At 47.0% G+C, this 141239-nt stretch overlaps 6 protein-coding genes, 1 long non-coding RNA gene and 1 pseudogene across 8 annotated transcripts; 4 read left to right on the forward strand and 4 right to left on the reverse strand.

Annotated features, from left to right (window-relative positions):
• Window positions 1–564: 564 nt before the first annotated feature.
• Window positions 565–5034, forward strand: LOC117042813 (thaicobrin-like). The gene is made up of 3 exons (XM_033142467.1): window positions 565–1230; window positions 2873–2905; window positions 4295–5034. The coding sequence occupies exons 1-3, from the start codon at window positions 1215–1217 to the stop codon at window positions 4810–4812; spliced, it is 567 nt and encodes a 188-aa protein (XP_032998358.1). The 5' UTR covers window positions 565–1214; the 3' UTR covers window positions 4813–5034.
• A 1495-nt stretch (window positions 5035–6529) lies between these two features.
• Window positions 6530–18626, reverse strand: LOC117042868. Its single transcript, XR_004426098.1, has 3 exons — window positions 18557–18626; window positions 13636–13642; window positions 6530–6539 (listed from the first exon to the last, which is right to left on the reverse strand). It is a non-coding gene; the product is annotated as an uncharacterized LOC117042868 (long non-coding RNA).
• LOC117042688 (zinc finger protein 397-like) lies at window positions 6536–15560 on the reverse strand. 2 transcript variants are annotated; one of them, XM_033142290.1, is made up of 4 exons: window positions 15509–15560; window positions 12000–12950; window positions 10210–10333; window positions 6536–7571 (listed from the first exon to the last, which is right to left on the reverse strand). In XM_033142290.1, the coding sequence occupies exons 2-4, from the start codon at window positions 12705–12707 to the stop codon at window positions 6565–6567; spliced, it is 1839 nt and encodes a 612-aa protein (XP_032998181.1). In that variant the 5' UTR covers window positions 12708–12950; window positions 15509–15560; the 3' UTR covers window positions 6536–6564. The 2 variants fall into 2 exon arrangements, with proteins under 2 accessions (XP_032998181.1, XP_032998182.1); XM_033142291.1 differs by lacking the exon at window positions 15509–15560 and having other exon boundaries at window positions 12000–12987.
• Window positions 16190–22658, forward strand: LOC117042649 (zinc finger protein 345-like). Its single transcript, XM_033142222.1, has 3 exons — window positions 16190–16897; window positions 19003–19123; window positions 20730–22658. Exons 1-3 carry the CDS (start codon window positions 16220–16222, stop codon window positions 22277–22279), a joined length of 2349 nt encoding a protein of 782 aa, XP_032998113.1. The 5' UTR covers window positions 16190–16219; the 3' UTR covers window positions 22280–22658.
• Window positions 22659–27457: 4799 nt separating this feature from the next.
• LOC117042467 (zinc finger protein 197-like) lies at window positions 27458–57021 on the forward strand. Its single transcript, XM_033142013.1, has 8 exons — window positions 27458–28496; window positions 30106–30220; window positions 32292–34765; window positions 47805–48149; window positions 49840–49963; window positions 51079–51657; window positions 55697–55777; window positions 56209–57021. The coding sequence occupies exons 1-8, from the start codon at window positions 27696–27698 to the stop codon at window positions 56676–56678; spliced, it is 4989 nt and encodes a 1662-aa protein (XP_032997904.1). The 5' UTR covers window positions 27458–27695; the 3' UTR covers window positions 56679–57021.
• A 2949-nt stretch (window positions 57022–59970) lies between these two features.
• Window positions 59971–68724, reverse strand: LOC117042468 (zinc finger protein 436-like). The gene is made up of 5 exons (XM_033142014.1): window positions 68649–68724; window positions 67335–67615; window positions 66450–66835; window positions 63490–63631; window positions 59971–61319 (listed from the first exon to the last, which is right to left on the reverse strand). The coding sequence occupies exons 2-5, from the start codon at window positions 67591–67593 to the stop codon at window positions 59971–59973; spliced, it is 2136 nt and encodes a 711-aa protein (XP_032997905.1). The 5' UTR covers window positions 67594–67615; window positions 68649–68724.
• A 7583-nt stretch (window positions 68725–76307) lies between these two features.
• On the reverse strand, window positions 76308–103083 carry LOC117042469. The gene is made up of 11 exons (XM_033142015.1): window positions 102070–103083; window positions 101673–101781; window positions 97922–98936; window positions 91048–91134; window positions 90314–90439; window positions 90077–90190; window positions 89645–89770; window positions 84032–84105; window positions 81596–82557; window positions 79019–79130; window positions 76308–77581 (listed from the first exon to the last, which is right to left on the reverse strand). Exons 1-11 carry the CDS (start codon window positions 102871–102873, stop codon window positions 76323–76325), a joined length of 4788 nt encoding a protein of 1595 aa, XP_032997906.1. The 5' UTR covers window positions 102874–103083; the 3' UTR covers window positions 76308–76322.
• LOC117042830 lies at window positions 88693–130147 on the forward strand (annotated as a pseudogene).
• The last annotated feature ends 11092 nt before the right edge of the window (window positions 130148–141239 follow it).

Genomic DNA, 141239 nt, shown 5'->3' on the forward strand with positions numbered 1-141239 from the left:
ACTCTCTGCAGTATCTCACAGGTAAAACAGGACCCCCCTCTTTGGAACTTGTAGCACCCCAATTCTCCCAAATGAATTAGCGCCATTTCCTTTGTGAGGTTTGGTTTTACCTTTGCAATGTGTATACAGTGGTACCTTGGGTTATGTACCTGATCCGTTCCGGGGTGCCATTTGCACCCCGAAAAGTACGCAAGCTGAAGCGAATGTAACCCAAGGTATGATTGTAATTTGTTTTGTATTGGCCTGAATGTCCTTTTGATGAATCATTTGATTTTGTTGTGTACCTGTGGAAGATCTGTCTCCTCTTCTGCAAACATCTCATTCTAGGGCTGAGGTTATCTTATATATCAAAGCAAGAGATCCCTAAGCTCCAGATACAAATATTTTTAGTTTACTCAAGTGTCGCTATGAGAAGGCTGTTTTACTGACACACACAACGAGGCAAAGTTATTTTCTTAGGAGCAATTATTATAGAATTATAGAATCATAGAATCACAGAGTTGGAAGAGACCACAAGGGCCATCCAGTCCAACCCCCTGAGTCGTTTCCTTCTCGACTGTCCAGTTCAGTCACTCTACAGCAAACACTCTTCTGGCCGCCCCACCCTGTCCCAAGCAAACACCTGCCCCATAGAGCCCCTTGGGAGAGAGTGGCTTCTCATGAGGGAACAGGAATTGGCTGTGTTTCTGACCATATTCCGGCTGCAGTATTTAAATTCAAGGTGTCACTCAGGTTCAGAGTAGTGGTTTTAAGGAACATTTCACGTTTCCCAACAGAACTGAATCTCTTCCTTTCTCACACCTTCTCTGGGGACATCTAGAGAAAGGAAAAGTGTGCTGTCATCACCCTCAGACAATTCCTGTCCCTTGATACCATATGAATCTGCTTCTTCTTTGAATAGACATCAATGGGGAGACCTAGAGGCCTGGGGTTGCTGTTTTGGCCCTTGGGGGTTTGGCTGAGGAGTCCGTAGTGAGGAAGAAACTCCCCACTCAGTGCCTGCCTGTCCCTCTAGGCTTCCCACAGCCGGCTTCCTCCTCTCAATTCCTTTCTTTTCCTTTACCATAAATTGTGGATTTGAATGGGCTGGCATTGTTTTTCTTTTCACCAGGTATGAGAACAGATTGAGACCAGAGAAGCCACTGCCTTTCCCTCCAGAGCTGAGGAACAGGATCTTGCAATCCTGTGATCTAAATCACCTTGTGGAGGATACAATGAAGAAATGGAAAGGTAATCATAGAATCATAGAGTTGGAAGAGACCACAAGGGCCATCCAGTCCAACCCCCTGCCAAGCAGGAAACACCGTCAGAGCATTCCTGACAGATGGCTGTCAAGCCTCCGCTTAAAGACCTCCAAAGAAGGAGACTCCACCACACTCCTTGGCAGCAAATTCCACTGCCGAACAGCTCTTACTGTCAGGAAGTTCTTCCTAATGTTTAGGTGCAATCTTCTTTCTTGTAGTTTGAATCCATTGCCCCGTGTCCGCTTCTCTGGAGCAGCAGAAAACAACCTTTCTCCCTCCTCTATATGACATCCTTTGATATATTTGAACATGGCTATCATATCACCCCTTAACCTTCTCTTCTCCAGGCTAAACATACCCAGCTCCCTAAGCCCTAATCCTGGCAGCCAGTTTTACAAATGATTGATTTGAAAATGTTTTTACTGTTTATGTACACCCAATGTATCGCCCACCTGGGGGGGGGGGGTTTCACTGTTTGTGTTTTGGTCTAAATAAAATTTTAAAAAAAGAAAAGAAAAAGAAGCCCCCAGTTCCCCCTTCTGCCTCCAGCTCAGGCTTCTTTCTCAGCAATGGAGCCAAGGCCTGAGCCATCTCCTCCTCAGACGTCCCCCTGCAGCTGCCATATCTAGGGCTTCAACCTTCAAGTTCGCCTGAGAGTTCCCCCATTGAGGATGGAAGCAAGAGCACATGAGCCCCAAAGGGAACAATTACGCTTGTTAACAATCTGAAAGTATTGTAGAAGGTTTGTGAGGAAGGGCTTCCTTTTGCCTGAGAGCTCTGCCAAGCATTCCTCATCAACCTTTGTTTCTATTTATGTTTCACAATTTTTATTTTAATAATTTACCCCAATACTTTGCTTGGGGAAGATGTTAAGGCTGCCACCATCTCCCCTCTTTACCCTTTTACAGGATTCCTGTTGCTCTGCCTCCCCTCCAGTCCAAGAATGTAGAACCCAATTTCTGTGACAATGTTCAGAGACCATCAGAATTCATGCTGAATTTTTTAATTCTGCTATTTGTAAGCTTGCTTTATGATTGCTGAGTTTTAAAAGCTTTAGTTATTTTCATAGATTCTGCCTATGATTTTCTTGTTTTTAAATATTTTTTCTACAGTCGTACCTCGGTTCTTGTATTTAATCCATTCTAGGAGTTGGTTCAACTCCCAAAATGGTTAAAGAACCAAGGCGTGGCTTCCGATTGGATGAAAAAGCTACCTGCAACCAATCAGAAGATGCTGAAGCCGTGCCAGATATTTGGCTTCCGAAAAACAATCACTTCCGTTTTTCTGTCGTTCGGAAGCCGAAACGTTTAAAGCTGGTCGGTTTCTGAGGTTCCACTGTACTATTTAATAATTGTAGAGTCAAACCTCGGAAGTCGAACGTAATTCGCTCCGGAAGGACGTTTGACTTCCAAAATGGTCAATTTCTGAGGCGCAGCTCTTCCAACACTCACTTCCAGGTTTTTGATGTTTGGGAGCCGAAATGTACAGTAATGGAGATGATCAAAAACTGAGGTATAACTGTACTTGAATTTAAGGATGCTATGTTATGAAGTGTTACTTTTGTATGGATATTTATTTCAGGTGTAATAGTGTTGCCCTTACACCTTATATATTTTGTGCTTCCTCAGATGCTCCGTTATTCAGAAAACAGATTCAGAAAGGTAAATTTCCAGGGGAGAAACAATTTCACAGGAGGGATGGAGACTGATATTTCATGGGTGTTGAACCGTCTGTTCTGCAGACTTTGGGACCCTAATCAATCCCCCTGCCATTAAGGAGAGTCCACATGTTTAACAGTTTAATGAATTGTTCTGTGCACACTTGCATTCACCAAGATGTTAACATGTGCCCAAATACTTTCATGTGGCAAGCGAGGGAGCAATATGTATTATTATTATTTTGTTGTTTAAAGTTAAGAACATTGCTACTAGCAGTATATCACAGCTTCAAAAGCCTACATAGAGTAGGGTTATTTATAATTAGTGTCGTCATGGCGATCCATGGTTAAGAGTAGAAGTTGGCAAATGTGTCCTGTTTTTTGCTCTTCAAAATATGGCAACTCTACACTCGCCTGTCATGACTGTCTCAGCCCCTAACTGGTAACTTTTTGAGTTATTCCCTCTTTCCCCCAGGGAACTAGTCTTATGGTATATATTAAATCCAAAAGAGAAGCATGGAATAAGCAGTCCTTTATAAAATTGCCCTGCCTCCTTCCTCCTCTTAGGGCCTAAACATCCAAGATGGTAGGGAGGAAGGCAAGGAGAGACCAAGTGGGTGAGAGAGATGGAGAGCAGGAATAAACAGGCCCCCTACTTAACACAATTTTCCCTTCTGGGAACGAGGGCCCAGAATGTGACCCCCGTGAAAGTGAGGGGGTGCCTATATGTGGTTTTATGTTGTATTTTTATGCTGTGAAACACCCTCAGACCTATATTCGAAGGGCAGTAGGCAAATGTGATATTATTATTATTATTATTATTATTAATTATAACAGGGGGGTCCTCATCCCCCACCCCAACCAGAAGTCCCCAAAGACCAATTCCCACAGATATTGTCAAATTATTTTTATGCTGTGAAATACCCTGAGAACTATGGATGAAGGGCAGTAAGCAAGTGTGATTAAATTATTACTACGACTTCTACTGTATCCTGCACCCCAACCCAGAGGTCCCCAAAGACCACAGATATTGTCAGAGGAAAGCAGCTTCTCTCCTCTCCTGCCTCCTCCAATTCTCCTCTCTTTCCCCTTCACTAACACAGAAGAGATGAGTAAAAGGTTTCCTGGGTGGTTTTTCCTCATAGAAAATGCCTGGGTTGAGAGGAGGGCAGGCACAACCCACATTGAATATAAGAAAGTGAAGGAAACTGCTTTAAAAACCAACAAGTAAGATATTTATTCTGATGAAAGTCTGCAATGAGTCTCACTCTTGCATGAGATGCAAAGAAATCCCATTCATCTGAAAGGGAGTCTGTTTTTTTTTTTAATTTATTTATCAGGATGTCTGTCTCCTCTGCCTAATCTTCTCTTTCCCTCATCTTCTCCCCAACAGCAAATGTGACTCTTGACCCAGACACAGCCCATCCCCAACTCATCCTGTCCAAGGATCGGAAAAGCCTGAGAAGGGGAGACAAAGAGCAAGTCCTGCCCAACAATCCTGAGAGATTCAACAGCTGGCCTTGTGTGTTGGGACTTGAGGGGTTCACAGCAGGCAGACATTTCTGGGAAGTCAATGTGAGAAGTGCAGAAAGATGGGCTTTGGGGGTCGCCAGGAAGTCTGTGAGGAGAAAGGACTTCTTCTACTTCAGTCCTGAGGAAGGAATCTGGGCTGTGCGGAAGTCTGGAGGCTTGTACTGGCCCTGCACCTCCCCGGATTCCTCTCCTCTGTCCCTGAGTGAGAAGCCCAAGAGGATCCGGGTGACTCTGGACTATGAAGAGGGGCATGTGTCTTTTTCTGACGCGGACTCAGGAGCCGAACTCTACATGTTCTCAGGAGCCTCATTCTCTGGAGAGACCCTCCTCCATTTCTTTTGTCTGTGGGGGAATAAAACCCACCTCAGTATCTCCTGAGGACGCTAAATCTGCCTCTCAGGCCCAGCAGGAGTTTCTCTCCAGACCAGAGTGACTGATATAAAAAACATTTACCCACCAAGACCACGTTGGGCAGTTTTTCAAGGGCCCTTTGAGAGGATTCATTCCACTCAAAATCGGCAGAATTAACAAAACAAAAATGAGTTGCTCTTCCTTTGCATTTTCCTTCCTTTTCCCAGAATTCCCTCTGCAGCTTAAATATTAAAGAGACACACGTTTAACAGTTCCAATAAATAATATTTTCCTCAAACGGGCTCCCTTACCTTCAATCCTGTTTTCCTTTTGTGATGTTTGATTTGGCAGAGGACAAGACTCTTAACCCCAGGGTTGTGGGTCTGAGCCCCATGTTGGGCAAAGGTTTCCTGCACTGCAGGGGGTGGGACTAGATGACCCTCAACTCTGCAATTCTAGGAAACCTTTCTCTCCCCACAAGACCTTATGCAGCTGAAAAATTCATGCATCATTGGATTAATAGAGGACTAAAAAATGAACCTCTTCACCCATGTCAGGCAGGATAGCTCCTTCCTCTGGAGACCTCAGACGGGAAGAAAATGAAAAAGAAATTGAACAGGGCGTCAGCTTCAAATGCCCTCTGCAAATGCAGCCTCACCATCTCCACACTTTGACAGAAATAAACCTCATTGCATTGAGTGGGGCTTCTGCCCAGTTATATGTGTTTCGAGTGGATGCATTAACGTTCCTTACGTACAGGGTGGATTCTGTCTATCAGGGGCATCAAATGGGGTGTCCTCTGGATAATGCTGGACTCCCAACTCCCCTCCGACCCATCCAGCAAGGCCAGGGGGCAGAGAGGATGGGATTTGCAGTCCAGCAGCTTCCGGAAGGGGCCCCATGGGCTGTGCTGCCCTATACATTTCGCATGGCCCCTTCCCTGTGTTCCTCAGCCCCACCCCAAATACACAATGCTCCCCCAAGGAGCGTCATTTCGGCACAAGGTGCATCTGATTTCTCTCCTTGGATACTAACTGCTGGAACAACAAATGCCTATAGATTTGACCCCTCTCAAAGACCTGGCAGGACTCTCTCTGGCTCCACTATTGGGGCCACTGACTACTGACCAGTGCAACCTGTTCTCCTTTTCCTGCATTTCCCATGGGGTGGTGGCAGATGTCGGAATAAGAGCCAGTGTGGTGTAGTGGTTAAGAGCGGTAGACTCGTTATCTGGGGAACCGGGTTCGCGTCTCCGCTCCTCCACATGCAGCTGCTGGGTGACCTTGGGCTAGTCACACTTTTCTGAAGTCTCTCAGCCCCACTCGCCTCACAGAGTGTTTGTTGTGGAGGAGGAAGGGAAAGGAGAATGTTAGCCGCTTTGAGACTGCTTCGGGTAGTGAAAAGCGGGATATCAAATCCAAACTCTTCTAAATACACCCCCACCTGCCTGAGGGCCGCCTCCCCTTGCTCCATCCCCTATGTAGATAAATAGGTACCGCTGTGACAGGAAGGTAAACGGCGTTTCCATGCGCTTTGGTTTGTCATGGTGTTTTGTTGCGCCAGAAGTGGTTTAGTCCTGCTGGCCACGTGACCCGGAAAGCTGCCTGTGGACAAACGCCGTCTCCCTTGCCCTGGAAGCGAGACGAGCGCCGCAACCCCATAGTCGCCTTTGACTGGACCTAACTGTCCGGGGGTCCTTTACCTTTTTACCTAGCATTGATTTCCTCTTGTGTAAAGACACAAACTCACACTCTCTTTCTTGACCTTCCCCTTCCGGTCCTAAGTTTTCCTCGCCTCGTGGATTTTCAGGTGCGTGATGAGCGTCGAGCGGAGGCGGAAGCACTTCTCGCACTCGGAGCACTCGTACGGCTTCTCCCCCGTGTGGATCCTCAGGTGCCCGGCCAGGAGGGTGCTGACGCCGAAAGTCTTCCCGCACTCCAGGCACTGGTAGGGCTTCTCCCCGGTGTGGACCGCCTGGTGCCGGATGAGCTGCTGGCTGACGGCGAAGCCCTTCCCGCACTCCAGGCACTTGTAGGGCTTCTCCCCGGTGTGGACGCGGCGGTGCGTGATGACCTGCGAGCTGTTGCAGAAGCGCTTCCCACAGTCCGGGCACTGGTAGGGCTTCTCTCCCGTGTGGGCCCTCTCGTGCCGGATGAGGTCCGAGCTGATGCTGAAGCCCTTGCCGCAGTACGAGCACTTGAAGGGCTTGAGGCCCGTGTGGATCTTCTGGTGGTTCTTGAGGTGCGAGCGCTGGCGGAAGCTCTGCCCGCACTCGGCGCACTGGTAGGGCTTCTCCCCCGAGTGGGTCCTCTCGTGCTCGATGAGCTGCGTGGTCACCGGGAAACTCTTCCCGCAGGCCTGGCACTGGTAGGGCTTCTCGCCCGTGTGGGTCCTCTGGTGAACCACCAGCGTGGACTTGGAGCGGAAGCTGCGCCCGCAGTGCGGGCACTTGTAGGGCTTCTCCCCTGTGTGCACCCTCTCGTGGGCCAGAAGGCCCGTTCGGCGGCTGAAGCTCTTTCCGCAAACACTGCAGGTCGCCTCCTGCTTGCCTCGGGGAGATTTCGGCTGGTTCACGGGTTCGCCAAGATGGGCAGAGACTTCTCCGCAAGTGATGCTCTCCTCTGAACCCTTTCCCAACTTCCTCTTGGGTCCAGGCTGCATCGAAGGAGCATCTTCTTCCTCCTCTGTTGTTGGTAGGGGACACCTTCCGTCCCCTTTGTCTGGCAGCTCCACTGGCTCTGCAATTTTCACCTGTGAATCCTCCATTTCTCTCGTCTTTCCATCACCTGGGAGCAAAATAATAATAATAATAATAATAATAATAATAATAATAATAATAATAATAATAATTTATTATAATAATTTATTATTTATACCCACTCATCTGGCTGGGTTTCCCCAGCCGCTCTGGGCGGCTCCCAACAGAATATTAAAAACCCTATAAAACGTCAAACATTAAAAACTTCCCTAAACAGGGTAGCCTTCAGAGAACTAAGAGAGGTCCGTTTGGCAAACTGTTTCCTGCTAGTAGCCTCGTACGCAGGGCTGCTCAGGGATTCTTATAAACAAACACATAAAAGCTGTTTCATTTTTGAACCACGGGTTAAAATCAGTGCAGTTATGAAAAGTTTGTGGCGCCATCTTTAATCAAAATGGCACCCGGTGGTCTGCAAACATAGATGGAAACCTCCTCCTTGATCTCAGGATCTCATGAGCAATCGCGGGAAATTGGATTGAAAATGTCACGCAATGCTAGATGATATAAATTATAAAAATATTAACCTATATAAATCATAGAATCATAGAGTTGGAAGAGACCACAAGGGCCATCCAGTCCAACCCCCTGCCAAGCAGGAGACACCATCAAAGCATTCCTGACAGATGGCTGTCAAGCCTCTGCTTGAAGACCTCCAAAGAAGGAGACTCCACCACACTCCTTGGCAGCAAATTCCACTGTCCAACAGCTCTTACTGTCAGGAAGTTCTTCCTAATGTTTAGGTGGAATCTTCTTTCTTGTAGTTTGAATCCATTGCCCCGCGTCCGCTTCTCTGGAGCAGCAGAAAAGAACCTTTCTCCCTCCTCTATATGACATCCTTTAATATATTTGAACATGGCTATCATATCACCTCTTAACCTCTCAGGCTAAACATACCCAGCTCCCTAAGCCGTTCCTCATAATAAAATAAAAATGTAATGCCGTTTGTTCAAAAGTCTAAGATCTCAGAAAGCCCTTCACCGACTGGTTTCAAATTTTGACACAACGTTGCATTCGAATACGGGAGTGTTTTTATATACCTATCTTATATAGATGTCACACCTGTGACAGGTAAAAACATGATTTTCTGGAAAAACAGTGCCATCTGCTGGACGTAAAAGCAACACACGCTATACAAGATCAAACCTGAGGAAAGGGAGGGAGGGGGAGCGGGAGGCGAGGGCGGCTCTACCAATAGGGTATTGGCGGGTGAAGACGAGAAAGGGAAAGGGGAGGTGACGGGGGGGGACTCTCGGGGTGAGCAGGGAGAGGGTGGGGGCGGAGCCAACATTTTTGGCGGGAAAATGATAGGAGCCATTTCTGAGGGAGAAAGAAAGGGGGGATTGGGAGAGGGATGGTCTGAGGGGGGACCTTGGAGGGGAAGGTGGGGAAGGAGCCTCTCCGCTGGGAGAGGAGGCAGGCGGGAGTTCAACAGGAGAAAACGGGGTCTCCTTCCAGTATGGGGGGGGAGATGGAGAGGAGGCAGGCGGGAGTTCAACAGGAGAAAACGGGGTCTCCTTCCAGTATGGGGGGGAGATGGAGAGGAGGCAGCCGGGAGTTCAACAGGAGAAAACGGGGTCTCCTTCCAGTATGGGGGGGAGATGGAGAGGAGGCAGCCGGGAGTTCAACAGGAGAAAACGGGGTCTCCTTCCAGTATGGGGGGGGAGATGGAGAGGAGGCAGGCGGGAGTTCAACAGGAGAAAACGGGGTCTCCTTCCAGTATGGGGGGGAGATGGAGAGGAGGCAGCCGGGAGTTCAACAGGAGAAAACGGGGTCTCCTTCCAGTATGGGGGGACGACATATTTGAGGGCAATGTCTGAGAGAGGGGGGAGGGGAGGTTAAGGGCTCCTCCCTCAGGAACCCCCCAACTCCGAATCCAGCAGGGAAGCGGCGCTGGTCTGAGGGGGGACCTTTGAGGGGAAGGAGCCTCTCCGCTGGGAGAGGAGGCAGGCGGGAGTTGACGGGAGAAGCTGTGGGGAGGCAGACAAAAACGGGGGGAAGACGGAGAGGAGGCAGGCGGAAGTTCAATGGGGAAAGCTGTGGGGAGGGAGGCGATATCTCCACAGAATTACAAACATGCGCTTTCTCTTTTCTATCTTCCTTTTCCATTGAAACAAATGAGCCACAGCAACGCGTGGCCGGCTACAGCTAGTATATAATAAAACCACAAGTACTTGGCAATCGTGAAAACAAAATAAAAAATAAAAACAAGTCCTTCCAGTAGCACCTTAGAGACCAACTAAGTTTGTTCTTGGTATGAGCTTTCGTGTGCATGCACACAGTATCTGGTATCTTGGTATGAGCTTTGTGTGCATGCACACTTCTTCAGATACCAGATACTGTGTGCATGCACACGAAAGCTCATACCAAGAACAAACTTAGTTGGTCTCTAAGGTGCTACTGGAAGGAATTTTTTATTTTATTTTATTTTATTTTGATTATGGCAGACCAGCACGGCTACCTACCGGTACCTGTAATTGGCAATCGTGATTAGTAATTTTTATGCAATTTTACACACATTTCGCATAGCAAGCAAAACTGAGTCACATTAATCCCAACAAAAAATCTTTTGCAGCCCCAAGTCATGTTACAACTTTTTAGCACCCCTCATTTTGGGGGGGGGGGATCTGAAAGCTGGAAAAATCAGCGTGCCCTGCCAGCACACCTACCCATGCAGCTGCCACCCCTGTCGCCCTCCTGCTTGACCTCTCCACCAGGCTGCTTCTCTCCGGTCTCTGAAGGAGCCTGGTCAGCTTCAAGGGGATTCACAGGCATCTTCTGCTGGTAAACCCCCTGGAAAAAAAAGAGAAGCGAGGATTTCCATCACAGGGCCAACGAGGATCTGGTGTTCAGAAGCATTGCCGCCTCCTCTATAAATACATCTTTTAAAAACTGATTTTATGGCCCCTCCAGACTGGTGTATTTGCATTTAAAGTACAGGACTCCCTCCCCCCCCCCCGGCAATAATTTCCCCCCTCACAGGGCTACAGTTCCCAGCACTCTTGACAAACTACAGTTCCCAGGATTCTTCAGGAGAAGTCCTGTGCCTGAAACAGGAGTCAGATTGGAAGAGCTTGAAAGGGATGGTGTAGACGCGCCCACATCTGTGGTTTATTTATACTGGACTGCCAACACATTATTCCCATTTTACTAGCTGTTTTGCTGCCCCGATGTCACTGTGCTATTGCTGACTGGAAGGGACGCTCCTGCGCTACTACACAACAACAACAAAAATCTGCAGTTTTAAAAAGCATTACCAGATTTATTAAGGAAGTTACAGGACGTGCGTGGATTGGAAAGGACGCAGCATGGTCACCCGTAAAACATTTCCAGGTACAAACGGTAATCTCACTTTCAGGCCGAGGGAGCCGGCGTTTTGTCCACAGACAGCTTTCCGGGTCATGTGGTCAGCAGGACTAAACCACTTCTGGCACAATGGAACACCAGAACGCAGGTAAATGCCATTTACCTTCCCTCTGCAGCAGTTCCTATTTATCTACTTGCGCCGGCATGCTTTCGAAATGCTAGGTTGGCAGGAGCTGGGACAGAGTCAGTGCTTTTTTTCTGGGGGGGACGCAGGGGTACGCATACCCCTAAACATTTTGTGAATCTAAGTTTAGCCTCATTGAGGGGCAGTATTTCAACATGAGTAGGAAAATGAGAGTATCCCTAAAAAAAAATTTTTAGGAAAAAAACATTGGACAGAGCAATGGGAGCTCACCCCGTCACTGGGATTCAAACCACTGACCTTCTGATCGGCAAACCCAAGAGGCTCAGTACAGGTGAAACTCGAAAAATTAGAATATCGTGGTTCATTTCTTTCAGTAATTCAACTTAAAAGGTGAGACTAATATATGAGATAGACTCATGACATGCAAAGCGAGATATGTCAAGCCTTTATTTGTTATAATTGTGATGATTATGGCGTACAGCTGATGAGAACCCCAAATGAACAATCTCAACTTTGGGGTTTTCCATCAGCTGAACACCAAAATCATCACAATTATAACAAATAAAGGCTTGACATATCTCGCTTTGCATGTCATGAATGTATCTCATATATTAAACTCCAGTAACTAATAAAAACAATTGCTTACATGAATGGACTTTTCCACGATATTCTAATTTTTCGAGTTTCACCTGTAGTTTAGACCACAGCACCATCCGTGTCACTGCCCCAATACCTTCCAGAGCACAAATCATCATGAGTGCATAAGAAAAAAAACTTCCTGCAGGCACAGCCGGTGGGCTACCAATGAGTTACTTCTCCAAGATGCATCTATGGGAAGTGATGAATCAGTGGAATAAAATACATCTGGGAGCAGCCATTAATTTTATAATAATAATAATAATAATAATGTATTATTTGTACCCCGCCCATCTGGCTGGCTTTCCCCAACTCTCCTTCGCTCTTTTCCCCCATTTTCTAAAGTCTCATCCAGGACAGATCTGACCTCACCTGCTCCCCGCAACTCCCGACTTCCCGTTGTCCCTGCAGGAAAGCCTCTGCCAGGGCCACCGCCCGTGCACAGCTCTCGGGCCCTCCTCTCTTCACCCAGGTCTGGATCTCCGGTGGCAGGATGGCCAGGAACTGTTCCAGGATCAGCAGCTCCAGGATCTGCTCCTTGCTCTGCCTCTCTGGCTTCAGCCACCGGTGGCAGAGGTACCAGAGCTGGCTGCACACTTCCCGTGGCCCCGCGACCTCCTGGTATCGGAACTGGCGAAAGTTCAGCCGTTGCATCTCCAGGGCGACGGCACCCTTTTCCGAGGGATTCCCCCACGGGTCTGTGTAGCCCACCTCAGAGTCCAAGCAGCTGGAGGCTGGTTTCGCTTCCCTACTGTGGCCTGGTAGGAGTTGTGTGGCCTGTTCTCCGCTCTGATCGCCCAGCCCATCCAAGGAAAGCAAGCCAGTCTTTGTGACATCCCAAGGGGCTGGAGGGTTGCCCCATTTGGGTCTTCTGACCGCCAACTCCCCTCTGCAGCTCAGGAGGTCCTCGCTTTTCCCACAAAGGTCGCTGAGGTGAAATTTGTGAGGCCCTTCCAACCTGGCTGCCGAATCCAGACCCTCTGGGTCCACAGGGGGCAGAGCCACATCCTCCGGCACAGACTGGAAACGGAGGCCCAGGGTTGCTGACGCTTCCTGTTCCGTAGCCATTTTTGTGTTCATCCCCCTCCCCCCCCCCAAACCCAGCGAGGATGGATTCAGGCGTCTCTCAGTCTGCTATCGAAGTCCAAGCCTCCAATCCTGCTTCAATTTCTCAGCAGAGTATGTCAACGAAACTGCTTCATCCTGGGGAACGCCTGGGAAGAGGAAATGCTTCCAGATGGGCTGGCTCCCCATTCAGACGAAGTAGACGGCATCTTTGGGAGTTGGTGGTTTTCCAGATGACTGACAGCAGGGCACTTTTCTCTAGGAGGAGGAAGACAGGAATGTGGAAGGAGAGAAACAGGTAAGCGAGCATCAGCAGATGTAGAGTGTCCAGATCAAGGGAAGTAATAGTACCACTCTGTTCTGCCTTAGTCAGACCACACTTGGAATACTGTGTCCAATTCTGGCCACCACAGTTTAAGAACGATACAGTGGACGCTCGCGTTGCGAATGTGATCTGTGCGGGAGGCATGTTCGAAACCCGCAGCGTTTGCAACCTGCAGCATTTGCAAACCGCAGTGCCGCTTCTACGCACACGCGGGTTGCGATTCGGAGCTTCTGCGCATGCGCGAAGAATGACCTAGCGCTTTTGCACATGTGCAAAGCGCCGAACCCAGAAGTAACCTGTTCTAGTACTTCTGTGTTCGGTGCGGTGCGCAACCCGAAGCAGCCATAACCCGAGGTATGACTGTATTGAGAAGCTGGAATGTGTGCAGAGGAAGGCAACCAAGATGATCAAGGATCTGGAAACTAAGCCTTACGAGGAGCACTTGAAGGAGCTGGGTATGCTTAGCCTGGAAAAGAGGAATCATAGAATCATAGAGTTGGAAGAGACCACAAGGGCCGTCCAGTCCAACCCCCTGCCAAGCAGGAAACACCATCAAAGCATTCCTGACAGATGGTTGTCAAGCCTCCGCTGAAAGACCTCCAAAGAAGGAGACTCCACCACACTCCTTGGCAGCAAATTCCACTACCGAACAGCTCTTACTGTCAGGAAGTTCTTCCTAATGTTTAGGTGGAATCTTCTTTCTTGTAGTTTGAATCCACTGCTCCGTGTCCGCTTCTCTGGAGCAGCAGAAAACAACCCTTCTCCCTCCTCTATATGACATCCCTTTATATATTTGAACATGGCTATCAGATCACCCCTTAACTTTCTCTTCTCCAGGCTAAACACACCCAGCTCCCTAAGCCGTTCCTCATAAGGCATCGTTTCCAGGCCTTTGACCATTTTGGTTGCCCTCCTCTGGACACGTTCCAGCTTGTCAGTATCCTTCTTGAACTGTGGTGCCCAGAACTGGACACAGTATTCCAGGTGAGGTCTGACCAGAGCGGAATACAGTGGTACTATTACTTCCCACAGGAGACTGAAACGAAATGTGATAGCCATCTTCAAATATCTTAAGAGCTGTCACATGGAAGAGAGAGCATGCTTGTTTTCTCCTGCTCTGGATTGTAGGACTCAAATGAATGGCTTCAGGTTACAAGGAAGGAGATTCCGACCAAACTTTTGGAAAAACATTCTGACAGTAAGAGCTGTTCAGCAGTCGAACAGACTCCCACAAGAGGTGGTGGACTCTCCTTCCTTGGAGGTTTTAAAGCAGAGGTTGGATGGCCACCTGTCATGGATGCTTTAGCTGAAATTCCTGCATTGCAGGGGGTTGGACTAGATGACCCTTGGAGTCCCTTCCAATTCTAAGATTCTGTGATTCTAAGGCTGGAAATGAAATATTTTGGTGCATCCCTGAAACTGAGTGCCAAAGTGATGACAAAACTTACAGGAAGAATTAGAAATCGGGAAGAGGAGGTCTTTAATTTAAAATTTTTTTTTTTTTTAAAAAAGCTATTGTAAACAACTACATACATTTCAGAAGTGGCTGAATTGCAACTAATCACCAAACTTAAAACCATGGAGGAACCTGGTTTGAACAAAGACATTGGATTCTTATCTCATTATACATAACAAAGCCATCTTTAGCCATCTCACCCCTTGCATTTCCCTGCAAGACTAACTGCAGCCGTTTAGAGTCATCAACAGGTTTTCCACACTTATCAGCCTATCACCCATTCCCACCACCCTTCTGAGTAATACCCCTCCCCACTACCCCACTATATTTAAGGATCTGGTGACTTCTGTTTCAGTGTATCTGAAGAAGTGTGCATGCACACGAAAGCTCATACCAGGAACAAACTCAGTTGGTCTCTAAGGTGCTACTAGAAAGAATTTTCGATTTTGTTTTAACTACATACATTGACAGGATTGACAGAAAACTTGCAGTAAAAATTTGAACTACGGATTGGCAAAGGATTTATAAAAGTAAGAGTTATGCTAGAGATGCAGAGGGGGAAATCATTACATTAAGATCCACAATGGGGGCAGGGAGGGAAGTCAGAAGGTATTATATGGTTATGCATTTAATTCATTTGTTTATGTAAAATAGAAAATGCAAAAACAAAAGTTATACATAAAAAGGAAACTGAGTACCCAAGTGTGAAGGGGGGGGGGGGCGGAGCGTGATCTGCAGCATGCAATATTTATCTCCATGCAATGAAAGGATTCATCTCCTGACTCCTGCATGTCGAAGGCCTGTTAAAAGGAGAAAGCAAAAACCCCTTCCCCACCCTACCGCTTAGTTGGTAACCCTTTTATTAAATATAAATAAAGGCACAGGAGCCCTGCCCAGAAAGAAAGGTGGCAACTTCCCCCATGATGCATCTTCAGCCTGGCTCAAAGGGACTAGCGCCTTTAACTGATGAGTTTGGTTTGTTCCTCCCCTGCTTCTCCCCTTTGATACCCCTCTCCCTGCGCAAAAGGCTCTCACCTCTGCTGCTCCTTGCAGCCATGCAGAATGTGCCGCTTCCTCTCCATCAGGCAGGAAAGGAAGGGGCCCTCCCCACCTCTAAAAAAACTGTTTGGTCCTCTCTAGCACCCGGATCTCTATTGATCCCGGCTCTTAAAGGGGCCGTTCACACCAGCTGTCGCTCTGGTCTAGCACAACGGGTGATGGAGGGAGAGGTGCGAGGAGGAGGGTGTCAGGACTGGGTGACCCTGTCCCTGATCTCGACTCTGTTGGGTGACAGGCGGGTGCACAAGCCACCAGGCACAGGGAGGGTTAATTTTTGCCAGGGATCAAGAAATTCCTGACCACAGAAAAAAATATGTGTAGAGTAACCATTCATTTAAGTGCAAAAAAAACAAAAAACAACCAGCAACGGCGATGATGAAACACAGTATCTGAGCACGTGCAGAAAGCCGTGTAAATCCTCCACTCCGTTCAACCTCAAGCCCATTCAACGCAAGGGGCTTCACCCTGCCAAGAGGACTAGCCAAGCTCTGCGTAACCGTTACAAAACATTGCGCATGGATTGGAAACCAAAGACGATAGTTTCGCCTGCTTATGCACACCAGGAAGAAAATGGGGACCGGCGGAGGGTGAAAGGGCAGAGGTGGCTTTAGAGGAAGCGGGGACGAAATGGCTGCCAAGCAGGAAACACCCTTGGGATCCTCTTCCCAGACTCCTGCAGAGCGGAAGATGCCGCCAAGAAGGAAAATGGAGACTGAAGGCTCAAAGGACTCCAACTCCGGCGAGAGTCTGGAGGAAACGAGCCTTTCTCAGGTCGACAGGGGTGAATTTCGAAACCGATGGCAGCAGGTCAAAGAGGAGCCCGACGAGGGGTTGGCGCAGCACTGGGAAGCCCAGTGGCAAGAGTTCCTGAAGACGGTGGAGTCGCCTCACTTGCAATGGGGGAACCCGCAATTGGAGGAGCTGCTGCCCATCCCGGCCACGGGCACCCGAGCACATGCGGCTTCCTCCAGACGGGAAACTCTGATCCCGCCAAGCCTTGACATGCACAAAACCTGTGGCTTCTTGGAAGCTGCCGTCGTGGGAGACGCAGCACAGGTGAAGGAAGAGAACTTGGACAGTATCCTGGACAGCGGGGATGTGCCCCGGCAGCGCTTTAGGCAACTGCGCTGCCAGGAGGGGGATGATGGGCCGCGCATGGTTTGCGCCCGGCTGCGCTTCCTTTGCCGTCAGTGGCTGAAGCCAGAAAGCCACTCGAAGGAGCAGATCCTGGACTTGGTGGTCCTGGAGCAGTTCCTGAGCATCCTGCCCCTGGAGGTGCAGAGCTGGGTCAGGGATCGTGGCGCAGAGACCTGCGCCCAGGCAGTGGCCCTGGCCGAGGACTTCGGTGGAAGGCTAGAGGAACGAGTGAGTATGCTAGTTTCATTTAACGTGGTTAACCTCAAAGATCTTCTCACCCCTTATATACTCAAAACAAAATAGAAAATTCTTTCCAGTAGCACCTTAGAGACCAACTGAGTTTGTTCTTGGTATGAGCTTTCGTGTGCATGCACACTTCTTCAGATACACTGAAACAGAATGTACCTGTGGCAGATACTATGGCAGACCAACACGGCTACCCACCTGTAACTTATATACTCAGTCACAGACCCTCCTAGTGTCCCTATTTCCCAGGGACAGTCCCGGATTTACAGAAGCCGTCTCGGTTTCTGATTTGATCCCGGAATGCCTATATTCATTGGAGAGATGCTGGATTTATGATATCCCTGAGCCAAGGAGATAAGTAATTCTACAACCTTTAGAAGACATCTGAAGGCAGCCCTGTATAGCGAAGTTTTTTAATGTTGAATGTTTCATTACATAATTATTTTTTATTTTATATAATTTTTATTGGCTTTTATGTTTTACAATTTTAAATACTCATTTAAACATCCTTACAATATCGGCTTCCCTTCTTTTTCCATGGTTCATTTTGCATACCATAAATCCCTGCATATTTTACATAAACTAAGCCATTCAGTATTCCATTATCACATCCATGAAAACTTATTTACACTGTTGAATTTATCTTAATGCTCGCAGCGTTTTCAAGTGTACACAATTCCCCCCCCCATATATTCAATAAACGTTTTCCAGTCTTCTTTAAACTTATGTTCTTCTTGTTCTCTTATTCTATATGTTAAGTCTGCAAGCTGCGCATATTCCATCGGCTTAAGTTGCCATTCTTCTTTAGTTGGGACCTCGCCCGTTTTCCATTTTTGGGTTAACAAAACACGGGTCGCAGTAGTGGAATGAATAAACAAACAAACAAACAAAACATTACATTTCTATATATGTTGGAAGCCGCCCAGAGTGGCTGCGGCAACCCAGTCAGATGGGTGGTTGTGGCTTTCGTACAGAGCCCCCGGTAGTTTCACGGACTATTGACCTGTACGTTCTTCCGCTGCCATCAACCAGGTTTCTCCTGGTGAAATACTGAGTCCCAGTCAGGTTGTAAAGTCAACGACGAAGCTTAAAGATTATTGAAGAACAAACAAGTTTTAAGTATGTTCAGAACGGTTTCTCAAATGCATGCCCTTAACTAGATGTGGCACTATCTCACACTGTCACACTCTTCTTGTTATGTATTGAAGTTCTCACCCTAGGCCACTAGGGGTGTGTGTATATAGTTCATTCTGCTGCAGTTCTCACTCAGGTCCGCACATGCAAATGAGGGATTGAAAGTAAGAGTTGTTCGACAGTTAAGAGCTGTTCGACAGTGGAATTTGCTGCCAAGGAGTGTGGTGGAGTCTCCTTCTTTGGAGGTCTTTAAGCGGAGGCTTGACAGCCACCTGTCAGGAATGCTTTGATGGTGTTTCCTGCTTGGCAGGGGGTTGGACTGGATGGCCCTTGGGGTCTCTTCTATGATTCTATAAGTGACGTTCAGGGATTGGGTAACTACAGAAAGGTGTTAGTGTTGCTTGTAGCTGAGTTCTATATAAGCAGGCTGCTGTTCCAGCCTGAGAATAAACAGAGCTGCTTGGAGAATCACTGTGTCGTCTGCTATGTCCACCCACTATTTAATACTTCTCTCTCAGTTCTATCCCTGTCTCTCACTCTAACTGTCACAACCACTATGTTCGACTTTTACTCGCTCTGTCTGACTCTATCTCCCAATGGTAAAATCCCTGGGGTGAGCCTCAAATCCAGGTAGGCTCCGCCTCTGAGCTTCCTCATTGGTCAATCTACATTAACCATTTCCATCCCCCTGTAGAAACATAATCACAAAGAATGGGCAAACGCCACATCGGGGTATTATTATTATTATTAGCCCCTTGTCCTGATCCCTGTATCTAGCAATGATCCAGAAACAGGGTCATAGGCTTCAGGTGAACCAGAGCTTTATGGCTGAGTGGAGATTTGAACCCTGGTCTCCCACATCTTGGTCCAACACCCTAACCACTGCACTGCACTGCCTCTCATTGCATGTAAATTTGATTGATATATAAGGCAACATCTTCTCTCTCTTACAGTACCGAGGGCTAGTCAGGAAGTGCGAATCCGCGAATTCCCCCCAAGAAGAGCTGACTCCATCGGACATGGGCCTCTCTGGGGAGAGCAAGCAGGATTGCGTCAAAGCCAACGAGATAGTCAGTAAGTATTGTTGTAACGTGAGAGTCTGGAGGAAGTTGGTATCTGGTCGCTTTTAGATTGTTTGCTGGCATAACTCTCAAACCACTACGAATAAGGCTTGGTGCTGTAGAATTATTAATAGTCAGAATAATAGTTAATAATTACAGCTGGCTTCACAAGGGCTGGGTTGGATCACTTTGGTTCTTGCTGCTTCAGAACAAAGTTGGATCAGTTCACAACCTGTTCAGTCTAGCATCTTATTAGCTACAGCAACCTACCAGTCAGCAACCGCTACTTAAAGAAAGATTGTCCCTTGTCCCATGTTCAAATATATAAAAGGATGTCATATAGAGGAGGGAGAAAGGTTGTTTTCTGCTGCTCCAGAGAAGCGGACACGGAGCAATGGATTCAAACTACAAGAAAGAAGATTCCACCTAAACATTAGGAAGCACTTCCTGACAGTAAGAGCTGTTCGACAGTGGAATTTGCTGCCAAGGAGTGTGGTGGAGTCTCCTTCTTTGGAGGTCTTTAAGCAGAGTCTTGACAGCCATCTGTCAGGAATGCTTTGATTGTGTTTCCTGCTTGGCAGGGGGTTGGACTGGATGGCCCTTGTGGTCTCTTCCAACTCTATGATTCTATGAAAGAGCTCTCATTCAGCTGTCACGTGTATTGTGCAAAAAGGATCTACAGTCATACCCTGGAAGTTGAACGGAATCCATTCCGGAAGTCTGTTCAACTTCCAAAACGATCAAAAACTAAAGCGCAGCTTCTGATTGGGCTGCAGGAAACTCCTGCAGAAAATCGGAAGCTGCTGAAGCCCCATTGGACGTTCGGCTTCCAAAAATAGTTTGCAAACAGGAACAATCACTTCCAAGTTTGCGACATTTGGGAGCCAAAACGTTCGAGAACTACCTGTAAGCTGTCCGAAAACCAAGGTATGACTGTACTTATTTTTAAAAATATGTTTTTCCCTATATAAAAACACACTCTCAAGTGACCAGGGATGATGAGAGTACAGCAACATATGGCTACTAGCCATGAGGGCTATCTTTGTTTGTTCAAAAGATTTCAAGACTCCTTCATCAAAAAAGCTCTCTGAGCCCAGGGCATAGGTAAAATTAGATATAAAAAACAGCTAAAATCCACAGTCTAATTAAAAACAACTAGACACAAAGCCATTGTGATTATTCCTCCACTTTCATAGGCCTCAGAATATCAGTTGTGGGAATCTCAAGTGAGGAGAGGAGATCTCTTGTGCTCAGATCCTGCTTGTAGGCTTCCCATTGGGGCATCTGTGAGAAAGGGATCACAGAGTTGGAAGGGGCCCTGAGGATCATCTAGCCCAACCCCCTGCAATGCAGGAATCACAGATTGAACCTGCAACCTTGGCATTATCAGCATCGCTCTCTATCCAACTGAGCTATCTAAGATGCTGGACTCAATGGGCCTTTTACCTGATCCCACAAAGCTTTTCTTAAATATATTTTAAGACTACATAATCTGTTTTGTTTTGTTTTGGTTAAGTATTACCCTTCCTGAGTCTGGAGGATGTGGGTGAGCTATCTCTCAATTAAATTACACTTTTTAAGAACCTTTCCTGTTCTGTGGTTCTTTTGCTTCCTTGCAGGAAACGATTGTTCCTCTGTCACAGCAATGCTACATAAAAATGAAGAGGAAAACGGTGACCTTGGATTTTTCAATCAAGTGGAACCATCTAGGCCGGCCGCGGGGAAAGGAGAATCCAGCGTTACACAGTGCAGGGATCATCATAGGACATTTGAGAGTCAGTCCAGGCCTGAGAGCTGGAGAGGAGACCGCCAAGGGAGTGAAGCAGACCTCCGCAAGAGCTTCAATGAAACCATGGCCTGGCAAGAGACTCCAGCAGGTGAGAGACAAAAGACTTGCAAAATTTGCGGGAAAAAGTTCAGCTGGAGGACTAATCTCATCAAGCACAAGAGGACTCACACAGGAGAAAAACCTTACCAATGTTTGGATTGTGGGAAGTGTTTCAGCCAGGTATCAGACCTTAACACCCACAAGAGAATCCACACGGGAGAAAAACCCTTTAAGTGCTGTCACTGTGGGAAAAGTTTCAGCAGGAGCACAAACCTTATTGTGCATGAGAGGATGCACACAGGAGAGAAGCCCTATAAATGCTCATACTGCGAGAAAACCTTCTGTGCCGGCTCACAGCTTAATAGTCATCAGAGAATCCACACAGGAGACAAGCCCTATAAGTGTTTTGAGTGTGGGAAAACCTTTAGTTGGAGCGCCACCTTTCGAAGACACCAGAGAATCCACACGGGTGAGAAACCATACAAGTGCTTGGAATGCGGCAAAAGTTTCGGTTTCAAGTCTGTCCTTACTGCTCACGAGAGAACCCACACGGGAGATAAGCCCCATAAGTGCTCCGAATGTGGGAAAAGCTTTAGTCAGAGGGCTCACCTTAGTAGTCACCAGAGAATCCACACTGGAGAGAAGCCATTTCAGTGTTCGCAGTGTGGGAAAAAATTCGGTCTAAGGTCAGTTCTGATTGCCCACGAAAATACTCACGTTTTAGAGAAGCCACACAAGTGTTCAGACTGCGGGAAAAGTTTCAGCAACAAATCCCAGCTCACGAATCATCAGAGGCTGCACACGGGAGATAAACCTTATAAATGTTTTGTCTGCGGGAAAACATTCAACTTGAGCTCCCTCCTTACTGGACATTTGAGAACCCACACTGGAGAAAAACCGTATAAATGTTCACACTGCGAGAAGTGCTTTGGTGGCAGATCAACTCTTGTGGCGCATGAGAGGACCCACACAGGAGAGAAGCCGCACGGATGCCCAGATTGTGGGAAAACCTTCAGCCAGAAGACTAATCTCAACAGTCATCAGAGAATCCACACTGGAGAGAAGCCTCATAAATGCCTGGACTGCGGGAAGGGCTTCAGTCAGAAATCGCACCTCCTTAATCACCAGAGGGACCACACGGGAGAGAAACCATTCAAATGTGCGTGCTGCGATAAATGCTTTGGTGCCAGGTCCATGCTCTTGGCGCATGAGAGGACCCACACGGGAGAGAAGCCACATGAATGCAAAGACTGTGGTAGGAGCTTCAGTCGGAAAGCGCACCTTGCCAGACATGAGCGAACCCACGGTGCTTGCAAAGCATTCTTGGTGCTTAGTCGGTAGGAAGGTTTCTGGGTGGCCAGAGATCATCAGTGTAAGGAAACCCGCCCTGTAAATAAACTATATAATTTTTGCTGCAGGAACAAAGACAAACTTTGTTAACGGCCCTATCCCATCCACATGTAATTTTGGAATAATTCCCAGAGAGATTGAGGGGAGGAGGGGGGAGGTATTTCCAAGTGAGCCTGCCTAGATTTGGCTGCATGCATGATGTCATCATTTATGGGATCTTGTTTAGGGATTGCTTTGTGTGTTTTTTTCAGGAGGAAGGAGCCGTAACTCAGCAGTAGAGCACACAATCTGCCCAGAGCGTAGTGGTCAGTCCCTGACGTCCCCATTTCATAGAATCCTAGAGTTGGAAGAGACCACAAGGGCCATCCAGTCCAACCCCCTGCCAAGCAGGAAACACCACCAAAGCATTCCTGACAGATGGCTGTCAAGCCTCCGCTTAAAGACCTCCAAAGAAGGAGACTCCACCACAATCCTTGGCAGCAAATTCCACTGTCAAACAGCTCTTACTGTCAGGAAGTTCTTCCTAATGTTTAGATGGAATATTCTTTCTTGTAGTTTGAATCCATTGCCCCGTGTCCGCTTCTCTTTTAATGAAAGGATCTGGTAATCAGGAACTAACTCTGTACAAGAGGGGCTCACAACAAGCGTTGCAGTGCTGAAAATGCTCTGTCCAAAAGCCAAGCCTCTCCATTCCATTCCGCTTCTCCAGTTTCCAGGATTTCACCACTACCAGTCAGCATTCTGTGGCAACTGAGCATGCTCAGTCCTTACTGGGATTTCATTCCACCGCCTCAGTTTCCAGCTTTTCCTCTACCCCGCTTCCCACAACAGCCTTGACAGCATTCCATGGCCACTGAGCATGCTCAGTCTTTATTGGGATGTTTTGGAGGGCTTCCCAACACCCCTTAATATTTTGGTTGTTGGGTATGGTATTTTTTTTTAAACACTACTGTATTTTTCTGTGTGTAAGACGATTTTTTTGCTTTAAAAAATTTAGGCAGTGGGTGGGTGTGCCTTTGGTGTTGGCAACCCCCCCAAAAATAAAAGCTCAAGAAAGATTGATTTATTAATTTTGAGTTCAAAAAAATATGGGCCGTCTTATACATGGGGGTGTCTTATACAGTGCTCCCCCCCTTAAAATAAAAAAAAATATTTAGGGATACTCTCATTTTGACTCAAGAAAATCACCATTTTATAGTTCAAATCGGGAAAAATAAATACAGTAAATGGACAAAAGTACAAAGATTCACAAAATGTTTAGGGGTATGGGTACCCCTGCATACCCCCAGGAAAAAAGGCACTGGTCTTATACATAGAAAAATATGGTATTTTGTACCCTTGGTGATTACCCAAGTTTGCTGATGGAATAGAGAATGACAAAAGACAATGATAAAGAGAGTAGGCCCCTCTTTGTTAGTCCTGTGCTGCTTCCCCAGCATTACAACATTAATGTCATCTGAAGGGGACACTTTTTGCCTGCATCATAATATTGAAAATATAAAATTTCATAATATTGAAAAAATAAAAATGAATAAACCAGAGTGTTTGTGGTATAAAAAGCTATGCCAGGTCATGCTGCAATTGGAAATGGAACACGTTTGTATTAGGTGGCGTAAACCACCTTTTGAGTTTATGCAACAATTTATAGTCAAAATGGAGGAAAACGGGCAGTTATCTGCTATTGCAGTAGAAAGAATCTGCTAAAACAGTGGTACCTTGGTTCGCGAACATAATCCGTTCCGGGAGTCCGTTTAACTCCTGAAACCGTTCAAAAAACACGGCACAGCTTCCGATTGGCTACAGGAGCTTCCTGCACTCAAGCGGAAGCCACGTCGGATGTTCAGCTTCGGAAAAACATTCACAAACCAGAACACTTTCAGGTTTGCTGTGTTCGGGAGCCGATTTGTTCGGCAACTAAGCCGTTCGAGAACCAAGGAACGACTGTATTACTAACAGCTTCCCAGTGTTTCATCAGGGGGGGGGGCTACGTTTACAATGGAACATGACGCAGAACCCACAAGTTGAATAAAAAGTTGTCCTGTCAACCAATTTTTATTATTCTGTGTGCATCTGTCCTTATTTAAGTGCATGTAAGCCCATTAAAATGAAATGGATTTAATGTTTTGACATCGCAGCATTGGTGCCTGTTTATAATGGAACATAACTTGGTTGCATTTGAGTCGAATGAGCAAAGGACAAATGGGTCCCTGCCCCATTTAAGACGCTGGATGTGTGTTTGGGGGGGTGCATTAAAGAGATGAGGCTCCATAAGTAATAATAATAATAATATTTTTTTTATTTCTACCCCGCCCTTCCCAATCCAAAAACTGGGCTCAGGACAGCTAACAACAAATATAAGACAATGATTAAAACAACTTGAAAAACAGCATGAAAAACAAACATCAGTGGGATCACCAGGGCTAACTGGCCAAGTTAGTCATGCTAGGCCAGTAGGGAGACCAGGGAGGAAACTCAGAAGGGTTTCTTCAAAAAAAAGCTAAGGGGAAAAGGAATAGGGGATCAGGCTGGATTAAAGGCCAGGCTGAATAACTCTGTTTTACAGGCCCTGCAGAAGGAGGTCAGGTCCCGCAGGGCCCTAGTCTCATAGGACAGAGTATTCCACCAGGTTGGAGCCAACACTGAAAAAGCCCTGCCCTGGCCCTTGTGGAGGATAATCTGGCTTCTTTTGGGCCCGGGACACTTAAACTATTGTTATTTGTGGACCTTAAGGTCCTCTGTGGGGCATACCAGGAGAGGCGGTCCCGTAAGTACGAGGGTCCTAAGTAGGGGAACCAGTGGGATTTTTATTTCCCGGCAGGGCTCTTCACGGCTATATGGAAGTCACATATTCATTGGACTAAAGCGCTTTCCCCTCCAGCACGGAAATTAAATTGGAGGAAAAGCTTTACTTCAGGGTCAAGGAACCTGAGGAATGCAGCTCTCTGGGGTTCTCCCCCAGGCCACATTCCCTCGCTGGCTCTGCATATCTGAGGTTGTTGATATTTCTTCAGGCAATCTTAATTCTGGTTTGGGATTCATCCAGTCCAGCCTTTCGCATGATGAATTCTGCATACTGTATAAGTTAAATAAGCAGGGAGACAATATACAGCCCTGTCGTACTCCTTTCCCAATTTTGAACCAATCAGTTATTCGATATCCAGTTCTGCTAGAGTTACACACTTTTAATTTCCATTTATTTTTCTGGGTGTTTGTGTGTCTCTGCTAGATGAGACCACAGGAAAATCTAGTTTAACCAATCCCACCACTCCCAGGTAGGAAACCAGATGTCTCTGCGAAGCCTGCAAACAAAGAGACCTGTGAATATTTGCAAATTTTGTTTTTTATATTTTCTTGGGTGAATTTATTCAAATAGCATTTGCCCCACCCACAACCCTCTGGGTTTGTTTATTTCATCCCTTTCCTCCGCCTACTTGCTTATATATCTTCCTACAACCCTCCTGAAAGACTCTGGGGGAACTTCCATGCATTTTTACGAGGTTTTGGATGAGATAATGATAATGAGATAATGAGCCGCAGTTCCCACCAGACGCAGCTCTTCAGCGTGGCAATCTAAGGGTTAAGGGAAACGAGCTGCAGCTCCTAGAGAGGCCCAGGAAGATGAAAGGGGATAGCGTGGTCTGTTTGGGGTAAAGGAGGCGAGAGAGGAAAAAAAACGCCAAAGTTCCTTCCTGTTTGAATTGCCTTCAACGGCGGATGAATGGAGGAAAGAGCCGAGCGAGGAAAAGCGGCTTGCGATGCACGGGGGAAGGTGGTGAGTACGCAGGCAGGATTCTCCTCTCTGGAGGTTCTGCGCTTTCTAACAGCTGGATGGCAGGCAGAAATCCAACAGGGGAAGCTTTTCTCTTCCTCTTTTTCTTCTTCCCCCTGCTCCCTGGGCGTTCCAAGTTTCTGCCTGCAAAATCGGTCGCTGAAGCCAGGGAATAAAAGGGGAAAGCGCCAAGAACAAAGAAGCCACCAAGCCATTTAAACACTTAAACAAAATAATAATAATAATAATAATAATAATAATAATAATAATAATAATAATAATAAATTTATTACTTATGCCCCGCCCTAGTGGCCAGGCCTTCCCGGCCACTCTGGGCGGCTTCCAACAGAATATAAAAAACACAATCAAACATTAAAAACTTCCCTAAAAGAGAACGTTGCTTTGCTGTTAAGCAAACGGAGGTGCAAGCGGGGTTGGCCCTGTGCAAACGGAGGAAAGGACTCCCACCAGATGTTAAAGAGAACAACAACTACCAGACTTTTAGAAGACATCTGAAGGCAGCCCTGTTTAGGGAACCTTTTAATGTTTGATGAATTATTGCATTTTTATATTTTGTTGGAAGCCACCCAGAGTGGCTGGGGTATAAATAAATTATTATTATTATTATTATTATTATTATTATTATTATTATTATTATTATTATTATTAAAATGATGCAGAAGAGGGGGTTTCAGCAGGGTAGAGCTGTGCACTAAATTTTGTTGCTGTGCACTTATCCTCCAAAATGAAAGGTTGAGCTCCAGTTTGGAGGTCTGGTTTGGGGCCCCCAGCTATTTTTTCTGTGTCCCCAATTTTGATAGCAGTGGCATGTGTACATGTACATAATGCATGTGTTTTATATATTGCTCTCTAATAGCCACCAAGCTTTAAAAGGAGAGCAGCCACATTCAGGCAAGATAAGGTTACCAGTGGTTGCTAGCCACAATGGCTATGTTCGACCTCCGCTGTTGGGAGGCAGCCTGAATAACAGCTGCTGGAATTCACAAGCGGGGGGAGTGTGGCTGTTGCCCTCAGGTCCTACTTGTGGGGTTTTTAAATCCTGCCTTGCCACTTTTAAAAATCAGTATCACGTGTGAAAGAACTTGTGACCCTCTAGCTGATGTTGAATTCGAACTCCCATCATCCCTAGCTACTGGCCATGATAGGATTTAAAGTTCAGCAACATCTAGAGGGCCAAAGGTTTCCACTCCTGATCTTTATCCTGTCCAATATCTTCTTTGCCTGGCCTACTTCACAGGGTTGTTGTAGGATCAAATGGAGAGGGGAAGACCCCAACCATGTCACTCCCTTGAGCTTTTTGGAAGAAAGGAGGGATATAAATGCAAGATCATATTGGTTATTCTCATTTCTGGTTTACCTCTCTCCCATCCCAAAGATAGCCCTTCCTGCTCATCTGGAATGTCTACCTAGCTACATGTTAGCCAAGAAGAAGCCCTGATTCGTCTCTGCTGCCTGCTGAATGACACCCATCCACCTTTACATGGCAAACTGGATCTAAGGACCAAGGCAGAGACAGAGGCTGGATATTTGTTCCAACTTTCAGCAAGGAAGCGAGAAGTTCTCTGGGATAAAGAGGGAGACTGAATTTGGATGAGGCCGTTCTGGGCCTGAGACAAGATGGCCACCAGGGAAGGGACACAGTCCAGCTTTGGCCTGCAGTTCCACGCAGCGCTTGAGCAAGGAGTCCCCCAGCAGATCAAAATGGAGGACGAGGATACCTCAGATTCCACCTCGGGGGAAGGGTTGGAAGAAACCCCTCACATCATCCAGGCCGGAAGCATCCGCGAATTCCTGCAGAGGCCTACCGGAGACCAGGAAACTGGCAACGGGCTGCTTCAGTGTTGGGAAACCCAGTGGCAGGACTTTCTGAAGATCCTGGAATACCCTCGCTTGGAGAGGGAGACGCCACAGGTCCTCGAGGGACCCACCCCGTGGGACAACACCAAGTCTTTCCTGGCCTCCTTTGAGCTAGTGGCAGAAGCGTGCCGGTGGCCCCGAGAGGACTGGATGGCCCATCTTCTGCCAGCCCTCAGCGGGGAAGCCGAGCATATCTTCAGCAACCTGGACACCAGAGACAGGATTGACTATGACAAGGTTAAGGCAGCCATCTTGCGTGGGGATGCCATCATCAGGGAGAGGCAGCGCCAGAACTTCCGCTGCTTCTGCTACCAGGAAGCCGAGGGGCCAAGAGGCGTTTACGGGCAGCTCCAGCAGCTGTGCGGTCAGTGGCTGAAGGTGGAGAGGCACTCGAAGGAGCAGATCCTGGAGCTGCTGATCCTGGAGCAGTTCCTGAGCATCCTGCCGCCGGAGATGCAGAGCTGGGTCGGGGAACATGGGCCGGAGACCTGCTCCCAGGCGGTGGCCCTGGCCGAGGACTTCCTGCAGAGGGCGTATGCTGGAGAGAGTTGGGAAGAGCAGGTGAGATTTTCCAGCTTTGCCATAAGTTTCTCTCTTCAAGGTTACACCCCTGCTTTCGACAGCGATGCCTGATGAGCTTGTCCAGGTATGATGAAAACAGACAAATATCCTAGGCAGAGGAGATGGGGGGTTGCACGCTCGGCAACAAAAAGTTGCAGCATGGTTTGTTCCTTGTTCAGGTTTCTAGACACTCTTTTCCACATAAATCCTCCTCCCGCAGAATTATGCTTAGTCCTTGCTGGGCTGCTTTGATTCACTGTATTTATTTATTACATTCAAAGACCACCTTTTCCTCCAAGGAGCTCAAGGGTGGTGTACATGGTTCCCCCCTCCCTATTTTATCCTCACAACCACCCTGTGAGTAGGTTATACTGAGAGACCGTGATGGGCACCAGGTCGGCTGCATTTGAACCCTGGTCTCTCTCACTAACATCTACACCACACTGGCTCTCCCAGTGTATTTAGAAACCTTTATATGGATGAACCCTAGAATTATGCTCTAAATGTAAAGAGTCTTGATAAAGTTGTCCATTTAACTCAGTTTGGTTGGCCAGAAAGGTTTAGCCTGTCAGTACCAAGAAATGTCGTAAAAATAAAGAGCAAATAAAACCATGAAACATGCACCGGGAAATGACATGAACACGCTCTTAAGAGTTCAAGGAATTTAAGAGAAGTAAAAGATAAGGCATGGGGCATGTGAGGAAGGAAGTGAGTTCAGCTGGAACTCAGTTCTGACACCTCGCAGGCGGGAGCCATTGCCATTCTAAGAGAATGAGGGAGGTGTTCATGGTGAGTTCCCACATATCTTTTTCTAGAAAAATAGCACTGGTTAGATCAATGTTGGCATAAAAATCCTAAAAGAGGTTCCATGTTAGTGTGTGAAGGCCATGGCCACTTGAACAAGGGTCCCTATGGCCCCACAGCACCAGCTGAGGAGGAGGCCTCACTCTGCCCAACGGTAGAGCCGATCCCGTCAGGCTAGACTTGGGCACAATCTGCATCACTTTCCCATGGCTGCCACCCCTCACGACCTACACTCCCAAATCCTTCCTTGAAGAGGGATCTTATCTTTCTTTTCTATGGCGACCCAGTCAGATGGTTGGGGTAAAAGAATATTATATTATATTGTTGTTGTTGTTGTTCAGTTGTTCAGTCATGTCCGACTCTTCGTGACCCCATGGACCAGAGCACGCCAGGCACTCCTGTCTTCCACTGCCTCCCACAGTTTGGTCAGACTCATGTTGGTAGCTTCGAGAACACTGTCCAACCATCTCGTCCTCTGTCGTCCCCTTCTCCTTGTGCCCTCCATCTTTCCCAACATCAGGGTCTTTTCCAGGGAGTCTTCTCTTCTCATGAGTTGGCCAAAGTACTGGAGCCTCAGCTTCAGGATCAGTCCACTCAGGGCTGATTTCCTTGAGAATGGATAAGTTTGATCTTCTTGCAGTCCATGGGACTCTCAAGAGTCTCCTCCAGCACCATAATTCAAAAGCATCAATTCTTCAGCGATCAGCCTTCTTTATGTTCCTACTGGGAAAACCATGGCTTTAGCTATATGGACCTTTGTCGGCAAGGTGGTGTCTCTATTATATTATATTATATTATATTTCAGGAGTTGGGACCAATTGAGGAGGTCGCTCTGGATTTCTCTGAGGAAGACGAGACCCCACTGAATGGTTACACAGAGGCCAATAGGGAGGATGATGACAGCGACGCCACCTCACTAGGTGAGGACTACTATTGATTTCCACTTAAAAACAACACCAATGGCTTCTCTTCAGTGAACTGAGACTGGCCAACAGTAAAACCGTGGGCTCGGCCCCATCCTAGTCCTCCTCAGAATAGGCCCATTACACTTAATGTACATGACTGACTTACGTTCACTAATTGCAGTGGGTCTACTCTGTGTCTACTCCTTAAAATGTATAAAAACCAATTGCTATAAAAATGACGGCAGCAGTTGACCATTGCAGTGGTCAGGGAAACAAACAAAATGCAAACAGGTGGCAGTAAGCAAGTGTCAGGATAGGAAGGAGCTATTTCTGCTGCCACCACCACCCACTCCCCACCATTGCAGGGGGTTGGACTAGATGACCTTTGGGTCCCTTCCAACTCTTAAGGTTCTATGATTCTGCATCCAGACCTGCTGGATAGCTCAATTGGTTAGAGCGTGGTGCTGATAATGTCAAGGTCTCAGGTTCAATCCCAGTAAGGGACAACTGCATATTTCTGCATTGCAGGGGGTTGGACTAGATGATCCTTGGGGTGGCTTCCAACTTTATGATTCCATGATAACAACAGTTGCAAGTTACCAAGGACAAGAAAAAATGTAAAATAAATTAAACAAAGGAGAATTTAAAAAAAAAAATCTATGTGACTTTCTCAAGGATTTCTCTCCATCTCTGAACGGGCCTTCTCTGCAGTAGCTCCTCATCTGTGGAATGCTATCCCCAGGGAAGTTCGCTTATTTAACCAGGCTTTTTTTTATTTGATTGACATCCTATGCCCTTTTAAAATGTGGGTTTTTTGGGGGGGTTAATTTCATTATTGATTTTGTGGTTTTATATTTTCTTCTGTAAACCACCCTGAGACCTGTGGGTATAGAGCGGTATATAAATTCAATTAATAGTAATAGTCGTAGTAGCAGAATGGTAGAATAGTTCTACCATTGGCCCATCTAGCCCAACATCCTGTTCTCACAATGGCCAACCAGATGACCCAATGAGAAGCACCCTGGAACAGCACCCTGCCCATTTCCTATTCTTAGCAACTGGAACAGCACCCTGCCCATTTCCTATTCTTAGCAACTGGTACTCAGAGGGAGAGCACGACCATCTCTGCTAGTATCCTGTGGTTTTACAGTCAATCCCTCCAACCAGGGAACTCTGGGAATTGTAGCTCTCCGGGGGGGGGGGGGCAGGGGTGCCTCCTAACAGCTCTCAGCACCCTGAACAAATTACAGCTCCCAGGATTCTCTGTGGGCAGCCATGACTGTTTTAAGTGGTGTGATACTGCTTTAAATGTGAGGTGCACGTGGGTACTGAGAGAGAGAACGAGAGAGAATGAGAGAGAAGGACAAGTATTTGGGCATGCTTTCTTCCTTCTTTCTTTCCCCTGCCACTCTGGGCAGCTCACAACAGAATATTAAAAACACAATCAAACATCAAACATTAAAAACTTCCCTGTAAGGGTTGCCTTCAGATGTCTTCTAAAAGTCAGGTAGTTGTTTGTTTCCTTGACATCTGATGGGAGGGCGTTCCACAGGGCAGGTACCACCACCGAGAAGGCCCTCTGCCTGGTTCCCTGTAAACTCACTTCTTGCAGTGAGGGAACCGCCAGAAGGCCCTCAGAGCTGGACCTCAGCGTCCAGGCTGAACGATGTTTCATGAGATGTTTCATGAATGTAGTGGCTACTGACTTTTGACACTTGAGGGTTATATTTTTAGCACTCACCTTATTTTTAGCAATTGTCAGTTGCTATAAATTGCTTTTGGTGTTTTGTTTTAACGCTGTAACCCACCCTGGGACCTTGGGGTGATGGGCAGATGATGATGATGATGATGATAATAATAATAATAATAATAATAATAATAATAATAATAATAATAATAATATAGTGGAATGGCTGTATGGAACTTCCAGGAGCAGAGGCAGTGTACCTCTAAATGCCAGCTGCTTGGGGTGCTTCCCAGAAGCATCCGATTGCCCAAATACAGGAAATAGGACCATTGGTCCAGTGCAGCAGGGCACTCCTTTGTTTTTTCTGCCAGGTTTAAAATGTCCCCTTTGTTGTGGCAGGTGAAGATTGGGCGAGTGCCAATGAGATGGAGACACCCCGGTCGGAAGGATTTTATCAAGCATACCCAAATGGGACTCCAAAGGGAAGGATAGCAGAAAGCAAGGCTTCCTGTTTTCGTGAACAGGAAGAGCACTGCCCTGAGAGGAAAGAGGAAAATGGCCCACCAGAGCGAGCAGAAACGTGTGTGATTTGGGAGGGCGATGAACCCCTTGAGGGAAGCAGGGAAGCACAGGGGATCCACATGCCAAAGAAGAAGGGCATGTTCAAGGCTGAAGGATGGAGCTTCAGGCAGAGGACAGACCCTATTAAATGTGAGAGAACCGACACAGTGGAGCAGCCCTACAAATGTTCTGATGGTGGGAAAAACTTCAAGGTGATCTCTCACTGCATTTCTCGTAAAAGAAGACATGGGGAAAGGAAGCAACACAGGTGCCCTGACTGTGGGAAATCCTTCATTGCCAAAGCACACCTTATCAATCATCAGAGAACCCACACTGGAGAGAAGCCGTTCAAATGCCTGGCCTGTGGGAAGACTTTTGCCCAGAGTTCCAACCTCAGTGTCCATCAGAGAATCCACACAGGAGTGAAGCCGTTCCAGTGCTCTGACTGTGGGAAAAACTTCTCTTCCAGCACCAACCTCACCAAACACCAGAGCACCCACGTGAAGGGGGCCCCATATAAATGTTTAGTGTGTCGGAAGAGCTTCAAGGTGCACTCTCACTTTATCACCCACAAAAGAATCCATGCGAGAAGGAAATTGCACACCTGCTCATACTGTGAGAAGAGCTTCCTTGCTGCATCACAGCTCATAATTCATCAGCGAATTCATACTGGAGAGAGACCCTATAAATGTGTGGAATGTGGGAAATCCTTTAGTCAGAAGGCTCACCTTAAGGTCCACCAACGAACGCACAAAAGAGGAAAATCATTCCAGTGTTCTGAGTGTGGAGAAAGCTTCAATTCCAGGATCAGCCTTATCCAACATCAAATAATCCACCCTGGAGTGAGCCCCTATAAATGCTCTGAATGTGGGAAAACCTTCAGGGTGAATTCCCACCTTATTGCTCACAAGAGGAACCACGTAGCCAAGAAACCCCATAAGTGTGCATACTGTGGGAAATCCTTCTTTGCCAAATCACACCTTATCAATCATCAGAGAATCCACACAGGAGAGAGGCCGTTCAAATGCTTGGCCTGCGGGAAAGGTTTTAGCCAGAGTTCGCACCTTAATGCTCATAAACGAACCCACATTGGCGTGAAGGGATTCCAGTGCTCTGACTGTGGGAAAAGTTTCAGTTCGAGCACAAACCTTATTAGGCATCAGAGCATCCACACAAGTGGAAACCTCTATATATGCTCTGACTGTGGGAAAAGCTTCAAAGTCCATTCCCACCTTATTGCTCACCAGAGAATTCACACAGCCAAGAAACCCCACAAGTGTTCGTACTGTGGGAAGTCCTTCTTTGCCAAATCATCCCTCTTGATTCACCAGAGAATCCACACAGGAGAGAGGCCATACAAATGTTTGGCCTGTGGGAAAAGCTTCACGCAGAGCTCCCACCTTACCGTTCATCAAAGGACTCACAAAGGAAAAAAGTCATTCCGTTGCTCAGACTCTGGGAAAAGCTTCAGGGTCAGCTCTCACCTTATTGCACACAAGAGGGTTCATGAGGCAAAGAAAGCCCATAAATGTTCCTACTGCGGCAAATCCTTCATTTTCAAGTCCTACCTTATCATACATGAGAGAATGCACACGGGAGAGAGACCCTACAAATGTTTGGTTTGTGGCAAAGGCTTCAGTCAGAAGTCACACCTTACTGTTCATCAGAGAACTCATGTGGGGAAGAAACCATTCCAACGCTCTGAATCTGGGAAAGGCTTTAGGGTGAGCTCTCGGCTTATCACCCATAGGAGAATCCACACAACAAAAAAGCTGCACAACAACAACCACAACAACAACAACAACAACAACAGTAATAGTACTAAATGTTTGGATTGTGGGAAATCTTTCATATCCAAATCGTATCTGATCATCCATCAGAGAATACACACAGGAGAGAGGCCCTACAAGTGCACCGTCTGTGGGAAATGTTTCAGCCAGAGCTCTCATCTGACAGTCCACCAGAGAACCCACAAGGGAGAAAAGTTGTTCCCGTGTTCAGACTGTGAGGAAAAATTCAGTTCAAGGATGAAGCTTCTTAAGCATCAGAGAATCCACATGAAGGGGAATCCGTTTAAATGCTTGGACTGTGGGAAATCTTTTGTCACCAAATCACAGCTTGTGGTACACCAGAGAAGCCACACTGGGGAGAGGCCATATAAATGTTTGGACTGTGGGAAAGGGTTCAGCCAGAGCTCAAACCTCATTAGGCACCAGAGGATTCATTCGGGGGAGAACCCCCATAAATGCTCAGACTGTGGGAAAAGCTTCTGTTCAAGTGAGAACCTTATTAAGCATAAGAGAATCCACACTTAAGGAAGCAAGATCCTGAATTATGTGCTCATACACTTCCAGAAGACCATAAAAGTGTATGGACTTAAACAACAGATTGGATTTTATTAGTCAGTAGGTGGTGGCGAGGAAAATATATTTGGCAAAACACCATGCTGCAGAAAGCTTTTTTGGTCATTACTCAAAAATTTGCTGTTCACCAGTGAAGCCAGAGGAATTAGCTGAGGTAAATACATTAGATAAAGGGAAGCATCCCTTGTGAGCTCAGATCTTTCTGTGCGGTGAAAAGGTGGAACTTGAATCTGCACCAGGTTTTGAACTCGGGACATATGGGATGTGAGGGTGATTCGACAGCTGCATCATCACCCTCTTCTGGCCAAAATAGGGAATTTCAAGGAAAACTGCCCGAACTTATAAGAATGAGCCACAGTGGGCCAAGTGGTGGTGTTTCTAGACAATTCTAAAAGCTTTCAGGTCACCCTCAGTAAGTTGCTCTCCTTGTGACAGATTGCCTTGGCTCATCTTTCGCACCCTCCTTCATCAGCCTAACAGGAGCAGAGTCAGAATCCTAGGCTGGGTGGAGTAGTGTCGGGTCTCATTGAAGCTGCCTTTCAGATTATTTGTCCATCCAGCCCTTTATTTTCTATTCTGATTGGCTGCAGCATTCCAAGATCTCGGGAGGATAAAGACTTTCCCATCGCTTACGAACAAAAGAACCCAAGAATAGTGTGCTGGATGAAGCCAGTAGTCCATCTAGTCCAGTATATTGTTCTCGCAGTGGCCAGCCTGTGAGAAACTGGAGTGCAAAACATGAACGCCATAGCAATCTCCCCTCCTGTGGTTTCTAGCAACTCGTATTCGGAAGCATTGCTGCTTCCAACTGTGGAGGCATAGCATATCCACCTTGACTAGTAGCCACTTGCTACTTGAGGCCATTTTTCAAAACAAAACAAAACAATGAATTGATCCTGGAGCCATACAAAGCCAGGTTCTGCCCCTGAGCTCCGGGAAATCTTCCACAGCTACTGAAATTACTACATATGGAACAAGTGGTGCAGGAGAAAGATACTGCTTAGGTTTTAAAATATATCTATGTCAGAAAATCCAACATGGGAGAGAAGCCATAGAAACACTCAGATTGCCACTGAAACTCTTAGCTTGAGTAAACCTTGGAGTAAACTCTGGTGCAGTACAGAATGCTTTATGTTGTATGAGGAAGCAGACACCTTGTCTTAAAAAGGAGAGAGTGAAATCCAAGCTGCTGACCAATCTAGGGCTTTTAACCTTTTTTTAAAAAACGATTTTTCGTTTGTGGGTCTGTTGACAGAGTGGACTTTCCGTTATCCCAAGGAACAACCAAGTGGTCCCTCTCTGGCTGTGCAACTTGCTGCCAGGAGCAAGTCCCGAGTTACTTCCTTCCAAATGACTGGATTGTGAGAACGGTGTGGGGAGACCTGTTTGTGTTATGTGGGGTGTATGTGTGTGCTTGGCTCTCTGCTCCCAGAGCTGATGATGGAAAATCCTGTCTTTCTCAGTCTTTCGCACCATGGCTGGCACCCACCGTCCAATCTCCTGCACATACTTACCCCAAGGCTAGCAGAGGTTGCCCTGCAGAGAAAAGAGGACTAACCTGACTTGCTGTGAATGTGTGCGTCCAGAATTGCTCAGCTCCCAGCCTCTGTGGTGTGCACGTTCCTTCACAGAGCACAGTGCATAGACAACAGGATGCACCAAATGCCTGTACTTGAGTCTTTGGGGGGGGGGGGAACCCAAACTGTTTCTGCTTCTGCAGCAAAGCCTGTTCATGGTCTGCTGTGATTATATTTAAGGTCCAAGTTTTGCACTTTTCAACTATGGCTATGCTATTCAGAGGGTGTGGTGTGGGAGACAATGGCCATGCTGGGGTGTGATGTCACTTAGAATAGGAAAGGACTCCATGGGTCCCCAAACAAAGAATTAGAACATAAGGCAAGAAGCAGAGGGCACCAAATTTTGGTATCGCCCAGGGCACTGCTCAAATTTGAAAGCCCAAGGTTTGCCACTGACACAAGCTGGGACTGGAACACCAGGGTCAGAAAACAATGGCATTCAGAAGCTCAAACATACCGGTCCAACTGCAGAACCAACATTTTCTTACAGGTCTGTCTCCCATCCAAGCAGTCACTTTTCCAGATTTCAGCTGAAGAAGACGTCTCCCTCTTAATGTGCATTCACAGTTGACTGATTGATTGGAAATGATTCATTTGCTATTTGCATTTTTGCCTATCTGTGGAGTTATTTTCTCCCTCTCCAGCCTCCTCCCTGCCACAGCTGTTACCCGTTTCCTACCACAGGGCAGGTAGTTTGAACTCGATTTTTGAAGACGTCCACCTGTATGGCTTACTTTACATTTCCAGAAGTAAAATAAAAAAATGAGTTGGTTATCTTCATTTTTAAGACCCCACCACAGAGTGCCGTGATGTGGACATGAGTCTATTCCTCATTTCTATTTGGTTTTGAAAAAATACCAGTTGCAGTGGTTCCCAAACTTTCTGCACCATAAAGACCACTTGAAAATTGCTGAGAGTCTTGGTGGGCCACTTAACGATTTTGCTGCCTGTTGTAGCAATTGTAACGCACTGTGCTAGATGCTGTGTGGTTTTAAAAGGCCATTTCCATTGCTGCTTTGATTTGTTAAATCGTGCGTCTGTTTGCATCCAATAACATTCAAATGGTAATGCAATAAATTACAATGTGACAAATAAAAGAAGCAATAGAAATTGATTTAAAAGTCACTATGAAATTAAATGTGGGCATGCCTGAATGAAGCCTGTGGACAACATTTTGGGAACTGCTGATTTATTGAGGTCCTATGCAGAATAGACCCATTGGCCCAAAGTTAAGCCATGTTTCTTAATTTCAGTGTCTCCACTCTGAGGCGTCGTCGAAACAATAAAGCAGTATCTTGCCACTCCCAAAATCCTGGGTGCCACTCCCAAAATTAAGGGTGGTGAGAGTTGCTTAGGGTTGCCATACGTCCAGAATCTCCCAGACATATAATAATAATAATAATAATACTAATAATAATAATTTTTTAGTTATACCCCGCCCTTCCCCGCCAAACCGGGCTCAGGGCGGCTAACACCAATAAAATCACAACAAAAACATAAAACAGTTCATTAAAATACAGATTAAAATACAATTTAAAACTAAATCTAAACTTCAGCCTCGTTTTTAAGTAGCCCACCAATCACCCCAAAAGAACGAAACCGGAATATCCGGAATACCACAGCTGGAAGCAGTGTCCGGGTGGAAATCGGCCCCCCAAAAAATGTCTGGGGAAATCCGGACGTATGGCAACCCATGTCAGCAGTGTCGTTTTTGTCGATTATCCTTAAAATAGCTCAAAAACTTCAATTTTCAAGTTCTGGTGAACAACCTCAACAACTTTTCTGTCCAGATTTTCACTGTTTGAAATATGGCAACCTTAGAGCTGTTTAGAGACCCTTATTCCCCTCACGGAGCTCTATTTCTCAGAGTGGTCAAACAGGCGGTCTTGTCTTCCGAGGGGGCTCTCCTCCTGTCAGAGAAATATCTCCTCACTCGTCCCGTTTAAGTTATTCCACCTTCTTTAGGCAAATTTGTCTTTTCATCCAGTGAGGTAAGCGGCTCACTGGATAGGTATGAAACAAAGCTTTAATAGTAGAGAAATGTAGCAAAGTAACATGCTGACTGAGGGAAACGAAGCACCCTGAGGTAAGTGACAGTTGAACCCTTTTTTAAACTGACAGCCTGAAGGGAGGGGCCCATTCTAGAGTACAGCATGAAAGCCCCGCCCACTAGAGGCCAGGTATTCTGCGAATCACATCCGGCTTCAGTGTTTTTCCTACAGAGAGCTCTTGTGAGGGGAAGAGGAGGCCTCCACACAACTCTTTTTTTAAAAATTTAAATTTTAACAAAATAAAAAAATTCTTTCCAGTAGCACCTTAGAGACCAACTGAGTTTGTTCTTGGTATGAACTTTCGTGTGCATGCACACGAAAGCTCATACCAAGAACAAACTCAGTTGGTCTCTAAGGTGCTACTGGAAAGAATTTTTTTATTTTGTTTTGACTATGGCAGACCAACACGGCTACCTACCTGTAACTTTAAATTTTAAGTTTTACATCTCAAAATAAGCATTTTACATAGGCTGTTAGATATCCCACAACATCTGTCCATCTCTTTCCTAAGTTCATTTTATTTCTCTTTCATTCCTGCATATTTTGCTGTCACCATTTTAGTCTGTTCTCCACTTTTACGTCGCTCAAACAATAATTACACTTTTGATTTTATCTTAAGGCTGCAGCGTTTTCATCTGTGTACAGTTATTTTTCATATCCTCAATAAATATTTTCCATATATGTTCTTGCTCTCTTATTCTATACGTTAAACCTGCAAGCAATGCATATTCTACCATCTTACGTTGCTAGTGTTTGCCTAGGACTCCCCTCACTTTCCATTTTCGGGCTAACCAAACTCAGGCTGCTGTTGTTGCATACATGAATAAATTTTGTTGACACTCAGGGACTTCAGTCTAAATTTTCCCCAACAAAAAGGATTCCAGTCTTTTGGGAAAATTTATTTAAAACATATTTTTTTTCAACTCATCATAGATCATTTCCCAATATTCTTTTACCTTTTTACATGTCCACCACATATGAAAAAACGTTCCCTTCATTTCTTTACATTTCCGACACGTATCCTATTTTGCTTACTAAGAGCTCTCGCCACCCTTACAAACTACAGCTCCCAGGATTCTTTGGGGGAAGAAGCCAAAGCCTGTAAATATGTAGGGTGACCCCGGCCAGCATGGCCAATGGTCAGGAATGATGGGAGATGGAGTCCAGCATCACAGAATTGTAGAGATGGAAGGGACACTTAGGGTCATCCAGTCTAACCCCCTGCAATGCAGGAATATGCAGCGGTCTCATACGGGGATCGAACCTGCAACCTTGGCATCATCAGCACCACACTCTAACCAACGGAGGTATCTGGAGGACATCTGGTTCCCCTCCCCTGTAGATATGCTAACCTTGGGGAAAGTTGGCGCTGTTCCATTTATATTTTAGTCCAGCATATCACAGATTGCTTTTATTGTAAGACCTCAATATCTCTGAAATGATACCCATACATTCGGTCAGCAGATTAGTGGCACCATTCTGAACAGCCTCGGCTGGTATCTACAAATACAGTGCAAATGCCTGCCACAGCTACAGCTTACCTTGCAGGGGGCAGCAGGGACAGGTTACTAGTCCCTGCAGCCACAGCAGGCACTGCGATTCTGTCACGAATTCTACTCAGTCTTGATGCAGAGCAGAACTCCGATGTGTAGTTAGCAGAGTTAAAAACTTAAAACACATTGCAAGATTCCCAAAAATAGGCCAGAGGCAATTGTGCTTCATCCAGCAGAGCTTTTCTTTCTTTTACAAGAAAGAAGATTCCACCTAAACATTAGGAAGAACTTCCTGACAGTGAGAGCTGTTCGACAGTGGAGTTTGCTGCCAAGGAGTGTGGTGGAGTCTCCTTCTTTGGAGGTCTTTAAGCAGAGACTTGACAGCCATCTGTCAGGAATGCTTTGATGGTGTTTCCTGCTTGGCAGGGGGTTGGACTGGATGGCCCTTGTGGTCTCTTCCAACTCTATGATTCTGCTACAGAAGGCAAATGAGCATAATGGTCACAAATCCAATACATTCAGAATTGGCCCTGTCCATAAGAAATCCAGTTGCAGCAGACTTAACTGAAATTTACAATAACTTATAATAAGACTAAAACCTTAACACTATCTCTGTACAGAACACCACACCAGAAGGAAAAGAGATAGAAAGAGAAAGTGTAGAAACCCAGGCTCCTTCTGGCCTTATTATTATAGTCAGCATGACCTTGACAGAAAGAGATAACGGGACCAATTTAAGCCAGCTGTACTCAGCTTCTCTGAAGGAATAACCTCCTGCTTGTTTCTTTCACGCAGAGAAGTTTCCTGAACCCTTTTGAACTAATTACAACAGGGAAGTTCTCTACCCATCAGATCAATACTTTCTGTACTAAGAAATGCAAAGTGACAGATTCTCCAGCAGTTCGACTTCACCTCCAGAGGCACACTCCATTGTCTCCCCTGGACGTACATACCACTTGCAGCAGCTTCCCCCCCCCCCAATGATTCTGGGAGCTGTAGTTTTTTAAAGGGTGCTGAGAGTTGCTGAGGCGACCCCTGTTTTCCCCACAGAGGTACAATTTGCAGAGAGAACCCTGGGAAAGGGATGGATTGTTAAACCACTCTGGGAACTGTCAGCTCCATGACAGGAATGAGAGCCTCTGAACAACTTTTAACACCCTTATAGTTCTTGGGGTGCTTTTGGTGAAGGTGGTGGACTCTCTTTCCTTGGAGGTTTTTAAGCACAGTTTGGAATGGACATCTGCCAGGGATTTTTTAGCTGCGGTTCCTGCATTGCAGGGGGTCGGACTAGATGACCCTCAGGGTCCCCTTCTGACTCCAACATTGTATGATTCTAAGCCACACACTCTGCAGAACTTCAGGCGCATGACAAATACCTTCTTTCTTCAGCAGGCATTTCTCGTTAGATTTTATGGCGAACTTTTATCATTCCGCTTTGTCAGATTCATCTTTTTGCAGTTTTATTAGAGACGATGATTAAGTGGAATAGAGAATAAAGGAATAAATAAATACAATTGTTCACTGCTCATTTCATTTAAGAGCAATAATAAATATGTGCCGATAGGACCTGCAACCCAATGTTGCAGTGTATGCCATGGGCGCAGACAGGGTTTATTTGGGGGGGGCAGGCTTTATGTTAAGGGGGGGCAGAACCAAGTTATCTGCAACACAATTGGTCAGTTAATTTTTTTTTTTATTTTCTTGATTTGTGGCGGAGCAGCTGCCCCTCCTGCCTCCTGACTACACCTATGGTGTATGTTTGTCTTGTGCCTGGTTTTTGCCAGCCATGCCCTTCCTCCAGGATTTTGTTGTTCAGTCGTTCAGTCGTGTCCGACTCTTCGTGACCCCATGGACCAGAGAACGCCAGGCACCCCTATCCTTTACTGCCTCTCGCAGTTTGGCCAAACTCATGCCAGTCGCTTCGAGAACACTGTCCAACCATCTCATCCTCTGTCATCCCCTTCTCCTTGTGCCCTCCATCTTTTCCAACATCAGGGTCTTTTCCAGGGAGTCTTCCCTTCTCATGAGGTGGCCAAAGTACTGGAGCCTCAACTTCAGGATCTGTCCTTCCAGTGAGCACTCAGGGCTGATTTCCTTAAGAATGGATAGGCTTGATCTTCTTGCAGTCCATGGGACTCTCAAGAGTCTCCTCCAGCACCATAATTCAAAAGCATCAATTCTTCAGTGATCAGCCTTCTTTATGGTCCAGCTCTCACTTCCATACATAACTACTGGGAAAACTCTTTTTGCAGTCTATGGGACTCTCAAGAGTCTCCTCCAGCACCATAATTCAAAAGCATCTCCATTGCACTTCCCTACCAACAGTCTGAATTCTGTACCCACTGAGCATGCTCAGCCATTTTCACACATACACACCCCTTAGGATTCTCCCTCATCCACCCAGTTATTCCTCCACACCTTTCCCCCCTGCAAACTTTGGTCTCTGCCCAAGCCTGCTGAGATCTCCCTCTTTTTCCAGGAAGCTGGCCTGTTGACTACATTAAACATCCACATCCAGAGAATGGATCATGTGCATTATTATTATTACTATTATGTGTAATATTAGCATTATAGCAGGAGGGGAGGGGAAGCTGCGGCCTTCCAGATGTCATTGCGCTATAAATGCGTAGCGCGGATGAGGCCCCTCCAAAAGCTCTTATTCCCTGCACCGTTTTTTTTTGCCAGAGGGGCTCTGCAGGGTTAAACCGAGCGAGCTCCACCGGACTGCCTAGAAAGCCTGAGAAATAGCAACCCCCCGTTTTGTGCAGCTGGCGAAGCATGAAAGCGGCTTCCTGGTGGGGGCAGGGGAGGAAATGGCCTTTTTTTGAATCCTTGCAAGCTGCACCAGCAGCGATAATTATCGATAATCTCGCAGCAGCTGCATGTGGAGCAGAAGGAAGCCGAGCCCTTGCTCCCCCATAGCAGTGGGGCAGATCCTCGAAGAAGAGGTGAGCTCTCAAGTGGGTTGCATGCAGCTTCCATTTATTACGATGTGGAGGGGTAGGGGGGCAGAGTTGTATTCACTGCAATTGCAAAAAAAAGAGAGGAAGGAATTTAATGAATGCTTGTAGGCGCAAGCGAGGTTAAGAACAGCTGGTGTCAGCCAGCAGTGACATCCCCTCCCTCAGTATGAGCTTTCGTGTATGAGCATGCACACGAAAGCTCATACCAAGAACAAACTCAGTTGGTCTCTAAGGTGCTACTGGAAAGAAATTTTTATTTTGTTTTGACTATGGCAGACCAACACGGCTACCCACCTATCCCCTCCCTCTTTCCACAAGCCAGAGCAAAATGCTCACACAAAACCCTTCCCACGTCAGTGAATCCGTAACTTTAGTATATATACAGGTGAAACTCGTAAAAATTAGAATACTGTATCGTGGCCAAACTGCGGGAGGCGAAGGATAGGCGTGCCTGGCATGCTCTGGTCCATGGGGTCACGAAGAGTCGGACACGACTGAACGGCTGAACAACAACAATAATCGTGGGAAAGTCCATTTATGTAAGCAATTGTTTTCATAGAATCATAGTGTTGGAAGAGACCACAAGGGCCATCCAGTCCAACCCCCTGCCAAGCAGGAAACACCATCAAAGCATTCCTGACAGATGGCTGTCAAGCCTCCGCTTAAAGACCTCCAAAGAAGGAGACTCTTTGGTAATTTCATTGATAAGGTAATTTCATTGCCAGGACTAGAGTTAACTTGGATGCTAAACATGGGTGTAGGCAGGGGAAAAGCCCCCCTCCAAAAAAAAAAATCAAGCAAATGAATAAATAAATAAAAATAAATTGTGGAAAGATTTTGACAGGTTTTTCTGAGCACTTGTGGTCAAAAGAAAGTAATAATAATAATAATAAACCAAAACATACGTCATCAACACACTTCATTCCAAATCTGCTAGTCAGAGCCAGACAGGTAGAGAATGGTGACAGGTGGGTGTCCTGCCCCCCCACCCACCCCAACATAAATTCTGGCTATGCCCGTGATGCCAAACAAAAGTTGTGTGTTTATTTGTATCTGAAGAAGTGTGCATGCACACGAAAGCTCATACCAAGAACAAACTCAGTTGGTCTCTAAGGTGCTACTGGAAAGAATTTTCTATTTTGTTTCGACTATGGCAGACCAACACGGCTACCCACCTGTAACTGTTTATTTTGAGAGGGGGTGTGTTTGGGATCTAGAAATGTTCTAAGCGACAGTGGTGTTCGTTTTATTGATTACAATCATGGTAGGTATGCCAGTCTCCTGTAGCAAAAGACAGACAGACAGACAGACAGACAGACAGACAGACAGATGAAACCTTAATGACTGAACACATTTATTGTGGTTTAAGTTTTTGTCTGCTACTACAGTCCCCTTCATCAGATGCATTAAGTGTTATGAATGACGGGTGCCGTGGAGTCTCTCTCTCTCTCTCTCTCTCTCTCTCTCTCTTTCTGTGTGTTTGTGTGTGTATCTATATATCCATGAGCTTTCGTGTGCATGCACACTTCTTCAGATACATCTGAAGTGTATCTGAAGAAGTGTGCATGCACACGAAAGCTCATACCAGCAACTAACTCAGTTGGTCTCTAAGGTGCTACTAGAAAGAATTTTCGATTTTGTTTTGACTATGGCAGACCAACACGGCTACCCACCTGTAACTGGAACTATATATCCATGGATAGCCTTATCCTCCTCAAAATTATCTAATTCTCTTTTAAAGCCATGCTGAGTTGCCTCCCATGGGCCCTTCTTCCTACTGACTCCCTCTAGGACATGGATGTCCAACTCCCAAGAGGCTGTGATCTACTCCCAGTGTAAAAAAACTGCCAGTGATCTACCCATTCTTATGTATTTTTAATCTTTGTTGGAAGCCGCCCAGAGTGGCTGCAGAAACCCAGCCAGATGGGTGGGGTACAAATAAATTATTATTATTATTATTATTATTATTATTATTATTATTACTATTACTATTGTCGTTGGGTGGATCAAAGTTGTTGGGCTTTTCCTGGGAAGCCAAAGTTGTTCGGCTTTATTTTTTAGGAAGCAAAATGAACAAAGGAAATGGAACATATGAATGAATGAAACTGAAAGAGCGTTGTGATATACGCATAACATAATCCAAAGTCTGTGATATAAAACACAGTTTCGGGTCCTGAATCCGCAGTCAAATAGTGGACCTTAATCTGATGGTCCACTTTTTGTCTAGGAACCAAAAGTTGCTGAGCTTTTTTGGGAAAGGCAAAGTTGTTCAGCTTTTCGTAGGAAGCCAGATTGGTTGAACTTTTTTTTAATGAAACAGTAGTTGTTGAGCTTATGCCAACATCGGAACTCAAGTGTTTTGCAGTGGGAAATTTGGGTTGCTTGGATGCAGAGTGTTAATATTTTTCATAGAATCGTAGAGTTGGAAGGGACCCTGAGGGTCATCTAGTCCAACCCCCCGCAATGGAGCTGTCTCATATGGGTATTGAACCTGCAACCTTGGTGTTATCAGTACCATGTTCTACCCAACTGAGCTATCCAGGCTATTAATGGCACACACGTAAGAGTAGAGATGAATAGAAATTAAATTCAATTTCTTTCAGTATCTCACTTTCTAACATTTAGTTCTGTTCTCCAGATTTCCACATCAGCTTGAAATTTATATTTTCAAGTCCTTGTGAAAATCAGTTCACATTTTACTGCTTGTTGTTGTTGTTCAGTCATTCAGTCGTGTCCGACTCTTCGTGATCCCATGGACCAGAGCACCCAGGCACCCCTATCTTTCACCGCCTCCCGCAGTTTGGCCAAACTCATGCCAGTCGCTTCGAGAACACTGTCCAACCATCTCATCCTCTGTCGTCCCCTTGTGCCCTCCATCTTCCCCAACATCAGGGTCTTTTCCAGGGAGTCTTCTCTTCTCATGAGGTGGCCAAAGTACTGGAGCCTCAACTTCAGGATCTGCCTTTCCAGTGAGCACTCAGGGCTGATTTCTTTAAGGATGGATAAGTTTGATCTATTTTGCAGTCCATGGGACTCTCAAGAGTCTCCTCCAGCACCATAATTCAATTTTACTGCTAGTTACTCCTAATAGAAGAGTTTGGATTTGATATCCCGCTTTATCACTACTCAAAGGAGTCCCTTCCAACTCTACAATTCTATGAAAAATATGCTCCTAATATGCACTGTTTTGTATGCCGTTTCTCCTAATACAATTCTGTTTTGTTTTCACTAATATATACATTTCGATGCATACTTTACTCTATCCATTTTTGTTCACATTACGTGGCTGGAAGACTGCATTGCAAAAATTGGGGAACCGCAAATTTCAAAGGATGGCTGTTTCGTTTTGCGTGTTTTTTTTCCAGAAAATGCCAATCGCGTAAGATCGTTTTAAAATGTAGACTGAATCAAATTTCCCCACCAACTCCACTGAACAGCCTTGGCTGCATTGCTTACAGGAAGACAGTGCAAAAGAATAAACTTCCTGCATTTAGTGGACTGGTTAAGATATTACAAAATCCAGGAAACAGGACAGGACACTGAACCGGGTGTCGTTAATTTGTCCTAGCCACAAGAAAGTGTGTTGTGTTTTTGTGTGTTTAGTTTTGAAAGCATCAAGCAGTGCTCCACACAAGTTGTCTTTGGCTCCCTTTTAGGATTTGGTTAATCACGAAAATAACGCACACGTTACTGTGATTTACTTTCCCCCCCACATTTCTCCTTCGCCAGCTGCCCTGCTAAAAATAATATTATTCTGTTTCCATCATTCCATCATGTGGTTATAGAGATTTGAGCAGAAACTGGCCTACTGAACAAAAGTAAAATTTGCATATAAGGCAGGGACGTACCCAGGATCAAAACGGGGGGGGGGGGAGCCATGGTCGTTCAGGTTGTGACATTTCAGCACGGAAAAGGCGAATGACACCAAAATTTTAAGAAAATTATATATAATTATAGCAGTGCTTTATTACGGTAGTTATTACAATTATTTGCTTGATTTTTTTTGATTTTTTTTATTCTAGTTACATGTCTTATACTAATATCATTTTTCTTGGGTTTGAAGAAAACTTGTTCAAAACTTTGGTTTCAATCCAGTCCTCATTTTCCTTGAAGAATTTCCGATGGACGCTCATCAAACACAACCCAGTCAGTCTGTCCTCTCCCATTGTACTTCTGAGCCAGGTCTTTACCCTTCGAAGGGTACTGAAAGATCGTTCAACAGAAGCCGTGGTGGACGGGAAAGCACTTAAAATACTGATCAACTAGCGGCGGGGGGCTCAGTTTATATAGTGACGCGGAACTCACTAGACCCCTCTAGAAGATTCCCTCTTCTCTCTGCTAGAGCCCGCTAGAGACCTCTCCCTCCCTTGAATCCCACTGGCTGGCTGACATAGATTCCTCTACCAGCCGCAAGGTGGCTCTAGATACTTCTCGGTTTTTACACCATTTCAGTGTGGTAAACAACTGATTATTCACCATCGCCCTACCTAATTTTGTTTCATTTCATCACTTTATAACCATTTAATTTTTTTGCTTCTGGGGGGGCAGTTGCCCCCCCTGCCCCTCATTGGGTACGCCCATGATATAAGGCCCTCAAAATGAAAGAATTTCCCCACCCCTGACATGGAATATCATTTAGCAGGTTAATTTATTGGGTTCTCTCTCTCTCTCTCTCTCTCTCTCTCTCTCTCTCTCTCCCCAGCAGGAGCAAAACCTTGTGTGTGATGCTGACATCTGTATGTCTAAACACCCTAAATAATCCTAAATAATTTGTAGCACGATCGGAAAAAGAAAGAAAAAAGGACCCTGGGAGATCAGTTTGAAGAACTGGAGCTGTTTGCCCAATGCTCACGGCAAAAGAGGGAGGTCTGTGAGCAACCGGTGCAGGCCGGCGTTGACACAAGGCTGGAAAGGACAAAATGGCTGCCGAGCGGGCAGCGGTGACCAACCTCCAGATCGTGGAAGACCAAGTGCTGCATATAAAAATGGAAGAGGAGGATGAGGAAGAGGAAGACGGACCTGTGAAAGGGCCTTGCGTCATCCGGGCCGGGAGCCTGAGGGACATTTTGGGATGGCCAGGGCCAGAGCAGGTCAAGCAGGAGCTGGACGAAGAGGTGCCTCAGTGCTGGGAAGCCCACAGCCAGGAGCACCTGAGACTCATCCAGTCGCCTCATTCAGGATGGCGGCCCCCTCAGCAGCCGGAGTTGCTCAACCTGAGGCAACGAGGAGCAAGGAGGCGGGAGCAGCAGGTAAAAAGCAGGGAGCCGGTAATCAGACCAAAGCGCTTGCCCACCTATGAGCAGGTTGGCTGCTTCTGCTTATTTACAGAGCCCTGACCGACTTGGACCAGAAATGCCTTAAGGACCACCGAGCTCCTTAAGGCCCAACTGGGAGACTTATTGTGATTCCTCATTGCCCCTGATGTTTGGTTGCCCTTTACTATGTAGTAGGACAGGCTGTGGCCTGTGGAACTCCCTGCTAGTAGATGCACAGCAGGAATCGTCCCTGCTTTTAGACGTTGCCTGTGTCATTGAGACAAGCCTTTGCAATGTCATTTTTAAAAATAATATTTTTTATTAGTTTCCAATTATAATCCAATACCAAATTATAATACAATTATAATTTGTATACCTCATACAAAATTATAATGCAATTACAGTCATACCTTGGTTTTCAAACAGCTTAGTTCTCGAGCGTTTTGGTTCCCGAATGCCACAAACCTGTTCCAGTTTGCCAACTATTTTTGGAAGCCGAACGTCCGACGGGGCTTCCACGACTTCCGGTTATCTGCAGGAGCTTCCTGCAGCCAATCAAAAGCCGTGCTTTGGTTTCTGAATGTTTTGGAAGTTGAACGGACTTCCGAAACAGATTCCGTTCGACTTCCAAGGTCCGACTGTACTAATACCAATCGTTCAAATACCAAATTATATAATTTACGTGGCCCCACCCCCACATGATAGAATTGATGGTTTGATGATTTTCTTCATTTCTGCGTTCCAAAATCTTATTAATTTCAATTACATTCCCGTCAAAATAATAATGCCTTATACAACAACTGCAATATTAATAACTTCTATTCATGTTGACACATTCAATTATTTATAGAACTACAAGTGAGGCACTCCTTGTTCTTCCTGCTTGTGGCAACTATTCTGTCCGTGGCGTTTCTTCCTGTGCTTGCAAGATGTTATGTCTATCTTTTCCCAGTTGTATATTTAATATACAGCGGTACCTTGGAAGCCGAACGGAATCCGTTCCAAAAGTCCGTTTTGACTTCCAAAACATTTGGAAACCAAATTGTGGCTTCCGATTGGCTGCAGGAAGCTCCTGCAGCCAATCGGAAGCCACAGAAGCCCCATCGGACATTCGGGTTCCAAAGAACATTTGCAAACCAGAACACTCACTTCTGGGTTTGCAGTATTCGGGAGCCCAAACGTCCGAGTACCAAGGTGTTTGGGATGCAAAGTACGACTGTAGTGAAAAAATGTGTAATATAAGTATTTTTTTAAAGAAAGAATTAAAGAATAAGAAGAGTAGAAGAAGAAGAGTTTGGATTTGATATCCCGCTTTGTCACTACCTGAAGGAGTCTCAAAGTGGCTAACATTCTCCTTTCCCTTCCTCCCCCACAACAAACACTCTGTGAGGTGAGTGGGGCTGAGAGACTTCAGAGAAGTGTGACTAGCCCAAGGTCACCCAGCAGCTGCATGTGGAGGAGCGGAGACGCGAACCCGGTTCACCAGATTACGAGTCCACCACTCTTAACCACTACACCACACTGATGTATACAGTGGAGTAAATCTGTCCTGGGGACCAACGTTCCACTGATGGAGAGGGGTCCCTCCACATGTGGCCTTCAGGCCTGGGGTTCCTCACCCACTGCAGTAAATAAATGAACACGTAGCATGTGTGAACCAACAACCCTCTGCCTTTGTTCCCAGGTGCCGGTCCTTTTTGACGAGATGGACGTCCATTCCCCAGAGGCCGACCACACCTTGCTGGACAGACGGCGGTATCTCCGCAGGGAGGTCAAGCAGAGGCTGGAGAGGGAAGCCAGCTCACTTGGTAAAGGCTCATTCAATGTGTATTCTGTTGCTGAATTTTGCATCCTGAAAACCTCTGTCGGTCACTACCATTACTGCTTTGCCTGATTGCAGCTTTGGGGTGGTGGTGGTGCCACAACTATCTGCAGGGCAGAGAAACAGGACCACCGGCAGGCGAGGGAGCAATTTTTGCATGTTTGCAGGGGGCAGGTGGAGAACTGTGTACAGCTTTGTGCATGTGCATATTTCTGAGCTGAAGAAAACACAGAGCGCAGCCTTGTACCAGATCAAACCAGGCGTCTGCCTAGCGCAGAAATGTATCTACACACCAGCCGCGGGAAGCCATTGTTGGTCTGAGGGCCGCATTCCCTCATGAGCTGCCCTCCGAGGGCCGCATGACGGTGGGCGGGGGGGCAGAGGCAAAAGTGGGCAAAGAAACAGGTGTAACTCTTAACCTTTGTAATGTAGACTTTCATTCCAGCAGGGAACACCCCCTAAAAAAAAGATGTCCCTTTCTGTACACACACCTTTATCTCCATCCGGTCAAGCAAAAAGGAGTGATCTCACTCTGAATCCACATTTGATCCATGCAGAATGACTCCTAAGAGGGCACAGAGCAAGACCACTGAGGGGGCATGGTCTGGGAAGAGGGGGTGTAGCTTGGGGAGGCTCCTGAGGGCCAAGTCGATATGTCTGCAGGGCCAATTTTGGACTCTGGGCTTGAGCCTCCGCAACTTTGCCTTAGATCAAGGCGGTCCAACATGTGGCCTGTGAGGCCTTATTTGGCGGCCCTCGGCAACATTTGAAGCCTTGCTAAAGTCAGGTAATCGAAGCACTTGGCTTGGGAAGGAGGTGTGAGGGCTCTGACAGGGTCCTAGAGTCCTCTTTTCTCCTTCCCAAATCCTAGCTAGCGCTTTCTCAGTTTATCCAGCTTTGTGAAGGTAGCACGAGGGCTGTGGTGGCGGGCTCACATTTTGGCCTCGGTTTCCTGCCACCATGAGCGACAAGGTAGTTCTGTGTCAAAGTACTCTTGCAGCCCACTTGGTATGGAAAGTTGGACCTCCCTCTGCCTTAGTTGAACTAAAAAATAAATAAACAGCAGAGGTTCACCCTCTCCCATTTCCCTGTTGGCAACAGTTGGCTCTGCCGTGCCAATGCGCCGTTTCCCGAAGATGAGCCGTCGCGGCACCAACTGGTCGTACGCCGAGGTGATTGATCTCCTGGATATCTGGGGGGAGCAGAGGATCCAGCAGGTCCTTCAGAGCAGCCACCGGAACATGGACACCTTCCAGGTCATTGCCAACGAGATGGCCAAGAGGGGCCACGAGCGGACAGCCCAGGAGTGCCGCACCAAGACCAAGACGATGCGCCGGGACTACAAGAAGGTCAAAGAGAACAACTGCTCCGGGACAGGGCGACTCACCTGCCCCTTTTACGACCAGCTGGAGCAGATTCTGGAATCTGGAGCGCCCCAACCCTTGGGGCAGACCCAGAGTTATGGACACCAGGAGGAGTCGGGGGGAGATGATGGTCCCCCGTGCGGCCTGGAGGAGGGCGTCCCCCACGAGTCCGAGGACTACCTTGAGCCCCAGGACTTCTTCGACCCCTCTGCCCAGTTCTCCATCGAACTCGTCGATTCGGTGGACTCCACCACCGTGGTGTGCAAAACAGAGGACAACTTTGAGGAGCCGATAAGCACCCCTCGGCCAGCCACAGGTAAGTGCCCCCGTTTTTTGTGGTTATTTATGAAGACGAGAGGTCAGGTTTCACTTCCCTTCTGTCCCCTGCTCCCTCCCTCTCTCTGCGCAAAGAGGAATCATTGGGCGCACAATGTGGAGACACAATAGAAGTGCGGGGAGAAAGTATGGACAGAAGTTTTTCTCCCTCTCTCGTCACACTGGAACCCAGTGGGAGACATCCAGTGAAGCAGAATGTTTGGGGTGCTCAGGAGAGAAAGAAGAAAGTTCTTTAAATAATAATGATAATAATATATTATTTATACTCTGCCCATCTGACTGGCTATCTCCAGCCACTCTGGGTAGCTCACAACAGAATATTAAAAACACAATGAAACATCAAACATTAAAAACTTGCCTAAACAGGGCTGCCTTCAGACGTCTTCTAAAAGTCAGAGAGTTGTTTCTTTCCTTGACATCTGATGGGAGGGCGTTCCACAGGATGGGTGCCATTACTGAGAAGGCCCTCTGCCTGGTTCCCTATAACCTCACTTCTCGCAGGGGGGGAACTGCCAGAAGGCCCTTGGAGCTGGACCTCAGTGTCTGGGCAGAACGATGGGGGTGGTGATGCTCATTCAGGTATACAGGGCCGAGGCTGTTTAGGGCTTTAAAGGTCAGCACCAACACTTTGAATTGTGCTCAGAAATGTAGTGGGAGCCAATGTATGGTCTCAGCGGCCACTGCCAGTCACCAGTCTAGCTGCTGCATTCTGGATTAGTTGTAGTTTCCGGGTCACCTTCAAAGGTCGCCCCACAAAGAGTGCATTGCAGTAGTCCAAGCGGGAGATAACCAGAGCATGCACCACTCTGGCGAGACAGTCTGCGGGCAGGTAGGGCCTCAGCCTGCATACCAGATGGAGCTGGTAGACAGCTTCCCTGGACACATAATTGACCTGCGCCTCCATGGACAGCTGTGGGTCCAAAATGACTCCCAGGCTGTGCTCCTGGTCCTTCAGGGGCACAGTTAAACCATTCAGGACTAGGGAGTCTCCCACACCTGCCCATTCCCTGTCCCCCCACAAAACAGTACTGCTGTATTGTCAGGATTCAACCTCAATTTGTTAGCCGCCATCCATCCTCCAGCTGCCTCCAGACACTCACACAGGACATTCACCCCCTTCACTGGTTCCAGTTTAAAAGAAGAAGAGAAGAAGAAGAGTTTGGATTTGATATCCCGCTTTGTCACTACCCAAAGGAGTCTCAAAGCGGCTAACATTCTCCTTTCCCTTCCTCCCCCACAACAAACACTCGGTGAGGTGAGTGGGGCTGAGAGACTTCAGAGAAGTGTGACTAGCCCAAGGTCACCCAGCAGCTGCATGTGGAGGGGAGGAGACGCGAACCCGGTTCCCCAGATCTACGAGTCTACCGCTCTTAACCACTACACCACACTGGCTCTCAGGGGTAGAGGGGTAGAGCTGGGTATCATCCCACTTTACAGTTAAACCATGGGATTCGCTCCCGCGAGAGGCAGCAATGGCTGCCAACTTGGATGGCTTTAAGAGACAAACTCACCTAGGAGAATTAGGCTGCCTGCTACCCCTGATGGTTGTGTTCTGCCACCACTGTCGGAGGCAGTGCGCCTACAAATACCAGTTGCCAGAAACCGCAGGAGGGGAGAGCACTGCTTCAAACAGGTACCGTATTTTTCGCTCCATAGGGCACACCAGACCATAGGGCGCACCTCATTTTTAGAGGAGGAAACAAGAAAAAAAAATTCTGGTTTTCCTCTTCTAAAAGCCCTGTTTTTTTTGAGGATCAGCTAAAAGTTTTGCAGCTTTTTTTGCAAAGGGAAAAACCCTGTTTTTTTGAGGATCAGCTAAAAGTTTTGCAGCTTTTTTGCAAAGGGAAAAACCCTGTGTTTTTTTTAGGATCAGCTAAAAATTTTGCAGCTTTTTTTGGAAAGGGGGAAAAGCAAAGAGGAAGAGCCCCATTTTTGTGGGGTTTAACTCACATTTCTGCAGCTTCTAAAGGAAAGGGAGCCATTTCTACAGTTTCCAGACAGATAATCTAATCAGCCAGTCACATGTCACTGGGGAAACAAACAACCTCCCTCTGCAACACATTCAACAATGGAGGGCAGGGCTGAAAGGGAGCCCGGGACTCTTATCTCTCTCCCGATCTCTTGCTGATCAGCTGCTGAGCGGGGTCCTTTCAACACCCCCTTTTCTCTTTGTAAAATAAAAGGCATGATCCTCTTTTGGCCCCTGGGCAATTCAGCTCCAGGGACCACCATTCGCTCCATAAGACGCACAGATATTTTCCCTTACTTTTTAGAAGGAAAAAAGCGTGTCTTATGGAGCAAAAAATACGGTACTTCTGGGCTCCCCATCTTGTCAGCCATGTTAAAGATAAATATGCTGGAAATGGGTAGGTCATTGACTCTTCTTATATCCTTTTCTCTGGTTCTGTTGTGGCCTTCTGTTTTATTTATCTTATGAGCCGGTTTCCCAGTTTGTACTTTCCTCCTCCTGTGGGAAACCCAGCCTTGAGCTAATATGAGAGAACGCACAATTTTCATGTTGGTAAGCTCAGCAAATCCTGCAGCTCTTCCTCCTGCTGTTTGGCCCAGCGCTCCATGCATGACCTGGTTAGCCCAGCATCGCCATCATCTAAATCCTGTGTTTGGCATATTAAAATTAAATCCAGCCATTCTGCAGCTGCTTGTTTCGGGGAATTATCTCTCCCTCCCAGCTTGTCGCTGTTTTTAGCCACCTAAGTTTAGCGGCTGTCATGGACTGGCCGGACGCAGGGGAATGGTAAGAGGAACCAGCTGGGGAACCCACAGGGGAAGAAGTCTCAGAGCCCAGGGAGTGGCGGTGGGATGACAATGAGGGGTCAGAGGGAGAAGACTGGGAGGAGGAAGTGTTGGAAGCCAAAGAGGTAACAGGGCTTAGTGAGCGGGGAGAGTCTGTGGCAGAGAAGAAGAAGAAGATTTTGGATTTGATATCCCGCTTTATCACTACCCGAAGGAGTCTCAAAGTGGCTCACACTCTCCTTTCCCTTCCTCCCCCACAACAAACACTCTGTGAGATGAGTGGGGCTGAGAGACTTCAAAGAAGTGTGACTAGTCCAAGGTCCCCCAGCAGCTGCATGTGGAGGAGGAGCGGAGACACGAACCCGGTTCCCCAGATTACGAGTCTACCGCTCTTAACCACTACACCACACTGGCTCTCAAGAGAGAAGTCCAGAATCAGGCAGAAGCTGAAGCAGGAGAGGAGGGAGACCAAGAGGCAGAGATGCGTCAGGCTGGTGAAGAGGCACAGGTGTCTCCCCCTCCTGCTGCAAGAAGCTCCCCTCCGATTCCCAGAACCAGGAGAGGCATGAAAAGGGCGGAGGGAGAAGTAAGCTGCACGCAGGCGTAGTCTCAGATTGCTTGGGGGAAACCCTGGAGAGGAGGGGAGGCAGGGGCCTTCAATCTCAGCAACTGCTTCATGGGGCGACACCTGCCGGAGATGAGTTGCTGTGCTCATTAGGCCTGACACTCCTGTTTTTGCTAATAAAGAGTTAACTCCAACTTGTTTGGTGTGATTTACTGCTGTCAGTGGCCTTTGCTACGGCTATCAGCAGCCTCAGCATTGCCTCAAAGCAACTCACGCCGTTAAAAAAAGTAAATAACAAAAACATTATAATCTGACATAAAAACGGCAATAAACAAGAGCCAAGATTGTCATCTGACAAAATGCTTAAAAGGAATAAGTCCTACCCACGCCGCTTAAAGGGATGAGCGGAACAAAGACCGCTGACATATCTGACGGGGGAAATAAGAATGCCTTTGCCTGGTGACTGAAAACAGACAGCAGTGGTGCCAGGTGAGCTTCCATGGGGAGAGAATTCCACAAACGAGGAGCCACCACTGAAAAGGCCGTTCCCATGTCAACACGTTCCGCACATCCCTCAGTGGCGGCAGGGGAACACTCAGAGCCTCTGATGGTGATGGCAAGGTCTGAGTTGGTTCAGGTGGAAAGAGGCGGTATATTACGATGCAAAATTATATTTAATGCCCTTCCCTTTGTTTTTTAGAAGCCGATCATTTGCTCAACCCCTTGCAAACTGCCCCGCCCAGTCTACCTGGCAGCCCAGCCACCACTGGCTCCACAGCAGGTAAGAGGGAATGCATAATGAATTTCGTATGCTGAATGGTGATGTTTAATGAATGAATTCAGAGTGCTGAATGAATCCTGCAGAACTTCGGGGAGTTGGATGGGACCTTCGAGGTCGCCCAGTCTTTTCCAGGAAGTTGGCATGTTGACTATATTAAAGATCCACGTCCAGAGAATGGGTTTAATATTAGCAGGGTTGGGGAAGCTGTGGCCTTCCAGATGTTGCTGGACTACAACTCCCATCATCCCTGGCCTCCGAGGGTGATGCGAGTTGGAGCAACATCTGGGAGGGCCACAGGTTCCCCATCAACAGCTCCTTCTAGCGATGCTCATAAGCTTGACCGTCTCCTTCCCAGAATCCCTTGCAGCCTTTCAATGCCCTCACTCTGCTTTTGTGTTTCTCCCCCTCCCCGCTTCCCAAATTGCTCCCAGACGTGCACCTGACCCCTTGCCACAGCCCGTTGCCTGGGCCACCGGGCCTCTCAGCCGCCGAACGCCTTGCCAACATCCGGAACCGGCACAAGACCAGGAACGATTTGGCCACGGAGCTGGCGATGGCAGCGGACCTGCGGATGCAGGCGGCTACCGACAGGATCCTTTCCGCCCTCGACGGCTACGCCAAAGCGGACTTGGAGGACCGCGAGAAGGACAGGGTGGGCACTGAGCAGATCATTGCCATCATGCAACGGCAGACAGAACTTCTGGAGCTGCTCATACGGCGGCAGCAGTCCTCCACTCCGGCGGCCGTGTCCACGGCCCCCTCACGGCAAGCATGGCCGCCACGGACGGGCCAATCCAGCCACCGGCCTGCAGGCCCTTCTTCCTCCCGCCTGGGCGTTCCCAGGCGGCCGTTGACACCCAGGGCCCGTACCAGGAGAAGGCCTCAGAACTACAGCCCTTGACTCTCGCCTTTTGCAATCCCCTACAAGAGCTTGCGGTTGTCTGCTTGCCGTGTTTCATTCTTTAATTCGGTTAATAACCTTTTGGGAGTTGTTTTCTCTTCCACCCCCTCCATGCTTTCCCATTAGGGTTAAAAAGAGAGCGTTGTCAACAAACCGAAGGCTTCGTCGCAACAGCCGTTTGTTCTGTCATTGCCGAAAGCTAACAAAAACCCTATTTTAAAAAAATAAAGTATTTTCTTTCTTTTTTAATAAACGGCGAGCCCTGGCATCAAGTTAAAAAAGAAAGAAAGCAAAAAGTGAACCAGCTGGCTGCTGTTTCTGGGGGGGAAATCCTTGGGGGTTTTTTTTTTCCAGAACTTGAACTTCATCAACATTCGCCGAGCCAAATTACTTAGCCTGAAGCCATATAGTAGAAAAACTGGCTTCAAGAATGGGAAGAGCTGAAGTCTGTCCACATGCACATTTGGGGTTAGGGGGCAATGGTTTATTTAGAGCAGGGATTGGGAACTTCTGGCCCTATTGGCTAAATTTGGGCCCGGAAGTTCATTCCTCATAAACAATGGCCGCCTGCCCCACACCTGACATTGTATGTGGGGCAGCTGCCACCGTTACTACAAAGAACCAATTGGGCGTGTAAAATGAACTCTGAGGGGCTTTCATTGAAGGATTAAATTCATGTCCCACTGTTCCTCTATATATTTTCCTCCTAACAACCCTGTGAGGTAGGCTAGACTGAGAGAGAGGGGGGACTCCCAGTGAGCCTCATGGCTGAATAGGGGTTTGAATCCCAGCCTCCCAGGTCATGGCTCAACCCTCTGACCTCTGGACCAGTGTTTCTCAAACAGTAGGCCTCAGGCCCACAGCCTTCCACGTGCCTCCTCAGTGACACACCAGGCCCCTTAGCCAGCCCACGGCCGTTTGGTTGGGCAGTGCCAGCACCTGCAACTCCTTGCATACTGAGCTGAGGAGAGCAGGGAAAGAAGCGGAGGAATTTTCTGTGGAAAAATAACAGGCCGGGGAACTTTATGCCTCAGTGTACAGTCTCCGCTTGGAGAGATGGCATGAACAGAGACAGTGGAATGGGCAGAGGGCCACAAGGGACATTGGTGGCCCCCAACTTGGCTGGTTTTTAAAAGGGGGCTAAATGAAACCAGGGCTACTGGCCACAAAGGCTATGTCCTGCCTCCACAGTTAAGAGGCAGCATACACTTCTGAATATCAGTTGCTGATGCACTCAGGTCCCGCTTAATAATAAACAGACAACTTTCTGACTTTTAGAAGACATCTGACACCTGTTTTTAATGTTTGATGTTTTATCGCTTTTTTATTATTATTAATATTCTGCTGGGAGCCACCCAGAGTGGGCGGGGTATAAATTATTATTATTATTATTATTATTATTATTATTATTATTATTATTATTATTATTATGTTTATTGACTTCCCACTGGGGAATCTGGACTAGATGGGTCCCTGGCCTGATCCACTTCTTATGTTCTTAAAATGTAGATGCAATAATATGGGATGGCTGGGGAAGCACTGCAGGACAAACTGATAAAGGATGATGTGTGGACAGTCCAGTGTAAATCCATGCCAATTGCACTATTATTTAAAAAAACAACAAAAAGACAACAAACAGTCACGGGATATAATGACCAAAAAAGTATAAAGAACTCAGCTGTGACAATCCCTGAAACGAGATGGAGGTACCATAAGGATATAAACCCAAACTAAACTAAACTCAAATCCAAAAAATTCGGGGTGAGTGCCCCTAAATAGCTAGGTGGTGAGTTAAACAAGAATATATATAACTTGTAAATCAAACTAAAAACCCTAACGAGATGCCGGCTCTTTTCTCGTTTCACTGGATGTAGTCTGTTTCCTCAGAGGGAAATTAATTCTAGAGACTATAGGAAAATGAAAAAGGCTTTCAAGGCTGCAAAAACATAAAGGACTCAAGAGCAGTAGGAGGAATTCCTCCCAAACTGTTTAATATAAATTGAACTCAGGTTAGCTAACCTAAACGGTGTGGAAAAAACTAACAAAACTCATTAATTTGAAAGAATGAAGGAAGGAAATTTCAAATTAATGAGTTTTCTTAGTTTTTTCTCCACACCGTTTAGGTTAGCTAACCTGAGTTCAATTTATATTAGTTATTCAGGGGCACTCACCCCGATTTTTTTGGATTTTAGTTTAGTTTAGTTTGGGTTTATATCTTTATCGTATCTCCACCTCGTTTCAGGGATTGTCACGGCTGAGTTCTTTATACTTTTTTGGTCAATTGCACTATTATTGGCAAGCTGCAGAATGCACGTTGAATGTGTCAGGTTGCAGAATGCCCCTGTGATAAAAGAGCAGTCTGTGTGGAATCTAGGTCTCTCATAAAGCTCAACTGAAATTTCCTCGCTGGTAAGATCTAACCCTGTGTCGGGGGGCACCAGAGATCAACCTTCGCCCTCTTCCATCTTAGTTTTTATTGCCTTACAAGTCACCAACAGCTGAGTACCAACATGCCATACACAGTCCTTTATATCTTTAGTTCCCCCCCCTCCAACCCACCCCTAAGATCCCCAAATCCTACAATATCGCCCATTGGGAATATCGGGGTGGTGGTACAAGGAAAAGGGAATTCTATTTGGGAGAATGTGGATTCGAGTTCTTGTGAGTAAATATAAACCAGAGGCAGAAAGTCACAGGTTCAATATCCCTAGCATCTTCCGGGAAGGCAGGAGGAGTAGGCCCCACCTGAAACACTCAAGAGAGCTGCTGCCAGTCCGTGTAGACAGTCTTGAGCTAAGTAGACCAAGTAGACCTCTATCCTAATGAAGGTGAACGTTGGGAAATTCAGGAGAGACAAAAAGAGGTACTTGGTCACACAGCGCAGAGTTCAGCTATGACACCTGTACCCACAGGTCAAATTTGGACGGCGAGACAAATTTATGGCGGACGTGTCTAGAGGCTGTCTCTGAACGGCAGCCGGTGGAATGAGTGCTGCTGAAAGTGGGGCGTTTACTTGACTGAGACCCCTTGCCCGTCGGATTTACTGTGGTACCTCAGTTTCCCAAACGTAATCCGTTTTGGAAGACGGCTTGAGTTTTGAAACATTTAAAAGTTCGAAAACTCAATAGCCAACAGCTAGGCCTCACTTAAGCGGAAGCCGCATGGCATGTTCGACTTCTGAGTCGTGTTCAAAAACCCAAGCATTTACTCCCGGGTTTACGGCGTTCGAAAGCCGGAATGTTCGTCAACGGAGACGTTCAAAAACCGAGGTGCCAATGTATTTCCCTCAGCCCTATGCTTTCTCCCCGCTGTGGGTTCTCGCGTGGGCCATCAGGTTCGAGCTGGAGCTGAAGCTCTTCCCGCAGTCCCCGCACAGGTAGGGCTTCTCCCCTGTGTGGATCCTCTGGTGGCCGATGAGGTGCGACTTCTGGCTGAAGCTCTTCCCGCAGTCAGAGCACTTGAAGGGCCGCACGCCGGTGTGCGTCCTCTCGTGCGTGTTGAGGTTGGAGCTGACGCTGAATCCCTTGCCGCAGTGCAGGCAGACGTAGGGCTTCTCGCCCGTGTGGGTCCTCTGGTGGCTGGTGAGGTGCTGCTTCTGGCTGAAGCTCTTGCCGCAGTCGGCGCACTTGTACGGCTTGTGCCCCGTGTGGATCCTCTCGTGAGCCACCAGGTCCGAGTTCATGCAGAAGCTCTTCCCGCACACCAAGCACTTGAAGAGCTTCTCCCCCGTGTGGATCCTCTGGTGCCGGTTGAGGTGCGACCTCCCGCTGAAGGTTTTCCCACAGTCCAGGCACTTGTGCGCCTTCTCGCTGCAGTGCATCCTCTGGTGCCCGTGGAGGTGCGAGCTCCGGCTGAAGATCTTCCCGCACTCGCGGCACGTGAAAGGTTTCTCTCCCGCGTGGGCCCGCCGGTGGGCGGCGAGCTGCGAGCTCTGGCCGAAGCTCCTCTCGCAATCCAAGCACTGGTAGGGCTTCTCGCCCGCATGCGACCTGTCGTGCCGGATCAGATCCGAGCGGGCGCCGAAGCTCTTCCCGCAGCGCAAGCACTTGAAGGGCTCGCCCCCGACGTGGCTCCGCAGGTGGCTGGCGAAGGAATGGTTGTTGCGGAAGCTCTTCCCGCATTTGAAACACTCGTACGGCTTCTCCCCGGCGTGGCTCCGCGAGTGCCAGGCGAAATGGGAGCTCGTGTCACAGCTTTCCCCGCAGTGCAGGCAGGGATATGACTTCTCTCCTGTGTGCGTTGTCCTCTCGTGGGCAACCAGCCCAGATCTCAGCACAAAGGTTTTGGAGCACGCCGTGCAACTGTGCAGTTTCCCTCCTGCGTGGATCCTCTGGTGGCAAATATGACCAAGGGTCTTCTCACCCAGAAGACATGAACTCTCTTCTTCAGGCTGCAGGATCTCCTCCCCTTCACTTCCACCGAGATCCTCATCACCACCCCAAGGAGGGAGGGAGCTGCCTGGTCGCTTTCCGGGGTGGGTCTTCTGTTCTGAGTCGGGCTGATGTGCAGAAATGCCTCCATTCTCCTCGCACCAGGGGAGTCTTTCTCTGGACAAACCCTGCACTTCCATTTGCTCAGGGGGCCCCAGACATGGTTTCTCCTCCTCCTCTTCCTCATCGTCATGAGCCCAACTGAAACCTGCTGAAACACGTAAAACAGGCAAACCTATTATTATTATTATTATTATTATTATTATTTGAAAATGAGACTGCAGTTTTAATTTTGAATTTTGTATTTTAATCTGTATTTTAAATTGATTGTTTTTATGTTTTTGCTATGATTTTAATTAGTGTTAGCCGCCCTGAGCCCGGTTTTTGGCTGGGAAGGGCGGGGTATAAATAAAAATTTATTACTATTATGATTATTATTGTCACGGCACCTCTTGCCTTTGATGTTGCTGTGAGTAACGGCCGGCTCAAGCGTTGAGCTTAAAAAGCTGTTTATTAGACATTGATAATTACAGAGTGATAAAACATGACTACTCTCCTAGCTAACAGATTTCCGGACTAGAATCTTCGCACCTTTTCCAGCAAAGGAAGCCTCTAGTCGCCCTGAAATGACGTCTGAACTTACGTCTCCCCCTTTGTTCCTTCCCCTGTCTGCTACTGACAGCGTGAGGGCTTTCTCTTTCTTCCTGAGACGTCTGCTGATGGGGGCTGGGGGATGAGGAAGTATCTGTACTTATTATCGGTAATTGCTCTCGATATTTACACTCCTCCCCCTGATTGGCTGAATCCCAATTGTCTCTCTGTGCCCTTTCATCTATGCTCTCCCCCTTTTCTTCCCGAGAAATGCTTTGATCCCTGACAATTATTTTATTGGGTTTATATACCGCCCTATACCTGGAGGTCTCAGGGCAGTTCACAGAAAATATCACAACATATAAGATCAGAATAAAAACAACAACCCAATAACGCCCCCCCCCGAAAAGAGTCATATTTTAAAAGGATGTTGGGTGTCAAACAGACCAACCAAAGGCCTGGTTAAAAAGGATAATGAAGGGGACAGGTGAACTTCCCTGGGGAGAGCATTCCACAGACGCGGAGCCACTGCAGAGAAGGCCCTGTTCTCGCGTTGCCACCCTCTGAACCTCTCAAGGTAGAGGCATGTGAAGAAGGACCTCAGAGAATGATCTCAGGGTCTGGGTAGGTTTATATGGAAAGAGGCGGTCCTTGAGGTATTGCAGGCCAGAGCCATTTAAGGCCTTATAAGTCAAAACCAGCACTTTGAATTGGGCCCGGAAACTAATTGGTAGCCAGTGCAGGTGGACCAGGATTGGTTTAATATGCTCAAACCTAATGTTAGGGCATGATGACCCAAAATTCTTTGCAAGTACAAAGCAAACAACAAAATTCTGCATTGAGTGCAAATGAAACCCATACTTCCTTATGGACTAGCCACTTGCCGTTGTTATTAATTTTAAACAAAAAGGAAAAAACAACCCACATTTTTCAGGTTCACAAATTCTGCATCTCTTTTTGCCCTACACGGCTCAGCACTGCAGTTCTTCAAGACTGCCTCTTCCCATATGAACCAGCCCAGACCTGGCCGTCTTCACAGGGCTTTTTGAGGAGACATGCCATTAGAAACAACAAATGAGATTGTGGCAAATATAAACACATAAAAATAAAAGCCAAGTATAAAATGTGAAGCCACTGTTATGGTAATGATTCTTCTTCTTAACCGTCTGCATTAGTTTAGCGACATTAAAAAACAACAACCAAAAAACTGTCAAGAAACATTTAGCAGATGCCTGCAGAATTTCTGTTGGATTCAGAAAAGCTGAGCAAATACCACCGAAGGTTTGGCTTCTTGTTGATGTTCCTCCCCAAAAAAAAATCACAACCGAGCTTGGTCTTAAAGATTCAGGTGGTCACTAAGCTATCCTGGGCACAAGTTTTTCAGGGATTTGCAAATTAATACCAGGATCTTCTACCTGGCTCAACAGCAGGTAGGCAACGGGTGCCGATGTTTTAACAGTGGTGTCACATATTTCTTGGCCATCTGCTTCTCCCTCCCCCCTCAGCAGCAGTCTAGCCACCACATCCTGCGTTAGCTGGAGTTTCCAGACCCAGGCCCACTTGGCAAAACCAGGCCCAGATTGCAAAACTGCCCTAGGAACGGGGAAGGGAAATGGGTTTGAGACGTCACAGGTGCCAGCCAATCGGTGCTATGCACAGTCCACTTCTACTAGCAGAATCATTTCTTCCCACGCTCAACAGTGTTTGAAAAGAGCGGCACGAGGGCATATCCAGAGCCACCCCACCGCTCAGGCTATGCCAGAAGAGGAACAACACAAAGGAATCCTCACCCCCCGTTTCGGTGCCTTCGTCGTTGTCCTCCTCCTCCTCCTCCTCCTCCTGCTTAGGTTCCCTGAAAAGCTGTTTTGCTTCAATACCCAACGGAGCTCCATCTGATTCCGGGAGACTGGCAGACACCTGATGAAGCAGCAGCTGAAAGAAGCCAGATTTAAGTCAGAGCCCAAAGCAGGGCATTGGTCCATCTAGTTCAGTACTGCCTGCACTGACTGGCAGCAGCTCTCCAGGGTTTCACATGGGACTCTCTCCTAGCCTTACCAGAAAAAGTTGGGGACTGAATAGAAACGGTGTCCATGCAAAACAGGTAGAATCATAGAATCATAGAGTTGGAAGAGACCACAAGGGCCATCCAGTCCAACCCCCTGCCAAGCAGGAAACACCATCAAAGCATTCCTGACAGATGGCTGTCAAGCCTCCGCTTAAAGACCTCCAAAGAAGGAGACTCCACCACACTCCTTGGCAGTAAATTCCACTGTCAAACAGCTCTTACTGTCAGGAAGTTCTTCCTAATGTTTAGGTGGAATCTTCTTTCTTGTAGTTTGAATCCATTGCTCCGTGTCCGCTTCTCTGTAGCAGCAGAAAACAACCTTTCACCCTCCTCTATATGACATCCTTTGATATATTTGAACATGGCTATCAGATCACCCCTTAACCTTCTCTTCTCCAGGCTAAACATACCCAGCTCCCTAAGCCGTTCCTCATCAGGCATCGTTTCCAGGCCTTTGACCATTTTGGTTGCCCTCCTCTGGACACCTTCCAGCTTGTCAGTATCCTTCTTGAACTGTGGTGCCCAGAACTGGACACAGTATTCCAGGTGAGGTCTGACCAGAGCAGAATATAGTGGTACTATTACTTCCCTTGATCTAGATGCTATACTCCTATTGCTGCAGCCCAGAATTGCATTGGCTTTTTGAGCTGCTGCATCACACTGTTGACTCATGTCAAGTTTATGGTCTACCAAGACTCCTAGATTCTTTTCACATGTACTGCTCTCAAGCCACGTGTCACCCATCCTGTATTTGTGCCTTTCATTTTTTTATTTATTTTTTTGCCCAAGTGTAGTACTTTACATTTCTCCCTGTTAAAATTCATCTTGTTTGCTTTGGCCCAGTTCTCTAGTCTGTTAAGGTCATTTTGAAGTGTGATCCTGTCCTCTGGGGTATTAGCCACCCCTCCTAATTTGGTGTCATCTGCAAACTCGATCAGGATGCCCTCAAGCCCATCATCCAAGTCATTGATGAAGATGTTGAATAAGACTGGGCCCAAGACAGAACCCTGTGGCACCCCACTAGTCACTTCTCTCCAGGATGAAGAGGAGCCATTGATGAGCATCCTTTGGGTTCGGTCAGTCAGCCAGTTACAAATCCACTGAATGGTAGCCTTGTCCAGCCCACATTTTACCAGCTTCTTTACAAGAATATCATGGGGCACCTTGTCAAAGGCCTTGCTGAAATCAAGATAGGCTACATCCACAGCGTTCCCTTCATCTACCAGGCTTGTAATTCTGTCAAAAAATGAGATCAGATTGGTCTGACATGACTTATTTTTCAGAAACCCATGCTGACCTTTAGTGATCACAGCGTTCCTTTCTAGGTGCTCACAGACCGTTTGCTTAATGATCTGCTCTACTTAATGAGGTGCTCTACTGCAGAGCTGTGGGCTCCCCTGCAAAGGACTAGGAACATGCAAAGCTGCGTCACACCAAGGAAGAACATCTAACACAGTATTGGATACACTGACTGGCAGCAACTCTCCACCGTTTCAGGCAGCCGACATTACTTGAAGGCTTGGGATTGAACCTGGGACCTTCTGCACGCAAATTAGAAGCTCTACCACCACACTGTGTCGACCACAGCAAACTATGGAAAGTTCTTAAAGAAATGGGAGTGCCGGATCACCTCATTTGTCTCCTGAGAAATCTCTATGTGGGACAAGAAGCTACAGTTAGAACTGGATATGGAACAACGGATTGGTTCAAAATTGGGAAAGGAGTACGACAAGGCTGTATATTGTCTCCCTGCTTATTTAACTTATATGCAGAATTCATCATGCGAAAGGCTGGACTGGATGAATCCCAAACTGGAATTAAGATTGCCGGAAGAAATATCAACAACCTCAGATATGCTGATGACACAACCTTGATGGCAGAAAGTGAGGAGGAATTAAAGAACCTTTTAATGAGGGTGAAAGAGGAGAGCGCAAAATATGGTCTGAAGCTCAACATCAAAAAAACTAAGATTATGGTCACTGGTCCCATCACCTCCTGGCAAATAGAAGGGGAAGAAATGGAGGCAGTGAGAGATTTTACTTTCTTGGGCTCCATGATCACTGCAGATGGTGACAGTAGTCACGAAATTAGAAGACGCCTGCTTCTTGGGAGGAAAGCAATGACAAACCTAGACAGCATCTTAAAAAGCAAAGACATCACCTTGCCAACAAAGGTCCGTATAGTTAAAGCTATGGTTTTCCCAGTAGTAATGTACGGAAGTGAGAGCTGGACCATACAAAAGGCTGATCGCCAAAGAATTGATGCTTTTGAATTATGGTGCTGGAGGAGACTCTTGAGAGTCCCATGGACTGCAAAAATATCAAACTTACCATCCTTAAAGAAATCAGCCCTGAGTGCTCACTGGAAGGGCAGATCCTGAAGTTGAGGCTCCAGTACTTTGGCCACCTCATGAGAAGAGAAGACTCCCTAGAAAAGACCCTGATGTTGGGAAAGATGGAGGGCACAAGGAGAAGGGGATGACAGAGGATGAGATGGTTGGACAGTGTTCTCGAAGCTACTAACATGAGTTTGGCCAAACTGCGAGAGGCAGTGAAAGATAGGGGTGCCTGGCGTGCTCTGGTCCATGGGGTCACGAAGAGTCGGACACGACTGAATGACTGAACAACAACAACCACCACACTAAGGTATCACTGATGTCTCCCTACCCCCCGATCTCGTCCTCACCTCTTTTCCTTGTCTCTCCTCCGCCTCTTCCCGCCGCAGGAGGAAATCCTCGGCCAGGGCCACCGCCTGGGAGCAGGTCTCTGGTGTGCCTTCCCTGACCCAGCTCTGAATCTCCAGAGGCAGGATGGCCAGGAACTGCTCCAGGATCAGCAGCTCCAGGATCTGACCCTTGGTGTTCCTCTCCGGCTTCAGCCAGTGCCGGCAAAGTTCCCAGAGCTGCCGACACGCCTCCCTCGGCCCCTCGGCCTCCTGGTAGAGGAAGGCCCGGAAACACTGGCGGTAGGCCTCTGCTTCCGGGGCATCCGACTCGCAAAAGGCTTCTTCCTTCACGGGCGCCCGTTCTCCATCGCGGCTCTCGTAGGCTTGCAGGGATGCTCTGTCAACATCTAGTCCAGCAAAGAGAGAAGTATTTACAAGTCGTACCTTGGTTTTCGAACAGCTTAGTTCTCGAACGAACTATTTTTGGAAGCCGGACGTCCGATGGGGCTTCCGACTGGCTGCAGGACCTTCTGTTCTACTGCCAAGGTGCGACTGCATTTGTTAGCTGTTTGTGTAGCCCCAATAAGTAGACACATACGGCAGACACTCGTTTATCCGAAAACCTGTCAAAACGGAAGTTTCCGGAAAGGGCAGAGAGAGGGCACCCATCATATCTTGACAATAATGCTGGTCCGCAGAACAGTGGCATCCACACGCTGAAAGCCCCGCGTCACGGTGGAAAAGGTTTCTGAGATCTTTGGGTGTTGAAGGGGAAGCTGCCCCACAGATCACAGTGATCTGCTTTGTAGATAAACTGCAGTGCGGGGGGCTGGACTAGATGACCCCTGGGGTCCCTTCCAACTCTACAACCCTATGATTCTGTAAGACCTTGAACTGGGCACCTACCGGTAGTATACATCTGCTCCAAATCACCTTTGAGGCCTGGAACGCACACCACCCGTTGCTTTTTCCCAGCCCGCTCAATGGGAGCCTCTGCCTCGTCCCACGGCGCGTCCGGATTTCCGAGCCTCCCGTCAGAGACCTGCACGACCGTCAAGAACTCAGGCGACCCCCAACCTTGGGGCGGCCCTTCTTCGGGCTCCTGCTTCACCCGGCACTGTATCCCCGCGGACTGGAGCAGGAAGCTCTGAGAGGGCGCCTCCATCGTGCTCAATGGCCCTTTTGTCCTGCCAACAAACCGAGAACAGGACCGTGATGACGGAGGAAACATTCCGAAATTTGAGAAAGTAGGGAGCTTTGAATCCAAGCTTTGTTTTCTAAAACGTTCGGATTTCTGAAAATGCGTTAGTGACAATCCTACAGCACAATCCTATGCATGTTAGGCCTTAAATGTATAAAATTATGATGCGCTGTGTGGAGGTCTCTCCCCTCTCTTAGAGAACACCAGAACCCAACGGGAACAACCGATGAAGCTGAAGCCCACCCCCATCCCCCAAAACAGTCCGACTGAGCTTTCCTCACTGAGCTATCTTCGTACCTCCAGCCTTCCTCCACCTCCTGCATCATTTTAGGCTTGCTCACACATTACACTAAAGGCAGGTACATGTTGCCTCTACACGTGTAAGTGTTTGCATGTAGGAGATCACACATGTCGATTTGTACACTTTAACTACACTGGTTGCACATACATGTGGATATGTGGACAATATCTGCCATTGGTGCACACAAGCGCACAGATTGCGCACTGCTTTAATGTAACGTGTGAACGTTATAAACCTGGATCTATGTCCTCCTGCATCGCCAAAAAAAAAAAAAGCCCCAGGTTACATTTATAACTGGTTTTTTTCAAACTTTCATTCATTTCTTTAAATAAAGGGTTCTAAAACACCAATCAGAACCTTTTAAAATACACGTGCAAAAAAAAATCGACGGGAAATCAAATTGATCCTCAACCCAGCACAGCGTTTCAGGACAAGAAGAGAGCGGATTTTCAAAAGATGGAATGCAAACGTCAGATCTGATGGGAGGGCAACCAAGGGGGATTCAATCCAGGCTGTTCGTTCAAAAAAAAAAATCAAAAGGTCTGCAAGGGGCTCTGGAAACTAGGGAGTCTGCAGATCTTCCTTATAAATAACAATGCTAATAATAATAAATTCTCCGGGGCCCCCGACCCAGCCCCCAACACTTCCAGCCTTGCAAATCGCTCATCAGCTCCTGCGAAATGCAAAATATTAGATCTATAGAGATGTGTATAGCTACCTGCCTCTCTCACCGCCTCTGCTGTCCTTGAGTCGCTATTTGGGGGGGGAAAGGGAAATCCAAAATACATGTACACACGCATATACGCCCCCCTCCCCAATGCACACACACAAAAAAGAAGGCTGGGCAGGAAGTGAGAGCCCCCCCACTCCTTCCCCAATTTCTGGTCCTCTCTAGGAATCTCAGCTCGGATGTTTAACCCTTCCCATTCCTGCTGGACCCGCAGATCAGTGCTGAGCTGCTCAGAGATTGCCACCTTTCCCGTTTCCCCCTTCTGACAGGGCTCCTGTGCATTCGGCAGCAGAGTTGCCAGCTTGCTCGCCGCTTCCTGCTCCTGTGCATTTAGCAGATGAGCTGGAGCCGGGTGACAACAGGGTGGCCCGATTTCCTTCCCTTCTCCCCCCCTGCTCCTTGGCAGACGGGAAGGTTGCCAACTGTTTTCCCCTGCTCCTGTGCATTTAGAGATGAGCTGGAGCCGGGTGACAACAGGGTGGCCCGATTTCCTTTCCTAGTTCTCCCCCTGCTCCTTGGCAGACGGGAAGGTTGCCAACTGTTTTCCCCTGCTCCTGTGCATTTAGCAGATGAGCTGGAGCCGGGTGACAACAGGGTGGCCCGATTTCCTTTCCTAGTTCTCCCCCTGCTCCTTGGCAGACGGGAAGGTTGCCAACTGTTTTCCCCTGCTCCTGTGCATTTAGCAGATGAGCTGGAGCCAGGTGACAACAGGGTGGCCCGATTTCCTTTCCTTCTCTCCCCCCCCCCCCCGCTCCTTGGCAGACGGGAAGGTTGCCAACTGTTTTCCCCTGCTCCTGTGCATTTAGCAGATGAGCTGGAGCCGGGTGACAACAGGGTGGCCCGATTTCCTTTCCTTCTCCCCCCCCTGCTCCTTGGCAGACGGGAAGGTTGCCAACTGTTTTCCCCTGCTCCTGTGCATTTAGCAGATGAGCTGGAGCCAGGTGACAACAGGGTGGCCCGATTTCCTTTCCTTCTCTCCCCCCCCCCCCCCTGCTCCTTGGCAGACGGGAAGGTTGCCAACTGTTTTCCCCTGCTCCTGTGCATTTAGCAGATGAGCTGGAGCCAGGTGACAACAGGGTGGCCCGATTTCCTTTCCTAGTTCTCCCCCTGCTCCTTGGCAGACGGGAAGGTTGCCAACTGTTTTTCCCCTGCTCCTGTGCATTTAGCAGCTGCCTCGCGTTCTGTTATTGCGATCGTTGTTGTTTGGTTATATCGCCCTTCATGGGACCCAGGGCAGATGGGGACAGTTTAAAATTCAGAAATTAAAAACAGCTTGAACCAAATTGCCAGGTGTCCACTATTTGAGTGGACAGTCCACTTTTTCACATTATGTTAACTATTTCCCCCCCCCACACACACACACACACAAAATAGTGGAAATTTTTTTATTCAAAAGCTTTATGATGAAATGGTATTTGAATACGTGTTAAAATGTTTGTAAGAAAATATATAATTTAATTTAATTTAAACCCCCCCCCCCGGCTTGTCCACTGTTTTTTGGAAACAGACCTGGCAACCCTAATTACAGTCACAGGAATAGAATAGGCCCTGGAAAAAGACACATCTGGGTTACCAAACGCAAGGGTACCGAAGTACTCCAAAGGCCTGGACGATATATCAGTATTCTTCTTCTTCTTCTTCTTCTTCTTCTTCTTCTTCTTCTTCTTCTTCTTCTTCTTCTTCTCCTACCACTTGTGGCCGAGTAAGATTGTCTTCCATAAGCATGGTTTTAACAATGAGTCCGTAAGTGACTGTGGAGGCCAATTCTGGATCCACACGTCCTTCCACAGTGGGGACATTGGTTCCCGGGCGGGAGTTGATCACGATGTGGATTTGCCAAGCGTGCCTTCCTCTTAGCACATTTCTCCGCCATAGCTGTCAACTTTTCCCTTTTCTTGCGAGGAATCCTATTCGGAATAAGGGAATTTCCCTTAAAAAAGGGGAAAAGTTGACAGCTATATTTCTCCCTTGTGTCCTGAGTTCAAGTGTCTTCAAAGCCCATGACACCTTTGGTGAAGACTGTTCTCCAACTGGAGCGCTCGTAGGCCAGTGTTTCCCAATTGTCAGTATTTATACTACATTTTTTTTTAGATTTGCCTTGACACAGTCTTTAAACCTCTTTTGTTGACCACTAGCATTACGCTTTCCATTTTTAAGTTCGGAATAGAGTAGTTGCTTTGGAAGACCATCATCAGGCACGACATGACCAGTCCAACAAAGTTGATGTTGAAGAATCATTGCTTCGACACTGGTGATCTTTGCTTCTTCTAGTACACTGATATATCAGTATACAGCCCAGCACCTGTATGAGGACCATCAAGGTGAGAGCTGGGGCAGTTTCACCTGGTGCCTCGCAGGCAGAAGCAAATGCCTCTTGTTTTTTTTCAACATTGTGGTATATCGCCCAACCACCGTGATGTTTGGCTGGCGATACACTGCGATGTTGAAAAGCTGGTATCGCCCAACCCTAGTGCCCCAAGCTGCCTAGAGAAGGTTGAGGGAGTTCCGTAAGGTGGCCAGTTTTGCTTGCTGCTGCTTCCTCCTGTGCATTTAATAGATGCATGTCTCTGTGAGGAGTAAACCACAGTACCAAGGTCAAAGGCCTGGAAACAGTACCAAAATGGCCAAAGGACACAGTACCAAAATGGCCAAAGGACACAGTACCAAAATGGTCAAAGGCCTGGAAACGATGCCTTATGAGGAAAGGCTTAGGGAGCTGGGTATGTTTAGCCTGGAGAAGAGAAGGTTAAGGGGTGATATGATAGCCATGTTCAAATATATAAAAGGATGTCATATAGAGGAGGGGGAAAGGTTGTTTTCTGCTGCTCCAGAGAAGTGGACACGGGGCAATGGATTCAAACTACAAGAAAGAAGATTCTACCTAAACATTAGGAAGAACTTCCTGACAGTGAGAGCTGTTGGACAGTGGCATTTGCTGCCAAGGAGTGTGGTGGAGTCTCCTTCTTTGGAGGTCTTTAAGCGGAGGCTTGACAGCCATCTGTCAGGAATGCTTTGATGGTGTTTCCTGCTTGGCAGGGGGTTGGACTTGATGGCCTTGTGGTCTCTTCCAACTCTATGATTCTATTCTATGATTCTTTTTCTGTTGTGTGGAGGGGGTGTGCTTTAAATGTGTGGTGTGCATACGTATCAAGAACTGTTTCCTGGACATTCACAGAACACAAACATACCTCCGACTTCTGGGACTTATTGATATACATGTCATCTCTTAGGAATACTGTATACATTTGATTACAGTAGTACCTTGGTTTACAACCATAATCCGTTCTGGAGGTCCGTTTGTAAACCAAAACAGGTTGTAACGCAAGGCATGCTTTCACCAATGGGGCTCCAAAAAAAATTTGTTCGTAATCCACCCCCCAAAAAATGAGTTGAAAAACAAAAAAAGTTTGCAAACCGGGACACGCACTTTCAGGTTTGACCTGTTTGTAATGCAAAATGTAAGCAAACCAGACTGTTTGTAAACCAAGGTACCACCGTATATCCCTTCTTCCTGCTCTTCCTGCTCCATCCTTCTTCCCCACAGAACATCTCAGTCTCAAGTACATGCGGCTGTCATGCTCTACTCCTGCGCCACTGCCTTCTTGTTCCTAGCACATGTGTGCTGTATCTCTGTGCCCCCATATGCCATATTCCTTCCACCATGCCCATTATGAGCCATTAAGAGTGTGCATGAACATTCCATGATGTCAGAGCAGGGGAGCCAATGGGTGCACCGGTCTCACAAGCTGACAAGTGCCGATGCATGCCTACCCAGTTGTTGTTGGCACCTGTCTGTCTCAGGGTGAAGTCAAACCGCTGCAATAGCAGCACCAAAGTGAGGTCCTGGGGTGCCCAGGCGACAGGACCCCACCCCCTCAGCCTTACTGATGTGCTCCAAAGGAAACCAGAGCAGTAAGTTTGGCACCAGCTTGGCTGCAGGGGTTGCCGGAAGGAGGCGTACAAGGTGCCATCCAACTGCCTTAGGGACTCCACTCTGGATCTGTGTTGGGTTTACTACCTAAACCGTTCCTCATAAGGCATAGTTTCCAGGCCTTTGACCATTTTGGTTGCCCTCCTCTGGACACCTTCCAGCTTGTCAGTATCCTTCTTGAACTATGGTGCCCAGAACTGGACACAATATTCCAGGTGAGGTCTGACCAGAGCGGAATACAGTGGTACTATTACTTCCCTTGATCTAGATGCTATACTCCTATTGATGCAGCCCAGAATTGCATTGGCTTTTTTAGCTGCTGCATCACACTGTTGACTCATGTCAAGTTTATGGTCTACCAAGACTCCTAGATCCTTTTCACATGTACTGCTCTCAAGCCAGGTGCCACCCATCCTGTATTTGTGCCTTTCATTTTTTTTGCCCAAGTGTAGTACTTTACATATCTCCCAGTTAAAATTCATCTTGTTTGCTTTGGCCCAGTTCTCTAATCTGTTAAGGTCATTTTGAAGTGTGATCCTGTCCTCGAGAGCCAGTGTGGTGTAGTGGTTAAGAGCGGTAGACTCGTAATCTGGGGAACCGGGTTTGATTCCCCGCTCCTCCACATGCAGCTGCTGGGTGACCTTGGGCTAGTCACACTTCTCTGAAGTCTCTCAGCCCCACTCACCTCACAGAGTGTTTGTTGTGGGGGAGGAAGGGAAAGGAGAATGTTAGCCGCTTTGAGACTCCTTCGGGTAGTGAAAAGCGGGATATCAAATCCAAACTCTTCCTCTGGGGTATTAGCCACCCCTCCCAGTTTGGTGTCATCTGCAAACTTGATCAGGATGCCCTCGAGCCCATCATCCAAGTCATTGATGAAGATGTTGAATAAGACTGGGCCCAAGACAGAACCCTGTGGCACCCCACTAGTCACTTCTCTCCAGGATGAAGAGGAGCCATTGATGAGCACCCTTTCGGTTCGGTCAGTCAGCCAGTTACAAATCCACTGAATGGTAGCATTGTCTAGCCCGCATTTTACCAGGTTCTTTACAAGAATATCATGGAGCACCATGATATCTCCTGAGGATATCCCCCAAAGCAGCAGAGGTTTAGGACCAGTGTTTTCCTCATCCTACCTTCCCCAGGTTGATGAACCCCATCTTCCCCTCACTTCCCTCTGCAGCACTTGAAGAAACCACCTTCTCAACTGTTGGACCCACTCTTGGTCTCCACCTCCAACTCAAATCTGCCATGCAAGCCAAGTTCCTAACTCCCCGAGGGTCTTAGATTCATAGAATCATAGAGTTGGAAGAGACCACAAGGGCCATCCAGTCCAACCCCCTGCCAAGCAGGAAACACCATCAAAGCATTCCTGACAGATGGCTGTCAAGCCTCCGCTTAAAGACCTCCAAAGAAGGAGACTCCACCACACTCCTTGGCAGCAAATTCCACCGTCAAACAGCTCTTACTGTCAGGAAGTTCTTCCTAATGTTTAGGTGGAATCTTCTTTCTTGTAGTTTGAATCCATTGCCCCGTGTCCACTTCTCTGGAGCAGCAGAAAACAACCTTTCCCCCTCCTCTATATGACATCTTTTTATATATTTGAACATGGCTATCATATCACCCCTTAACCTTCTCTTCTCCAGGCTAAACATACCCAGCTCCCTAAGCCGTTCCTCATAAGGCATCGTTTCCAGGCCTTGGACCATTTTGGTTGCCCTCCTCTGGACACATTCCAGCTTGTCAGTATCCTTCTTGAACTGTGGTGCCCAGAACTGGACACAGTATTCGAGGTGAGGTCTGACCAGAGCGGAATACAGTGGTACTATTACTTCCCTTGATCTAGATGCTATACTCCTATTGATGCAGCCCAGAATTGCATTGGCTTTTTTAGCTGCTGCACCACACTGTTGACTCATGTCAAGTTTGTGGTCTACCAAGACTCCTAGATCCTTTTCACATGTACTGCTCTCAAGCCAGGTGTCACCCATCCTGTATTTGTGCCTTTGGACCCACTCTTGGTCTCGTCAGCTCAATCTGCCATGCAAGGGAAGTTCCTAACTTCCCGAGGGTCTGAGACTCATTGGCTAGTTTCCCGGGGTGTGGCTGCTGTCGGATGCTGACAACTTCTAGGAACCACAGGTGAGGGCTGAGCGCTTGACAAACTATCTGAGACAAACTGCCTTAGAAGGAGCAGTGTGTGTCCCCCCCACAAGAGCTACTACCCCTCTCCTAACATCTCATACACGCGGGTGGTGCTGTGGTCTAAACCACTGAGCCTCGTGGGCTTTTGCTGATCGGAAGGTCAATGGTTCAACTCCCTACGATGGAGTGAGCTCCCGTTGTTCTGTCCCAGCTCCTGCCAACCTAGTAGTTCGAAAGCACACCAGTGCAAGTAGATAAATAGGTACTGCTGTGGAAGGAAGGTAAATGGCGTTTCTGTGCGCTCTGGTTTCCGTCACGGTGTCCCGTTGCGCCGGAAGCGGCTTAGTCATTCTGGCCACATGACCCGGAAAGCCGTCTGTGGACAAACGCCGGCTCCCTCGGCCTGAAAGCGAGATGAGCGCCGCAACCCCATAAGTCGCCCCGGTGATAATGACTATGTCCGGAACAGATCTTTAAACAAATTTTACTGAATAAACATGTTCAGAACATGTTAGCTATGGAGGAGGGGGGGGGGGAAGAAGAATAAATTGCCACCTAAGGAATATCATGCAAGACACAACAGGAGCAAAGGAACATATTTTTTAAACAGACACACAGGAAAGGGGGGGGCTCTCTTAAGAGGAACTTAGACAAAGTTTGTTAGGAAGAAAAGCTTAATCTTAAACAATATTATTAAATTTCTGCCTTTCAGGCCTTCAAAACACTTGCTGATAACTTAGGAGTAAGTACTTCAGAAAGAACAAAATAAAACCCTACATTATTTAAATACTTAAGAGTACTAGCCAGGTTTCACCGCTATATGCTGCTGACAGATAGATCTGAGTAGCGAACCGTGCGTGATTTACTGTCTTAAAGGCCCCTGTAGGATTGAGAGTGCAAGGTCTCCTGTCAGTCTCTGGGCGGAGAGATAGATTATCAGCAGAGGCCCTAAGCGGGGCTGAGCTCAGTTACCAAGGCCTAGAAGCAACCAGACCACAGCAAATCCTGGAATGTGGTGCCGGCCAAGTGCCCTAAAGGAAAATGCCAAAATGCCAAAAAAAAATTAGTATTTTTTTAAAAAACAAAAAAAAAAAAGGGGAATACTATTATTTCAAATCATGCAATTAGCAATTTATGTTATAATCAGCACATAATAACATGATTTTCAAAAAAAATAAAAAAGGAGAAGTTGTCATTTTTAAAGTTCCCTGTGGATCCCAGCTTGAGCAGGCAGAAGAGCAGAACAGGTAGTTTAAAAAAAAAAAAACATTTCTCACGAACCCCCCCCTACCCAGGGCAGGGGGAAGAAACAGGGGAACGTTTTTTTGGGGGGGGGCGGGGAGTTTCTCATGAAACCTAAGAGGAGGAGAAAAAATTAAGAAGTTGGCATGAGATGTAATGATGGCTGTCCAAACCGAGAAGGGACCGGTTGGGACAGAAACCTAAATTCTTGGGACTGCAAAGGAAGAGCAGAAGAAGGCAAAGTGTCAAAGCACATCAACGGGAAGGATGATACATTGCACGGATTAGTACATTCTTAGAAGAAAGAGACCACCTCCTCCTCTTCCCTGGCGCTCCTCTATTCGATTCTAACATCCCGTTCGCTGTGGGTTTCTCGCGAGGAAGAACCTCGGGATCCCCGCCGGACGTGCTCCTCTCCCCCTTCTCTCCGCATGGACCGTGTAGTGCCTGTGCAGTTCCGACTTGGACCTGAAGTTTTTCCCGCAGTCCGCGCACAGAAACGGCTTGACCCCCGTGTGGGTTCTCTGGTGAGAGATAAGGTTGGAGTTCCGGTTGAAGCTCTTCCCGCAATCGAGGCAGACATAGGGCTTCTCCCCCGTGTGGATCTTCTGGTGCCTGGTGAGGCTGGTGCTGTCGCAGAAGCTTTTCCCGCAGTCCGAGCATATGTACGGGGTTCCCCCCGTGTGGACCCTCTGGTGCCGGATAAGGCTCATGTTGGAATAGTAGCTCTTCCCGCACTCGGCGCACTCGAAAGGCTTCACCCCGGAGTGCGTCTTCTGGTGCGTGATGAGGTTCGAGCTCCAGCGGAATCCTTTCCCGCACTCCAGGCACGTGTACGGCATTTCCCCGGTGTGGATCCTCTGGTGAAGGGTGAGGTCCGCCTTCCGGCAGAAGTTCTTCCCGCAGTCGGCGCAGTTGTACGGCTTCTCCCCCGTGTGGATCCTCTGGTGGATCCGTAGCTCCGACCTCTCGCAGAAGCCGACGCCGCACTCCAAGCACTTGTACGGCTTCTCTCCCTTGTGGATGATGGAGTGCCGGACGAGGTGAGACTTGACCCGGAAGCTCTTCCCGCAGTCCAGGCACTGGTAGGCCTTCTCCCCGGCGTGGATCCTCTGGTGGATCGTGAGGCCCGAGCTCTGGCAGAAACACTTGCCGCAGTCCAAGCACTTGTACGGCTTCTCCCCCGTGTGGATCCTCTGGTGCCGGACGAGGCTGGTGCTGTAATTGAAGCTCTTCCCGCAGTCCAGGCACTTGTAAGGCATGTCACCCGTGCGTGTCATCTTGAACTCGATAATGCTCGAGTTGTCCGGGAAGCCGCCGGCGTCCTTGGCGCCGGCGTCCTCGTTCTTCACCGTGCGGATCCTCGGCTGGCTCACGGTTTCACCGAGCGACTCGTCCCTCTCGTGAGGAGGAACGGGCTCCCCCCCTGGGGAACTTCCTTGATGCTCCTTGGGCCCCGGCCAACTTCCAGAGGCCTCTTCAAGCTTAACACACCGGGGCTCCCCCTCCTCTTCCAGGCTGCCCGTCACAACCCCACTTCTTTCGTCTTCGTCATCGGAACGCTCTGGCCGATCTCGCTCTTTGGGGGTCACCGGCTCCTCGCCTGCTGAGGTAGACAGAAAGGAGAGAAGAATTTGAAAGCTACGGCAATCATCATACATGGGACCGCCTATGAAACACGCCTTTTCAAGTCAGAGCCTCTCTCTGTGTGTGGTAGTTATTGTTGCCAGGAAGATCTGTGTTCGAATCCAGCCATGCAGCTCACTGGGCCAGTTGCTGCCTCTCTGTCTGAGCTACCTCGCAGGGTTGTCGTGAGGATGAAAAGGAAGGGGTGGTAAGAAAAGAACTGCGTGTATTCTGCTTTTGTTTATTCCCTGCATTTATATCCTGTGTTTCACCCTGAGGAGATCGTGGTGGCATACTTGGCTTCATCTCAATGCTAATTTTTATCCACAGAACAACCCTGTAAGGTAGGCGAGAGAGAGAGAGAGAGAGAGGGAGAGGGGGAGAGAGAGTCCTCGAGCTGTGGTCCACTTAGTCCTAGTTATCCCCCTAACCACAACACCAACAATAGTGCAATTCAAACACACTGGTTAGGTAATAATAAGGAGCTAGAAGAACTCGCCTCTTGTCTCAAGGTGACGCCCAGATTACAGAAACCTCTTCCTGGGCGCATTGTAAAGAGGCCCCCTTTTAGATCAGACCACAGCCCGTTGAATCCAGCATCTGGAGGAGCCTAGCTCAGTTGGTGGAGCACGAGACTCTTAATCTCAGGGTTGTGGGTTTGAGTCCCACCTTGGGCAAAAGATTCCTGCATTGCAGGGGGCGGGACTAGATGACCCTCAGGGTCCTTTCCATCTCTACCATTCTAGAATTCTGTATACCCAATTATTGTTTTGTACAACACTTTCAAGCAATTTTCGATCTTGTTTTGCTCTCTCTACACCTTTATTGAAAATTCTCCGTAAGTATTTAAAAAACAAAAACAAGCAAACTGGAGACGCTTTAAAAAACAACACCTGAGTTACTCAACAAGAAGAGAAGAAGAAGAAGAGTTTGGATTTGATATCCTGCTTTTCACTACCCGAAGGAGTCTCAAAGCAGCTAACATTCTCCTTTCCCTTCGTCCCCCACAACAAACACTCTGTGAGGTGAGTGGGGCTGAGAGACTTCAAAGAAGGTGTGACTAGCCCAAAGTCAACCCAGCAGCTGCATGTGGAGGAGCGGAGACACGAATCCGGTTCCCCAGATTATGAGTATACCGTTCTCTTAACCACTGACTCTCATTTTGACTCCCAAACTTTGAGAAGGGGGTCTTTCTCCTGTTGCTGTTGCTAATCCTTGCGAGTCAAAAATACATCGTCTTCAGGTGAACTACCAAAAAAATAATCACAATCCACTTTTCTGCCCCATCTCTGGAATGCACAGACTGAGGACCCTGCCTCATCGGAAGAAACCTTAGGCCAGTCCACCTGGGCCTCTACCCACCTCCCGATAAAGGGTGTGATGGCTTCAGAGCATCCGAAACCCTGCTAATCCTTACCCAGTGAGCTGGCAGCAACAGTGTCACCCTCCCCAAAAGCCCGGTTCGGGTCGCAGTCCAGCAGAGCCTCTTCTGCCGCAGCGAAATCCAGGCCTCTCTCTTTTGCCGGCACCTGAAATAGAAACAAAGATCCCATCTGGCACCCGAGGGAAAGAGAGCAGGAGAGGGCAGGACTAGGGTTGTCAGTTTGCATTTCTTAGTACGGAAAGTATTGATCTGATGTGCAGAGATCTTTCCTATCCTGCATAGTTCAAAGAGGGTTCTGAAGGTTTCTTCTCTGCTTGGAAAGAAACAGGCAGAAGGTTCACAATGTTTGGGTTATTCCTTCAGAGAAGCTGACTTATAACTGGTCCCGTTATCTCTTTTCTGTCAAGGTCATGCTGACTGTAATAATAAGGCCAGAAGGAGCCTGGGTCTCTCTTTCCACCTCTTTTCCTTCTGGTGTGGTGTTCTGTACATAGATAGCGTTAAGGTTTTAGTGCTATTATAAGTTATTATTTTAAGTTTAAGTTAAGTCTGCCGCTACTGGATGTCTTATGGACAGTGCCAATCCTGAATGTAATGGATTTCTGACCATTGTACGCATTTCATAGAATCCTAGAGTTGGAAGAGACCACAAGGGCCATCCAGTCCAACCCCCTGCCAAGCAGGAAACACCATCAAAGCATTCCTGACAGATGGCTGTCAAGCCTCCGCTTAAAGACCTCCAAAGAAGGAGACTCCACCACACTCCTTGGCAGCAAATTCCACTGTCAAAACAGCTCTTACTGTCAGGAAGTTCTTCCTAATGTTTAGGTGGAATCTTCCTTCTTGTAGTTTGAATCCATTGCTCCATGTCCGCTTCTCTGGAGCAGCAGAAAACAACCTTTCTCCCTCCTCTACATGACAATCCTTTTATATATTGAACATGGCTATCATATCACCCCTTAACCTACTCTTCTCCAGGTTAAAGATACCCAGCTCCCTAAGCCGTTCCTCATAAGGCATCGTTTCCAGGCCTTTGACCATTTTGGTTGCCTTCAGTAGCAGTAAAGCCCAGCTGGATGAAATATTGATTGCATTGGGTTTATTTTTTTGGGAATCCCCGCAATGTGTTTAGAGTTTTTACTCTGCTAACTGTACATTGGAAATCTACTCTGGGTCGATACTGAGTAGAATTTCAACGACACAGGGAACCTGAATTTTCATTCTAATTTCATTCAGGTGAGGTGGGAAGGGGACGGTAGCTAGCACAGAGAATACGTTTGACTTGGGCCAAAAGTTAGGAGAACGTGTAAAAGGAAATCTGAAGAAGTATCTGAAGAATGTGTGCATGCACACAAAAGCTCATACCAAGAACAAACATAGTTGGTCTCTAAGGTGCTACTGCAATGAATTTTTATTTTATTTTGTTTTGACTATGGCAGACCAACACGGCTACCCACCTGTATGTAAAAGGAAGTCCATCTTCAAGCAGCACATGGTTAAACTATGAGGCTCGTCCCCAAAGGCGGCTGTGATGGCCACCAACTTTGAGGGTTTTAAGATGATTAGAAAAATTCGTGGAGGAGAGGGCTATCAATGGCTACTCGCCACAATGTCTATGTTTTATTATTTTTAGTAGATGTAATGTCACATCCCTGCTTTACAGAATTTCTTTTAAAGCAGCAGATTCCAGTATACAGTATACAGTCAGCTCCAAACTGATTCTGGCCCAAAGAAAAGATCTAGAATGCTTCTGAACAATGCAGGAAACCCCCACCCCCACCAAAGTGCAGCTTTGTTCCAATGCAAGAATATTAAAATGAAGTTGAAATAGATACAACTACTAATACATTATTATTGTTCCAATTACAGGTAGGTAGCCGTGTTGGTCTGCCATAGTCAAAACAAAATAATTTTTTTAAAAAAATCCTTCCAGTACTTGTTGTTCTTGTTGTTATCTATTAAATTTGTATACTGCCCTTCATCCACAGATCTCAGGCCGGTTCACGACATAAAACGACAATACAAAAAAAACACAAAATACGTAATAAAAATAAGAACGACAACAAACCAATCATTCTCCACCCACCCCCCGACAGCGCACATTTAAAAGGATGTCATCAGCTAAACGCCTGGTTGAAGAGGAACATTTTTGCCAGGCGCCTAAAGGTGTATAATGAAGACGCCAGACGAACCTCCCTGGGGAGAGCATTCCACAGAAGGGGAGCCATTGCAGAAAAGGCCCTGCTCTCGCATTGCCACCCTCCGGACCTCTCGTGGGTCAGAGGCAGTATATGCCACTGAATACCAGCTGTTGCGGAGATTGCTGGTGAGCAGAGGTCAAGTGTGCTCATGTCCCGCTTGTGGGGCTTCCTGCTGGGGATCTGGTCAGCCAATGTGAGAAGAGGGTGCTGGACTAGATGGGCCATTGGCCTGAAGCAGCTGCCAGGCAATTTGTATGCTAGCTAGGGAGTACTTAAATACTGAGCTATCTAGGGAATACTTAAATAAATAAATAACAAAAGAGGAAATGGACCCCCCCCAAAAAAAATAAAATGTTATGCAATGCTGCATAAAAACCATATGCATCCATGCCCAAACAATGCGCCTCACCCCCACCTGCTCCTCCAGCTGTTCGGGCATCCTCTTCCTCTGCCGAAACCCCTCCGCCAGGGCCACCGCCTGGGCACAGCTCTTTGGGCAGCCCTCCATGACCCAGCTCTGCACCTCCGGCGGCAGGACGGCCAGGAACTGCTCCAGGATCACCAGCTCCAGGATCTGCTCCTTGGTGTGCCTCTCCGGCTTCAGCCACCGGCAGCAGAGGAACCACAGCCGGCTGCAGGCCTCTTGGGGCCCCTCCGCCTCCCGGTAGCAAAACTGCCGGAAGCGCTGGCGCTGGATCTCCGAAATGACCGCGTCCTCGTCCAGGGTCCCTTCTTTCTGCAGGGGCCCAGAGGGATCCACGCTCGGGGGGTCCTCTTGGGACTCCCTGCCAAGGCCAGGCTGGGTTTGGGTCTCCCACTCTTCTGTGGGGCACTCAGTGGCTTCTGTCTCCAGTTTGATGGAGGGTGAAGTCTCCAGTTTGATGGAGGGTGAAGTCTGGGTATTCTTCTGGTGTGGAGAGTCCAATGCCTGCGGGCACCTCTCATCAGAGCTCTGGGAGTCTGTTGCCCTTGGCAGCTCCCGCCACTGTGACTCCACATCCACAAACAGCCCTGGTTTGTGTTTAACACGCTGGCCTGGCAAACTCGGAAAATAATCCCCAACATTGCCAGCCTGGGTGACACCGGGACCATCATTTCCTTCTGCCCACGCCATGGAGTCTGCTGGTCCCGCCTCCTCTTCTTCCTCCTCCTCCCTCTCTTCCATGTCCTCCTCTGTCACCGACGGCACAGCCCGATCCAGCTTGGCTGGGAACGTGGCACCCAAATCTGGCAGCGCTCCCTGATCAGCAGACATCGCGGCAACTTCGCTACTGCAGGGCGGCCTCCCAAGGTCTCTTCGCCTCTCTCCAGATTTTAATTGAGGGTCGCCGAGCCTCCAGTGACTAGAAACGAGAGAAAAGAAGCTGTTTCCTGAAGGAAAGACACAGAAACAAAACAACGTAAGGAGAGCCCTGTTGGATCAGGGCAAAGGCCCATCTAGTCCTGCATCCTGTTCTCAAAGTGGCCAAACAGAAGTCTCTTAGGCAGGGTTCAAAATCCCCCAGGTGCCAGGCTCATTTTGCAACCGGCGCTGGTCCAGTTATGACCACGTGGAGATCCCTGGATGCCAGGCTGGCAACTGACATCTCCATCTGGCTGCTCCTCCAGCTTTCTTAAGCAGGTAATAATAATAGTAATTTATTTATTTCTACTCCACTAATCGGGCTGGGTTTCCCCAGCCACTCCGGGCGGCTTTCAACGAAAATTAAAAACAAAATAAAACTTCAAATATTAAAAACTTCCTTAAACAGGGCTGCCTTCAGGTGTCTTCTAAAAGTCAGATAGTTGTTTATTTCCTTGACATCTGATGGGAGGGCGTTCCACAGAGCGAGCACCACTACCGAAAAGGCCCTCTGCCTGGTGAGCAGAAGAGCTTGTTTACATCCCACCCTTTTTTCCAGGGAGCACTTGGGTCATCCTGCTCACAGTTAATCCCTACAACAACCGGGATGTAGCACTCCTGGACTACAATTCCTACCATCCCCTGACCTTTGGCCGCAATTGATTAATCTAATCACATTCATTCACATTTCAATCAGAAAGAACCTCTCCTAAAGACCTTGGAGGACCACTACAGATTGGAGCAGACAATTCTGGGCTAGACAAACCCTTTAATGGGGAACTTCATGAGGCTCCCAAATGTTGCTGGATTCATGAGTTATCATCCCTCTTGATTTAACTTTCTCCATAACATTTGGAATAATGTGGATTTTATTTTATTTTTAAGATGGGAGCCTGCAGGTGCCTAAGCCACCGTGTTATTATTCCCAGGAGAGATGTGTGGCTTGGCTACACCTCTGGCAGTACTGAGGAATAGATGACCCAACTCTACAATTCTGTTCTTATACCTAGCTCAGCGTTGTCTGGATTCCAGCCCTACGTGAAAACGTTGGGGGCTGAATCTGGGACCACCAAACGCTTTCTGCTTCTTCCTCACATTTACGATGACTTCATCCCGTTCCCGGGTAGGAACGCAGCCAGGGAGCCGCCTTGCACAGAGTCAGTCAGACCTCGGGGATCCATCTAGCTCAGCGCTGCCCACACTGGCCGGCAGCGCCTCTCCAGGAGTTTCAAGCAGGGGGCGTTCCCAGCCCGAAATGAGGATGCCGGGATTTGAACCTGGGACCCCCTGCATGCAGAGCTGGCCCCGCGGGGCGCAGCTGCAGGACCTCCCTAGCGCAGGGCGAGGAGGGGGAGAACTCCCTTGGGGGCTGCACCGCTTTCACCCCTCCTGCACCCCCCTCCCCCTAAGCAGCCCCGCCCCTCCCGGCCCAATGCCATTGCATCTCTGCGCGCGCGCCCCGGCCCGCTGCGCATCCCCGCTTCGAACCTTCCCTTGCCATACCACGCGGCCTCCATTCATCTCCTGCTGTGCAGCTGCTGCGAGCATTCCAACCGGAAGGAACTCTCGAGTTTTTTCCTCCTCCTCCTTCTTCTCCTCCCCTGGAGTCTCCCTCCCTCCTGCCCTCCCACGCCCGTTCCCACAAAGCGCGGCTTTGCAGTTCGCTCCGCCTCTCTAGGAGTTTCGTTCGACGGCGCTCGGCTGCCTTAACCCTTCGAATACCCACACGGGAAATAAGAAGAGACGTGAGGGGTTTCGGAAACACATAGGAGTGGGTGGGTGGTTGGGTTAGAGAGATAAACAACTACCTGTCATTTAGAAAATACCTGAAGGCAGCCCTGTTTAGGGAAGTTTTTAATTTGTGACTTTGTATTGTATTTTATTGTATTTGTATTGTATTGTATTGTATTTGGACCATCAAGAAGGCTGATCGCTGTAGAATTGATGCTTTTGAATTATGGTGCTGGAGGAGACTCTTGAGAGTCCCGTGGACTGCAAGAAGATCAAACCTATCCATTCTCAAAGAAATCAGCCCTGAGTGCTCACTAGAAGGACAGATCCTGAAGTTGAGGCTCCAGTACTTTGGCCACCTCATGAGAAGAGAAGACTCCCTAGAAAAGACCCTGATGTTGGGAAAGATGGAGGGCACAAGGAGAAGGGGACGACAGAGGATGAGATGGTTGGACAGTGTTCTCGAAGCTACTAACATGAGTTTGGCCAGACTGCGAGAGGCGGTGAAGGATAGGCGTGCCTGGCGTGCTCTGGTCCATGGGGTCACGAAGAGTCGGACACGACTGAACGACTGAACAACAACAACAAAATTGTATTTTGGTATTTGTTGGAGGCTGCCCAGAGTGGCTGGGGAGACCCGACCAGATGGGTGGGGTATAAATAAATTATTATTATTATTATTATTATTATTATTATTACCCCCAGACAGGGGAGCAGGGAAGCAATCGCTCATTATTAGTGGCCAGGTGGATGCTGAGAATATGAGCAGCGGATTTTGTTGTTTGCTTGTTTGTTTTAAGTTAGATCTTCCTTTGCTCTTGTAACTGCGCAAAAACGTTACAGCATATTCTCACAGATACAAAACTAACATAGTCGAAACAAAATAGAAAATTCTTTCCAGTAGCACCTTAGAGACCAACTGAGTTTGTTCTTGGTATGAGCTTTCGTGTGCATGCACACTTCTTCAGATACACTGAAGAATGCACACGAAAGCTCATACCAAGAACAAACTCAGTTGGTCTCTAAGGTGCTACTTGGAAAGAATTTTCTATTTTGTTTCGACTATGGCAGACCAACACGGCTACCCACCTGTAACTAAAACTAACATACTTAGCGTAGCGGAGCAGCCCAACACCACATCAGATCAGTAAGCATTCCGTCGTTTAGTGTGACACTTTGGAACTCCCTGCCTGTTGATATAAAGCAGATAGATGACGTAATGTTAAGATTATTAAATAAGCAAAGTTGATTTGTGTATTAATATGAGAATAGAAAAAGGTAAAGAAACTACTAAAGATTATTTACAAGGGAATCAGACGGAGGGGGCAAGAGGAAGTCAACCCACAATGTTTTAAAAGAAGGTTAGATAGATATAAATAACAGTTTTTTATTAATTTCATTTGTTTTGTATATTGTTGTAATGTTCTTTTTTTCTTTTTTGTTGTATGTGTAGTTTGTGTTTTGTTAAAAAATCAATAATTTTTTTGGGGGGGAGATATAAAGCAGACACCTTCACTGTATTCTGCTGAAGATATTACACAGTTTATGAAATAGCGTAATGGTTAGAGTGTTGGACTATGACTTTGGGAGACCAGGGTTCGAATCCCCACTCAGCCATGAAGCTCATTGGACCAGTCACCATCTCTTAGGCTGACCTACCTCACAGAGTTGTTGTGAGGAAGGAGAACCATGTACATCACCTTGAGATTTTCCTTGGGGGAAAATGTGGTCTTAAGACATGCAAATAAATAAGTACATGCATAACTCAGAAATTACTACCCCCAGTAGCTTCTAATTTAGTTGCCTGGTTTCAGCTCTGTAGGAACTGGAACAGAAGCGTAACATGTTGCACTATTTTTTTTTTTTTTGTGTGTGTGTGTGTGTGTGTGTGACCTGTCCCATTTAACAAGACCCGAGAAGAGTGAGGCCTTAATCAGGGGTGTCAGGAAACCTAGAGCGAGAGCGGAAAAATCAGAGAGGCAGGGAGCCCCATTTAGTGCACCAGCTGTTCCTGAAATGAGCAAAAAATGTCAGGGAGGGAAACAGCTGCTTCAGCTGCTACAGGCTTTAATTACAACAACTGAAACCTTGCTGTGAATCTCTGAGTTTCAAACGTCTTACAGAGACCTTTGAAACTCAGAAGCACATGTTTTTCCTGCCTTTGAGAACCCATTCACCAAATTCAAAGGCATTTATTCTCTAAGGGTGCAATCCTAGACACACTTTTTAAGGGGTGCCACAGGGTTCTGTCTTGGGCCCAGTCTTATTCAGCATCTTTATCAATGACTTGGATGGTGGGCTTGAGGGCATCCTGATCAAGTTTGCAGATGACACCAAATTGGGAGGGGTGGCTAATACCCCAGAGGACAGGATCACACTTCAAAATGACCTTAACAGATTAGACAACTGGGCCAAAGCAAACAAGATGAATTTTAACAGGGAAAAATGTAAAGTAAAAAAAATGAAAGGCACAAATACAGGATGGGTGACACCTGGCTTGAGAGCAGTACATGTGAAAAGATCTAGGAGTCTTGGTAGACCTTTGTCGGCAAGGTGATGTCTTTGCTTTTTAAGATGCTGTCTAGGTTTGTCATTGCTTTTCTCCCAAGAAGCAGGCGTCTTCTAATTTCGTGACTGCTGTCACCATCTGCAGTGATCATGGAACCCAAGAAAGTGAAATCTCTCACTGCCTCTATTTCTTCCCCTTCTATTTGCCAGGAGGTGATGGGACCAGTGGCCATGATCTTAGTTTTTTTTATATCATATCAGATAGATATCCATATTTAGAGATTTATCCAAATCTCTGGACTTCCCACCTCCTTGGGTCCTATTGTACACCCTCTCAACTGCAGACTATTTCATAATCCATATTTTGTTTCTCTCCATATTGTCCATAATATCCGCCTACATTGCAAGTGTTGTAGCTTTCCTTTTTCTTTAAAGCTTTGCAGGCTGTCAAGGGTTAAAGCGACAGAGCTGGGAGGCCTAGAGTGGCTTGGAGGAAAGCACTGCCACACACAAATACACACAGAGGGATTTAATAAATAGGTATCTGCAGGAGGCTGCTGGCGGAGTGTAAATACCGGTGCTCCTTCCTGTTCTGCCATTGAGCGGAGCTGCTCCCCCCTGGACCCTGGTTCTGACCCAGAGGACTGGCTGCTTGCAGGAGGGGCAGCCGAATTGGAGGGCAGGGGCAGATCTCAAAGGAACGGTGAGTTAAATGCATGAGTTAAATGTTGTTGTTCAGCTCTTGCAACAACATTTGCAGGTAGGTAGCCGTGTTGGTCTGCCATAGTCAAAACAAATTAAAAAATAAAAAATTCCTTCTAGTAGCACCTTAGAGGCCAGCTAAGTTTGTTACAGGTAGGTAGCCGTGTTGGTCTGCCATAATGAAAACAAATTAAAAAATAAAAAATTCCTTCTAGTAGCACCTTAGAGACCAACTAAGTTTCAGTTACAGGTAGGTAGCTGTGTTGGTCTGCCATAGTCAAAATAAAATGAAAAATTCCTTCCAGTAGCACCTTAGAGTCCAACTAAGTTTGTTCTTGGCATGAGCTTTCGTGTGCATGCACACTTCTTCAGATTTCGTTTCAGTGTATCTGAAGAAGTGTGCATGCACACGAAAGCTCATGCCAAGAACAAACTTAGTTGGTCTCTAAGGTGCTACTGGAAGGAATTTATTATTTTATTTTGTTTCAACTAAGTCTGTTACTGGTATGAGCTTTCATGTGCATGCATGCACATGGTATCTGAAGAAGTGTGCATGCACACGAAAGCTCATACCAAGAACAAACTTAGTTAGTCTCTAAGGTGCTACTGGAAGGAATTTTTCATTTTTCATTTTGTTTTAAGCAAAAGGTGGGTTCTAGGGGCCCCCCAATATGCCCTTCCCTTACTGCATGCTCTACTTGCTCCCAGTGAGTTTAGGAACGGGGCGCGGAGGCAGATTCAGGCTGAGCGCAAACTGCATCTGAAACACCCCCCACCCCACCCCCATAATTCTCAAAGAATTATGGGCACTGTAGTCTCTTAAAGGTTGCTGGGAAAGTTGGAACTCTGCAGGGGGTGAACTCCAGATTTCCGTAAGTGAAGAAGGCACTCTAATGGTAGAGAGCCAGAACCCAGTATGTTGGCATCTGTCTGTGAGAGGGGGGCCTGGATAATTGCTCCCCTCAGTGGGAGAGGGGGGAGTATGGAAAAATTTAACTATTATGTAAAGTGCTTTAAATTGTAAAAACCCAATAAATTTTTGAGTAAAACAAACAAACAAACAAAGCAGAAGTCAGTATGGAAGGTGTTTTGCTCGCCTTTGTTAGAGGTTGTTAAATGGAGGCTGGGTGGTCGCCTATCAGGGAGGTTGTTGCAGTGGATTTCCTACCATAGCTGTCAACTTTTCCCCTTTCTTGCGAGGAATCCTATTCGGAATAAGGGAATTTCCCTTAAAAACCGGGAAAAGTTGACAGCTATGTTTCCTACACTAGCGGGCTTATGGCAGTTGTTCTCCATCTGTGGTTGTTTTATGCTGGAATCTTTCATCTATCCAGCCTCTGATATATATATATATATATTCCAGTATTTTACCCCTGTAATCTATTCTAAGAGTTTTGGCTGAAAACCAGCCAATAAAATAATATAGGTCTCTGTGAACATTCTGTGACATCATTGCAGCCTAGCCAATGGGCAGGGGTGGACAGGGAGGGAACAGCAAGAGTGACCTTCAGGTTACTGTTTCAGGAGCTGCACTCGTCCTCGGAGAAGCTGCCTAAGTTCCTTTTGGATCTCCGCAAGAGCAGAGGCAGAGAACCCCACGCAAGGAAGTCATGCAAGAGGGCCATGAGGAGACCACCGTTCTGGTTCCCCAACAGCGTGTCTCTCACTACGCTGAAAGAGGTATGCAATAAAGCGAAACATCAATAAGTGCTGTGTTGCAGCAGGCCAAAGGCCTGTCTCAGGTAGGGGTGGGGAGGGTTCAAAAATCGAGGTACCACTGTATCACAAGGACAAATTGAACACCATTACGGTTCTCTCCTTCTTCCAGCAGGCAGTGACTCTCTCAGCAAGCAGAAGGCACAGACATTTCCCACGGAGCGTCCCAAGGGATTGCAGGATCCCACATTTGTAAGGAGCGAAGAGAGCCCTCCCCAGGGCGTTACGGAAGGAGTGGTTTTTCATCCTCACCAGGGACTGGAGACACAGCAGAGAACTTGCCCTTCAGAGGGAGAAAGAAACTCTGTTCCCTTCTGGGATGGTTACAAAGGACTTGGTGAATCTACAGTACAACAGAGAATCCCCCCAGGAGAGATCCAAGAGGGTGGCGAAGGCCACAGTTGGAAGCCAGACTTTGTGATCAGCAGGAGGAGCTGTAAGAAACGGGACAAGCCGTACAAATGCTCCGAGTGCGGTAAGAGCTTCAGTGTGAGCTCCGACATTATCCGCCACCAGAGAATCCACACGGGGGAGAAGCCGTACAAATGCTTGACCTGCGGGAAAGGCTTCAACCAGAACTCCCACCTGACGGCGCACCAGAGAACCCACACAGGGGAGAAGCCGTACAAGTGCTGGGAGTGCGGGAAAAGCTTCAGCCTGAGCTCGGACTTCACCAGGCACCAGAGGATCCACACGGGGGCCAAGCCATACAAATGCTCCGAGTGCGGGAAGGGCTTCATCCAGAAGTCGCACTACGTCACGCACACGAGGAGCCACACAGGCGAGAACCCGTTCCAGTGTCCCGAGTGCGGGAGAGGCTTCACGTCCAGCACGCTGCTCATCAGACACCAGAGAATCCACACGGGCGAGAAGCCCTTCAAGTGCTCTTACTGCGAGAAGAGGTTCTGCGCCAGCTCCAACCTCGTGACCCACATGCGGACGCACACCGGGGAGAAGCCGTTCCCGTGCCGCGAGTGCGGGAAGAGCTTCAGCCAGAAATCCACGCTGATCGCTCACGAGAGGACGCACACGGGCGAGAAGCCCTACAAGTGCTGGTGCGGGAAAATGTTCAGCAAGAGCTCGGACCTCCTGGCGCACGAGAGGACCCACACGGGGGAGAAGCCTTACGTCTGCCCAAGCTGCGGGAAGAACTTCCGGATGAGCTCGCACCTCGTAAGGCACCAGCGCATCCACACCGGGGAGAAGCCGTACAAATGCTCCGAGTGCGGGAGGAGCTTCAGCGCCAGCTCGCACCTTATCAGACATCAGAAAATCCACCTGGAAGCCAACTGACAAACAGTGGCACACGGGAGTGCAGTGGGGACAAAATCCCACTGCTGACACCAGACAAGGTGCAGTTTCTCAGATGCTGGGCTCCTTGAAGAACTTCCTGACAGTGAGAGCTGTTGGACATGGAATTTGCTGCCAAGGAGTGTGGTGGAGTCTCCTTCTTTGGAGGTCTTTAAGCGGAAGCTTGATAGCCATCTGTCAGGAATGTTTTGATGGTGTTTCCTGCTTGGCAGGGGGTTGGACTGGATGGCCCTTGTGGTCTCTTCCAACTCTATGATTCTAGGACTTACTTCTAAGTTAATGTGTTTTCGATTGCTTTACACTGAGCTATCGTTCCCTCATTTTAGGTCTGGGCTGGTGTCAATAAGATGAGGCGTTTACATGAAGCACGGGAAGAGTGTCGGTCAGGAATCTGTCCTGATTGTGCACAAGGGAGAGGCAAAATGATGTCGTGCTCCAGCCCCCAAACCATAAGCACTATTCTGTAACTGGTTGGCCTCTTCCAGAAATGGTAGCAGAGCCATTCTCAGATAGCTGTGCTGAGTTCTTTGAAGGCTTCCTACAGCGTTTACTCGTAAGGAGGCGGCACCTTGCTCAAGATGACATCATCGCAGAGTAGCCACTCTAGGAAGCCTGCATGGAACACTCTGCGCCCATCACTGGGATGAGAGGGAGAGTCGGCAGCTTCTTACAGCTTTACTCCGCAGGTAGCTAAGAAAAATTAAAATCATGCTAAGCTTTTTTATTTTTGAAAGGCGAAAACACACCACCTGATTGGCACTCAAAATCAAGGAAGGGCCATAGCTCAGTGACAGAGCATCTGCTTTGAATGCAGAAGGTGGGAAAGTCTGTCTCCCCGAAACCCTGGAGAGTCGCTGCCAGTCTGTGTTGACAACACTGAGCTAGACGGACTCTCCTTCCTTGGAGGTTTTTTAAGCAGAGGTCGGATGGAGCGCCGCAACCCCATAGTCGCCTTTGAGTGGACTTAACCGTTTTGGTTTTTCAGTTGAGATTCCTGCATTGCGGGGGTTGGACTAGATGACCCTCGGGGTTCCCTTCCAACAGCTCTGTGATTCTAATGTTCTCGGCTCAGTATGTTCCTCATGGCAAGGCCACCTCTTGGAGAAGGCAAGACTTTTTTTTTACAGTGTTCACATTTCAAGCATCTACTGTATTTTTCTTTCTTGGGCAAAGGCAAATGGAGGGGGCGGAAATCGACCCTGCCAAAAGCAGGATTTAACCCCCCTGCCCCATCAAGGGGGATTTGATGTTGCTGGGTAGGCTGCACTCACCAGTTCCCTGCAGGGAACCCCAAGAATTAACAAGGAGGGTTAAATCCTGCTGTTTTAATTGACTCCTCCAACTTCCAACAGGAGGGCGGAAACAGCCTACTGACCCATCACCTGGAATCATGATTGTATCAAATGATTGACAAGTGGGTGGTCCTGCCTACCTGTCAAACTTGGGTGGGTGGGAGGGGTGTTAGGAGAAAGACCAGGCCTGCAGCCCCTCACTTCCTACTGTCGGGAACGGAGTCGGTTTAGTGGCCCCCGCCTCCGGTATGGTCTGCAGTCGGCGAGGTATCTCATCAATGCAATATTTTAAATAATTGAAGAGTGCATAGGGTGTTTTATCGAGGGTCAAGCTTGAAGTCCACCCTGAAGCAGTCGGAGATGGGCCTCAAGTGTGTGAGGTCAGAGTATGGGTGTCCATAGGGGGCATATCCTCTGAACCCAGTTTTCTCTCCCCATCCCCTGCCAGTATGAAATTATTTGTGGGTACATTATTTGTTCTTTTTTGGGAAGTTACCGTTACAAAATTCTCTCCCCCCCCCACTAAAAACACAAACATACACATGCAAATATTTGTTTTTCCCTCTGCATCCCACGCTAACAAGACTGAATAATCAAGTTACATATTATTAAGTCTCTGCTTGGCGATCTGTAACCTTCCATTTGACAACGGTGCTATTAAATAATTGAAGGCAATCTAGTTTGCAGCGCAGCCAATTCCTTTGTGGGTTAATGGGCAGCCGTTGTAGGATTTGGGTTGTAGGGGAAAGGATGGAGAAGGCATCTGTCTGTATATCTATGTATGTATGTAGCTATCTACAGTCATACCTCCGGTTACAGCCACTTCAGCTTGTGCGTTTTCGGGTTGCACACTGCGCCGAACCCGGAAGTGCCAGAACGGGTTATTTCTGGGTTTCGGCGCTTTGCACATGCGCAGAAGTGGCGAATCGCGACCCGCACATGCGCAGATGCAGCGCTGCAGGTTGTGAATGCTGCAGGTTGTGAACGTGCCTCCTGCATGGATCACGTTTGCAACCTGAGCGTCCACTATTTACTTTTGGCCTGGTGTTTCAGTTAAATGCTGACCCCAGCCTTGGTTTTATGGGTCCTCGCCTGGTCACCTTGAGCAACTTGGAATTTCACCCAGGTGAGCGAGGAGACTGTCAAAAGAGGACGCCATGCTTGGTCCTCCTGCAGAAGCGCATTGTGCTTCTTTGCACAGCAATTGAATGACTCTTGCTTCCTGCTTTGCAGAGGGTTGGACTAGTCACTAGATGTCCCTTCCAACTGCAGCTCTGTGAATCTGGGCCTATACTGCAGACTGTTGGCAAAGGGACCCTATGCCTCTGCCACTGGAAGAACACAAGTACTGCCTGCCTGTTCATTCCTGGGCCCAATTCAAGACGCTCACTTTAAAGTCCTAAATGTCGTAGGCCCCCAGTATCTGAGAGAGTGCCTCGAGGTAGTTTTGCCTCCGTCAGAAGTTTGGGGAAGGTGGCGGCCCAACAGAGGGCATTCTTTGAGGCAGACCCCAAGTTGTGGAATTCCCTCCCAGCAGAAGTGCGCCTGACACCTTCATTGCAGCTTTTGGCGAATGAATACACACTTTTTTTCCCTGGACTGTGACACCAGAGGGGTGTGTGGGCTGGGTGATATAACCTCCAAACCCAGGTTGGAGTCCATATCGTGATCTTGGTTTTATAGTTTTTTACCTGGCAATATATTGCAAACCATAGCGTGCTCTGCAAAAATTACAATCTGGGAAAACAGTGAAGCCAGCCAATGCTTCCTCATAGCTCCATCCATATTTCAGACACTGATATATCAGTATATCGCTGATATATCAGTATGTTTGTTGTTGTCGTTCAGTCGTGTCTGACTCTTCATGACCCCATGGACCAGAACACGCCAGGCACACCTATCCTTCACTGCCTCCCGCAGTTTGGCCAAACTCATGCCAGTCGCTTCAAGAACACTGTCCAACCATCTCATCCTCTGTCGTCCCCTTCTCCTTGTGCCCTCCATCTTTCCCAACATCAGAATCTTTTCCAGGGAGTCCTCTCTTCTCATGAGGTGGCCAAAGTATTGTGATGTTTAGCTGGTGATAGATCACAAAGTTGAAAGCCAGATATTGCCCAGCCCTACTGTTTGCCTCTACATAGTTTGACATTGTGATATATCGGTATATCACGATGCTGAAAAGCAGATATCAACCCAAACAGAGTGTGAGGGCCCATCCCACCCTGTTCCTGCAATGGTGATGTGTTTTAACTATCTTCAACACAGAATTTAAAATTGTAATCTCCCCTGGGACCTGCTGGCAAAGAAGAGTGGGGAATAAATGTCACACCAGATGGATGCCCCAGCAGGAACCACCACCCCCCTCAGCTCGACCCTGCCCAGAATTGCATTGGCTTTTTTAGCTGCTGCATCACACTGTTGACTCATGTCAAGTTTATGGTCTACCAAGACTCATGTGAAAAGGATCTAGGAGTCTTGGTAGACCATCAACTCGACATGAGTCAACAGTGTGATGCAGCAGCTAAAAAAAGCCAATGCAATTCTGGGCTGCATCAATAGGAGTATAGCATCTAGATCAAGGGAAGTAATAGTACCACTGTATTCCGCTCTGGTCAGACCTCACCTGGAATACTGTGTCCAGTTCTGGGCACCACAGTTCAAGAAGGATACTGACAAGCTGGAACGTGTCCAGAAGAGGGCAACCAAAATGGTCAAAGGCCTGGAAACGATGCTGCCTTATGAGGAACGGCTTAGGGAGCTGGGTATGTTTAGCCTGGAGAAGAGAAGGTTAAGGGGTGATATGATAGCCATGTTCAAATATATAAAAGGATGTCATCTAGAGGAAGGAGAAAGGTTGTTTTCTGCTGCTCCAGAGAAGCGGACACGGGGCAATGGATTCAAACTACAAGAAAGAAGATTCCACCTAAACATTAGGAAGAACTTCCTGACAGTAAGAGCTGTTTGACAGTGGAATTTGCTGCCAAGGAGTATGGTGGAGTCTCCTTCTTTGGAGGTCTTTAAGCGGAGGCTTGACAGCCATCTGGAACAATGGGAAATTTTGTGGCAGGTGGATGTAAAATTCACAGCCTACTACAATCTAAGAGAAAACATCTTTAAAATGAAGTACAGGTAGCACCAAACACCAGAAAAATTGGCAAAAATGTACAGAAATGGATCCCCTTTGTGTTGGAGGTGTAATAAAGAAAATGGGTCGTCCAAACATATGTGGTGGACATGTCCTGTCATATGTAATTATTGGAAAGATATATGTGAAGAACTCAAAAAATGATAAAATGTACATTCAAAAAAAGACCAGAAATGTTCCTGTTAAGTATTTTGCCAGAAGAAATAAAAAACAAAAACAAAAAGAGTACTATGTATGTATGGCACAACAGCAGCAAGAATGCTAGTGGCCAGAAACTGGAAAAATAAAGCCGTACCAACTATAGCTGATTGGCAAAACCTAATGAAACCTAAGCAAAACCTCCTTCCCAAAACCTACTTAGTGCTTCCCCAGCTTTGGGAAGGAGGTGGGAAGCTTCTAGAACCCTGGCCCTTCAAATAACCAGCTTTGGGAAGGCAACATGAGGGCTTGTGTGGGTGGGTGCAATCCCCGTTGTGTTCAGTGGGGCTTTATTTCCAGCCAAGTGGGTTTAGCAGGAGTGGGGTACCGGAGGCGGTCAGTGGGCCAGATCCTTCTCTCTTTCCCCACAGGCCATGTAGACAGGTGGACAGGCCAATCCTCTCATAGCACCTTGACACCAGGTGACCCATTTTGGCACAGCACAATTTACCAAAGGCTCAACTCTGCCCTCTGTTGCAAGGGCCACGTCTTAACCTTCCCCACACTTGGCGTCATGCATGACATACGGGGAGCAGGCGAGCATGGCTTGGCCAGACAGGCAGGCCTGCTGGCCTCAGTGGCCCGGAGTGCCTTCCATCAGCTTCGGCTACGCCCCTATCTGGAAAAGGATAGCCTAACTACCATTGTCTTTGCCAGGGGTGAGCAAACATTTTCAGCAGGGGGCCGGTCCACTGTCCCTCAGACCTTGTGGGGGGCCGGACTATATTTTGAAGGGGGGAAAAATGAACGAATTCCTATGCCCCACAAATAACCCAGAGATGCATTTCAAATAAAAGGACACATTCTACTCATGTAAAAACACGCTGATTCCCAGACTGTCCGTGGGCCAGATTTAGAAGGCGATTAGGCCGCATCCAGCCCCTGGGCCTTCGTTTGGGGACCCCTGGTCTATGCTCTGGTAACTTCAAGGTTAGATTACTGCAGTGCGTTATACATAGGGCTTCCTCTGAAGACGGTTCATAAACTTCAGCTAGTGCAGAATTCAGCGGCCAAGTTGCTCACCAGAGCAAGACGGTTTGAGCATATTACACGGATCCTGGTCCGGCTGCACTGGCTACCGATAAGTTTCCTGGCCCAATTCAAAGTGCTGGTTTTGACCTATAAAGCCTTGAATGGTCAGGACTGCAATACCTCAAAGGCCGCCTCTTTCCATACGAACCTACCTGGACCCTGAAATCATCTTCTCAGGCCCTCCTTCGTGTGTCGCCTCTTCGAGAGGTTTGGAGGGTGGCAACACGAGAACGGGGCCTTCTCTGCAGTTGCTCCCCATTTGTGGAATGCTCTCCCCAGCAAAGTTTGCCTGACGCTTTCATTGTACACCTTTGGGTACCAGGCAAAACCGTTCCTTTTTAACCAGTGCCAGTGTGGTGTAGTGGTTAAGAGCGGTAGACTCGTAATCTGGTGAACCGGTTTCGTGTCCCCGCTCCTCCACATGCAGCTGCTAGTCACACTTCTCTGAAGTCTCTCAGCCCCACTTACCTCACAGAGTGTTTGTTGTGGGGGAGGAAGGGAAAGGAGAATGTTAGCCGCTTTGAGACTCCTTTGGGTAGTGAAAAGCGGGATATCAAATCCAAACTCTTCTTTAACCAGGCCTTTGGTTGATCTGATTTACATTCTATGCTCTTTTAAAATGTGTTTTTTTGTGGGTGGGTGGGTGGGGGGCTACTGGGTTGTTGTTTTATATTTATTAAGTATTCTGTGGTTTTATATCTTGATTTTATTCTGTGAACCGCCCTGAGACCCACAGGTACAGGGTGGTATATAAATTCTAATAATAATAATAATAATCGAACCTTCCTCCTCTGCAAGGGAACTGTTGGCGAACATTCCCTAGCATCAGGACAAATGCTCGCTGGCAACTGTCTTATTTCTCCTCGCGGCGAATAAAGCTAACCCTCATATGAATGTTTACTTCGTTCAGGGTTTATTTTGCAGCCACCGCCACCAAGGCAGGATGGGCGGTTGGTCACAGGAAGGCATTCTACCTACCGCACCTTGTAAAAAATCCACTGCCTTTCCATAAAGTCCCATTTCCAAAGGACACATCTCCCTGAAAGATTCCTTGCTCAGACCATAAGAAGTTCAGCAGGAGCGACATGAGCAGGAGTAACCCCTTAAACAGAAGCTGATTGGTGCCTGGGGCACTTTCCCATAATTCCAGTGGCTCTTTTGGACATGGCGAGAAGGGGGGAAAGAGAGACAGTGCTGTGAATCCCACTCAAGCGTCACTCGCTCGGCCCCCTCTTTTGGCTCCCAAGACACCTCCAAATATCATGTGTATCCATATAAACTTTCAAACCTAACTTGGCACAAATGAGGACTAGAAACTTGCTTTGATTTAAAAAAAAAAAAAACGAACTCATCAACAGGAGGCGGAATTCTTTGTCAGATCCCAATTTCGGCAGATACATTGGGCAAAAGTTAGTAGTCCACAAACACAAAGTAATAAGGATACTCGGGAGATGGGCTAAGTTAGTCACTTGTGGGGAAACGGCAGCGAAAAGCCATTTTCGTAAAACGTCCATGCTGGTCGCTCGGGGTGCGCTAAGAATCGGTACCAAGCAAACAAGGCGGACTGTAAGCCGGGGCTGCTATCAGGGCAGAGCTTCAGGGCAGAGGTCCAGGGCCTACTCAAAAGAAGGAGCAAGGGAAAAGGCCTTCAAACACAGTAGGACTGGCTCACCACATTTTGAAGTAATGCACTTTGCCATTTACAAAACAAAAACCGGAAAGTCCCATCCTGTCAAATCACCTAGCGCCAGCCCCGGCTATAAGTAACCCCACTCGGTGTGGAGAAGCACACACATATGCCCCACCCTCACGTCCTTCTGGGTAGCGATCCTTTGAGCCGCTTCGGCGGCTTCCTCCTTCGCGGGAAGTCCGATCTCGGCCGGGCCGAAGCCTTTCCCCCCCTCCAAGTGCTGCGGGTACAGTTTCTGCCTCGTGTGCCGCCTCTCGTGGGTGCTGCAGTGAGACCTCTGGCTGAAGCCCTTGCCGCAGTCCAGGCACTTGAAGGGCTTCTCCCCCGTGTGGGTCCTCCGGTGGCGGACCAGATCCGAGCGGTGGCGGAACGTCTTCCCGCAGTCCGAGCAGTTGTACGGCCTCTCCTTGGCGTGCATCCGCTGGTGGCGGCCTAGAAGCGAGGGCTCGCTGAACTTCCGCCCGCAATCCGGACAGCGGTAGGGCTTGTCGCTCGCTGTATGGGTCCTCTTGTGCACCACCAGGTTGGAGCTGTCGCTGAACCCTTTGCCGCAGTACGAGCACTTGTAGGGCTTCTCGCCCGTGTGGGTCCTCCGGTGGCGGACCAGGTACGAGTTCTGGCAGAAGCTCTTGCCGCAGTCCAAGCACTGGTACAGCTTCTTCTCTGCGTGGATTCTCCGGTGTGCGATGAGGTTGGAGCGGTCGCTGAAGCTTCTCCCGCAGTGGAGGCACTGGAAAGGTTTTTCCCCCGTGTGGGTTCTCCGGTGTTTAAGGAGGTCAGAGCTCCGGCCAAACGCTTTCCCGCACTCAGTGCACACTTTCCTCCTCCGGTCCTTGTGGATCCTCTCCTGAGCCGCCAGGTCGCCAAGTTTCGGGACGACTCCCGGACAGGCCCCCGGTTTGCACTCCCCGTCTCCCAAGGGGACGTTGTGTGGATTCTCTGATTTGTGTTGGTTTTCAAAGGAGCCCAACTGCTCAGGACATAGGAAAGGGTTCTCTCCGTACGACCCGGAAGGCCCAGTTTTCTCGGAACATCTCAGCCGAGGTTTCTCCTCATCATTCTCGCTCACCCACCCATCGCCTGCTGGGAATTAAGAGAAGGGAGAGACACAACATCGGTCATTCCTTGCAAATAAGAGAACTGAATGATGAACTGATTTCTTTATAGAACGTACGGAGAGACTGGGCTGCTGGACCAAGCCAATGACCCATCTCATCCGGCATAAATGTTCACAGATGCAGGACAGATAAAATAACTTCTCCACGCAGCACATAGTTCATCTTTGGAACTTGGTCTCACAAGAGGAAGTGGTGGCCACCAACTCAGATGGTTTTAGAAGAAGCCTGGTCCTGAACAGGGTAACTGTGCCCCTGAAGAACCAGTCATTTTGGACTCACAGCTGTCCATGGAGGCACAGGTCAATTCTGTGTCCAGGGCAGCTGTCTACCAGCTCCATCTGGTACGCAGGCTGAGACCCTACCTGCCCGCAGACTGTCTCGCCAGAGTTTTGCATGCTCTGGTTATCTCCCGCTTGGACTACTGCAATGTGCTCTACGTGGGGCTACCTTTGAAGGTGACCCGGAAACTGCAACTAATCCAGAATGCAGCAGCTAGACTGGTGACTGGGAGTGGCCGCCAAGACCATACAACACGAGTCCTTGAAAGACATGCATTGGCTCCCACTACATTTCTTGAGCACAATTCAAAATGTTGGTGCTCACTTTTAAAGCCTTAAACGGCCTTGGCCCAGTATACCTCAAGGAGTGACTTCATTTTTGAAAGTTTCAGCCCGCCATCTTGATTCAAAATGGCGTCCAGTGGTATCCACACATAACACCCTGTTATGTATTTTGTGCAAAATTTGGCTGTGATATCCAAATGTGTCCAGAACAGAATAAACAGGATAAACAACTTTCCAAAATATATAGTAGAAATAAAATATATTTTATTTCTCTCCACCCCCATCATTCAGCCCGGACACTGAGGTCCAACTCTGAGGGCCTTCTGGCGGTTCCCTCACTGCGAGAAGTGAAGTTACAGGGAACCAGGCAGAGGGCCTTCTTGGTAGTGGCGCCCGACCTGTGGAACACCCTCCCGGCAGATGTCAAGGAAATAGACAACTACCTGACTTTTAGAAGACATGTGAAGGCAGCCCTGTTTAGGAAATTTTTTAAAGTTTGATGTTTTATCATGTTTTTAATATTCTGTTCAGAATCGCCCTGAGTGTCTGGGGAGGCCCAGCCAGATGGGTGGGGTATAAATAACATATTATTATTATTATTATTATTATTATTATTATTATTAGAGAAATTCATGGAGAATAATACAGGTAAAACTCAAAAAATTAGAATATCGTGGAAAGGTTCATTTCTTTCCTTAATTCAACTTAAAAGGTGAAACTAATATATGAGATAGACTCATGACATGCAAAGCGAGATATGTCAAGCCTTTATTTGTTATAATTGTGATGATTATGGTGTACAGCTGATGAGAACCCCAAATTAACAATTTCAACTTTGGGGTTTTCATCAGCTGTGCACCATAATCATCACAATTATAACAAGCAAAGGCTTTACATATCTCGCTTTGCATGTCATGAGTCTATCTCATATATTAAACTCCAGTAGCTAATGAAAACAATTGCTTAGATAAGTGGACTTTTCCACGATATTCAAATTTTTCGAGTTTCACCTGTAAGGCTATCAATGGTTTGGAGGCAGTAATGGGAGAGGGCTCTTGTGCATGGGTCCCACACACGCATTTCTCATTGGGTCATCCGGTTGTGAGATTACGCTGCGCTAGAAAGGCCACTGTCATTTTCTAATCTTAAGATAAGACTGCAATAGCTGCTCTCCTTCGTGATGCCCAGAAACTGGCATTCACTAACACATATTGTCTTTATGAGTCATGGCAGAAGGTATCCATTGTGGTTAACAGCCATTTTTGGGGAGATACACCTGGCAAAATATGGAGAGGGTTCTGATTGCAAGTTCCTTCCCCATTCATATCACTCGCCCTGCGCTTTTGGATGTCAGTCGCCCTGTGATCTTCGGACGAAGGGCGGTATATAAATTTAATTAATAATAATAATAATAATAATTAGGAAACTGGGCAAAGGCCTAGACCGTGTTTTGTTAGAGTACCCTGTTATATTTATTTATGATAGCTTTGATATGCTGTGGGGGGGTTTAACCTCAGGCAATGAAAAACTAACACCCTGCAGGGGTTCCCAAGAAGAGTAAAATACAATAAAAACAAGAGAATGTAATAAAACAGTTAGAATGTGATCAGTAAAATAATAATAATAATATAATAATAATAAATTTTTATTTATACCCCGCCCTTCCCAGCCAAAAACCGGGCTCAGGGCGGCTAAGACTAATTAAAACCACAGCAAAAACATAAAACAATCAATTTAAAATACAGATTAAAATACAAATTTAAAAATTCAAAATTAAAACTGCAGTCTCATTTTCAAATAGCCCACCAATAAAAGGATGAAGCATAAGTATCAAACAGAAACCAACCCAAAGGCCAGGTGGAACAGCTCCGTCTTGCAGGCCCTGCGGAAAGATGCCAAATCCTGCAGGGCCCTGGTCTCTTGTGATAGACTGTTCCACCAAGTCGGGGCCAATACTGAGAAAGCCCTGGCCCTAGTTGAGGCCAACCTAGCATCTTTGTTGCTCGAGAAATACCACTGCAAATTAAAGTCAAGGCATTTCATATTTTTGGGGAAATGTGGCCCTCTGCGCATCTTTAACTGGCCCTCGGAACCTTCCCCAGCCCGCACCCCCCTGCACAGGCATGAGGAATACTTACCCATTGAGCTGCCATCGCTGTCCTGCTTTGCCTCCCTGTACAGCTGCCACAGCCCCGCGTCTGATGGAGCCTGCTCTGCCTTGGGCATTTCCTGAAAAGGCTTTGAGATCTAGAACCATAAGGGAGAACAAAGAAGATTTGCAGAAGACGCAAGGCAGACTAAAGGAAAGGTTTCTTCACACAGAGAGCAGGGTTAAACCGCGGAACTCCCTGCCAGAAGAACGAGGAGCGGCCACCAACTTCGCCGGCCTTAAAACAGGATTCGGCAGATTGAGAGAGATGGCCGTCGGTGGCTACCATGAGCCGCAATGGCTGTGCTCTCTCCCCGCTGTGGTTAGGGGCCCGCTCCCTGCTTCTGCCACCCTCCAAAGTCCCGAGGGGCGGAGAGCTGCCTCACCTGCTGCTCCCACCTCTTGGGGTCCCGGGGCCTCCTCAGGAAGCCCTCAGCCAGGGCCACCGCCTGGGCGCAGGTCTCCGGCCCCCACTCCCTCACCCAGCTCTGGATCTCTGGAGGCAGGATGGTCAGGAACTGCTCCAAGATCAGCAGCTCCAGGATCTGCTCCTTGGTGTGCCGCTCGGGCTCCAGCCACTGGCGGCACAGTTCCCGCAGCCGGACGCAGACCTCGCGGGGACCCTCGGCCTCCCGGTAGCCGAACTGCCGGAAGCGCCGGCGCTGGGACTCTGCGCTGACCAGGCCCGGCCTCAAGCTCTCGGCTTTTAACTTCCCGCTGGCTCCGTCGCCCCTGTCTCTGCCTTCCGGAGGGTGCTGGGGGGCTGGCTGCGGCTCTCCCGAGAACGGCCGGGCTGCCCAGTCCCCTCGGGGCCACATCCAGGCATCGGCGGCTCCCTCAAAGGCCTTGCTGCTCTCCTCCCATGCCGCGGGCAGCTGCGGGTTGCCCCAGCCCGGGTGCGGGGACTGAACCGCCTTCAGGAACTCCTGCCAGGGACCGTCCCAGCCCTGCGGGATCCCATCGCCTGGCTCCTGCTTCACTAGCTGCGAGGCCGGCCATCGCAGGAGCTCCGCCGCCATGCTGGCCGGAACGGTTTTCCTGGCTCTTTTGTTGACGTCCTTGTCAGGTTTGGGGCCTGCTGCGTCGTCTTCCTCCTCGCCTGTTCCCTCTCCGGGCCGAGGTCCTTGCTCAAGCGCTGGCTGGTAGTGAAGGCCTAAGGACATCGCGGCGCCACTTCCCACGGCAGCCATCTTCTCCCTCTCTCGGCCTAGAAATGTTAAGAAGGCAACAAAATCACCTCTCCAGATCAGGCCTAGTTTAGCCCGGTTCTCGGTTTCCTGCCGTGGGCAGCCTGACTACCTCGGAAGGTGGCAGTCTCTTTTTAAAGCAGAGGTTGGAGGGCCATTTGTCAGGGATCCTTTAGCTGTGGTTCCTGCGTTGCTGGGGGTTTGACTAGATGACCCTTGGGGGTCCCTTTAACTCAACAATTCTATGGTAGTAATAAAAAAGAACAATAAAAAAGCCTAATGGAGCTGGACATTGGAAGCTGCTTTATATACTGAGCTACGATCGCACTGTGGCAGCAGCTCTCCTGCGTTTCAGGTGAGGCCTTCCCAGCCGTACTTGGACATGCCAGGGATTTAACCTGGAACCTTCTGCATGCAAGGCGGAATCTCTAACTGTTCCTCCTTCTCCAGCATCTATGAATAATAAAACTACAGAGTTGGAGAGGACCCAGAGTCATCTAGTCCATCCCCCTGCAATGAATGCAATTTCGGACACAGAGACTTTCCTGTTAGATTATCATGACTACTGGCGATCTAAAACCCTGCCCAACTTGAAAAACAGATTTAATTTAAGGAAAAGCCAAAGAATTGATGCTTTTGAATTATGGTGCTGGAGGAGACTCTTGAGAGTCCCATGGACTGCAAGAAGATCAAACCTATCCATTCTTAAAGAAATCAGCCCTGAGTGCTCACTGGAAGGACAGATCCTGAAGTTGAGACTCCAGTACTTTGGCTACCTCATGAGAAGAGAAGACTCCCTAGAAAAGACCCTGATGTTGGGAAAGATGGAGGGCACAAGGAGAAGGGGGCGACAGAGGATGAGATGGTTGGACAGTGTTCTCGAAGCTACTAACATGAGTTTGGCCAAACTGTGAGAGGCAGTGAAGGATAGGCTTGCCTGGCGTGCTCTGGTCCATGGGGTCACGAAGAGTCGGACACGACTGAACGACTGAACAACAACAACAAAAACAGACAAAGATAACAAATAGGTATATAACAAGACTAAAATCCCTAGCAAAGAAGACACTTGGTAAAGACTCCTTTATCCAGCTGGGAAAACCTGTTGGAATAAAAATGTCTTCCACGGTTCCCCAAAGTGCAGATTGACAGGGATGCTATTCCACAGAACAGGGACAGCCACACTACAAGCCCTGCCAGATCTGAGCTTATGTACAGTGGGCTTCTGAGATCTTTGGAAATGGCAGTAATTTTTCCTCCAGACTGCAGCGATGTGCTGGGTACAGAAGGGATAAGGCGGTCTCTCAAGTACATGGAAACCACAAGGAAGCTACCAGCATTTATATTCTCTGGCAACGCTCCTGTGCTATTAACAGCCTGACACACGGTGGGTTCAACAGGTGCAGCTCCCCATCCAGATCACTGGGCGATCAGATGTAAGAGTGACTGTGGGTCCCATGTTGCAGTTACGCAGAAGGGGCTGACCGGAACCAGCACAGCTTGCGGAAGGGCAGTGCTTGGCATATGACCTATGAGTCTCCATGTGCAGCACCGGCGTTAAATGTTATGATGCCTCCTGTTTCCCTGCTCACTTGTGAAACAAGCTCTTTTGTGCCAAGGCTTGAAGGGACTCCCATCTGAAACCCCGGAGAGCTGCTGTCAGTCACTGCCGTCAATACCGAGCTATTTCTTTTTATTAATTTATTAAATTTGTCAGTCGCTTTATCTTGCCCAGGGCAACCCAAAGCAACTTAAACACCGATTGAAATGGCCTGATTCAGAAAAAGGCAGCTTCCTCTCTTCCTCGGCGTTAACCGCAGCCATCAAATATATAAAGAAGCGAAACATAAAAGCCAACAGGGACTGAACCCTCAAAACAAAACTTATCCAACTAAAAGGGAAAAGGGAGCTAACAGCTCAGAGGCAGGACAGCTGCTCTGCATGCAGAAGGTCTCCGGTAGGGCTGGGAGAGGGTGTCCCCTGCCTGAGACCCTGGAATGCATCAACTAAGCTCTACTCATAATAGATCCACTCAAGTGAATGAACCTAGATTAGTCAGGTCTGTTCGCTTTAGTGGATCTGCCTTGAGCAAGTTTAGAAATGGCACCATTGGAGAGCTGCTGCCAGTCAGTGTAGGCAAGTCTAAGGTAGACGAAGCAACTTGGTATAAGGCAGCTACCTTTGTTCCTTTGCAACTTGTCCCCAAGGAACTAGAAAAAAATTAAACACACTTGTCAAAAATCCCCTCTTCTGCACAACTGCTAAAAGACCCAGGAATCTCCCTTTCCTTGAGAAGGTACCTTCTACGGAGTCAGGCCACTGGCCCATCAAGCTAAATACTGTCTACACTGACTGGCAGCAGCTCTGGAGGGTTTGGGGGCAAGGGACAACCCTACCTGGAGATGCTGGGAACTGAACCTGGCACCTCCTGCATGCAATACAGGTGCTCTACCCCTGAGCTACGGCCCTTGCCCTTTCGATGAGGATCAACTAGTAACCTCTCCGCGCTTCACCTGCTGAACATCTGCCTGCTGCGCTAAAAAAGAAGAAAAACACACAGAAACCTGATTTGGGAACCTGCCAGAGGGAAATGAGTAGCTAGAGATGGGTGCAAGGTTAGTGACAGAAACAGCCCACAAATCCTAACCTGCAAAGGCACATATGCATTTTTAACCCCCAACCCCCAACCCAGTGCAGGATCCCTCCGCGCGCCCCCCACTCAGGGCCCCCCCCCCCATCTCCCCACTCCTATTATCCAAATCTCAAGGCTTTGCTTCTTCTTCTCCTCCTCCTCCTCCTCGCCCGCCCGTCTGCCTTTTGTCCTTCAATGCAGAAGCCCCAGCTTAAAGCTCACCCTTGGAAGGCAGCACCCCCTCCCCCACGTGGGAGGCAGGAGGCGTGGCAGGAAGGAAGCCAGGAAGGAAGAACCCTTCTCTATGGATGGCCTTCACTTCCGGCTCCCCAGTTTTCCCGCGACTTGTCTAGGCCCCCCCGCAGCTCTTTGGCCACCTTAACTCTTTCAGCACCACGTCACCGCAGGCACTTGGCCTCGCCGGTCTCTCAAAGGAAGGGTAGCGCGAGTGACGTAGCCCTTCCTTTCCCATGCATGCCCCCCCCCAAAAAAGTTTGCATTTTTATATGGAAATTTTTGCAATTGACTTTGAACTCATCCTTCCTGAGAGAGAGACCAATAACAAACTTACCGGCCCGACTGATATGTTTTGCAAGGGATATTGATTTATTGGTTTTCGGTTTTAAATCATCACCTGCTTTTTTTTAAATAAGAATTTATTGGTATTTTAACAAAATACAAAAAAATACATATAAAATACAAAATACAAAATACAAAACAAAAAACTAATACAATACATAAAAACTGAAACAACAAAAACAAACAACATTCAAACATCTATTTAACTATTCTTATTTATAATCTTACTTGGGGGACTTCCTCACGCCCTCTCTTCTGCGTTCATTTCAAATGTACTGTAGTAACTTTATAACCACTTTAACTCTTCTTTTAAATCATCACCTGCTTTTATCTACTATTTATTTCTTTTTAAAAAGTTTTATCAGCTGCTTGTGATGTGTCAGTTTGTTGCTTTGATGTGTATAGCATTGTTTTGACAGCTCTAATGCTTCCATCCCTTTTTCTGTTTTAATTTTTTTTTAATCAACCTAAAAGAAACGGGCAGTTGGAAGGGACCCCCAGGGATCATCTAGGCCAACCCCCTGGCAATGCAGGAATCTCAGCTCAAGCATGCAGGACAGGTGGCCAGCCAACCTCCAAGGAAGGAGAGTCCACCACCTCCGGAGGGAATCCTTTCCACTGCTGAACAGCTCTGACAGTAAGTTTTTCTGTGGGTCCATCTCTCTTCTGTCATGTGACGAAAGACGCATGAGAGCAGGAACAGATATTGATGCCTAACTGCTGTAACTGTCCTTCTGTAACTGCCATTCTAGTCTGTAACTGTCGGTCAGTGCTGTGTGAGTTAGTTAGTTACCTCGGACTGTGGTGACTAGTTTCTCTCAGAGTGCGTGCTGGTATAGAAAAGAGCCTGTATTCTATATGTGATCTCTTTTTAAGAAGAAGTTTATTTTATTTTTTTCAAATCATATTTATTAAAGTTTCCAGTACAACAAAAATCATATGAAACATTCCGAATTACATTCCAAATTATTTCTCCAATTATCAATAAAACAAGAAAGGTTCCAAATCAACCGAATTATTATTTTAAATTTTATTTAAGGCTTCCCATGCTTCAAATTCCAGAGGTTTTTCATCTTAACTATTGTCCTTTGTTTTCGCATTCCAATACTTTCACAGCCTCTGATATAGGTGGGTAGCCGTGCTGGTCTGCCATAGTCAAAACAAAATAGAAAATTCTTTCCAGTAGCACCTTAGAGACCAGCTGAGTTTGTTCTTGGTATGAGCTTTCGTGTGCATGCACACTTCTTCAGATACCGTGCTGGTCTCTAAGGTGCTACTGGAAAGAATTTTCTATTTTGTTTAGCCTCTGATATGTTCCAACAGGCAAGATAAATCAAAGCAAACATTGGTGTCTCTGTGTGGATTTAAGTCCGTATTTCCAATAAGAAGAAGTTTATTTTAAACTTAATAAAGTTTTTTTTTTAATTATTTCAATGAAGAACTCTGCTTAAATAATTCCCACTGCGTGTCATCTTCACAGAGGACTCCGCACGGGGTGGGGGCTTCAGATCAGCCAGGATGAAGCTCACTGGGTGAGCACTGGCTCTCTGCCTAACCTACTTGCAGGTACAGGTAGGTAGCTGTGTTGGTCTGCCGTAGTCAAAACAAAATAAAAAATAAAAACAATTCCTTCCAGTAGCACCTTGTTGTTGTTGTTCAGTCGTTCAGTCATGTCCAACTCTTCGTGACCCCATGGACCAGAGCACGCCAGGCACGCCTATCCTTCACTGCCTCCCGCAGTTTGGCCAAACTCATGTTAGTAGCTTCGAGAACACTGTCCAACCATCTCATCCTCTGTCCTCCCCTTCTCCTTGTGCCCTCCATCTTTCCCAACATCAGGGTCTTTTCTAGGGAGTCTTCTCTTCTCATGAGGTGGCCAAAGTATTGGAGCCTCAGCTTCAGGATCTGCCCTTCCAGTGAGCACTCAGGGCTGATTTCCTTCAGAATGGATAGTTTTGATCTTTTTGCAGTCCATGGGACTCAAAAGTCTGCAGAATATTTCCTAAACCTTTTACAGTTGTTGTTCAGTCGTGTCCGACTCTTCGTGACCCCATGGACCAGAGCACGCCAGGCACTCCTGTCTTCCACTCTCTCCTGCAGTTTGGTAGCTTTGAGAACACTTTCCAACTATCTCATCCTCTGTCGTCCCCTTCTCATTGTGCCCTCCATCTTTCCCAACATCAGGGTCTTTTCCAGGGAGTCTTCTCTTCTCATGATGAGGTGGCCAAAGTATTGGAGCCTCAGCTTCAGGATCTGCCCTTCCAGTGAGCACTCAGGGCTGATTTCCTTCAGAATGGATAGTTTTGATCTTTTTGCAGTCCATGGGACTCTCAAGAGTCTCCTCCAGCACCATAATTCAAAAGCATCAATTCTTCACCGATCAGCCTTCTTGATGGTCCAGCTCTCACTTCCGTACATTACTACTGGGAAAACCATAGCTTTAACTATACGGACCTTTGTCGGCAAGGTGATGTCTTTGCTTTTTGAGATGCTGTCTAGGTTTGTTATTGCTTTTCTCCCAAGAAGCAGGCGTCTTCTAATTTCGTGACTGCTGTCACCATCTGCAGTGATCATGGAACCCAAGAAAGTGAAATCTCTCACTGCCTCCATTTCTTCCCCTTCTATTTGCCAGGAGGTGATGGGACCAGTGGCCATGCAGTAGCACCTTAGAGACCAACTAAGTTTGTTCTTGGTATGAGCTTTCGTGTGCACGCACATTTCTTCAGATACACGAAAGCTCATACCAAGAACAAACTTAGTTGGTCTCTAAGGTGCTACTGGAAGGAATTTTTTATTTTGCTTTGACTACCTTGCAGGGATGTGGGGGGGGGGATGAGGAGGGAGAGAACTGCGTACGCTGCGTTGAGCTCCTTTTGGGGGGGGGGAAGGGGGGAATATAAATGCAATAAATAAACATCTTGACCGAAGCGCTACCAAGGGATGGATTTCGAGAACCTGCGAGTCAGAATGGAGCGGGGAGGGTCCTTCTATGCAAAAAAAAAAAAAGCTTGCAAAAAAGGGCTGCTGGGGACAATCAACCTTGCACGGCTCCATCCAGCAGAGGGCAGGAGGGGAAATCGGCAGATCGCCCGGGGAAAATGCACTTTGCACTTTCCCAGGAATCCTACCAAGGCTCCTCCTCTTCCTCCCTCCCTTCTTCCTTCCCTCCATTTCTCCCTCTCTCCCTCTGTCTCTTTCTCCCCCTTTCTCTCTGTCTCTTTCGCTTCTTATGTAAGATCCTAGGCTTGCAATCTGAAGTCGCCCTTGCAAATATAAATAAACCGTAAATTAGGAGACCCTTCTCCCCCCCTTTTCCAATAGGGCGCGTTTTATTTGATATTTCAAGCAATGCTAGTTGATGCGTGGATGAGACAGGACTGGGGAACCGGGTGGGTGCCGCTTCCAAGTTTTTAACGCCGTTGCAAACCAGCAGCCAACTAGTGAAAAACCCAAGAATATTGATTCAGACCATCGGTTTCCAAGTTATCTGGTATCTCCAGCTAAGGCTGGGAGAGACACTCCCTGCCCAAAATCCTGGAGAGCTGTTGTCTGTTCAGTGTGGACAGTGGTCTCACTCCACAAAGCTGCCTCTATTCCCAGAGGAGTTGTATAGATGCTCCAAACATGCAAGGTTGACACCCACTGTGTGTGTGTGTGTGTGTGTGTGTGTGTGTGTGTGTGTTTGTGCTTTCCTTTCATTAGCTAAGCCAGGAGCTCCCGATCCCAGTCAGTGAAGCACTTCCTTAGAGCAAGATTGCCCTTGTATGTTTGCAGCCGACTCCCATCACCTTTGCCACAAGTGGCTGAAGCCAGAGACACACACCAAGACTCAGATCCTGGACCTGGCGATCCTGGAGCAGTTCCTGGCTGCCCTCCCCCCGGAGATGGAGAACTGGGTGAGGGGATGCAGAAAGGAGATCAGTTCCCTGGCCAAAGGTTTCCACCTGAGCCGGGCAGAGGACATGAAGCAGGAGGAGGAACAGCAGCAGGTGAGAGATGGCTTCATCCAGGCGCTTACAATTTAGGTCAGTGGTTTTGAATACAGCGGAACTTTGGTTCTCGAACGCCTTGGTACTCAAACGACTTGGAACCCAAACACTGCAAACCTGGAAGTAAGTGTTCCCGGTTTGCGAACTTTTTTCGGAAGCTGAACGTGCTCCGTTTTGAGTGTTGCCACACTTCCGTTTTGAGTGTTATGCTGCGGTCTCTGTGTTTTTGTTTATGCAGCTCTTTTTGTGACTGTGTAGAACCCAGTTCAGCTACTGATTGATTGTGTGACTGCGGTACATGGTTTATTGCTTTCATTTTATGGATCAGTGGTCTTGTTGGATAGTAAAATTCATGTTAAATTGCTGTTTTAGGGGTTGTTTTTAAAAGTCTGGAACGGATTAATCCATTTTTCATTACTTTCTATGGGAAAGCGCGGCTTGGTTTTGGAACGCTTTGGTTTTGGAATGGACTTCCGGAACGGATTAAGTGAGGAACGGCTTAGGGAGCTGGGTATGTTTAGCCTGGAGAAGAGAAGGTTAAGGGGTGATATGATAGTCGTGTTCAAATATATAAAAGGATGTCATATAGAGGAGGGAGAAAGGTTGTTTTCTGCTGCTCCAGAGAAGCGGACACGGGGCAATGGATTCACACTACAAGAAAGAAGATTCCACCTAAACATTAGGAAGAACTTCCTGACAGTGAGAGCTGTACGACAGTGGAATTTGCTGCCAAGGAGTGTGGTGGAGTCTCCTTCTTTGGAGGTCTTTAAGCGGAGGCTTGACAGCCATCTGTCAGGAATGCTTTGATGGTGTTTCCTGCTTGGCAGGGGGTTGGACTGGATGGCCCTTGTGGTCTCTTCCAACTCTATGATTCTATGATTCTATATTATGGGAATGTGGTCAAAGCATCAGGAGAAACAGTCAGCTCTGTGCAACCTGCCATCCATGAGAAATTGTTTGGGTTCCCCCCCCCCCGTTACTTTTATTGATTTTCCAGCTTATTACAAATCTTGCCAAATTAATTCAATTTAATGTTGTTGTTCGTTGTTGTTCAGTCGTTCAGTCGTGTCCGACTCTTCGTGACCCCATGGACCAGAGCACGCCAGGCACCCCTATCCTTCACTGCCTCTCGCAGTTTGGCCAAACTCATGCCAGTCGCTTCGAGAACACTGTCCAACCATCTCATCCTCTGTCGTCCCCTTCTCCTTGTGCCCTCCATCTTTCCCAACATCAGGGTCTTTTCTAGGGAGTCTTCTCTTCTCATGAGGTGGCCAAAGTACTGGAGCCTCAACTTCAGGATCTGTCCTTCTAGTGAGCACTCAGAGCGGATTTCTTTGAGAATGGATAGGTTTGATCTTCTTGCAGTCCATGGGACTCTCAAGAGTCTCCTCCAGCACCATAATTCAAAAGCATCAATTCAATTTAATACAATTCTCCAAAACTGGCTCCCACTCTCTTTATGAGGCACGTCCATGATAAACCCTGGTTGCTGCTTATAATCTCAATTTATCTCTAGATGCCATTCCCCAATTTTTTAACGATATTATTTATCCATCAGCTGTCCTTCTATATCCCTGTATACAGCAAAAAACAAACAAGTAAACCTTAATAGATATATTCCATATCAGCAGGTATGGTTTGTTTTTCCAGAGTCCGGTGTTGTTTCCCAGCTTCGTATTCCGTGTTCAAATACAGTCTTTTCCCAGTTTAGCTGGAAATTCTCTGCTTGCTTCCAAAGCCACTTCAGACATTCCTCCCCAAAGATAACAGAACCACAGCTAGTTCCAGAAGGGAGTGCCCCCTCCCTCCGTGGGGAATTGTTCCCATGAAAAAAAGTCTGTACCGTCAGCGGCAGAGCATATAATAAATAATAAAATTTTTATTTATACCCGCCCTTCCCAGCCAAAAAAAACGGGCTCAGGGCGGCTAACACCAATTAAAATCACAGCAAAAAACATAAACACAATCAATTTAAAATAACAGATTAAAATACAAATTTAAAAATTCAATATTAAAACTGCAGTCTCATTTTCAAATAACCCACCAATAAAAGAATGAAGCATAAATATTAAACAGAAACCAACCCAAAGGCCAGGTGGAACAGCTCCTTCTTGCAGGCCCTGTGGAAAGATGCCAAATCCCGCAGGGCCCTGGTCTCTTGTGATAGACTGTTCCACCAAGTCGGGGCCAATACTGAGAAGGCCCTGGCCCTAGTTGAGGCCAACCTAGCATCTTTGTTGCTCGGGACCTCCAAAAGATTATTATTTGAGGACCTTAAGGTCCTACACGGGACATACCAGGAGAGGCGGTCCATTAGGCGGTTCCGCACTGCCCAGGGATGGCACAATCCCGAGGGGGGCGTGGTGTGGGGTGTGCCCTCCCAGGCACAGGATAGCTGCTTGGGTGCCCGGAGCGGCACACGCGCCCTGCAGCCACAGGCGGAGCGAGTCGCCCATGGGAGTGGAGTCAGCTGCTCACAAGCGAGCAAGCCACCCATGGTGGACATTCAGTGCGCTGCTCTCCGCAACTCCTAAGCCTCCCCATAGCTGTCAAGACCTTCAAACGTCACCTTTGATAGCTCTCTCCTCCAATAATTTGTGTAATCTTTTAAAGCCATCAAAGTTGGTGGCCAGCACTGCCTCCTTGGTGGGGGTGTGTGTGACCCCCCCCCGGTGGGCGGAGCCAGAGGCAAAAAGTGGGTGGCGCAATGAATATGACTCTTAACTTTGGTATAGTAAGCATCCTTCTAGCTGTGCAAGCAAGAGGCATGCTCACATTTCAGTGGTACATTCCAACTGGAGGCATGCTCACATTTCAGTGGTACATTCCTTGAGGAGATGTGGCCTTGGAGGGGGGTTCAGAGGGCCGGACAGAGAGGTCATGGGCAACAGACTCTCAAATGGCCAGATCTCATTGCTATGCGACTGTAATAGTGGTTCCGTAGAAACATGACAGCATATACTTTTTTCCTGCCCAGCTTATTCGGCAGCCCGGTCTAGATTTCTGCCTCCACTTCTGATAGGACAGGCTGACAGAACCCAGGAGGCTAAATTAATTCATTTACTGAATGATGAGGAACCAAGTAGATCTCTTACAGTCGCTAGATTTTTGATAAATGTCCTATCCCAGAAAAAGAGAAATGGGTCACTGCATAGTTTCAATACTTTAACTAATACTAAGTATCATTAAGAGGAAATTAAGTTATTAATCAACTCTTAAATTAAGTTTTAGCTGAATCCCTATGCTGTATATGTATTAACTAAATTGAGGTAAAATGTTCTTGATGGGTTGCTAGATTTGATATTGTTTAAATTGCAGCGTTGCTGCCTCGTGTTGTTTTTTTATTGTCTTACGTCAAGTTGTTTTAAATTCTATGTTTCGTTCGCTTGTCTGATTTGTTCTTGATATGGGCCAATGGCCGTAATAAATTTTACTACTACTACTAGAGAGGTCTGGAGGTCCACATTTGGCCTGAGGTTCCCCCCCTCCGTTGCAAAGGTCTAAAATGCCCTCCGACCTTCTTTTGTCTCCCACAGAATTACAGAACTGGAGAATTAGAAGGGGCGTCTAGTCGGATGCCCCGCAATGCAGGAATCACAGTCCTGGTCTTGCAGCCGCCACCCCCAGACAAGAGACGCCGCTGCGTTGCAAAAATGATGGTGACGTTTTCTTCCAGAACTTCTGCTTCTCTACGTGGAGCAGAAACTGTTTCTGGAGAGCTGCTGAATCGGGTCCAGGAAGAAGGAACAGACAGCTGTGCAGGATCTGCCCCTTCCCCTCGGCTTCTGGTACAGTTGCCCGATGTGCAAGCTTTGAATGCCCTGCATCAGGCATAGGCAACCTTGGCCCTCCAGATGTTTTGGGACTACAACTCCCATGATCCCTAGCTAACAGGACCAGTGGTCAGGGATGATGGGAATTGTAGTTCCAAAGCATCTGGAGGGCCAAGGTTGCCTATGCCTGCACTGCATAGTTTCTGTTTTCTTTTTGCAAGTCAGATACCGTATTTTTCGTTCCATAGGGCGCACCTCGTTTTTAGAGGAGGAAACAAGAAAAAAAATATTTTCCTGGTTTTCCTCCTCTAAAAGCCCTTTTTTTTAAGGATCAGCTAAAAGTTTTGCAGCTTTTTTTGCAAAGGGAAAAGCCCTGTTTTTCTGAGGATCAGCTAAAAGTTTTGCAGCTTTTTTGCAAAGGGAAAAGCCCTGGGTTTTTTGAGGATCAGCTAAAAGTTTTGCAGCTTTTTTTGCAAAGGGAAAAAGCCCTGGGTTTTTTTTTTTTTGTTTTTTTTTGAGGATCAGCTAAAAGTTTTGCAGCTTTTTTTGCAGAGGGAAAAGCCCTGGGTTGTTTTTTTTTTTTTGAGGATCAGCTAAAAGTTTTGCAGCTTTTTTGCAAAGGGAGAAAAGCAAAGCTCCTTTTGTAAAGGGGGGAAAGCAAAGAGGAAAAACTCCATTTTTATGGGATTCAACTCACACTTCTGCAGCTTCTAAAGGAAAGGGAGCCATTTCTACAGTTTCTAGACAGATAATCTAATCAGCCAGTCACATGTCACTGGGGAAACAAACAACCTCCCTCTGCAGCACATTCAACAATGGAGCAAGAGAGGGCTCTTGTGCTCAGGTCCTGCATCCCATTGGGGCTTCTGGGCTCTTCAGAGATCCTTTGGATTCTGCAGAGGAACCTGCAGTCAGCTCACGTTAACTACCTCTTTGGATTGCTAAATTATCCGTGAGATAAAGCTCTTCCCTTTTTTGTGCTTTCAGGGCCCGGTGACCTTTGAGGATGTGGCCGTGCATTTCACAGAGGAGGAGTGGGCCCTTCTGGATCCGGGCCAGAGGGCCTTGCACAGAGAAGTCATGGAGGAGAATTACAGGAACCTGGCCTCTCTGGGTTAGTCTCCTCCTTCTCCTAGCGTCTCTACCTGTAATTAAACCCATTATGGTGGTGTCATCAGCAAACTTAATAATTGCAGTAGATGGGTCAGATGAAATGCAATCATAGAATCCTAGAGTTGGAAGAGACCACAAGGGCCATCCAGTCCAACCCCCTGCCAAGCAGGAAACGTCATCAAAGCATTCGTGACAGATGGCTGTCAAGCCTCCACTTAAAGACCTCCAAAGAAGGAGACTCCACCACACTCCTTGGCAGCAAATTCCACTGCCGAACAGCTCTCACTGTCAGGAAGTTCTTCCTAATGTTTAGGTGGAATCTTCTTTCTTGTAGTTTGAATCCATTGCCCCGTGTCCGCTTCTCTGGAGCAGCAGAAAACAACCTTTCTCCCTCCTCTATATGACATCCTTTTATATATTTGAACATGGCTATCATATCACCCCTCAGCCTTCTCTTCTCCAATCATACGTATACAACAAATACAGGTATGGACTTAGCACGCATCCCTGTGGAGTGCCAGTGCTGAGATTCAGGGAGGTAGATGTAACAGACCCAATCCTCACTGTTTGTGACCGGTCTCTCAGAAAGTCTTGAATCCAATCACAGATGTTAGAAGAAAGGTCCAGGTCCCTTAACTTTCCAATGAGAATATCTGGAAGGATGGTATTGAAAACCTGATGCATACCAAGGGCTGGATACAACTAAATAGTTCTGCTAGTGGGATGTAAAATGAACCCCACAAGTGCCGCGGGTCTATTTTTCTCCTCTCTTCTGCTTGTGTGCCCCTCCGAATCAGTTCTGGCAAGTTGGGAGAACATCAGGCACAACACAAGGGGATTAGGAGAGGGGAGATTTTGTCGCCTGGCAAGTGTGGTGTCAAATTTCCTCTGGGCTTCCAGAGCTCTATAATACAGAACCTTCAATTTTGAGGGTCTGATCTACAAAGCAAATTTATCTGACCTACCAAGACGCCACTGATTTTGGCAGCACACGCAAAGAGATGAAGGATGGGTGCAGCCCAGAGCTCTGAGAGCCAGTGTGGTGTAGTGGTTAAGAGCGGTAGACTCGTTATCTGGGGAACCGGGTTCGTGTCTCCACTCCTCCACATGCAGCTGCTGGGTGACCTTGGGCTAGTCACACTTCCCTGAAGTCTCTCAGCCCCACTCACCTCACAGAGTGTTTGTTGTGGGGGGAGGAAGAGAAAGGAGAATGTTAGCCGCTTTGAGACTCCTTCGGGTAGTGAAAAGCGGGATATCAAATCCAAACTCTTCTTCTTCTTCTTCTGATGAGGATGAAAACCTACTCCTTCCTGCTTCTCAGACTGATCTGAGAACTCCCAGCCCAGCTGATATGCACAGTTCAGGTGTGAGGTGGGGGCTGTGTGCTTGTGTGTGTGTTTTGTGTGTACATGCAAGGGTGCATGTGTGAGAGAGACAATGTGGAGTGGCCATGCTCACCTTTGGCCATACTTACCTTCAGCACGCGGCCCCCAGGAGCATTGATCAAGGGTGAAAGTGGCCCTCAGTCTTAGTGACCATCAACAGTGGCTGCCCCCTGACTATCCTTGGGCAAAAAAAATGAAAGGCACAAATACAGGATGGGTGACACCTGGCTTGAGAGCAGTACATGTGAAAAGGATCTAGGAGTCTTGGTAGACCACAAACTTGACATGAGTCAACAGTGAGATGCAGCAGCTAAAAAAGCCAATGCAATTCTGGGCTGCATCAATAGGAGTATAGCGTCTAGATCAAGGGAGGTAATAGTACCACTATATTCTGCTCTGGTCAGACCTCACCTGGAATACTGTGTCCAGTTCTGGGCACCACAGTTCAAGAAGGATACTGACAAGCTGGAACGTGTCCAGAAGAGGGCAACCAAAATGGTCAAAGGCCTGGAAACGATGCCTTATGAGGAACGACTTAGGGAGCTGGGTATGTTTAGCCTGGAGAAGAGAAGGTTAAGGGGTGATATGATAGCCATGTTCAAATATATAAAAGGATGTCATATAGAGGAGGGAGAAAGGTTGTTTTCTGCTGCTCCAGAGAAGCGGACACGGGGCAATGGATTCAAACTACAAGAAAGAAGATTGCACCTAAACATTAGGAAGAACCTCCTGACAGTAAGAGCTGTTCGACAGTGGAATTTACTGCCAAGGAGTGTGGTGGAGTCTCCTTCTTTGGAGGTCTTTAAGCGGAGGCTTGACAGCCATCTGTCAGGAATGCTTTGATGGTGTTTCCTGCTTGGCAGGGGGTTGGACTGGATGGCCCTTTTGGTCTCTTCCAACTCTATGATTCTATGATCCTTCCCCTTCTGTTTTTCACACAGACGTTAGTTGGGATGGTTCTCGAACTTTGGTGTCCGTTCCTCCCTGATCAGGTCTCCCTTTGTATTCCTGCAGGTGATGGGAGGGAGAGCAGTGAAGAGAAAGAACAGCAGAGACTTGAAACTGAAGCAGAAGAGAATTTTAGGAACGACACTATTGTTCCAGGCAGTGCTGGCTTCAATGAAACTCCGATGCTGGAAAAACATCATACAGGCAAGAAACAGGAAAACGTCTTTCCTTGTGTGAGAAACCCAGCTAGAATATTGAATCCTAGCACCCTTCGAAGAAAACATGACAGGGATAAACCGTTTCAATGTTCAGAGTGTGGAAGGAGCTTCAAGTACAAGTCACTTCTGCATCTGCATGAAAAAACCCACACAGAAGGGAAACAGTATAAATGTTCAGAGAACAGAAAGAGTGTCCGTCTGAACTCCAGGCTTCCTGCTCATCCACAAATCCACACTGGGGAGGAACCGTATAAGTGCTCAGTGTGTGGAAATAACTTCGCTGATAGCAGGAAACTGTCTAAACATGAAAGAATCCACACTGAAGGGAAACCGTATAAATGTTCAGAGTGCGGAAAGTGTTTCCGACAGACCTACAACCTTTTTAATCATCAGAGAATCCACACTGGAGAAAAACCATACCATTGCTCAGAGTGTGGAAAGGGCTTCACAGACCGTAGTGGCCTTACTCGTCATCAGAGAACCCACACAGGAGAGAAGCCACATAAATGTTCCAATTGCGGAAAGAGCTTCAGCCGCTACAGTCACCTTCTCAGTCATCAAAGAATCCACACGGGGGAGAAACCGTACAAATGCTTAGAGTGTGGAAAGGGCTTTACTCAGAGCTCTGCGCTTCTTTCCCACCAAAAAGTCCATACAGGAGAGAGACCGTTTAAATGTTCTGAGTGCGAAAAGTGTTTCCGCCTGAGCTCCAAACTTCTTGATCATCAAAAAATCCACACGGGAGAAAAACTATATAAGTGCTCTGTGTGTAAAAGTAGCTTTGCGTACAAGAGACACCTTTCCTTACACGCAAGAATTCACACAGGATAAACCATATAAATGCTTAGAGTGTGGGAAGGGCTTCACTCAGAGCTGTGTGCTGTTAAATAAAGAATCCATTCAGGAGGGAAACTATGAATGCTCAGTGTGTGGAAAAAGCTTAAGAGATCATAGTAGCCATTCTCGTCATCAGAGAAGCCAAATAGAAGCCACATAAATGTTCCAGTTGTGGAAAGAGCTTCAGCCAGAATAGTAACCTTAATTATTGAGCACTCCATACATGTGAGTTTGGGACGAGCTTCAGTTGTAGCCAAACCCTTTGCTTTACACACAGGGGAGAAAGCATTTTCATGTTCAGTGTGTGGAAGGTACCTGTCCGACCATAAGCTACTAATTATCAAAGGGCCCATACAGGTGAGAAGCTGTATAAATGTTCAGAGTGTGGAAAGAGCTCAGCCAAATCAATAGCCTCATTAACCACAAAATAATCCAGAGAGAGAATATCATTGTTTGGGATGTGGAAAGGGCTTCAGCTGAAGGGTACGTCTTAGTATGGAATGCGGATGGCACTGTGATCTTAACCACTGAGCCACTTGAGCTTGCAGATCATAAGATTGGCGGTTCGAATCCTCGCAATGGGGGTGAGCTGTTGCTCTGTCCTAGCTCCTGCCAACCTAGCAGTTTGAAAGCATACCAGTGTGAGTAAATAAATAGGTACCACTGCGGTGGGAAGGTAAATGGTGTTTCCGGGTGCTCTGGCAATCGTCACGGTGTTGTGTTGTGCCAGAAATGGTTTAGTCATGCTGGCCTCATGGCGCAGAAAAGCTGTCTGCAGACAAACGCCGGCTCCCTTGGCCTGAAAGCGGAGATGAGCGCTGCATCCCCATAGTTGAATTCGACTGGACTTAACCATCCAGGGGTCCTTTAGTGTACATCAGAAACCCCATACAGGAGCGAAATCATATAAAGGTCCACTGAATGAAACTAAAGCCATGTTGGTGGCTTTAGTTTCCATTAGTGAAGAGAACCATACACAGTGGTACCTTGATTCTTGAATGGATTGGGACCCAAACAAATCGGCTTCTGAACGCTGCAAGCCTGGAAGTAAGTGTTGTGGTTTGAGAATGTTTTTTGGAAGCCGAACGTCCAAAATGGCTTCTGCGGCTTCCGATTGAGTACAGGAAGCTCCTGCAGCCAATCGGAAGCCGTGCCTTGGTTTTCGAACAGTTTCAGGAGTTGGATGGACTCCCAGAATGGATTAAGTTCGACAACCAAGTACCACTGTAGTTGCCATGGAAAGAGTTTTCAGGTGAGCAGAGTGGTTGCATATCGCCACCAAATCCACACAAGGGAATAAGTCATTTAAATCCTCAGTCAGATGTGGTATCTGTCACAAGGAACAAACTTACACAGGAAAGACCATAGTTTCTTTTGCACATAATGCCAAAACATGGTTAACAGAAGAAGAGCTTGCTGGGTCAGGAAAATGGGTACTCTCCATTCCTGTGGTTTCCCGCAAGTGGGGACAGAACATTGCTCAGAGCACAGCCTCCATCCTCCTCCATTGATATACTTACCCTCCTTTAATTTCTCTAAACCTCTCTTCAAGGCATCCAAGTTGGTGGCCGTCGCTGTTTCCTGCTGGGGTGAATTCCACTGTTTTAGCTATGTAAAATAAGTACTTTCCTTTACCTGTCCTGAATTTTCCAGCTTCATTGGATATCCACAAGTTCTAGTGTTGTGAGAGAGGGATAAAAAAAACTTTCCTCTATCTACTTTGTTCCTGCCATGCATAGTTTTGCAAACGTCTGTCATGTCATCTCTTGCTTGCCTTTTCTCTATAAATGATGTTTTATTAAACTGTGGCTTAGTGATATCTGTGAAACTAACCCAGCATTTTAACTATGGTCTGTTAAATATTATTAAAAGTCACTTGTTTGCTCACCCAGACCTTAAATTATATTATGAGGCTGCTTGTTTGGTATGGACCAGGGACTGGATAAAACTGGGAAAGGAAGAAGCCTTAGATTTGGAAGGTCATGTCAACAGATATGGATAGCACGCACATCTTTGGTATGGGAAAGGAAAGGGATATAAAGGATTCTATAATCATATAATTAGGAGATCATTAATGAGAGTGTGGGAAAGATATAGAGTTTTAATAGAGTAAAAAACACCTTGGTGGCTATCACCAGTTGAGGCTTCACTACCCAGACCGCTTGGCAAAAGGGAAAAGTGGCCTGCATACAGAAACTTACTGAGAGATCAAGAAGGCAAATGGAAATTAAAAGATTATGAGGAAATAAAAGAGTATGTTCAGAGTTGGTTACATTACAGACAACTAAATGAGATGTACAAGGAAGATAACAGAAAAGGGTTCAGTTATACAATTTCTAGATTTCAAAAAGGTAGAAGAAGATGTGAAGTTACTGAAGAAAGCTTACAGTATTCTGTTAGAATGGGAAACAAAAGATGGAAGAGGTTAAATTGGTAATGATTAAATGGGCACATGATTTAGGACATAATATACAATTTGAGGACTGGAAAAAGCTATGGAAAGTGGATTTGAAATTCACAGATAGTTCTTTGCTGAAGGAAAATTAAATGAAAATGATGTATAGATGGTACACTACACCAGTTAAAATGGCAAAAATGTAAAATGGGTCAAATATATATTGGAAATGTAAAGAAAAAGAAGGGACCTTTTATACTATGTGGTGGGAATGTAGAGAAGGCGAAAGATATTGGGAAATGATATACCATGAATTTTAAAAAGGTTTGAAATGACATTTGTTAAAAAGCCGGAAGCATTTCTATTAGGAATTTTAGGTCAAGATCTGCCAAAACAAAAGAGAATTTGTTTATGTATGTTCCAACGAAGGAACAATGGCAAGAAAAGCTGATGAACTATGCGGAAATGCAAAGCTAACATATAAAATACGAGAGGACAACTGGGACTTTAAGGAAGAATGGGAACTTTTTACAAATTATCTGAAAAAGCAACAAAGAGACAAACTCATTGGCAGAGTTTGAATAAACATACACAAACTTTTTATTAGTAGAATATGAATAATCAGGGAAATGATTTGTACAACTTTTATAACATGCAGAAATAACATGAATAAGTAAATCAGAAAAGGAAGCTGAGGGAAGACCGGGGAGGGTGGGAGAGGGAGGGGGTGGGAGGAAGGGGAGTGGGGGGAAGGGGTAAAATGTAATTGGTTGTAATACTGACAAAATATACGGATTTAAATTTTTCTTAATAAAAAAATATTTTTTAAAAGAAGAAGTCACTTATTAACAAAAGTTTGTAATCCTCATTTGACATTAGCCAGGGTTTTGTGTTGTATGTGAATGCAGGAATTTACTGCTAAAAGCTACAGAGCCATGAATGAAGAGGGGCCAACAATGGAAATGGTTCTCAAGGTTTGGCTGCTCTGATGTTAAGTGACCATCTGCCCAGTGCCTCGGCTTCAGCTATGGCTTGTTAACTATGGTTCACCTTGACAGTAATAAACCACAGCTTAGCATTATGTGAGAGCCAAGCCAGTGAATCCTAGGAATGTTGGCAGCATGGAATGATCGTGTCAAAAGATTCACACTGAAGGAACATCCCACAGTATAAATAACTAAGACCAGAACAAACCAAGAACAAACTTAGTTGGTCTCTAAGGTGCTACTGGAAGGAATTATTATTATTATTATTATTATTTTATTTTGACTATGGCAGACCAACACGTAACTAAGCAATTGAACACTAGATTCAAAGGCGGAAGTGACTCCGGGGAAAATTTTCAGAGCTTCAGTAAGCAAACTGAAAAATTAATGGGTTCTTTTTGGCATTTTCGTAAAAAAAAGCTAAACTTCAGGTTTGTTTGTTTAAAAAAAGTTCCATAATATTTGGGTCTTCCTGGAAAAAACTCAGCAACTTTTACTTTTTGAAATACGGCAATCCTAATAGTAAGAAGCAGAGGGAACTTCAGGGTGGTGGACCATTGTCAGCCTGTGGCAGAAAGACATGCCAATTGTAAGGGGATACGGTTGAAATCGACATCTCCCACATGCTCCTACTGAAATATATTTTAAAAAACCAGGATAGCGAACAGGTTCAGAAGTGGCAGCAGCATAAAGTTTGAGAGCGAGAGACAGAATAGCTCATCTCTTATTACATATTGACAGTGACTTCCTCCAAGGAAATGTTTCGGCAGTGCCGGATTAAACCATGTGGAAGCCAGCCATGAAGTAACTCTTCAGGAGATGGGTCACAGCTGAGTACTGTGTATGTGTATGCACAAAGTCAGATCTGTTCAGATCACCACACATTTTGGCCAGCCTTCCCTGCAGGGTTGTTGTGCATGATGGAAGAAGAAGAAGAAGAAGAAGAAGAAGAAGAAGAAGAAGAAGAGTTTGGATTTGATATCCCGCTTTTCACTACCCTAAGGGAGTCTCAAAGCGGCTAACATTCTCCTTTCCCTTCCTCCCCCACAACAAAAACTCTGTGAGGTGAGTGGGGCTGAGAGACTTCAGAGAAGTGTGACTAGCCCAAGGTCACCCAGCAGCTGCATGTGGAGGAGCGGAGACGCGAACCTGGTTCCCCAGATTACAAGTCTACCACTCTTAATCACTACACCACATGGTGCCTGGCCGTCCCTGGTGGGGTTTAAATGCAATCCATTAAGATGAATGGTCTAAACTAAACCCGAGCTCCCCCGTCCCCGGGCAGCATAATCCGCAGCCTCCCTGCTGCCCAGAGATTGCGATTGTTTCACTGACGATTCGTTAAATTATTCTATATGATCGACGCTGCATTTGGGATGTTCCATTATGTTCTATCTTGTTGTTGTTATTTAATGCTTGTAAGCAGCTTTGGGATTCGTTTGAATGGAAACTGGCACAGAAATATTTATAATGCAATCAAACGACATAGCTGTCAACTTTCGGATTTGAAAATAAGGGATCAGCAGCCTCACCTATGACAGTCACATGGCAGTGGTGGGCGGAGCCTGAAGCAAAAGTGGGCAGAGCACATCAGCCACACATGCAAAATAAAAATGGTTAAGGATTCTCCTTCATTGGGAGATTTTTACACAGATGTTGGGTGTCATGGATGTATGAACTAATTTGAGATTCCGGCATTGCAGAGGGTTGGACTAGATGACCCTTGGCATCCAATGCCTGTCAGTGATCCAGACAAGATTTTTATTTTACCAAGTGTGTGGTGGGTGCTTTTTCTTTGGGGGGGGGGAGGCTGCTTATTCTCTGCCAGCAGCCTCCCCCCCCTGCGAAAGGAGCCAGGCTGCACGAGGCGGCTGTAATAAGAAAAAATCTGCCCTTATTCCCTTATGGGGTACACAAGAGCCCTTGCAAAGTCCTCTGCAGGTTCTCCATTGGTAGGAGTAAAAAACAGAGGCCAACCAGAGAAGATTGAGAAGCAAAGCATTGATCTTTATTGAAGCTGTTGCAACAGCTGTGATTTTCGGGGGGGGGGGAGACCCAGAACAAAGCAGGCATGCTCTTATAAAGACATTTCAAAATTTCTATGCTCCACAAATAACCCAGAGATGCATTTTAAATAAAAGGCCCCAGGCGGGGGGGGGGGGTTAAGGCCAAAGGCCCCAGGCCTACTCTGTCCATTGAAGACGAAGTCCAGGGATGTCCTCTTCGTAGAAGCTCTGGAGCAGATTCAAAGCTCCACACGGCTTCAAAACTAGGAGCTCTAGGAGGGACCAGCGAGTGGCAGCTGAAGCGGCCAATGAAGGCTCAGCTCCCCTGCCTTGCAGCATCCAATCCCTAAAGGCAGGAGGCGGGATTTCTTCGCTGCAGCCTTTAACCCTTCATTGCCCGTGACTTGTGAGCAGAAAAAAAAGCATTCAGAACTTGCTTTTAAATACGGGATTAAACGGGATTATCAAACAAACGGGATAAAGGCGTGAAAAGCAATTAAAAACGTGATAATCCCGGGGAAAACGGGACACTTGACACCTCTGAAAATCGACGCCAAGGGAGATTTGAATGGAAGGCGGAGAGAAGCAAGAGCCGAACTCTCCGCAAAAGGCGAATTCTCCCGGAAGAGAGAGAGCCCGGCGCCACCTGCAGGCTGGGAGCCGCCACGACAAGCAAGAAGGTAATAATAGTAGCAACATTCCGCCCTTCTTTCCCCTCCCCTTCCAATCAGCGCGGAGCAGCAGGACGTTCTAGGTCCTCCCTTCGCGGTGGCTGCTGGGAGTCGTAGTTTCATCCCGCCACCAGGACGGCGAGATTCCGCGGCAGCCGCGCTCGGCGGCACTAGCCTTCCCGTCATGCCTTGGAGAGAGAGAGAGATAGAGAGAGAGAGAGAGAGAGGCGCGGAGGGCGGCGGCGGAGGAGAAGGAAGACTGCCGAGCGGCTTGAGGTGGGCGCAGCGGGGAGGGGGGGGCCTGAGGTTTCTGGAGGCCGCAAAGGGGGCCTCGGGGGATGATGGTGGTGGGGGGGAGGGAAGGGTCGCTGAATCAGACCAGTGGTCCAGCTAGCTCAGTATTGCCTGCACGGGCTGGCAGCAGCTCCCCCTGATGGCGCGCCCAGGGCTCTTCCCAGGGGATGGAGCCTGGGACCTTCTGCATGCCAAGCAGGTGCTCTGCCCGGGAGCCTTCCCCCGAAGTGTAGGAATCTGCTTCCCACTGAATCTTGCAAAGGAGGCGACTGGAATCGCACAAGGATTGGGGTATGGAGGTTTCCACAAAACTCCCTGCGCCCCAGTCCATTGTTCAGAGCAACAGTGTTGCCCACACAGACTGGCAGCGGCCTTCTGCATGCAAAGCATCCACCGCCCTTCCCCAAGATGCCCATCGTTTGCTGCCCTCCTGATCACTCTGCCTTGGCCTAAAAGTCCTGATGGCACCAATAGGGCTGGGTGGAATCAAATTTTCATTCTCTTCCCAGGCTCTGGCTGCCTCCCTCCCTTTTGTTCTCTGCCATCCCTGGCTGGATTTCTTCTCTCCCCTAGAGGCCCTTCCCAAGCCCTTCCCCTGCCTTGGGATTCCCTTCCACCTGCCTCCCTGTTTCTGGGAGACCCCTGCACCCAAAGGCCCTTTGCGCTCATCAAAGCTCCCTTTGGAGCCGAATCTGGCAAGAGTGGGGCTTTGGGAGAATGGTGGCTTTTCTTACATTCTTCCTTCCAGCGTTGCACTACCTGTTCAGTCCAGGTGTCTCCAGGTAGGGCTTGGAAAAGGCTGAAACCCCAGAGAGCTGCTGCCGGTTTGTGTAGGAAATAGCGAGCTGAATGGGCCAATTCCTGTGTTCCCGGCCATGCAGAGTTTCACCATGGCGCTCTCTGCTAAGCTGGGAGTTCCCTGAGGCCTCTCCCTTTTGGATTGGGACACCAGTTGTAGGTTTGTGTTGGGATGCAGATGTAGGATTGAGATCTGGGTTGGGGAATTAGCCATCGTGGGAGTGGGATAGAGGAAAGTCCCTGTGTGTGTGTGTGTGCAGATGGGGTGAGGCCCTTAGAAAGAGGGGGAAACCCCAGGGTCATTCCACATCAGATCAATGCAAAAAACAAGGGTTTCGCCACCCACCGCCTCGGATTTTGATGAAACTTTGTGTACACCCTTACCTTATGGTTGAAATAAACCCCCTTAAAAATTTTCCTGTATCTCAAACGGTTTTTAATTTTATAGCACTTCAAGGTTTCATGAAATCTGTGTTTCTGTCCCTCTTGAGATCCTCGGGCTTGTGTGTATTTTATTATATTTTCTCCATAACCAATGATCAGATCTCTTTGAAATATTACACAGAGCTCAATAACATGATGAGGATTTCAGGAAAAAATACACCAGCACTCAAAAGATTTTATAAATATAATATACCTGGTCACCGTTTTCAATCTTTTCCCACTGCCTACCTTATTTTGTCTATTTTTCTTAAATAATCCAATTTTACCTTAATTTATAGTACATTACAAACGTTACTCAAACCCTGCCGAAGTTTTTAGTTGTTTACAGTGTTCTCTTAAGTACATTGTGAATTTTCCCCATTCCTTCCTAAATTTCTTCTCTTCCTGGTTTCTGATTTTCCCAGTCAATTTGGCCATTTCGGCGTAGTCCATTGTCTACATCAGCCATTTGTCTCTGGTCAGGAGTTTTATCTTCTTTTCATCTCTGGGCCAGTAGAATCCGTGCTGCTGTCGTCGCATACATGAATAATCGTCTCTGATGCTTTCCTAGCAGATTACCAAACATTCAAAAAGGAGAGATATAGTAGTCATGGGAGACTTCAGGTACTCCAACATCAGTCCAGGAATCTGTGCTATCCTGCAGGGAGGGGTGAAACACAATTCCACCTACAAAAGTTTCGAGCTAGTCATAGCCATACTGCTTCATTCCCAATCAGTGCCGCTCTCATACCTTCCTGCTGTAATCCTATAATTTTTCATACCACAAACGTATTGGTTTATTTGTTTCTTTTGTCCCTCTTTTGTTGCTCTAATAACGTGGGGATTTGGGGAAGCATCACAGAACGAATAAGATACTATGATTCCACAGGGGAACTTGAAGTCACTTCAACTTAACTGCCTCTTTGGAGTGCTAAAGAGAGAGCCAGTTTGGTGTAGTGGTTAAGAGCGGTAGACTTGTAATCTGGTGAACCGGGTTCGCGTCTCCCCTCCTCCACATGCAGCTGCTGGGCGACCTTGGGCTGGTCACACTTCTTTGAAGTCTCTCAGCCCCACTCGCCTCACAGAGTGTTTGTTGTGGGGGAGGAAGGGAAAGGAGAATGTTAGCTGCTTTGAGACTCCTTCAGGTAGTGAAAAGCGGGATATTAAATCCAAACTCTTCTTCTTCTTCTAAAATACCTGTGAGATAAATCTCTTCCCTTTTTCTGTTTTCAGTGTTTGGTGATCTTTGAGGAGGTGGCTGTGTGTTTCACAGAGGAGGAGGAGGAGGAGCCCTCCTGGATCCAGGCCAGAGGGCCTTCCACAGGGACATCATGGAGGAGAATTACAGGAATCTGGCCCTTCTAGGTAAGTCTCCTTCTTCTCTTGGCCCAAAGTTTCTCGCACACCCAGGACAGCACCATAAGATCACAACACAGGGTCTCAGTTGGAGTTGTTCCTGCTGCTTTTGAGCCAGTGTGATGTAGTGGTTAAGAGTGGTATACTCGTAATCTGGTGAACTGGGTTCGCGTCTCCCCTCCTCCACATGCAGCTGCTGGGTGACCTTGGGCTAGTCACACTTCTTTGAAGTCTCTCAGCCCCACTCTCCTCACAGAGTGTTTGTTGTGGGGGAGGAAGGGAAAGGAGAATGTTAGCCGCTTTGAGACTCCTTCGGGTAGTGAAAAGCGGGATATCAAATCCAAACTCTTCTTCTCTGTTGACTGCAGGTGCTGTGGATGAAACATGTGGCCTGATGCATAATGAGGGCTGGATACAGTTAAATAGTTGAGATGCTAGGGTGTAAAACAAATCCCACGAGTGCAATGTGCCCATTTTCATCCTCTCTTCCGCTTTTGTGCCCCTCTAAATCAGGTCTGGCAGATGGGGAGAACCCCAGGAATGGTGTGGGGGAACTAGGAAATGGGAGGTTGTTTTATGTGACAAGTCTTGTGCAATGTCAAATTCACTCTGAGCTTCCAGAGCTCTATAATATACAGTGAACAACCTTGAGTTTTGAGGGTCTGGTCTGCCCTCACCACTGTCCACGGAGCAAATTTCTCTGACCTCCCAAGACCCCACTGATTTTACCAGCAGAGACAAAAAGATGAAAGATACTGGAGCGGACCCAGCCCTGGGATAGGTGCAGCCCAGTGCTCTGAGGAGGAAAACCGACTCTTCCCTGGTTCTCAGATTGATTATTTGATATACACAGTTCAGCTGTGAGATGGGGGCTGTGTGTGTGTGTGTGTGTGTACAAGCAAAGGTGTATGTGTGAGACAATATGGACTGGCCAGATCCACCTTTGGCTACACTTACTGTCGTCATGCGCCCCCCAGAAACATTGGTCAAGGGGGAATGTGGCCATCAACCTTCCCTGCTCTTTACATACGCCACATAAGCAGCTAGTTTTTGCCCATCAACAGTGGCTGCCTCCTGACTATCCTTCCTCTTCTCTGTTTTAGATAGCTGTTAATTGGAATTGTTCCGTAATTTGGGTATCCGTTCCTCCCTGATCAGGTTCCTCTTTGTGTTCCTGCAGGTGATCAGAAGGAGAGCAGTCAAGAGAATGAACCCCAGAGAATTAAAACTGAAGCAGAAGAGAATGTGAGGAAGGATGCTGCTGTTCCAGGTGGTCCTAGCTTCAATGAAATTTCAATGCTGGAAGGACCTTACACAGGCAAGAAAGAGGAAAGTGTCTCCCTTTGTGCAAAAAACCCAACTAGAATATCAAGCCTTAGCACCATTGGAAGAAAACATGATGGGGATAAACGGTTTCAATGTTCAGAGTGTGGAAGAAGTTTTAACTACAAATCACATCTTCTTGTACATGAAAGAATCCACACAGAAGATAAACCGTATAAATGTTCAGAGTGCGGAAAGAGTTTTTGTCTGAGCTACAACCTTCTCACTCATCAAAGAATCCACACTGGAGAAAAACCATATAAGTGCTCAGTGTGTGGAAAGAGTTTCACTCAGAGCAGTACGCTTTTTAATCACCAAAGAATCCACACAGGAGAGAATACACATACATGTCCCAGTTGTGGAAAGTGCTTCAGCCAGAAAATTGACCTTCTTAGTAATCAAAGATTCCACACAGGGGAGAAACTGTATAAATGCTTAGAGTGTGGAAAGAGCTTCACTCAGAGCTCTTCACTCAGAGGCGAGAAACGGTATAAATGTTCAGAGTGCGGAAAGTGTTTCCGTCTGAGCTCCAACCTTCTTACCCATCAAAGAATCCACACTGGAGAAAAACCATATAAGTGCTCAGTGTGTGGAAAGAGCTTCACTGACCGTAGTAGCTTTTCTCGTCATCAGAGAATCCACACAGGAGAGAAGCCACATAAATGTTCCAATTGTGGAAAGTGCTTTAGCCAGAACAGTCGCCTTCTTAGTCATCAAAGAATCCACACGGGAGAGAAACCATATAAATGCTTAGAGTGTGGAAAGAGCTTCACTCAGAGCAGTACGCTTTTTAATCACCAAAGAATCCACACAAAGAGGCCACATAAATGTTCCAGTTGTGGAAAGTGCTTCAGCCAGCAAAGTAACCTTCTTAGTCATCAAAGAATCCACACAGGAGAGAAACCGTATAAATGCCCAGAGTGCGGAAAGAGCTTCACTCATAGCAAAAGTCTTCGTAGTCATCAGAGACTTCATGCAGGTGAGAAACCATTTAAATGTGCCGAGTGTGGGAAAAGCTTCAGTCATGGCAGCAACCTTACTTATCATGAAAGAACCCACACAGGTGAAAGACCTTATAAGTGCTCAGAGTGTGGAAATAACTTCACTGACCGTGCTGGCCTTTCTCGTCATCAGAGAATCCACACAGGAGAGAAGCCACATAAATGTTCCATTTGTGGAAAGTGTTTCATCCATAACAGTATCCTTCTTAGTCATCAAAGAATCCACACGGGGGAGAAACCATATAAATGCTTAGAGTGTGGGAAGAGCTTCACTCAGAGCAGTACGCTTTTTAATCACCAAAGAATCCACACAGGGGAGAAGCCGTATAAATGCTTAGTGTGTGAGAAGAGCTTTGCTCAGAGTAATGGCCTTCGTTATCATCAGAGGCTCCATACAGGTGGGTGTGAGGAAAGCTTTACACACAGGGGAGAAGATTGTTTGAACAACTGTTAAATGATATGGGTCTACCTGTGTTGGAGCCAGTCACAATATTTGAGGACAACCAGACCTGTATTCATATGGCTGAGTCCAAGAAAGTCCAACAGAGATCTATTTCCCCCCCCAAAAAAAATTATTAATTTTTAACATAACCCAAACAAAACACTACAAAACACTACATAGAATAAAAAACAGTATAACAAACTACAAACAAAAACACTTATTTAAACCTATCTATCCTTTATAACATTGTAAATTGACTCCCTCACATCCTCTCCGTCTGCTTTCCTTGTAAATCATCTTTAGTAATTTCTTTACCTTTTTCTATTCTCATATTTATACTCTAATCATCTTCTCTTATTTAATAACCTTAACATTGCTTCATCTTATCTAACCTCTATATCTGCAGCCTAACTGTTTCTTCCTGCTTGTTTTAAATATTATTTTTTGCATACTTCTTCAAATATACTCTAAATTTAGTCCAATCTTTCTGCACCATGTTGTCCCTCTGGTCTCGGAGTTTCCCGGTCAGTTCAGCAAGCTCCATATAGTCCATCATTTTCATCTGCCATTCTTCAATTGTTGGTAGATCCTCTGTCTTCCAGTTTTTAGCTAATAAAATTCTTGCTGCTGTTGTGGCATACATAAAGACTGTTCTGTCCTCGCTTGGGATTTCACAGTTTAAAATACCTAGTAGAAAGGCTTCTGGTTTTTTACTAAATGTAATTTTCAACATCTTTTTCAACTCATTATATATCTTCTCCCAGAACCCTTCTACTTTCAGGCACGTCCACCACATATGAAAAAATGTCCCTTCTACTTGTTTACATTTCCAGCATTTGTTACATTGTCCATGATACATTTTTGCCAACTTAACCGGGGTTAAATACCACCTATACATCATTTTCATAACATTTTCTCTTAGGCTATTACATGCTGAAAATTTTATACCTGTCTTCCATAGTCTTTCCCAATCTTCTAACATGATGTTATGCCCTATATCCTTTGCCCAATTGATCATTACAGATTTTACCATCTCATCTTTCGTATGCCACTCCAGCAATATATTGCACATTCTGGAAAGGTTTTTAACCTTTGGTTCTATCAGTTCCATGTCCAACTTAGATTTCTCTGACCGAAAGCCATACAGTCCAACAGAGATATAAACACGTGGAACTCATATTTCATTATGTAAGCGACCACGTGGAACGGAAACTAATTGAATTACAATTCTGCCCCACAGAAAAAAATTCTGACAGATATACTGAGAAAGCCTCTTGCAGCACGTAAATGTGAATAATTGGTGAAACTGCTAGGTTTTCTGCCATCAAATGAAGCCAATATCATGAACAAAATTAAAGAAGGGGTGTTTCAGTAGCTTGGTATGAGAAAGGGTTAATTTCCTTGAGGAGCGTAAATCACCCCTGGGTGAGCTAAACAAGGAGCAAGGTAAGCCAAGCCAGTTGCTATGGTAATGGCCCAGTGCCCCTATATCTCTGATTAATGCATGTCAGCTCAGTAGTAGAGTCTATTAGTTGTCCAGTGCTATGTCCTGAATTGGTGAGTTAACTTAGAATAATGGAAATGCCTTGTACTCTTATGTATCTATATATATCTGTATCTGCAGAAGCCTACAAGCTGTGTATATCTATGTCTGGAACTGTTTTCCTGAGCCTCATCTTCTGCAACAGTAAACTATTTGGATCTTGAGCTGCTTCTGTGTGGCGACTGCATTATTATCTCAATATATGTTTCCCATTTCGAGCTGCAACAGTGGATCAAGGTTCAGATACCGGTAAAAAAAATCCGGGCTGGATTGTGAATCGTCGCCAAGTGGATCAAGAAACACCATGTCTTTTGGGTGTAACTAAATAAATAGTGAAGTTTTTTTAATGTGTGGTGTTTTATTGTGTTTTTAATATTCTGTTGGGAGCCGCCCAGGGTGGCTGGGGGAACCAAGCCAGATGGGCGGGGTATAAATAATACTGTAAATTGTTACAGGTGGGTAGCCGTGTTGGTCTGCCATAGTCAAAACAAAATAGAAAATTCTTTCCAGTAGCACCTTATAGACCAACTTGAGTTTGTTCTTGGTATGAGCTTTCGTGTGCATGCACACTTCTTCAGATACACTGAAACAGAAGTCACCAGATCCTTAAATATAGTGAGGGAGTGGGGAGGGGTATTACTCAGAAGGGTGGTGGGAATGGGTGATCAGCTGATAGGTGTGGAAAACCTGCGCAATTAGTCTTGCAGGGAAAGGCAAGGGGTGAGATGGCTAAAGATAGCTTTGTCATGTATAATGAGATAAGAATCCAATGTCTTTGTTCAGACCAGGTTTCTCCATGGTTTTAAGTTTGGTGATTAGTTGCAATTCAGCCACTTCTCTTTCCAGTCTATTTCTGAAATTTCTTTGTATTAAGACAGCTACTTTGAGATCTTTTATAGAATGTCCTGGGAGATTGAAGTGTTCTCCTACTGGTTTCTCTGTCCAAACCCTACGCCAAAGGATAAATGGACATAAATCTGATATCAGGAATCACAAGACAGAGAAACCAGTTGGTCTATAAGGTGCTACTGGAAAGAATTTTCTATTTTGTTTCGACTGTAAATTGTTGTTGTTACAACCAGTGCTTTTTCAGGGGGGACGCATCCCTCTAAACCTTTTGTGAATCTGAGTTTAGCCTCATTGAGAGGCAGTATTTCAATATGAGTAGGAAAATGAGAGCACCCCTAAACATTTTTTAAGGGGGAAAAGCTCCTATAACAACTTTATGGAGAGCAGACGTGCATAATGTATGGAGTCTGAAAAAATACTCTGCGACAGGAGAAGGATTTCTACATGGAAAGAACCCACTCATCTGAGCAGTGTGAAGCGATCTTACATTAACTCACAAACCTAATGCCACACAAACCATAAAGAAAAGCGGTTTAATTGCATGTTCTCAGCAAAAATCACAAGTAGGCAAACAAGAGGTAGGAGACCTTTGGGTGGCCTTTTTTTTGGTATGGTGGCACGGATATAACTACCCCACCTAACACTGTCCTTGAGAAAGAAGGAGTAATGAAGCCATGAGCAAAAAATATTCTGGCAGTCTGAATTTCTTCTGATTGACGGCTCTGGCTCCATTCCCCCTCCTCCCCGACCACATTATTGAGTTCTGCCCCTCAGCAATGTCACAAAGTTTAGCGGGGGTGTCAACCTCTTACTCTGAGGTCATCAATGTGGTGTCCTCAATCCCCAGTATGCCTGGCCTTCAATTAGCAGCAGCGAAAATTTAATATCCTTTCAAAAATCCACAATCCAGGGGAAATGGCGTGACCCTGTGGTTCAGTTCCAGTTTGCATTGGTTTGGTTTCCCTATACAGTCGTACCTTGGAAGTCGAACGGAATCCGTTCCGGAAGTCCGTTTGACTTCCAAAACGTTCGGAAACCAAAGCGTGGCTTCTGATTGGCTGCAGGAAGCTTAGCAGGAATAGGAGGAGAGCTTCTCTTGTGGAGCCAAAATGGGTTAAGTTGCAGGAAGCAAAGAGTAGGAATAAATCTTTCTCTAAATGGAGAGGTGGGTGGCGTTGTGGGTTAAACCACAGAACCTAGGGCTTGCTGATCAGAAGGTCGGCGGTTCAAGTCACCACGACGGGGTGAGCTCCTGTTGCTCGGTCCCTGCTCCTGCCAACCTAGCAGTTGAAACATCAAAGTGCAAGTAGATAAATAGGTACCGCTCCGTCGGGAAGGCAAATGGCGTTTCCGTGCACTGCTCTGGTTCGCCAGAAGCGGCTTAGTCATGCTGGCCACATGACCCGGAAGCTGTACGCCGGCTCCCTCGGCCAATAAAGTGAGATGAGCGCCACAACCCCAGAGTCATCCGCGACTGGACCTAATAGTCAGGGGTCCCTTTACCTTCAAAAGGAGAGGTGTGGAAAGTGGAATACCCCAAGAACCAAAGCATTTTTTACTTCTTCAGGTTTGCCGATAACACAAAATTGTCCAGGATAGTTGAAAAGGGATTATGAAGAGCTCCAAAAAGACAGTGTGAAGAGGCAAGCAAATGCAATTCAATGTAAACTAGTGTAAATTGATGCACTGCAGGCATGAGAGCGCATGGAATGCAGCCCCCAGGCTGAAAAATGTCCTCCTCCTGCAAGCCCACCCCCCCCAAAGGTTTGAAATTCTAGAATAAGTGTGGGAATATGTTTTATAGGTGCCTTTGCACCTGTTTATTTATGTTTATTTATGTTTAATTTGTGAAATCCTTCCGCCCTCGGAAGGAAGGGTAAAAGGATCCGACAGGCAACTCGCTGCATGGATCCTTCCGCGGTTAAAAAAGGCGCTCTAGTTTTAAATAAGGTAACGGTCATTAGTCTGTTTCCCGCTTAAACTTTGCACAGTAACAGGATTGTAATTGGTTGATATGCTTGTTATGACGTTGGTTGACCCTTCAATAAATAGCCGCCACTCCCTGTTGTGGTGTGGAGAAAGCGCGGGGCAAGCCGAGTGAGAACATCGTTGCGTGGCAAGCATAGAGAGAAAGAGAAACTGAAACCAACCACGCAGGGTAGCGGAAGGCTTCTTCACCAGACTGCAGTCTCCTTTGTGTTTATTTCATTTCGTTTTAAAACCTTTTATTTGGCCGTCTAGTTTTTGGCCATCGCTTAGTTTAGTTCTTCTTCTTCTCCGGAACCTTTGGAACTCACACATGCTCGCAGAAAACTTCAGAGGCAATCAATGACTTTCCGAACTCACAAGCTAAACCTTCAGATCGTAGCCAGCGGACCCTTTTCACGGCGCAGTGGGAGCGGGAACTCCAGCATTACTGGCCGTCCCGTCTGCTGGCTACCCCCACAAATAAGAAACTACCTTTTCCCCCTCAGCTGTAGTGTCTATTTGTGACATCACAAGCAGACCATACATAAACAGGGCTGGGGAAACAGCCTCACAATTTGGACATGGGTGGCATGCCAGTTTACGGCGTATTACGTCCGCCGGATTCACATTTTACTTTCCCTCTTTCCAAGTTTATCACTATGCAAATATGGTCATAAGCCCCATTAGACAAATTTATTGACACATAAGCAGAAGATTTTTTATTACAAGATTGTCCTAATATTGAATTCGTGCTGACTGCAAGTTGCCCTGCTTTTCGTGCTCTGACCATTTTTCAAGCTCAAGCTAGTTTCTTATCTGATAAAGTCAAGTGTGTTAACCACAAATCACAGCTATATGCAACCTCTGTGCGTCTAGGTTAAGCGTTTTTAATCCAAAGTCTTAATAAACCACTCTTAGACAAAGAAAAGGCAACAATCATTTCATTTCCTACAACCTTTATTTTACACCACTGTAAATTAAAAAATAATAATTGGTGTTTGTTGTTTAGAACCATCCGTGTAGCTCATTGGGTAAGGATAGGGGTGCCTGGCGTGCTCTGGTCCATGGGGTCACGAAGAGTCGGACACGACTGAACGACTGAACAACAACAACACGAGATTCCTGCAGGGGGTTGGACTCAAAGACCCTCGTAGTCCCTTCTAACTCTGCAATTCCATGATTCTGCGATCTAACTGCATTGCTTTCAAGCGAAATCATTCTCAGCACACTCAAAAACATTTCAAACACGTTCAAAGGTTTTCATAAAAAAACCAATCTTTATTAAATAATTTTTCAACTGAAATGGTCATACGATGTCAACAATCAAGCGTTAGAAACCACCCAAAATGGCATGAGATACAAAGTCCTTCTTCATGTTCCTGAGAGATTTGAATGGGAAAATCCTTTCCATTCCTGAATAATAAGGGGCAGTGGGGTGAGGGAGGCCGGGGGGCCACATCCACACCGTTTAAACGCCTATGAAGCTGCTTTAAACATTCATGACTTCTAACCCCAAAGAAACTGAGAGCTATAGTTTGAAAAGGGTGCTGAGAGTTGTTAGGAGACCCCCTTCTTCCCCTCCCAGAGCTACAATTCCCAGAGTTCCTAACACTAACCCTGACCTTTAACCTATAACCAGAGCTACAATTAAAAGAGTTCCCTGGCAAGAAGGGAACCCTACCTCTACCCCTCCCCCCGTAACCAGAACTACAATTCCCAGAGTTCCCTGAAAGAAGGAAGCCCTATCCCTCCCCCTCCCCCCTTAACCAGAACTACAATTCCCAGAGTTCCCTGAAAGAAGGAAGCCCTATCCCTCCCCCTCCCTCTACCCCTACCCCCTTAACCAGAACTACAATTAACAGAGTTCCCTGAAAAAAGGGAGCCCTATCCCTCCCCCTATCCCTACCCCTACCCCCTTAACCAGAACTACAATTCCCAGAGTTCCCTGAAAGAAGGGATCCCTATCCCTATCACTACCTCTACCCCTACCCCCTTAACCAGAACTACAATTCCCAGAGTTCCCTGGCAAGAAGGGAACCCTAACTCTAATCCTAACACTAACCCTTAACCCTTAACCAAAACTACGAATCCCAGAGTTCCCTGGTAAGGGAACCCTAATCCTAACTCTAATCCCAACACTAACCCTTAACCCTTAATCTAAACTACACTTCCCAGAGTTCCCTGGCAATAAGGGAACCCTACCCCATACCCCTACCCCTACCCACTACCCCCACTACCCCATCCCTACCCCCTACCTCTAACGCTAGCCCTAGCCTAGCCCTAACCCTCGTAACAAATCTCAGTCCCCTGAACAACCTACAGTTCCCAGAGTCCCCAAGGGGAAGCCATTCCTGTTTAAAGCGTCTTCATAGTACTTCCAATGGACGGTGCGCCTAATGTGGCCGAATGTTCCCTCCCTCTTTCTTTTCTTCTTCTCTCTCCCCACTGCCCCATCACTTGCAACGCAGCAGATGTCCGCCTGCAGTCTCCCTTCAAGGCTCCTTCTCTCGGGTCTGGCCACGGCCTTGTCCATTGCTGGCTGCCAGTATTTCGCATTCATTTCTCCGATGGAAATAGGGACGCCCTGCAGTTCTCTTCAAAGCTGCCAGTATTTCGCATTCATTTCTCCGAATGAAATAGGGACGTCCTGCGGTTCTCTTCAAAGCTGCCAGTATTTCCCATTTATTTCTCCGATGGAAATAGGGACGTTCTGCGGTTCTCTTCATGACTTTGCAGGCTGGATTCAGGGAAATCCTCACCGGATCCAGACATCCCTGTAAAGCAAAGGCAAACAGGTGAGTGGGATGGCCCCCATCCGACAGCATCCCCCCAGCCTCCTCCTCTGTTTGGCTGCCTGTTAACAAACAAGGCTTCCAAACCAGTTTCCATCCATCTCGACCAGCCAGCGTATCCACTAGTCTGAATGCAAACTCTTCTGACAACCCCACCAGCTGCAGCCTCGCCAGCCCCATTGCCAGACCTCAACTAGCTTCAGAGCTAAATATCAGCCCCCTTTGAGAAGCGATCCCACCGGCAAGTAAGCTTTGTACTTGCCTCCTTCTCCTTGCTCCACAGCATCCCAGCACCGGGCAATTGCCTCCTTCCGCTTGCCAGCTTGCCACCACAGGGCAGGAGGCCGCCACACCTGAGTGCCACCGAGCTGCCCATGCCTCTCTGGGGAGGGCAACTGCCAAGGCTTGCCCCTTGGCCCACATTTATACCCGCTCAGCTGCCAAATGTTTTTGTGGCATCACAGTCAGCTGCATCACCACCCCCCTCAGCCCTCACAATGGGGGGCACAGCTCAGCAGCCAAAACACCCCCCCCCAGGTTGTGCAGATATCTGTGAAGGCCACACTGGAAACCCAAGGGGGCAGGAGGGGGACATTTTCCAGCCCACTGGTTGCATTTCCCTCCACACAACACTAGTCAGATGCACAAATGAACAGAGGAATGAAAGCAGGCCTTTGCTTTGCACAGGACGTTGCTCAAGGAATGAGACGCAGAGGGAAAGTTAGCATCTCAGGAAAAAAACACTTTCCCACCAATCAGTCAATCAATCAATCAATCAATCAATCAATTATTGTATCTGACTAAAAGCCATTACAAATCCAGTTACAAAAGCACCAAACCCATTAACCCAAACTATAGTTCTCATATTCTTTGTGGGAAGAAACCATGAGTGTTGAAAGTGGCTTCATAGCGCTTTAAATGAATGGTTTGGATGTGGCCCCGGCCTCCCTCGCCCCACTGCCTCTTATTATTGAGGAATCAAAAGGATTCCCCCATTCAAATCTCTCAGGAACATGAAGAATTACTTTGTATCTCAAGTTGCTCAAGGAATGACATGCAGAGGGAAATTTAGCATCTCAGGAAAAATGCTTTTTCAGCAATCAGTCAGTCAATCAATCAATCAATCATTTATTGTATTATTGTATTGTATTAAAAGCCATTACAAATGCAGTTTCTAAAGCACCAAACCCAATAACCCAAACTATACTTCCCATATTCTTTGTGGGAACGAACCATGAGTGTTTAAAGTGGCTTCATGGCGCTTGATTGTTGAGATCATATGACCCTTTCAGTTGGAAAACTATTTAATAAAGATTATTTTTTATTAAAACCTTTGCATGTTTTTAAAATGTGTTTGAGTGTGACAAGAATGGTTTCACTTGAAAGCAATGCCCTCAGATCGCAGAATCATGGAATAGCAGAGTTGGAAGGGACCACGAGGGTCTTTGAGTCCAAACCCCTGCAGGAATCTTTTGTCGCGCAGTGTAAATTAATAATGCAGACTTTTTCAGTGAAAGAGTAAGAGCTTGACTGAGTTAAAGTAAACTTCATAAACAACATGGTTCTGAAGAAAATAAAATAAAATAAAATAAAATAAATTCCTTCCAGTAGCACCTTAGAGACCAACTAAGTTTGTTCTTCGTATAAGCTTTTGTGTTTAACTGAGATTACATACTGGCTCTGCTCACAACTAGGCAGATTGACTGACTAAAATGTTACTGACAACACAGAGAGAAAATAGTTGCCACTTTTTAAGGAGAATGAGTCACATGCGAGAGTGACTCAACAGTTAGCAGTTAGGCCTGCATAACTTTAGTAGGCCCAAATGGTTGTGCAGGCCCAGCACTAACCAGCCTGGTATCTGAAGAAGTGTGCATGCACACGAAAGCTCATACCAGGAACAAACTCAGTTGGTCTCTAAGGTGCTACTAGAAAGAATTTTCGATTTTGTTTTGACTATGGCAGACCAACACGGCTACCCACCTGTAACCAGCCTGCTTTGCTACATCTGCTGACATCTTTTGCCCAACATGGGGCTTGAAGGACGGCCATGAGATCAAGAGTCTCGTGTTCTAACCAATGAGCTACACGGATGGATCTAAACAGCAAACACCAAATTTTAAATTTATTTATTTTTTACGATTTTACATGGTTTATATACTTATGTAAGTGTTTCCCTTGGAAATTTATGAACATATCATTTATATATATGAGACATTAGAATTACCATAACACATTTTGAACATATGCAAAGGTTTTAATAAAAAAAATACTTATTAAATAGTTTTCCAACTGAAATGCTCATATGATTTCAACAATCAAGCGTTAGAAACCATCCAAAATGGCATGAGATAGAGTCTTTCTTCTTCCTGTTCTGAGAGATTTGAATGAGGAAATCCTTTTGATTCCTCAATAATAAGAGGCAGTGGGGTGAGGGAGGCCAGGGCCACAGCCACACCATTGATTTAAAGCGCCATTAATCGACTTAAAACTCTCATGGTTTCTTCCCACAAAGAATATGGGAACCATAGTTTGGGTTATTGGGTTTGGTGCTTTTGTAACTGGATTTGTAATGGCTTTTAGTCAAATACAATGATTGATTGATGAAAAATCACTTTTTTCCTGAGATGCTAACTTTCCCTCTGCATGACATTCCTTGAGCAACTTGAGATACAAAGTCCTTCTTCATGTTCCAGAGAGATTTGAATGGGGGAATCCTTTTGATTCCTCAATAATAAGAGGCAGTGAGGTGTGGGAGGCTGGGGCCACATCCAAACCATTCATTTAAAGCGCTATGAAGCTGCTTTAAACACTCATGGTTACTTCCCACTAAGAATATGAAAACTATAGTTTGGGTTATTGGGTTTGGTGCTTTTGTAACTGGATTTGTAATGGCTTTTAGTCAGATACAATCATTGATTGATTGATTGATTGATTGATTGACTGATTGGTGGAAAAGTGTTTTTTTCCTGAGATGCTAACTTTCCCTCTGCGTCTCATTCCTTGAGCAACGTCCTGTGCAAAGCAAAGGCCTGCTTTCATTCCTCTGTTCATTTGTGCATCTGACTAGTGTTGTGTGGAGGGAAATGCAACCAGTGGGCTGGAAAATTTCCCCCTCCTGCCCCCTTGGGTTTCCAGTGTGCCCTTCACAGATATTTGCACAACTTGGGAGGGGGTGTTGGCTGCTGAGCTGTGCCCCCCATTGTGAGGGCTGAGGGGGGTGGTGATGCAGCTGACTGTGATGCCACAAAAACATTTGGCTGCTGAGTGGGGTATAAATGTGGGCCAAGGGGCAAGCCTCGGCAGTTGCCCTCCCCAGAGAGGCATGGGCAGCTCGGTGGCACTCAGCCCTGGCGGCCTCCTGCCCTGTGGTGGCAAGCTGGCAAGCGGAAGGAGGCAATTGCCCGGTGCTGGGATGCTGTGGAGCAAGGAGAAGGAGGCAAGTACAAAGTTTACTTGCTGGTGGGATCGCTTCTCGAAGGGGGCTGATATTCAGCTCTGAAGCTAGTTGATGCCTGGCAGTGGGGCTGGCGAGGCTGCAGCTGGTGGGGTTGTCAGAATAGTTTGCATTCAGGCTAGTGAAGACACGGGTCGAGATGGAAGGAAACTGGTTTGGAAGCCTTGTTTGTTAACAGGCAGCCAAAGAGAGGAGGAGTCTGGGGGGATGCTGTCGGATGGTGGCCATCCCACTCACCTGTTTGCCTTTGCTTTACAGGGATGTCTGGATCCAGTGAGGATTTCCCTGAATCCAGCCTTCAAAGTAATGAGGAGAACCGCAGGACGTCCCTATTTCCATCGGAGAAACAAATGCGAAATACTGGCAGCTTTGAAGAGAACCGCAGGGCGTCCCTATTTCCATCGGATAAATGAATGCGAAATACTGGCAGCTTTGAAGAGAACCGCAGGACGTCCCTATTTCCATCGGAGAAACAAATGCAAAATACTGGCAGCTTTGAAGAGAACCGCAGGGCGTCCCTATTTCCATCGGATAAATGAATGCGAAATACTGGCAGCCAGCAATGGACAAGGCCTGAGAGAAGGAGCCTTGAAG

This window comes from Lacerta agilis, chromosome 2 (assembly GCF_009819535.1).
Source record: "Lacerta agilis isolate rLacAgi1 chromosome 2, rLacAgi1.pri, whole genome shotgun sequence".
NCBI lineage: Eukaryota > Metazoa > Chordata > Lepidosauria > Squamata > Lacertidae > Lacerta > Lacerta agilis.

Coding starts and splice junctions, on each gene's coding strand:
- LOC117042469 (XM_033142015.1), bottom strand. CDS start 102,873: ATGGCTGCCGTGGGAAGTGGCGCCGCGATGTCCTTAGGCCTTCACTAC. Junction 101,782..102,069: donor CCAAGAGGTGGGAGCAGCAG/GTGAGGCAGCTC, acceptor TTATGGTTCTAG/ATCTCAAAGCCTTTTCAGGA. Junction 98,937..101,672: donor CAGCGATGGCAGCTCAATGG/GTAAGTATTCCT, acceptor CTTAATTCCCAG/CAGGCGATGGGTGGGTGAGC.
- LOC117042468 (XM_033142014.1), bottom strand. CDS start 67,593: ATGGAGGCGCCCTCTCAGAGCTTCCTGCTCCAGTCCGCGGGGATACAG. Junction 63,632..66,449: donor AGGAGAGACAAGGAAAAGAG/GTGAGGACGAGA, acceptor GGCTTCTTTCAG/CTGCTGCTTCATCAGGTGTC. Junction 61,320..63,489: donor CGAAGGCACCGAAACGGGGG/GTGAGGATTCCT, acceptor TACGTGTTTCAG/CAGGTTTCAGTTGGGCTCAT.
- LOC117042813 (XM_033142467.1), top strand. Junction 2,906..4,294: donor CAGAAAACAGATTCAGAAAG/GTAAATTTCCAG, acceptor TCTCCCCAACAG/CAAATGTGACTCTTGACCCA.
- LOC117042467 (XM_033142013.1), top strand. CDS start 27,696: ATGGCCACCAGGGAAGGGACACAGTCCAGCTTTGGCCTGCAGTTCCAC. Junction 34,766..47,804: donor AGCATAAGAGAATCCACACT/TAAGGAAGCAAG, acceptor CGTTGACACAAG/GCTGGAAAGGACAAAATGGC. Junction 55,778..56,208: donor CACCACTGGCTCCACAGCAG/GTAAGAGGGAAT, acceptor AATTGCTCCCAG/ACGTGCACCTGACCCCTTGC.
- LOC117042649 (XM_033142222.1), top strand. CDS start 16,220: ATGCCGCCAAGAAGGAAAATGGAGACTGAAGGCTCAAAGGACTCCAAC. Junction 16,898..19,002: donor GTGGAAGGCTAGAGGAACGA/GTGAGTATGCTA, acceptor TCTCTCTTACAG/TACCGAGGGCTAGTCAGGAA. Junction 19,124..20,729: donor CAAAGCCAACGAGATAGTCA/GTAAGTATTGTT, acceptor GCTTCCTTGCAG/GAAACGATTGTTCCTCTGTC.
- LOC117042688 (XM_033142290.1), bottom strand. CDS start 12,707: ATGAACACAAAAATGGCTACGGAACAGGAAGCGTCAGCAACCCTGGGC. Junction 10,334..11,999: donor TCGGGAGTTGCGGGGAGCAG/GTGAGGTCAGAT, acceptor TTTTTTTTCCAG/GGGGTTTACCAGCAGAAGAT. Junction 7,572..10,209: donor CAGGGGTGGCAGCTGCATGG/GTAGGTGTGCTG, acceptor TTTTGCTCCCAG/GTGATGGAAAGACGAGAGAA.